This window comes from Capricornis sumatraensis, chromosome 12, assembly GCF_032405125.1.
Source record: "Capricornis sumatraensis isolate serow.1 chromosome 12, serow.2, whole genome shotgun sequence".
Taxonomy (NCBI): Eukaryota; Metazoa; Chordata; class Mammalia; order Artiodactyla; family Bovidae; genus Capricornis; species Capricornis sumatraensis.
This window is the reverse complement of record NC_091080.1, coordinates 43,564,780-43,708,958: the sequence shown is the minus strand read 5'-3', so window position 1 is coordinate 43,708,958 and position 144,179 is coordinate 43,564,780. Positions and strand designations below refer to the sequence as shown.

At 43.8% G+C, this 144,179-nt stretch overlaps 3 protein-coding genes across 14 annotated transcripts; 1 reads left to right on the top strand and 2 right to left on the bottom strand.

The window, feature by feature from the left end:
• Nucleotides 1–39,348: 39,348 nt before the first annotated feature.
• AMER2 (APC membrane recruitment protein 2) lies at nt 39,349–41,244 on the bottom strand. Of its 2 annotated transcripts, XM_068984783.1 has the most exons (2): nt 40,500–41,244; nt 39,349–40,211 (listed from the first exon to the last, which is right to left on the bottom strand). In XM_068984783.1, exons 1-2 carry the CDS (start codon nt 41,242–41,244, stop codon nt 39,349–39,351), a joined length of 1,608 nt encoding a protein of 535 aa, XP_068840884.1. The 2 variants fall into 2 exon arrangements, with proteins under 2 accessions (XP_068840884.1, XP_068840883.1); XM_068984782.1 differs by having other exon boundaries at nt 39,349–41,244.
• Nucleotides 41,245–77,427: 36,183 nt separating this feature from the next.
• On the bottom strand, nt 77,428–97,709 carry MTMR6 (myotubularin related protein 6). 9 transcript variants are annotated; one of them, XM_068984245.1, is made up of 15 exons: nt 97,686–97,709; nt 94,009–94,125; nt 92,437–92,599; nt 90,839–90,996; nt 90,543–90,671; nt 88,885–89,019; nt 88,111–88,224; nt 86,681–86,813; nt 85,815–85,924; nt 85,283–85,408; nt 82,747–82,796; nt 82,112–82,312; nt 81,611–81,742; nt 81,383–81,509; nt 77,428–79,531 (listed from the first exon to the last, which is right to left on the bottom strand). In XM_068984245.1, the coding sequence occupies exons 1-15, from the start codon at nt 97,707–97,709 to the stop codon at nt 79,271–79,273; spliced, it is 1,980 nt and encodes a 659-aa protein (XP_068840346.1). In that variant the 3' UTR covers nt 77,428–79,270. The 9 variants fall into 9 exon arrangements, with proteins under 9 accessions (XP_068840346.1, XP_068840347.1, XP_068840348.1 ...); XM_068984246.1 differs by lacking the exon at nt 88,111–88,224; XM_068984247.1 differs by lacking the exon at nt 88,111–88,224 and having other exon boundaries at nt 90,839–90,943; nt 92,438–92,599.
• Nucleotides 97,710–103,425: 5,716 nt separating this feature from the next.
• Nucleotides 103,426–136,426, top strand: NUP58 (nucleoporin 58). Of its 3 annotated transcripts, XM_068984404.1 has the most exons (16): nt 103,426–103,532; nt 108,233–108,372; nt 109,409–109,444; nt 111,480–111,629; nt 112,260–112,397; nt 113,888–113,998; nt 115,631–115,655; nt 116,634–116,699; nt 117,017–117,191; nt 117,860–117,939; nt 119,743–119,861; nt 120,218–120,300; nt 122,370–122,571; nt 127,943–128,041; nt 129,590–129,685; nt 136,344–136,426. In XM_068984404.1, the coding sequence occupies exons 1-16, from the start codon at nt 103,426–103,428 to the stop codon at nt 136,424–136,426; spliced, it is 1,710 nt and encodes a 569-aa protein (XP_068840505.1). The 3 variants fall into 3 exon arrangements, with proteins under 3 accessions (XP_068840505.1, XP_068840504.1, XP_068840506.1); XM_068984403.1 differs by lacking the exons at nt 109,409–109,444; nt 136,344–136,426 and adding an exon at nt 131,087–133,107; XM_068984405.1 differs by lacking the exons at nt 127,943–128,041; nt 136,344–136,426 and adding an exon at nt 131,087–133,107.
• Nucleotides 136,427–144,179: the final 7,753 nt, after the last annotated feature.

Here is a 144,179-nt window from a genome sequence, read left to right as displayed (position 1 = left end):
ATGAGAAGCCCGTGCACCGCAACAGAGAAGTAGCCTTTGCTCACCACAGCTAGAAAAAGCCTGCGTGCAGCAAGGGTGATCCAGCCCAGCCAGAAATAAAATTAATTAACTAATTTAAAAAATAAAGAGATTGATTAGTTTATACTTCCCCAGCGCTTCCATGATAGCTCAGTTGGTAAAGAATCTGCCTGCAATGCAGGAGACCCTGGTTTGATTCCTGGGTGGGAAGATCCACTGGAGACAGGAGAGGCTACCCCTCCAGTATTCTTGGGCTTCCCTGGTGGATCAGCTGGTAAAGAATCCGCCTGCAATGTGGGAGACATAGGTTTGATCCCTGGGTTGGGAAGATCCCCTGGAGAAGGGAAAGGCTACCTACTCCAGTATTCTGGCCTGGAGAATTCCCTGAACTATATAGTCCATGGGGTTGTAAAGAGTTGAACATGACTGAGAGACTTTCACTTTCATACTTCCCCTGGTTTGATCACTGGGTCAGGAAGATCTGCTGGAGAAGGGAATGGTTACCCACTCCAGTAGAATTTCCTGGAGAATTCCATGGACAGAAGAGCCTGGTGGGCTACAGTCCATGGAGTCACAAAGAACCAGACATGACTAAGCAACTAACACTTTCACTTTTCCACTTTTTTCAGAATATTACATTAACAAGAAGAGCATATGCAATCCCATCTAATGATGTCTTTCTGGGAATAAACTTAATTCATATGCTGGCAATAAAACAACCAAGGTCAGTCTTCCCTTATCTAAGAAAAAGAAAGGTGCCCTTTCTGAGGCCCCAAAATACAGAGAACCCCTCTTATCAAAAGTCTACATTTGATAGATTCCCAACATTCCAGTTTTCCAGCTCTTGTAGCAAAAGCACGTTTCTAAGCAATAGATCTTATGCCTTGTTGAAGCAATATATTTCAACAATACATGCAATATTTATTTTCTGGAAATTAGGATATAAACACATGACACTTGGATTAGAAATCGTAGGAAAGGTGTTTCCCCCTGTATCTCACATTTTATGATTCGAAACTATTGAGTGAAAGACTTACCTGTTACTATTTTTCTATGCAAAGTGATTGTTTTTTACTGGCAGTGTGTAATAATGGATTCTGGTAGGAATGTGTCCACTCAAATGTGAATGTCCTGGATAGTCTGAGATTATGGCGTAAGAGTGTCTCACTGCTGCCATCTTCTGGAGATTTCAGTCTCTGCAATATTGACCAGACCGTTTTAAAACTCAAATAGCCTCGGAATAATTAATCTCAAAAACGACATAATGATCTCTGTTCGTTTCCAAGGCAAACCATTCAATATCACAGTAATCCAAGTCTATGCCCCAACCAGTAATGCTGAAGAAGCTGAAGTTGAACGGTTCAATGAAGACCTACAAGACCTTTTAGAACTAACACCCCCAAAAGATGTCCTTTTCATTATAGGGGACTGGAATGCAAAAGTAGGAAGTCAAGAAAGACCTGGGGTAACAGGCAAATTTGGCCTTGGAATACGGAATGAAGCAGGGCAAAGGCTAATAGAGTTTTGCCAAGAGAACACACTGGTCATAGCAAACACTCTCTTCCAAAAACACAAGAGAAGACTCTACACATGGACATCACCAGATGGTCAACAGACTGATTTCATCAGACTGATTATATTCTTTGCAACCAAAGATGGAGAAGCTCTATACAGTCAGCAAAAACAAGACCGGGAGCTGACTGTGGCTCAGATCATGAACTCCTTATTGTCAAATTCAGACTTAAGTTGAAGAAAGTGGAGAAAACCACTAGACCATTCAGGTATAACCTAAATCAAATTCCTTATGATTATACAGTGGAAGTGAGATTTAAGGGACTAGATCTAATAGATAGAGTGCCTGATGAACTATGGAATGAGGTTCATGACATTGTACAGGAGACAGGGATCAAGACCATCCCCATGGAAAAGAAATGCAAAAAACCAAAATGGCTGTCTGGGGAGGCCTTACAAATAGCTATGAAAAGAAGAGAAGCAAAAAGCAAAGGAGAAAAGGAAAGATATAAGCATCTGAATGGAGAGTTCCAAAGAATAGCAAGGAGAGATAAGAAAGATTTCCTCAGCAATCAATGCAAAGAAATAGAGGAAAACAACAGAATGGGAAAGACTAGAGATCTCTTCAAGAAAATTAGAGACACCAAGGGAACATGTCATGCAAAGATGGGCTCGATAAAGAACAGAAATAGTATGGATCTAACAGAAGCAGAAGATATTAAGAAGAGGTGGCAAGAATACACAGAAGAACTGTACAAAAAAGATCTTCACGACCTGGATAATCACGATGGTGTGATCATTCACCTAGAGCCAGACATCCTGGAATGTGAAGTCAAGTGGGCCTTAGAATGCATCACTATGAACAAAGCTAGTGGAGGTGATGGAATTCCAGTTGAGCTTATTTCAAGTCCTAAAAGATGATGCTGTGAAAGTGCTGCACTCAATATGCCAGCAAATTTGGAAAAATCCAGCAGTGGCCACAGGACTGGAAAAGATCAGTTTTCATTCCAATCCCAGAAAGGCAATGCCAAAGAATACTCAAACTACCGCACAATTCCACTCATTTCACATGCTAGTAAAGTAATGCTCAAAATTCTCCAAGCCAGGCTTCAGCAATACGTGAAACATGAACTTCCAGATGTTCAAGCTGGTTTTAGAAAAGGCAGAGGAACCAGAGATCAAATTGCCAACATTCACTGGATCATCTAAAAAGCAAAAGAGTTCTAGAAAAACATCTATTTCTGCTTTATTGACTATGCCAAAGCCTTTGACTGTGTGGATCACAATAAACTGTGGAAAATTCTGAAAGAGATGGGAATACCAGACCACCTGACCTGCCTCTTGAGAAATCTGTATGCAAGTCAAGAAGCAACAGTTAGAACTGGACATGGGACATCAGACCGGTTCCAGATCGGGAAAGGAGTACGTCAAGGCTGTATATTGTCACCCTGCTTATTTAACTTCAATGCAGAGTACATCATGAGAAACGCTGGGCTGGATGAAGCACAAGCTGGAATCAAGACTGCCGGAAGAAATATCAATAACCTCAGATGTGCAGAAGACACCACCCTTATGGCAGAAAGTGAAGAGGAACTAAAAAGCCTCTTGAAAGTGAAAAAGGAAAGTGAAAATGTTGGCTTAAAAACTCAACATTCAAAAAACTAAGATCATGGCATCTGGTCCCATCACTTCATGGCAAATAGATGGGGAAACTGGAAACAGTGAGAGACTTTATTTTGGGGGGCTCCAAAATCACTGCAGATGGTGAGTGCAGTCATGAAATTAAAGGACGCTTGCTCCTTGGATGAAAAGCTGTGCCCAACCTAGACAGCATATTATACAGCAGAGACAGTACTTTGCCAACCACGGTCCATGGTCATCTGCATCACCATCTTTGTCTTCACCTTCATCAGCAGCAGTGCTTCCTCCTCCTCCTCCTGCTATGCAGGTTACAGCCCATTTCAGGAGAGCTCACTGGGGAAGTGGTCTGTGCCTGGGGTCAGGTTGGGGCGGCAGGCAGTGTCTGTTTCCATCAAGGGCCATCAGCGCTGGCTGAATGCTCTGCAGCATCACCGGGCGCTCTCTGCTAGGAAGAACCACCACCCCACGCCCCTGCTTGGCCTCCGGGCCCCACGCTGCCTGGAGCCCATTTTCTGGGGCTTTGGAGCCCGCCTGCCTGGTGGACCTGTGCAGCTCTCGCCTCTCCCTCATCTCTGAGGCCTGAACACTGGGACTTACTTTTCCAAGGACGCTGGGGGTTGTTTACTGCAATCCTGTGGCTTCTGTAACAGCAGGCCTTGTAGGAGAACAGCTTTTCCAGCTAAACAAACCCATGTTCCTCTCTCCATCAAAACACATACACGCAAGGTCTTTTCACATAAGTCAGGGTGGCAAGCTTCCATCTCACCTTAGCTCCAGAAAGAAACAGAAATTCAATCAAATACAGGCAATTCAGTTCAAATTCAATCCCAGGACACCAACATGTCACCTCTATCACAGGCAAGGCCATCACTGGCGGATGGGGCTTCTGGCCATGAAAGAGTAGGCATCCCTGTGCTAGACCTGGGATGAGGGGGCTGTGCCCATCCCATCCAGGCAGGGCTGCCCCAGGAAACCTGCAGCCCAAAGGGGCCCTGGAGCCAACCCTCAAAGAGGGGCGGGCAGGGCTGCCCTTCCCCATGTCACCATCAGGACCAGAGTGGATGCTGAGGCTTAAACTAAGGCACTTCCTCCACCAAGAATGAAACATCCCACACGAGAAGGACCCTCATCCCAGCACAAAATATGCAGCTTTCACAAGCAAAGCAAGAGTTTCACCTTGAAACACAGAGCTTAACTTCTGTGTCGAACCAGCCTCTTTCACTTGGTGGTAAAGGGCAGGCTCGAAGTTGTCAACTGACAAAGACAGCAGGGTTCATTCTGAACACATGGGGTTCTCTTTAGAGACACTTGTCTTTCAGTCATATGACCTCCCCCAAATCATCCTCCCTAAAGAAAAAGACTTGAGTTTTGATAAGCACCTTAGAAACACCAGTGTCAGCAGATGGTGCAGGGCACCTGGGTTTAGTGAGTGAGGGAGGGGTTTAGTGGGAAGGCTGCCAGGCCAGAAAGGCTGGTCCTGGTCTTGGCTGTGTATGTGTGTGTGTGTGTGTGTGTGTGTATAGTCGGCAAGTTCCTTCAGCACTGGAGCCAGGGGTTCTCAAACTTCAATTTGATGACAATCTCCTGGAGGGTTTATTAAGAATGCAAATTCCCAAGCCCCACCTCAGAGCTTCTGACCGAGCTCAGGAAACTGATTTTTAAATAAGTGCTCCCATGTGATTCTTAGGCAGATGGTCTCTAAGCCATCGTATATATGTGTGCTCTGTGGTATCTGACTCTTTGCTACCCCATGGACTGTAGCCCGCCAGGCTTCTCTGTCCATGGGATTTTCCAGTCAAGAATACTGGAGTGAGTTGCCTTTTCCTTCTCCAGGGAATTGTCCCAACCCAGGAATCAAACCTGAGTCTCACTGCAGGTGGATTCTTTACTGCTGAGCCACTTGGGATGCCCCCTCTGGGCCACAGTTTGAGGGAAACTGTGATTGTTCCTTGTGGGTGAATTTCAAACCAGACCTTCCCCATGTCCCTCCCCTACATCTCTGTAACATCACCTGGGAAATTGCAGTCCCTGCACCGGCAGGATGGTTCTGTGGGTTAAACTTCATTATCTCCAGGATGCCTCCAATACCCTCCAGCAGAATGGTCCAGATTCCTCCCTGGGTGTGTAGAGCACGTACGCACAGAGTCTTGTGGGCTTTTATGTCACACCCTGTGTTCCATTCTCACCATCCTCTTCATGTGTCTTTCTCCGTTTCCACCTAGAGCCAAGTGCTTCCCTGAATTGGGGGTTTTCTTGGTATCTGCCAGTCACATCTCCGCAGATTCTCCTCGAGCCCCTGCGGTGTCCATGTCACTGTGAAAACCACCAACCACAGACACAGACTGGGGGTGGCCAGCTTTGCCATGGGCTTGGGGTATCACAGCCCCTCAGAGTCCTCAGGGCGCAGCCCCAGCCCTCGGTCTCATCCCAGCTTTGCTCAGTGCTGCTTTCACTCCTGGTTGGCCGCCCCCGTGCTCACTGCCCTGTAACTGGCTCTGACCTGGCTGACACCATCCATCCCTGATCTCTGGATGGGGACCAGGGGCCACACCTGCATGCTGGTCTCCCCCAGACACTTTCCCAGGAGCTGGCTGGGAACACGACTGATAGCTGATCTCATTTCAATTCTTCCCAAACTTCCCAACACACTATACCCACACCATCTGTGTTTTACTGAATTCTCATCCTTTCCTCTTATTCCAAATCGAATCTACTCCCCTGCCTGCTCCCACACATCAGTAAGCCAACAGGATGAAATAAATGTCTGCAGAACCAACAGGTCCATGATTAAACAAGGTACTGATCAGGAGGGTCACCAATGTGGTAGCTAATCCCTGATGCTTGTGGTGATGAAGGCCCCCTTAAAACTCCCCTAAAAGTGCTCTTGACCTTGACCAAGTGTCATCAGCCCTGGGGCTACTCACACTGGGACTTTGGAAGACCAGGTCCATTACTGTGCTTTGAGTAACTGTCCTTTTCCCATTAAAATAAACATATTCACAGAGTCTTCTTTCTCTTAATAACACTCTTTTCTGTTACTTTGTGGCTGGGATACTTACAAGCTTGTTAGTTGGTACCAACACAGAGAGAGACCTGATGGTCCCATATTCCTGGATTTGGGGAGTTTTAACAAAGAGAACTGTAGGATAAATACTATTTATTTATTCTCATAAATCCATGGGATAGCTGTAGCTTGGGCCTCTTGGAGCAAGTGAGGTATGGCCTGTGTCCAAATGGCTCACTCAGAGTGGAGATGCTTTCATACCCTCCTCACACATTTGCTGCAGACAGACTGTAAGTGGAGGCATAACAGACCCAGGCTGGTGGGAGTCCCGGGGAAACAAGACTACAGCATAAGGCTCTCTTGTGCTGTATCTATTCCAGGGGAAAATGACTCTCCTCAGTGTGTTGAGATCTGAGGATGGCTCTGAAACGCTACTCACATGAGACACTCCCACAATAGGAGGTGTGGCCTGAGTCACGAGAGCCGGGGGGCAGATGGAGTGATGACTGGACAGGGATGCTCCATGCGTGCAGAGTACACCTCCCCGCTGCTGGGCAGGACAGCTGTGCGGATGGAGCGGAGGATGCTGCACACGGGCTGCGCGAGGCTTGGATCCTAAAGGCAAGACTTTTCTGGGAAAAGGGTATGGAGGCGGCACGTCCTTAGCTCCTAGCTTCTCAAAGTTGGCAAAATCTGAGCTCTTTTTACAAGTGTGGTCCTGCTCAGATCCATAAGATTAAAAGATGCATTTCATCAAGACCTCCAAGCAGCTCGCATGCACATAACAGCTCAGCAGCACTGGCCCAGGTCTGGGAAGAAGGCACAGAAGGATGGAGACGAGGACTGGAGGCGAGGGACCGCTCAGATGAGCTGAGAAGGTGCTGATGGAGAGGATGTCTGGAGCGTGGGGCACCTTGAGCTGAGTCACCTCTTCACACTTTCTCTGGGATCCTCACAGTCAGAAACCATCTGTCTCTGTAATTCCGACAACAGCTAACACTTACATGGTGCCAGACATGCTTCCAGGCCCTGCACGTGTATCAGCTCGTTTGATCCTCATGACAGCCATGAGGTGGTGACTACTATTACCCTGCAGATGAGAAAACTTAGGACTTCCCCGTGCCCACACAGCCCGAAGTTAGACCAGGATTCAAAGCTGGGTGCTGCCATCCTGATGCTATAGGTATCACCACTGTGTTCTGAGGCCAAGTAGGAGCTTAAGCTCTTTGCATTTGCTTTTTGTTCTCCTTGGAGTGTTTGTTTAACAGGCAAACAGAAAGTTTGTCTCCTCCTAAGTTTCAGAAAGAGGAAGGGACTGGAGTGTCCTGGACAATTTCCTCCTCCAGCCCTGCGTTGTGTGAGCTGGTGGGCCAGCGGCTGAGTTTGGCCTCCTTCACCAGAGGTGTTTTAAAAACCAGAAGTTTGCACACAAAATCCCCCTGCTCACATCTCTGCCTCCAGATCACCACAGTCCCCACCACTCCCTGACGTCCTACATGAGGCCACTTCGTGGGCTCATATTCGCTGCCTCCCCCTCAACACAGCATTTCCCCCACCCCATGCTCTCTGAACTACGAGCTCATGAGAACCGTGTCTCCCAGTCGTCCATGTTCCCCTGCAGTCCAGCACAGGGCCTGGAACAGCCAGATCAACGATCCCTGTTCTGAGCATCCACGAAGAGCAAAGTGGGCAGAATCAGGGCCCTGAGACGTGGAAGCAAGGGCAGAGGAATCAACGCGAGAATCCCTGACTCAGGGAGGAGGCTTTCGTAAGATGACTGTAAATGATGGTGATCCAAAGATAAATCCCGACTTCAGAGAGAGCAGCTGGGAAATCCCTCTTCCCTTTGAGTCAAGCCCCACGCCTGCTCCATGGAAACCTGCCGTGCTGTCTCAAGTAGCTGATTTCTTAATAAGCGAATGCATTTTCTGCTGTCGCAGTCTCTCTCCTTCGCACACCATCTGTCGCTTTGCGTCTCTACAAATGGATCCCTTCCAAGACATCACAGGTTTTGAAGTGGGATGAATATGCTCAAAGATGCTCCACTGCCAGGAGGACTGTTCTGTCCCCCACCCTCACCAGAGCCAGCAAAGACCTCCTTACCTTCTCCACTTTTCCGAAGTGTGAGCATTCATGACTCATGTGCGTGCATGCACGCTAAGTCACTTCAGTTGTGCCCAACTTGTTGCGACCCCATGGACTGTAGCCCACCAGGCTCCTCTGTCCATGGGATTCTCCAGGCAAGAATACTGGAGTGGGTTGCCATTTCCTTCTCCAGGAGATCGTTCCCACCCAGAAATCGAACCTGAGTCTATTATGTCTCCTGTATTGGCAGGCAGGTTCTTTACCACTAGCACCATCTGGAAAGCCCTCATGACTCATGTACTCAACACTAAAAGTGAATTTTTAAGGGAATATAGTCATGTTCTCTTAAAGGACAACACCAGTAAAGCTGGTCCCACTGTGATTCACTGTTGGAAAGACCAAAGTCTCCATATTTTCCACCTGTCAATTGGATTCTGGAATACAGCTCTGATAATAAAAGATTTAATACTATTTGCCACTAGTAGCTAAGTTCAAAAGGGGCTTCTCTGATGGCTCAGTTGGTAAAGAACCCATCCACCAATGTAGGAGACAGGAAATGGCAACCCATTCCAGTATTCTTGCCTGGGAAATACCATGGAGAGAGAGGAATGGTGGGCTACAGTCCATGGGGGTCACAAGAATCGGACACGACTTAGTGTCTAAACTATCACCACAGCTAAATTAAGAAAATAAGTCTCCTCTTAAAGCAAGTGATTATTAGAAAAGGACACCTTTGTACACTGTTGGTAGGAATGTAAACTGTGCAGCTGCTGTGGAAAACAGCATGGAGACCCCTCAAAAAATTAAAAACAGAATTACTGTATGATCCAGCAATCCCACTCCTGGGAAAAAATGAAAACACTACTTCAAAAAGATATACACACTCCCACTGTTCCTAGCAGCATTATTTACAATTCCCAAGAAACGGAAACAACTGAAATGCCTATAAATAACTGACTGGATAAAGAAGATGCCATATATACCATATATAATATATATTATTATACATACATATACACAATAGAATACTATCTCAGCCATAAAAAAAAGAATGAAATGTTGCCATTTGCAGCAAAATGGATGGACTTGGAGGGTGTCATGCTAAGTAAAATAAATCAAACAGAGAAAGACAGACACAATGATATCGTTTATATGTGGAATCTAAAAAATACAACAAAGTAATAAATATAACCAAACAGAAGCAGACTCATAGCTATAGAGAACAAACTAGTGGTTACCAGTGGGGTGAGGGAAGGACAGAGGGGAAAGACAGGGGTAGGGGATTAAGACGTACAAACTAGTTAGGTATAAAATAAATCATCTACAGGACTTATTGTCTAACACAGGGAGTCTTGCCAATATTTTATGACTATAAATGGACTATAACTTTAAAAAATTGTGAGTCACAATATTGTACCTATTTAACATATAATATTAGATATCTATAATACTGCAATAAAATAATAAAATAAAAATAAGAAAGCAAGTGATTTAGTTCACATAGAACTGTGCAAGGATATTAAATATTCTTGCAGCTCTCTCTTCTACGAGGAAAATATCCAAAGAGAAAATCAGAAGTCAGGTTATCATTTCTGGAAGGGAGAAAAATGAGCCTCCTGCTGTGGAACACAAGATGTTTATTAAAGCCTGAAACCCGAAATTCTCTCGCTTCTGCCTCTCTGTTCCATCCTCACCCCCTCCTCTCCCAAACATGTCCTGCCAGCTAAGCCTTAAGCCGTGTGTGTGGTCATGCTTACACCATTCTGTGCTGTCCTTCTCTGTGTCCCTGAGCTGCAGCCACCTAGGCACCAACCGCTGAGTCACACGGTCCCGGCACTACCAGCTACGGCCAAGGGCCTCACTCTGCCAGCCGGTTGTTTCTCAGTCTTACTCTCTGAGCTGTTGCCAAACATCTAGAAAGGGACCTATGACTTGTTTTCTTCAGTGACATATTAAGTTAGTCCCTTTGAAAAGGATGGAGATTTTCCAAAAATAATCTTGACAGGACAAGACCCTGTTTTTAATATGTCTGTCTCAGATGTGTCCTAGAACAATGCATTTTGAACTTACAAGTTCATTCACTAGAAATAATGTTTTGAAGTTAGTGAGTTCTTAACCTGCGTTCCTGCTGTCTCTCATCTGTAAAATGGAAAGTTACATCCTTCAAAGAGTGACTGGAAGGAGAAAACAAGTGGACACAAACAGCATGAAAAGCACCACACGTCAGCCTATGTGCATACATGCTGCCTCGCACACACAGTTCTGCTGGAAAGTGCTCAGCATGAAAACCAGGGTCCGCATCAGGAACATATGACCCGCTGTCTGCGTAAGTGACTGGGGGAAAAGATACTCAGCAGGTATTCCAGGTATCGGTTTTCCTTAGTTCTCTGCAGTCACCTGGCTGAAGCAGCCGAGGTTAGTGATTCAAGTGATGGAGAAGCTGACAAGGGTCTCCTGTCTGTTTGAGGAACCAGTGCGTGGAAGGAAAGGACATTGGTTCCCAGAGACTCTGATTTCTGCCAAGGTCAGTGAGCTCTCCTTACTCCTGGTCCCATCATTAGTGATGGCATCGAGGAAAACAATGGCTTACACTTCCACTTCAATCTTCCCACAAAAGAGAGCTCAATCTGTTAAGGCAAAATGCTACCACATTTCAAAGCTCTCATTACATAATTCAAAGAGAGTTTAGGAGCTTTTTAAAATTTCTCTTCAATTATTCATAACAGACATCTTTGAAATATTTACACTCCTTTCTCTGGTGGTCAGAGGAGAATGCTGATGGAAGGTGCGCTGCTGCCTGGAAGACACGCGATGTGATGCTGGGGGCTGGAGGCAGGCAGAGGGGTAGGGGAAGATGGCCTCCCCCTCCAACCTCCCCACCCAACCAATGCTCTTTGTTCTACAAAAGGCTCACTCTGCTTTCTGAAACTAAGATCCGAGTTTTAGCAAATGAGATTTATTTTATCTAACGTTATTTTTGAGGAAGAGACCTCAACCAAACCCAAGCAAACACGTGAAAAAGTGGGAAGGTCCTCCCCATAGCAAATGAGAAGTGGCTCGTTAGCAGATCATGGGGATGCTACTACCCAGACGCTAGTGCAGCTGGCACCCCTTCTGAGAGGGGATGATTCATTACCATGGTTACTGATGCCAGAAATATTACCTTCTGCAATCAGCACACACAAAGATCCTTTAAAGAGAGTGTAAAAATTAGAGCGCTGTCAACAATTAGTGAAAATTGCCAACGGGCACGGAGGCTGCACTCACACAATGCTGCTTTCAGGGAAGCAAAATGGGGTGGGGGTGGGGGTGGGGGCGAGGGGGGATGCACCACGGCTGCATCAGCCAATCTGGCTGAAAGCAGATGAGACTCTCATGTTCAGGGAGGGAGCAGAAGGCCCCACCCACAAGCATTTCTGTACAGATTTGCTACCAGTCACACGGACAAAGTGAGAAAAAGGCCTGATTGGTCATCTCTGAATGAGCAAGCTACTTAAACCCACAGTCAGTTTATGTTAAGTTGTAAAAATGGATTAAATTTCTTTTTTAGACCAGTTTTAAGGTTACAGAACACCCCCTGTCCCCACCCCCACAAACCCCCCCAGCATCAACAACCCCCACCAATGGTCCATCGGTAACTGAAGATCCATCATGGACACATCTTATCACCCAGAGTCCATAGTTTACCATGGGGCTCATTCTTGGTGCAGTACACTCGACATGTGCACAGTCGTGTCTGACTCTTTGTGACAAATTCTTCACCACTAGTGCCACCTGGGAAGCCCGTGCATTCTGCGGTTTGGGGCGAATGTATAATGATACGTATCTGCTATGAAAGTACCACGCAAAGTAATTTCAATGTCCTAAAGTCCTCCATTCTACTCCAGTTGATCCCTCCCTCCCCTCTAACTGCTGCCAGCCACTGGCCTTTGTACAGTCTCCATACCCTTTCCTAGAATGCCACAGAGTTGGAATAATGCTGTATGTAACATTTTCACACGGGCTTCTTCCACTTAGCACTATGCATTTAAGCTTTCTCTATGTCTTTTCATGGCTTGATAGCTCTTTTTTTTTTTTTTTAGCACTGAATTATATTCCACTGTCTGAATCGACCAGAGTTTATCCATTCACCGACTAAAGACATCTAAGTGGTTTCCAAGTTTTGGGAGCTATGAACAAAGCCGCTATAAACATCCACGTGGATCAACCTAGAGGTTATTGTTTTAAGTGAAGTAACTCAGACAGAGAAAGACAAATATCATATGCTATCACTTATTTGTAGAATCTTTAAAAAGATGTAAATGAACTTATTTACAAAGCAGAAATAGACTCTCAGACATAGAAAACAAACTTATGGTTACCCAAAGGGATGGGGGAAGGGAGGGAGAGATAAATTAGGAGTTTGGGATTAGCAGATACAAACGACTGTATATAAAATAGGTAAACAACAAGGACTGGCTGACTAGCACAGGAAACTATATTCAATATCTTGTAATAACCTATAATGGAAAAGAATCTGAAAAAAATCTATATAAGAATATATACAGAATATATAACTGAATACAAGAAGGTATAACTGAATCAGTAAAAGTATATAGTTTACTGTATACTTGAAAATAACAGCATTGTAAATTAACTATACTTCATTTTTTTTAATTTAAGAAAGAAATGAAAAAAAAATCTGCATGCAATTTTTTGTGCAGAAAGAAGTTTTCAACTCTTTCGGGTAAATACCAAGGAGCATGACTGCTGCATCAGAGGGCATGGGGATGCTTAGTTCTGTAAGAAACTGCCAACTCTCTTCCAAGTGATGGTACCATTGTGCCCTCCCACCAGCATAAATAAGAGTCTCCTACAGCTTTTGCAAAGTGCCTTGGAAGATGCAGTGCATTATAGTGATACATCATTACAGACCAGTGCTGTTACATCTTAGTAACAAAATTAGGATAAAGAAGTTCAGGGAAAGGAAGTGTGGCTGTTAAATGATGTCAGTTTCATTTTCAACTGCAATGGATTATTTCCCAAGTCTTGAAATGGGAAGACAGATGAACTCCCACAAGAAAGTTTTGAATGGATGAGTCATTTCTGTACTTATTTCATTCTATCTAAAGAACATCAACACCTTGAGGCAACCCAGGCTTTCATAAACTCTACTCCAAACCCAGTACATCCCAAAGTCCCACCCTGCTCTACTGAAATGCCTGTGGTAGAACCTGGATTGTATAAAACTCTCTAATTCCTATCACGATCGCTCACATGTTCAAAGGACAGAAGTTTACTTCCAGCAGCATCATTTCTTCATACACCAGTTGTTAAATCAATTTGTAGTATCAATAAGATAATCTAACTATAGGAAAAAAGTGACATCGCATTTTGTAATATAATCTTCAAAGTTAGTGAAACTGTTCTTTATTTCACATTTATTATCTATTCTTTAAAGAAAGAATAGCAGTTTATCAACACTTTATTAGCTGCTAGGATGTGATTTGATAAATACAGGCACAGATACATTTTGTACATGCATGTGTGTGTGTGCTCACTTACGTCTGACTCCTTGCAACCCCACAGACTATAGCCTTCCAGGATCCTCTGTCCATGGATGCTCCAGGCAAGAATACTGGAGTGGGTTTCCATGCCCTCCTCCAGGGGATCTTCCCGACCCAGGGATCGAACTCACATTTCCTACATTACAGGGAGAGTCTTTACCGTTGAGCCACCGGGAAAGTCCCATTCTGTACACACACACATACAAAAGTAGATAGATGTATGTATAATGTGATCTCCAACTGAGCAATGTTTTTTTTGTTTGTTTATATTATCCATTTATCCCAAGAACCTAGACAAGTGTCAGCACATCAAAGTTATAACCATATAGTTTTCTGATATCTACACACACACACACACACACACACACACACGTGAATGACTGTGAAGGCTCCCTCCCTCCACCCTTGAATTCAAAGCTCTTCCTGTTTTCTTTCTTTTCCTTCAGGGAGAACAGCAGCTCACCTTCCCTCAGGGCTGTAACTGTGCTTTGCAGGTCTGGCATCCCTGGCCCCTCAAGTGCCCACCTAGAATCACCTGATTCTTGCTCTTGGATCTCAGGTTTGATTCTGGTCCACTTGTCCCTACCTTGGCCTGGTGGGCTGCTTCTGCTTTGCCTCAGCTCTTGGGTCCCCAAAACCAGCTTGGAAAGGGCCCTTGCTTCTTCTCTGCTTCACTTTGACATACTTCTTCAAAGCTCCAAACAGTAGCTGAAAATGACATAACCGATCTGGTCTCGTCAAGCCTTACAGCATCCTTGTTAGCTGTTCCTTGGTGCTAATGGTTGGTATTCAAATCAATGCAACTCAGCGCTCTCAGGGAGCAAATGCCCTTGCACACCAGTGCACGGTCAGCCAGAGAAAGACTGGCCAAAGGCCGTAGACCAGCTAAACTGCTGGGCTTGCTAACACAGTAGCTCCCAAACAGAATCCAACTCAAAGGGGCTGATTTAGCAGTCACTAAACTCTGCTAAAAAGCAACTCTTTTAAGCAACTACATACATTCTGAGATTAACCAGGCTTGAGTACAATCATGTGCTTCCTGCTGTCTGGGGCAGAGGGCCTGGGGAGTGGTATAGGACAGGATGATGGGGGTGTTCATCTCTCTGGGGCCTGCTCTGTCCCCAACAAGGTCAGGCTGACAGGGCTTGGTTGGTGTGGACCCCCTGAAAGGACCCACATTTCTCTGCCTCAAAGGAATATCAGGCCACCTGAGAACAAACTCCCTGGTCAGGTCCTTCTCAGGAGACAGCTCCCGGAGCAGGCAGGGTCCTGGCTGGCAGCCTAGCACAGGGGGATTCCCGTCTCTGCTGTGTGCTACCTGCATCGTTTTAGGAAAGCTTCATAACTTCTCTGGGCTTCGGCTCCTGTCACTGTAAAATGGCAAAAGTCATTGCCAAGCACATTGGCTGTGACAAGGCGGGTACCAGTGAGCATAGAGTATAGGGTGCACAGAGACCCTGGGGTTCTGCCAGGACTGTTCACCTATGGTCATCATAATACCTGGATGGACCAGCCCCACCTGGCGACCTCTGTGCACACTCCGTGTCCCCCGAGCGCACTCAGACCAGCTGCAAGGTGGAATAATGTGAAACGTGGGCTTTATTTAAGATTTTATAAGGATTCAGTAGAGAGGCCTCAGCAGCCAGTGCCCAGTCAAAACAATACAATTTCCCTGGTTAACACCTTGGAAGTGACAGTCATCAGCATCACATCTCCTTCTCTCCCCACAACACAGATTTGAAAGACCTTGGTGATCCCCTGCTCCATCCAGCCCCAGGGTCAGCTCCACATCCCACACTGAAACATAGGGCTCAGGGGTCAGCAACTTCCTGTCTGCCTGGCAGCTGGTGTAGACTTGAATTCCCATAGCCTTGGCCCAAATTTTGCTCTGGGGCTCCTCAGCTCTCAGGGAAGGAAAACATAGGCAACTCTGGCGTGAGAAATGACCAGGTTCCCTCACAGCTTTTCAGTTCAGTTCAGCTCAGTTCAGTTGCTCAGTCATGTCTGACTCTTTGCAACCCCATGGACTGCAGCATGCCAGGCCTCCCTGTCCATCACCAACTCCCAGAGCTTACTCAAACTCATGTCCATTGAGTCAGTGATGCCATCCAACCATCTCATCCTCTGCCGTCCCCTTCTCCTCCAGCCATTAATCATTCCCAGCATCAAGGTCTTTTCAAATGAGTCAGTTCTTCGCATCAGGTGGCCAAAGTATTGGAGTTTCAGCTTCAGCATCAGTCAAGTCCTCACAGTAAGGTGGGCTGAGGGCTGCCCATGCAAGTCCCTACATGTCCAGCCCCCTTTGGGCTTTAGGAGCACAACTGCTTTTCTGTCCCGCATGCCCTGCACTGGGCAGGTACAGTTTAATGAGAATACTGGACGCGTCCAGATCCCTCCATCACCTATGACATAAAGTGAAGCGGAGTGTGAGACCTGGACTGTCTTTGAGTAATCCAGCTGCAGGCGTGGTTTCCTGGCAGAACGGAGCCCCTCGCCCTTTTCCCCACCCCCCTCAGCCTCCCCTCTTCCCTCAGGTGTGTGGGCAGCTTATCTCCCGTTGCACCTGCTTCTGCCTGCAGGTCCGGGTCTGTGCAGTAGTGGGAGGTGGAGTGTAAGCTTTGCATCTTCTTGCTCAGTGCTTGAATCTCAGGTCCCTTGCTTTCTAGTGGGCGGGATCCTTAACCTCTTGGAGCCTCAGTTTCCCCATCTGTGAAACACGATAGTATTACCTCTCAGAGGGCTGTGGTTCAGACCTAGTGTCTGCATAGCGCACTTCCCGATAGAATGAGGATCTGTCCTGATTCGGGCAGAGCTGGGTTCGGGGTTCCCTTACCACCTGATGGGCTTTATTTCGAGGATCAGCCACACAGGCCTGCACATCATCCTCAAGAGTCACCATCCCTGCCCAGACCACATCACTTCCTGCCCATCTGGACCTCAGGATTTCTCTCTCATCACCCTTTGTTTTCCTCAGTGACCCTCAACTAGGGCAATCATTTTACCAGGTCCCCCACCCCAGAGGACATTGGGCTCTGCCTGGAGAGTTTTGTGGCTGTCACAGCTTGAGGGGAGGCGGGGAGCAGGATTGGTGTGCTACCAGTATCTGGTGGGTGAGGGCATCAGACAGTGAACAGGACAGGCCCTGCCACTGAGAACTGTCCAGTCCCAAGTGCTGCTGAGGTGGGAGGTCCAAGACCTTGTATCCAGAGGTATATGCTCACAGATGAAATGGCATTTTTTATTAAGTGAGGAAAAAAATGTTGTTGGAGGCACCTATGCAAAAAGTGCACTTGTGGACAAATTCTCTGAAAAGAAAACCAAGACCTGTTATCGGAAGAGCAAGATCTCAGGTGACTTTTCTTGATTTTAAAATCTTCCTATAAGGTTGTTTGGGCAACAAATAAAAAAGAAAAAGAAATGAATTATTCTAGAGTGCAGCACAAGATTCAGCTGATATTTAAAGATACTCAGACTTGGAGACTGAATGACATTCAGACTCTCTTCTTTCAAACAGTGGGTCCATTTGTCCCCACCCCACACACACTAAGAGCCACCAACATTGGCAGGGGGTAAGGTGAGAAAGTCCATCCAGGTGAAAACATCTTAAGTAGAGCTTTTTAATTCATTTAATTTTTACATCACTGTTCATTAAACCAGAAAATGACAGTGATTGCCATGACCGGTTAGGTCCATTTGGACAAAAATTTTCTGGTTTGAGTGGTTTTTCCTTTAAAAAAATATTTTTTTTCCCCAGAAACTGTTTTGTCCTGTAAGTCATTAAAAACTGTCAAACCAATCTGTATAAAACAGAACCAAAGAAATTTAGTAGCTCAGAGTGGGAAAGTAAGCACTTAAAATCCCTTCCACATTACAGACAGACAGCATCCTAATCAGAAAAGGAAAAGTAACAGGACCTTGATAGTGAAGTGGCTGAACATGAGACGTTATTAAATTGAGGTGAAAAAAGATTCCTACATATAACACAAAATGTTAATCTGGGCAAGACATTGAAAAGACTCATTCATTTGAGGCCACAGAATGGCTTAGATCTCCAAATACTGTTAAAGAACCAGTTACACCCCATGTTTCTTGTTAGCCAAATACATAAGACTCGGTAACTGCTTTCAGCCTCTTGCCACGTGTTGTGTTAATTTGCATGTGATTTACATACACTCTTCTGCAGGCAGATTATGTTCTTCATAAGCCTGAACTTTTCATTATTTTTTTTCTCAAAGAAAAGAATCCATTGACTAATGGTGTGGGTGTCTTTTCAGCTGTTAGTTGTAGCAGCTTTTGTCATTCTGCCTCTAACTGCTGGATATCAGCAAGCTCCTGAATTGCCCTTTTGATTTATTTACTAACACTGATCAAGGCAAGGTAACATGACATTCCAATCTTTAATCTTTGAGATGGTTCTATAGGATAGGGCTGAGCTTAGTTCCCCAGCAGAAAACACCACAGTTATGAAATTATACAGTGTATTATTTATGAAAGAGGAATTTTGTCTTGACAAAAATTAGCTTTCAGGCAGTATTCTGTAATGGGCACAGTTAATTTGATCTGCTCATTCTACCCTGTCTAGTCTTGCAGTCTTGCAGAAATAATCTGTTTATTTATTCATTGATTCATTTTTGCTGCACTCCACAAATGCTTCTGGGAAGAACACACACATACAATACACACACACACACACACACACACACACACAGTACTTGATGTGATAAAATCAAGGGAAAAGACTTAGGCCAGGGAGAGATTAGAACACAGAATTCAAGCCATGCAATGCTATGGAGCCCCCAGTGTGGGCTAAAAATTTGGTGCCAAAATTCTCAGCAGCCAAAACAAAAATCATACTCCAATTATTACAAGATTCATAGAAAAAAAAAAAGCAGTTGTTCAGAAGTAGAGTGTGTCTTGACTGCGAAAACTGAAAGAACATTCTTGTTGTGCCTCATAGTGGCAATTTCTTGAGAGATTTGTCAAATAATAGTAACACTTGTGTCTTCTGTCTCATTACTGTCTGCACTTATCTGTACTGTTTCCAAAACAGGGTAATAGAACACAATTTTGAAAAAACACTGCCCTAGAGAAACCCACATATGTACCTAAGAGCATTGTTGCAAAGAAACAAATGTTCATCATTAAGAGAATGCATAAATAAACTTTTATAGCCATACATGGGAATATAATACATCAGTTGAAATAAATGTATTAGTTCTACATCATCAACATGAAGTCTCAAAAATATTGAATCTTAAAAAGCAAGTTGGAATATGATACATACACTTTGTCTCCTTGAGTAATACTAGGTAGTGACTATAGACACATATAATTAGCAAAAACATATAAACTTGGGTGGGAGGACACAGAATAATTTCAGGATAGTAATTTCCCTAAGGGCACAGAGAGAAGGATGAAACTGAATGCCATGTGGGGGGCAGGACAGCAGGCTGCTCCTCCTGCACCTCTAAGGCGCTCTTTAAACACATATATGACACAAACATGGCAAACTAAATAACAGTCTAAAATGGTTGTGGGCACTTCAATGTCTGTTACAGTTTTCTCTGAACTTTTCTATGTATTGAAATTTTTAATACATAAATTTTTAATTTATGTTTAAACATAAAAAATTAAAAGAGTAGAAGTGAAGTTTGAGGAAAGAATTTGAGGGGTGGGATCTACCATGAGATCTACCATGGGGTTTCTTCTCTGGGTATTAAAATTATTGGAGCAGAGGGCAGTCTTATCAGAGCTGTGCTCTAGGAAAGATTGTTCTACCCTTCACATGGGAGTGATATGAAGGAGGAGGGCTGGAGTCAAAGAGATTTGCTTGGGAGTTATTGAAAAATGCCCACTATAAGAGATAGTGTGCAACCTATCACATTAGTTAGGAAACATACACATTATTTGCTTAAAGTAGGTAAAGCATCATGCTCTCAACTCTCTCTATGATACATACCTAATTCCACTCTTATCTTTTGATGTCACAGTCTCAAAGTTATTCCACAGGGATTATGGAACACTCACTGTCCCATTTCACCACCAGGAACAATGCTTCTTGACTCAGCTGTAGATCTTTGAAAGAGAAGACTTCATTATTATAGGGAGTGAATGAGGAAAAATGAAACTAAGGGTAGAGAGGAGATCAAGAATCTAGAAACATATTTGCTGTGATTAAAAATACCCTAAGGGGAGCAACATAAAATTAAAACTGAAAGCAGAGTTTGTGGGAATTACATGCCAATTCACTGGTGGCCCAGCTATTTTAAGCACTAGTTTTGTTAGGTGTGATTAACATGAGCACATCAAATCTAAGAAGGATTCATCCCAACACCCCCTGTTCCCCCTTGTTTGGGGACCATTCCAAAGCGTGCTACTACACTTTCCCCAGGAGTAAATGTGCCTGCACAGAAAGCCTTGAGCCATGTCTGCTCCAGTCTGTGATCTGTGTGTGCCCAAAACAAGGCCTTCCATGAGCAGGTCGGGAATTTCCCATGAGTCACTGCACTGTTGCTGACACAGATCACTTTATTAATACATCCTGGCTAGTAGTGTCTGCAGTGGGTGTATTTCTACCAACATTTCTGCTTTCTCCCCTCAAACTCCAAGTGCTGCTAAAAAAAAAAAAAAGGTCTCATTATTGTGCCAATGGACTCAACTGTGTATTTGTGCTATCTAACCTCAGGGCCCTCGCACAATCCTTTAATTCATATTTCAGTCCTCTCATCTGGGTCCCCACTGGCTGTTTCAGACTGTAGGTCATCTGAAGTTCCTCCCACTCTCTGGTTCTGACAGCAGAAGGCTTCCCTTTCCCTTTACTAAGGACACAGGGGCCCTCTTTGTGCTAAAGCAGGCTCACCTGTACTTCACACTGATCACCTGCTTTCTCGGCATCAGCCTGCTGCTCTTCCTACCCCTCTGAGGATTTGGTTTGACTTGGCTCTTGCAGTCTTTAGGGCTGGAACACAGGAACCAGAACTGACTCTTTTTCATGCTGAAACCCCTCAGCCACATGACTGGACCAGAGGTGGACACATGTTCTGGGGGCTGGCCAATCAGAGCCATTCAAATCCCTAGGTACAGGGATGGGTTCAAGGATGAGCTTAAGATCTGAACTGGCCTAGTCCAGGCCAACGCAGGACTGAGGCTGGACTTCCAGGAGGAAACCTCTCCTCTTGCCCTATGCTTGATCCCAAGAGGAGGAGCAAGTTGCCAGGGACTGTCAACTGCCCTGAGAATTGGAGCCAACACAAAAGAGGGAGGGAAAGAAGCCAGCTCTGACGGCCTTGTCTGAAGTCCTGGATGCAGCCCTACCTGGGACTTTTTTTTTTTTTTTTTAAGTTTTTACTTTATATTGGAGTATAGATGATAATCAAAGTTGTGTTAGTTTCAGGTGTCTAGCAACGCGATTCAGTTTTACACATACACGGTGTGACCAGCAGCTTTCCTTTCCGCCTGAGCAGGGTTTCCTGTCCCTGCAGTTAGACAAGCCTGACTGGTCCCGCTGGTCCAGGGCTCCCCCCACTCCCCAGGGCGGCCCCTGCCCTTCCTCTCCAGGCTCCACAGCCCCTCCTATTCACCCTCAGCAGGCACCTGCCTCCTCCTCCCCGGAGAATAGAAAGCAGCAGGTACAAAGAAGGAAGAAAACGAAGAATAAAGGAAGGGAGAGGGAGAAATGAAGAGAGACAGACAGAGGGGGAGGGAGGGAGGGAGGGAGGGAAGATACAGGAAAGAAATGAAGATCACTCCCCTTTCTCCTGAAGATCGAGCTATCTTCTCTTTTCTTCACTTTACTTCACGTATTTGTTTCAAGAACATTCTGTACCCCTGCCCTTCTCATCCTCCATTCACTCTCAGCCTGCTGCAATTAGGATTCTGCTCCCACTTTCCTGACATGGCCAAGTTCAGTGACCTAATTCCAACATCTCTCTGCTCTGGAACAGTGATTCTGCTTATTTATCCTCCTCAGAATGGCCCCTCCAGCAGCGCCTCCCCGCCCCCCCACCTCCCGGGCCCTCCTGCGCCCCCCACTCCCGCAGCCTAGAGATCTCACTTTTTCTCTCTAGGGCTCCCTCCTCCTCTCTCCACCCCTAAAGCCAACAGGGCAAAGGCTTTTAGGGATGACAAACCTACTGTGGGCTTTGCACAGTATTGGTCAAGGTTGTTAGAAACAAAGGGGCTTCTCGGGCTACTTTAATCAGAAAAGGACTTTCCTAAGAGGTTGGAGTTCCCATAAGGGTTGGGAGGGTGAAACTTCAGGAACCAGAAGCCACACCCTGAACCCCTTTGCCTCTGCCAGGGAAGAAGGAAGGCTTACAGATGGAAAGCCAACACCAAGTTGCTGGCATGAAATTGCCACCGTCTCTGGCAGGAACTGTGCCAGCAAGGGGGTGCCTGCCCACCATTCTACGCTCATGTCACTCTGTCCCAGATCAATCACTTGTGAGGTTCACGGGACCCCAAAGGTGACCCAGTTTCTCATCAAGGTTGTTACAGCTCCTCTCACTGGCAGCACCTGAATCTCAACCAGAATCCAGGCTTCGACTGGGAGCAGGAAACGTTTCCATCATCCCAGCTCTGCACAGAAGGAAGGGCTGGTGGGGAAGTGTTGGCTTATCAAGCGCCTGGAGCCCATGTGCGTGTACATGCAACACCCGAAGACCAGTTTGAGAACCACGTTTTAACTGTTAATGCTTCCTAGTGCCTTAGTCAGGATCCTTTTTTTGGTTATAAGAGTCAGATCGTTATTGAAATCAACTTGAGTAGGAGAGGGAATTTATTGGCTCAGTCACAGAGTGAGCTTGGTCACACTGTGTCTGTGAACTTGAGCGCCAGAATTGCTCACTCACTCAGGTCTCTGTCACCTCTCCATTGTGCTTCCCCATGTATCTCTCAGGCAGGAGCTCCCTGCCACAAATAGGAGATCTCTTCCCATGTCCCCAGCACCAGAGCAACACTGGCATACAAGGAGCCCCTTTCCCCAGTAGTTTTAGCAGAAGACTTATGGTGATACCTCAAAGGACCAGGGAGCCAGGCACTCCTCCTGCACCCACCGTGCAACCAGGGACTGCTGAGCTCCTGAGGAGCGTGTCTGGGCAGTGTGTCCAGCCCTGGGTCCAGAATGTGGGGCTGTCTCTGTATGAACAAGTCAGACTGATGGGCAGGCGCGGAGGTGCTCCCCCAGTAAACAGTACGTTGTTACCAAAGTGGGGAGAGCAATGCTGGGAAGGCTAATTCAAGGGCTGTCCATCACACCAGAATTCTGTCTCCTGCCTCCTGCTCCCCAATCCTTCTGGATAACCTCAACTACTTCTGTGATTTCAAGTGCTGCGCTGATGGAGGACCTGCTACTCTGATCATTTTAATCCGAAATTCAAGTCACTGAAGGATACTGTCCAGTCTACAAGGGATTTTTGAGAAGGGGCGGGCACTGTGGTTTCCTTTTTGGTCTAAGACAACAGTAAACAACACCCAGAAATGACTCCCATCACTTCTGATCCTCGGCAGGAAATGGGATTACGTGTATCCACTAGTGGATAATCCAGTTCACCTTGTCGAAAGGGTAGACATGGGTGTTTTTGTCCATATTTTTAAAATATATGTATTACTGCTTCTGCAGGAACAGAACTCATTTTTAAAATGTATTTGTTTATTTTGGTCTCGCTGGGTCTTCACTGTTGTGCGCGGCTCTCTCTAATCACAGTGAACAGGGGCTACTCTCTAGCTGCAGTGTGCAGGCTTCTCATTGCGGGGGCTTCTCTTGCTGCAGTGCCCGGGCTCTAGGCAGGCAGGCTTCAGTAGCTGTGGCCTGCGGGCTCAGTGGTTGTGGTTCCCGGGCTCTAGAGCACAGGCTCAGTAGTTGTGGTGCACAGGGTTAGTTGCTCCATGGCACGGGGGATTTTCCCAGATCAGGGATTGGACCTGTGTCTCCTGTATTGGCAGGCAGACTCTTTACTGCTGAGCCACCAGGGAAGCCCCAGGAACAGAACTCTTAATCCTTGAGATCCATTGAGATATTTAGTCATTTCTCTCACTTAAAAACGTATTAAACTTGTGTGTTTATTTGTGTTCACTGTTACTCATCACACGAGAATCTGCTGAGATTTATGGTGTTGGGGATGTTTTAATCTAACAGTTCATGGGGGAGGGAACAATATAAATGGATTTTTCTGATCTGAAATAGAGTGGATAACTGAAATGATACACACTTTGAGTTTCCCTAAAATACGAGTGACTCTCACCTGAGTCTGGGTACCTCCTGACTGAAGAGAGCTGGACCCCATGCTTTTCTGTTCAAAGCCCCTATAGAAAATGACAACCTGTTCATGCTGCTGTTGGGGAGGAAGTAGGGAGAGCCTGTGGACAACCACAGGGGACTTGGTTAAAAAAAACATTACATTTTCATCGTATTATACAGTCATGCCAAAAAAATTAGATAGGAAGTATCAGGGAAAATATGTAACACTGATTTTCTATAAAACTTTTCAATAAAATTTCTTTAAGAACTTAGCTGAGAAAGTCCAGGTTACTCTCCTGTATGTGGTTTGTGTCTTTCAGGGTTTCAGCCTTACTTGGCTCCACATTTCTTTGGAAACCCATGACAGTCACCATCAGGGAGAAAATGTGTTCATGCAGATGGGTGATAAAAAATTGAAAACCATTTTGCAAAGCTTTCAAACATTTATAACGGTTGAGATTAGATTTTAAAAGTCAAGAGCTCAGCCTTTTCTTTCATGATGGAAGTTCTCAAAAGAAGAGCAAGTGGATTTTGAACCCAATTGGACTTTTTGACACTAACAACTTTGAAATGTAGAAGCTCTCCTTTGTTTGTCTCATGGGTGTGAAAGCAGTCATGCTGGGGGCAGTTACTCTGCGGAAAGTGTCCTCAGTCAGAAACAGACAGAAGCACTCTAAGTGGATGGACAGACAGCACTGGGCCCACCTGGTCTCCTCTACCCCAAATCTGACTGCACTCTGGGCTGTAGAGCCCAGCTCCCTGCCCTTTCCAGTCCAGAAATGCCACTTCATAGCTCCACCCTTTGTCCATCAAATGGGTAGCTGGTGACTGAGCCTGGGTCACCTTGCCTGCTCTTTCTGTCATGGCAGGGAGCCCAGGTTTTCTCATCCATCCTCAGACCTGTGGGTACCATATGATGATGTCATGACCCCCATCCTCTGCCCCAGCCACACTCTATAGACCTCCAAACCAGAGTCTGGTGAGTCATTCCAGACACTGCAAGGCTCCCCAAGGGCTGAGGGGATCTGGTCCTCCCAGTGGACCTCTGAGGACTATCCAGTTAAAGCCATAAGCAATAAATCTTTAAAGGCTCAGAGAAAGTCTCCTAAAATTAACTCAGAATCAAGCATAGCTGGTAGATCAACTAGGTATATAAGATATAAGAACATAGCATCAATTTTTATTTCTTCTATTATATTACATAATAAAAATAACTTTTGATAAGGTTTTATTTGGGGCTGATAGAATCAAGGCTTTCTTTTCATTGTGTCCTTGCAATGCTGCAATCTACTTCTGACACTAGACATGCCAACTGAGCAGTTTTGTGCTCTTTCTCTGCTCACCAACCAGGAGGCTATACCAAGAAGCCCCAGTGTCCAGGGATTTGATTGGGGCTCATCACATAGGTGATTCAGTCATTGGCCACGTGGTTGAACTCAGTCTCCAGCCCCTTCCCCTCCATGGAAGTCAGGAGGGCAGCTCATATCTCGGGGCTCAGAGCCCCAACCCTCCTAGCCAGTCTTTCAGAGTGATCAGTCCCCATGCTCAGTCAGCTCATTACATAAACTCAGGTGCAGCTGGAAGACCCACCATGAATAATAAAGACACTCTTTTTACTCAGGAAATTTCAAGGATTTCAAGGCCATCTCCCAGAAAGGAACAAAAACTAGGCATGTTTTTTATACAACAATCCCTGACTACACTAGTTTATCAGCACAACTCTCAGGACAAGCCTCCCAGATAAAGCAGATAGTACACTGATTTTTCCCTAAAGGAGAACAAATGAATTGTTGGGAAGGTGATTCTGGGTTAAAGATCAGTAGGCAAGAAGCTTATTAAGAGAACAAAGAGCAAAGAGGATAGTAAGAAAGAAGGAAAGATTTCAACCAAAAGCATAATCTGAAAAGAAGAGAGCCATTAGAAGATGCAAGTCCTTGGAATGGGAACACTCAGACCAAGAGGAAAGGTGAAGTCAAGTAGAGTTTCATCTGTTACTACTGTTTACAGACCTACAGGTGGAGGGGGATCACTGTTGGGAGGTCAGGACTCTCTGAAGCAAAATTCTGGGCTTGGACTCGCCAGTGGATGGGTCCCCCACTGAGAAGAAACTCTAGGACACACACCAACCAGACACAACTTGGTGAGTGTGGCATCAGGCCAAGAGTAAGACAAGATGTGACAGGAGGCTTGTGAAATGCAGTCCTGTGGGCAGAAGAAAGATTTAGACACTTGTTAAGAACCACACTGCCATCTGGAAATAAGTACGTGACATAGATCGATGAGGAACTGGTGTCTTCCAGGAAACGCTGAGGGGCTAGCTGCTAACAAAGAAAGATCTTTCTAGATTCTCACTCAGTTCTTGTGTGCCCAAGTGGAGGGTCTGGGAGATGAGCAAAGAAGCAAAGATGTCAAATGTATAGGTTCTCACTTTCTTCCAAAGTGAGAAGCTTGAGAAATAACCTTCAGTTCAGTTCAGTTCAGTCACTCAGTCGTGTCCGACTCTTTGCGACCCCATGAACTGAAGCACACCAGGCCCCCCTGTCCATCACCAACTCCCGGAGTTTACCCAAACTCATGTCCATTGAGTCGGTGATGCCATCCAACCATCTCACCTTCTGTCATTCCCTTCTCCTCCTGCCCCCAATCTTTCCCAGCATCAGGTTCTGTTCAAATGAGTCAGCTCTTTGCATCAGGTGGCCAAAGTATTAGAAGTTTCAGCTTCAACATCAGTCCTTCCAATGAACACCCAGGACTGATCTCCTTTAGGATGGACTGGTTGGATCTCCTTGCAGTTCAAGGGACTCTCAAGAGTCTTCTCCAACACCACAGTTCAAAAGCATCAATTCTTCGGCACTCAGCTTTCTTTATAGTTGAACTCTCACATCCATACATGACCACTGGAAAAACCATAGCCTTGACTAGATGGATCTTTGTTGACAAAGTAATGTCTCTGCTTTTTAATATGCTATCTAGGTTGTCATAACTTTCCTTCGAAGGAGTAAGCATCTTTTAATTTCATTGGTGCAATCGCCATCTGCAGTGATTTTGGAGCCCAAAAAAATAAAGTCAGCCACTGTTTTCACTGTTTCCCCATCTATTTGCCATGAGGTGACAGGACCAGATGCCATGACATTAGTTTTCTGAATGTTGAGTTTTAAGCCAACTTTTTCACTCTCCTCTTTCACTTTCATCAAGAGGCTCTTTAGTCCTTACATTTGTGTAATTCTGTACAGATCACTTCCCTGAAGTTGGAGACCTTAGTTGTGTCTATTTTGCATAATCTTCACTAAATAGTAATTGCTTCCCAATGTCTGGACATTTGGCAGTGTTACTCAAACACCAAAGGGCTTCCCTAGTGGCTTAGTGGCAAAGAACCCACCTGCCAATGCAGGTGACGTAAGAGACGCAGGTTCAATCCCTGGGTCAGGAAGATCCCCTGGAGCAGGCAAGGCAACCCACTTCAGTACCCTTGCCTGGAGAATCCCATGGACAGAGAAACCTGACTGGCTACAGTCCATAGGGTTGCAAAGAATCAGACACAACTGAGTGACTAACATACACACAACCCCGTTTTACCCAAACACCTGTCCATGTGCCCCATGCACAGTGAGGCCAGTTCAGTTCAGTTCAGTCGCTCAGTGGTGTCCAACTCTTTGCGACCCCATGAATCGAAGCACGCCAGGCCTCCCTGTCCATCACCATCTCCCGGAGTTCACTCAGACTCACGTCCATCGAGTCAGTGATGCCATCCAGCCATTTCATCTTCAGTCGTCCCCTTCTCCTCCTGCCCCCAATCCCTCCCAGCATCAGAGTCTTTTCCAATGAGTCAACTCTTCGCATGAGGTGGCCAAAGTACTGGAGCTTCAGCTTTAGCATCATTCCTTCCAAAGAAATTCCAGGGTTGATCTCCTTCAGAATGGACTGGTTGGATCTCCTTGCAGTCCAAGGAACTCTCAAGAGTCTTCTCCAACACCACAGTTCAAAAGCATCAATTCTTTGGCGCTCAGCCTTCTTCACAGTCCAACTCTCACATCCATACATGACTACTGGAAAAACCATAGCCTTGACTAGATGGACCTTAGTCGGCAAAGTAATGTCTCTGCTTTTGAATATGCCATCTAGGTTGGTCATAACTTTTCTTCCAAGGAGTAAGCATCTTTTAATTTCATGGCTGCAGTTACCATCTGCAATGATTTTGGAGCCCCAAAAAATAAAGTCTGACACTGTTTCCACTGTTTCCCCATCTATTTCCCATGAAGTGATGGGACCAGATGCCATGATCTTCATTTTCTGAATGTTGAGCTTTAAGCCAACTTTTTCACTCTCCTCTTTCACTTTCATCAAGAGGCTTTTTAGTTCCTCTTCACTTTCTGCCATAAGGGTGGCCAAACCATTCCAAAACATAAGGAGTTGGGTGCTTGTGCCTGAAAAAACCCAAACTCCCCAAAAGCTTTCATCAAAGCCCTTTTCTAGGAAAGGTGAGGGAGGGGCATGATTAATTATTATAAACCCCTTGCTATCGGATCCTTTATTCTTGAGGTCAGATCATGGTCAGGTAACCAAATGTTATTTCCTGTTTGGACAAGAAAGAGCCAGGTCCCAAGCACAGGTGTTGCCCTCGCAGGTCCCAGTCCTGACTGAGAGGAGGAAGAGCTCAGCTGGCAGCTCCCTCAGGGCCAGGTCCCCAGACCCTGCCAGCTGTCACCCCTAAGGGAGATAGGCTCCCAACCCAACAGGCCCTCGGACTCCTCAGGCAGCCATATAGTGGAGGCCAGGTCCAGAAAGCTGCATGCTATGCCTATGCTGTGAGGTGGCAGAGGCAGGGACAGGGAAAGAGTAAGCGCCTTAGGGTCTGAGCCCCGGTCAGAGGGCGGCCCTGGCGAGGGCTCCGGAGCCCTGCAGAACACAGCCCCCAACCTGTTTCCTGGGCTGCCCCAGCTCACCTGCTGGCCCTAGGCCAGGTGAACCAGAAGGACCCCAGGAAGAACGCTGGGGTCTGCCTATTACCTCACTCTCCTCTTGAAGACCACTGTTCCACTGACGGTTGACAGAATGGGCTGCTAACAGTCGCTCCTTGACAGGTGGTTGCCCGTGGGAGGGGCCACTGCAGCTCCAACCAATGACTGAGCAGGACCACTAAGAGTCCTTAGGTAACCATTGCCTGGTAGTGGGGAGGGGGTTTGTAAAGCCAAGCACCAAAGTCCACAGTGCTAAGGTCTGGGCACCACCACCCTCTATGCCGGCTGGAGACTCAACACTTGTATATGGGTACTCAGTCAGTCATGTCCGACTGTTTGTGACCCAACATTTAGATAACTGTCTTGACCACCATGGGTCTGGTCACGGCTCTTGAGGCTGTCAACTCAGCAACCATCCTTGACATCCTCCACAAAGACAAGGTGTCGTCCCTGAATCTCTCCTAAGCACACGTAGGCTTTTCATTTCAGAGCGATGTGTCTCAGAATAATACTCAGACGTCTCTCCTTCTCAGCAGGCTTCACTCTCTTCATCAATCAAAGCAAGTTCTCTGTTCAAGAAAAGTTCAACTCCAACCAATCAAGTTTTAATTTTTATAAATGTCCCTTTTAGAAAAACAGAAGGCGCTAAATTAACATATACAAAAATATGTATTATGTCTTTGACACGTGCCTTTCTGAAAGTTAATCACGGTACCGCTACAGTGTAGATTAAATCTCATTACCCTCCTTTTATAGAGCAGCAAACTGTGGTTCAGAGTTCAGGAAACTGCCTGAATTCACACAGCTGGTAATTGTCCAAAGTGAAAGTGAAAGTTTCTCAGTCCTGTCCGATTCTTTCCAACCCCATGGAGGTAGCCCACCGGGCTCCTCTGTCCATGGGGATGACTCTCCACACCAGAATACTGGAGCGGGTAGCTGGTCCCTTCTCCAGGGGATCTTTCCAACCCAGGGATCGAACCCAGGTTTCCAGCATTGCAGGCGGATTCTTTACTGTCTAAGTCACCAGGGAAGCCTGGAATTCAAATTGGACTCTGATTCCCAAACTCTGTCTCTTTTTACCAACCTCACCACCTCAGAGGCTTTAGGAAAGGCACGGCACCCCTGGGCTTTAGTTTACTTATTGCCTCATGAAAGAGGAATTTGGTTTGTTCTTGCTGAGGTGCCTTCTGCTGAATTCTAGGAAAAGCAGGAAGAGGAGGGTCGAGAAGAGCTGGGGGAAGGGGGAGAAGACAGGGCGGCGAGATTTTGTGAGTCTCGGGTCTCACTGTTTATAGCTTTGCGTCCACTTATGGTGACTCTTCTTTGTGATGAATCACAGCTCCCTTTGGAAGTGTGTGCTCATTGTGTTCTATAGATAAATTTGAGTTTTTCTTCTTATTTAAGAGAAACGTAAGCAACTGCAGTATGGACAAGCCCATTCTAAGAGAAGCAGACTTTCAAACAATCTAGGCAGACTTGAATTCTTATTTTTCAAACAAAGTGGTGCAACCTCATTATTCATCACATTGTTTCAGAAGTACTTGGATTTGAATTACTAGTCAGATTCGGTGAAAACATACCCCTCAAACAAAACTGAAAACAGCTCTTCAGAAAGATTTTAATTTGCTACTGCCTACAGTCACACGCAGCAGGTGAGTCCAGCTCACAGGGGATTATAAGGAACAGAGATTTTCCTAATAAAGGCTCAGAAATCAGATCAAAGTCGGAATAACAAACAAGCTTTCCAAAGGCATTTGCTCAAGCCAAACAGTAACTTTTCACCTGTTCACAAAGTGTGGAAAGAAATACGGGCCTCTTGTTGGTCAACCATACACACCACACATAGCACACATGCACCACACACTCCACACATATACACCACACACACACACTACACTCACACCACACACACACCACACACATACACTATATACACACATCACACACACCTCACACACTTCACTCATATCATACATACCACAAACACCACACACACACACCTCACACACTGCACACACAACACACACACACTACACACACTACATACACACCCACTGTACACATACCACACATACCATACACACTTCACACACACCACACACACAGACCACAGACACAACACCAAACATACTCCCATCACATGGTCATTATTGTCATCACTAGTATAAACTCTAAAAATTAAAAGAGAGTGAAAATAAAATTTATCCTGGAAAAATAACCACCAACAGAATTCATGTTTAATGTAAAGAAGCAACAAAATTTATTGACTGAATTAAACACAACATTTAAAATGGCAGTGTTGTACTTTCATTTTAAGATGTTTGAATGAAGAAAAGTGCTATTAGTCCAAGCTTCTTACATTCATTAAAAGAGTGACTATCAAAACCAGCAACATGCACAGTGATACATATGCACGAAATGGAATTATATCAACAAATATACAAAATACCCAAAATAAAATATTTACAGGTTTAAAAATATAAACATTGGTTCATCTATCCCATTAAATCATTGGAGAGGAGAAAAAGAAAAGACCCTATTGTTATTTAGAATCCTTTTTAAAAACAAGTCTTAAAAACATAGAGTAATTTTAGGAGACAATTTCTGATGCTGGGGGAGTTTAACATTCTATTATAAAAATAATATCTATAAACCTACTAACAACTTTCCTCCTGTGCACAAAAATAATACAGCCAAAAGCTTGTCCTCAGAGATACGTTTGACTTTCAGGAAAACTAATTTTAGAAATATGGAGTTTCTTATTTGGATTTTCTTTGTCTTTATTTTCAACAACCTGCAATTCCCTATATCACACCGAGATATTTTCTATAAATAACTTGGGCAAAACTGAAGTTAGCAATGAGAGTGGTATGTAGCTGGAGTCCATTAAAAGATGACAGGAATTTATTTTGTCTATAACATCTAAACCATTTCCCCTGATATTCTTGGAAAAAAAAATACCACCATCTGATCCTTCCTGTTCATCTAAATGTATACAATGTTGGACATTATTTTGTTAGAGGTTTTCTATTTAGAAATAACTCTGTAGTGGGGCATATCTGAGAAGGGTTACTAACTCCTCCAGGCACCCTGGGTCCATTTCATTTCATGACATGATAACCAGTCTTTCGTGTGTGTCCATGTAATGCCCCTGTGTCATTTGATCAGTTCTTTCTAGCATTTTCTTTTTTAGTGTATTAGGTGTGGATCTGAGAAAATGTATTATGTCTCTAACAACCAGTGACCTAGATTATGTTTTATTAGAAATGATCTCACATAGAGCAGAAAGTTACTCTACCTAATTATTGAGTAACTTCCAAAAATTACCCCAGTTTACTATTCAACACAATGATCACCTGTGATTAAATTCTTTCACTGCTTCTCATTAAAAAAGCATTTCACCAAGCGTGGGCAGCCCATATATGAATAAAATAACCTCTTTAATTGTAACAGTGATGCATTTCAAAATGATTTTCCCTAAACACTGACACTTGCAACTTCATAGAATCAGAGTGGAAGAAAACAGGTTGTAACCTGCCAAATTGAAATTGCTTGTCTTGGTTTTCATTATTGACAAAGCAGTCATCAGATTATAAAATCTGTATGCAGACCTGCTAGCATGCACTAATTGGTGGGTATGGCCTAAATTTTTGACTGGCCAAGTGAGGGGAAAAAAAAAAAAAAAAACAACCCTGCTAGCTCCAAGATCTTCCCTTCAGACATGCATGTACAAAGGCCATCAAATAATTTTTTTAAAAAAATCAAGTCCACTTTTAACTGAAACAGTCATCCTTTTAATGGTATCCACCATCATAAAAATCTGGTTTGACTCTTGCAGTTCAGAACTTTAATCAGTTTCTTAACTAAATCATACATAAATTTAATCAGATGTCTAAAAGAGACTTATAATTAAAGCACAAGCAATAGAGTTAGATTTCTGGTCCAGATTCTGTCAGTGGCTTGCTAAATTGCTGCCATTTTCCAAAAGGAAAAGGTATTTTACCTTTTCATCATTTTCCTCCTCCATAGAACAGAACCAAGCCCCACCTTGCCTGATTTTTGTGGACAGAATGTCAACAAAAACAGAGCACCATCTCAGCTCACAGTAAATGCACAGCATAGGTTTAGACTTAGAGGTGTGCATGAAATATTAGTTGAATGAATGAACAAATTAGAAAATCCAGGCCAGCATTCAATGACCAGAGATAGAACGTGGGATGTACTACTTTCGAAAGAGCCAGGAGTTTGTCTCTGCAGTTCAGAATCATGTTGAGGTGGGTGTCACTCCACCAGCTACTAGTTCAACAAACAACACAGGATACACAGAACCAGCCTAGACTGGGCTGAAGGTAGAAAAACAAGTGAAACGTGCTCAGCATGACTGAAATCCTATCAGAGCAGAAGTATCACCATGACAACAGAAGAGATGTCTGTCTACACTTTTGAAGTTAATCCCAAGAAGGTGCAGATCCCTCCCAAGCAAGGAGGATTGTCTGCCTCTAAATAGTACCCAGCAGCAGCCTTCCCCCGGAACGATGCTGAATACCACCATCTCAGACGCAAACCCAATTCTCAGCTGCATGACATGCGTGAGCACTTTCTCTATTGAAAGTGAGCTGTTGATGAGATTTAGCAGTTCATAGTGCTTGTATTACTGTAAATCATTAAAGAGTGTCTATCCTTGTCCTGGGTGAAGAGAGAAAAAGAAAGGGATGGATGGAATGAATGGGATAGAAGTAAACCAAAAGGATGAATTAGATATGCTCTGTGAGGGAGGTAACATCACTTAACCCACATGGCTGTGAGAGGACTGAGTAAATATTTGTCAAGCTCCTGGAAGGGGCTGGCATGAAGTAAGTACTCGACAAATGTTAATTGTCTGTATAATTACTATTCTTACTTTTAGAGGAATATGTGTGTGCGTGCTAAGTTGCTTCATTGTGTCTGACTCTTTAAGACCCTCTGGACTGTAGCCCGCCAGGCTCCTCTGTCCCTGGGATTCTCCAGGCAAGAACACTGGAGTGGGTTGCCAGGCCCTCTTCCAGGAAATCTTCCCAACCCAGGGATTAAACCTGCGTCTCTTACAGCTCTTGCATTGGCAGGTGGGTTCTTTACCACTAGCGCCACCTGGGAAGCCCTTTTAGAGGAATATGTTTGACTTAATCCATACCGCCCTTGTTTAGTCTCACTGCATTCTGCTCCAACCCACAGACTATCAGCAAAATAAATAAATAAAAGTATAAAATGAAATAAAGGTGTTTCTAATGAATATTAAGAATGTCTGATTCCAGTACAGCTATGTGTGAACTCCGAACTGAATGGGTTTTTATTAAGCATGAGATCCAGTATAAGCCCCTTGAATATGTGTTGCATTGAGTTAAAAGTAAATATCAAAATCAGATATGCCCACTTTCAGTTCTGGAGGCTTAGTGGCTATTTTAACCTTTTGTTTTTCAGTTTGAGAAGGAATTGCTTTCCATAATCATCAAATGATCATTCTGAATCAGTCCTTAGAAACATTGTCTGGGAAGATAACTTTCCTCAGAAGTGGCTAGTGTTGCAACAAATTGCCTCCTCTCCGTGGTCGTCACAGTGAAAAGGCTGTGACAGGCAATGCACGGTGGCCTTCAGACAACCTTCAGAGCAGGACAGGGTCTGCCCTGAGGAGGGACCACATGCCCAAATCACCTGTTATAACCCCCTCCCTTCAACAAGTATTAATAAATGTTGGCCTCTGGTTTTCCTACCTGAGAAACCAGGCTGCCCTGTTGGTCTTTGGCTCCTAAACTCCTTTTAAATATTTGTGCGTACAAAACTGAAGACTCCTAAATAAGAACTGTGCTGTTCATCCCTCAGTCTGCCTGGCTAGTGGAAGGGAAGTGGGAATTGGGCTGGAGTACTTCAGTTTCTCCTCTTATTTCACCCAGGTACTTCTAATGGGCCATCCTCAATCACATATGAATGTGAGAGCTGAACCATAAAGAAGGCTGAGCACCAAAGAATTGATGCTTTCCAACTGCAGTGATGGAGAAGACTCTTGAGAGTCCTTTGGACAGCAAGGAGATCAAACCAGTTAATTCTAAAGGAAATCAACCTTGAATATTCATTGGAAGGACTGATGCTGAAGCTGAAGCTCCAATACGTTGGCCACCTGATGTGAAGAGCTGACTCATTGGAAATGTGTCTGATGCTGGGAAAGACTGAGGGTGGGAGAAGGGGGTGACAGAGGATGAGGTGGTTGGAGGGCATCACTAACTCAGTCAGCATGAGTTTGAGCAAGCTTTGGGAGGTAACAAAGGATAAGGAAGCCTGGTGCGCTGCAGTCCATGGGGTCGCAAAGAGTCAGACATGGCTGAGCGAGTGAACAACAATAGCAATGGCAGGAAAAAATAGGTAACTGTGATGCTTTTTCCTTATGTTTAATGGTGTAAGAATCCTGCATTAATTTTTTATCAGTGATAAGGGGAGCTGAGTATACATGTGAACGTAGAAGCCAAGCACAGGGGGCCACATCCACATAGTCTATTAAGAGAGAAATCTAGAATGTGAGTGAGGACCAAGCTCCACTGTGCAAGTGTCAAAACAGGCGAACATGCTGAACAGCATCCCAGTACTGCTCCCTGAGGTCACCAAGGAAACAGGATGGAAACCAAAGGAGAGATCAGAAAGCTCGCAAACCAGTCTCTTCAGCCAAAGTTAACTGTAAAACGTCTCGGAAAATTAATCTGACAAAGAACGTAAATAACAGAAACTCAAAGTTCAGCCAAAGACACCGCCACCCCTAATACCATCTTTCTACTTTAACAACTGTGAAGGTAAAGGGCTATGTGAATATTCATGGAAGTGCCAATACCTGAAAACTATTTCTGAGATTAATGAATAAACCCTTAAACTCCTGAGTCATCACTTTCATAGAAATCACACAATTTGTATTTAAATAGGCAGATAATTTGTGGGAAATGGAGCTAAAGGAAGTCTTTAATGTTCCACATTCCATTGTTGTTATTAGGTGACATAATGCAAATCTATTTCCTCTAGCGATGACTCAAAATGCTCTGGGGCTAATGGAAGCAAGAAAATCTTAAAAGAAGCACAGGGGTTCGAGCCACACTGCCTAGGTAACATAGATGCTGAAGTCAGGCTGTTTTTGTGCCAGGTTGTTAAAATGACTGATAAAGGGAGGGCCAACAATTGATTTGGACCTAGAGGATGAGACGGTTGGATGACATCACCAACTCAGCGGACATGAGTTTGAGCAAACTCCAGGAGACAGTGAAGGACAGGGGAGCCTGGCACGATGCAATCCATGGGGTGGCAGAAAGTCAGACATGATTTAGTGAATGAACAACAAAACAATTGATTTGACTTTTTCCTACAGAATTTGGCCAACTCTTTGACTAAAGGGTCTCAACCCAGTATTTTAGCATCATAGATTCACAGGAAAGGTGTCAGCAGCCCATATCCAATCCTTTCCTTTAAAAAACAGCAACTATGGCCAAATTAGGTAATGGCGTTAATAATTACTGGAATGTAAATCTACTAAAATTCTAGAATACAATATCTATGAAAATGACTAAGAGAAAGTAGCCCTTGACACAAAAAGGCAATGACAATCCCTTGTCTGTGGTTGGAAAAGGTTAAGACACAGCTCCCTACACTGATCTTGATTTCCCATCAGTGACTGAGGCCATTTTATTCATTGCCTGAATCCTTCATCTGACTAGTGTGGACAGAATTCTTAAAGATAGAGAGTTTAAAAAAAAAAAGAAAAAGATATGGGAAAAAGAACAGAAAAAAATAGTTTAAATCCTATATAAATGGTTCACTGACAGGTAAGGAGAAATTAAGGTAAACTTTGCTGACATTTTTGTTTGCTAATAAAAAGACACAACACAGAGGTACAAATGTAGAAATAAGTCCCAAAACTGTGAAAGCAAAACTAGTTTGTTCCAGTGCTTACAAAATAGATAAATAGGTTGTCTTTCTATTACAATATTCTCATCAGTCCTTTAGGGCTTTCTACCTTCCCTGTGCTACTGAACAAACCGAACTCTGTCATGGACTCAGGCTGGGGAGACTATAACCCCTGCAAGAAGATGCACAGGAAGAAAATAAAGATCCTTTGTTTTACAGCTAGAAATAAAATTTATGTTCCCTCCCCTTCACTAGGGGAAAATGGACATATTTTGCGTCTAAGTAGTATGATTAGTGTTGAATCTAATTCATATCCCTTTCTCAAGACAAAACTAATCTCTAAGACACCTCCAAGTTCACGGTGAACGCCTTTGTCTGTTGGTTGTGCACAGCTGAGTGCGTGAGCACGTGTGAGCTGCTTTATGAATTCCTGGTGGTGTATTCAGAGTGCTTAAGGCTATGTCAGCCTACGAGATCTCATCGACAGACATAAGAAATTAAATATTAAAACACTACTTTGAAATAACATTAAGGATCTGACATGATGCAATAAAAGCCAGTAATCTGAATAATAAATAAATTCAGTCAATTTCTACCACCTCTTCTAATGGAGTCCTTGCAGGTTTAAAATGGGGAACAACCTGCTTTGTGCTATTGGCTAGGATTTATATTCCTTTGATGTCTGTTTAGTTTGTGACTTCTTTCATATTATTAAAATAGATCTTCATATACTTGCCTTATTCTTTCTTTTATAAAACAGAAAAAAACTTAACAAGCAGGTACCACCAGTTCATTACTTAGGGAATCTCCCTGGAAAATGAGAGTTGGAGAGAAGTGTGCATGTCTTTTATGTGTGTGTGGTTTCACTTGAATACGAATCTCCCCAATACCATGAACCATCTCCTAGTAGAAGCTCTGATCTTTTGATTAAATACACTGAAATGTTTCAAAGAAGATATTTTATAACCATTAGACCCTAATAGCATTCTAGGAAAGACTTCAGTTTATCATTCAAACTATCAAGGCATATGGTAACCCTTTCTGAAATAAATGCTTCATCTAAAATAACAGAAAACACACATATAAGTAAACCACTTTTCAAAAATAATCTTGGCACACAATGTTAACGATACATAAGTTTCCCAGTGTCATATTCTTAACATATGTGGCTCAGTCCTAAGACATAAAGAAGAAGTCAATGAAGAAACTACATTTTCTATTGTTTTTCTTTACGTGTTCCTTATTTTGGACTCCTCATACTGAGACACGGTTGAATCCGAAATTTTTATAACCAAGGTAAAAATCTCTGAAAACCAGGGTCCAGGGTGACAAACAGACTTTTACCCAAGACAAGGCAGAACCATTCCTTTGGGACATCAACACAATGGATTTTTTTTTCCCCCTGCACTGAAAGCCAGAGAACCCTTATAAAACAAAAAGAGAACTGCTTCTGTCTACAGTACATAAAAGAACATCAATGGTTTGGGAGCGGTTACGGTGTCTAGCTATAAAACCAGATTTTAAACTGGAGGTTACTGACAGATTATAAAAGGTTAACAGCTCGATAATCTGTAAAAGATGCGTTATCTACACATGAAAAGGTTATAGTTCATAAATGCTAAAACACTGCGTCTGTTGGCATTTAGTGAAATCTTGCCCTGGTCCTCATCTCTGCACTGGGTGGGGAAATAAAAAAAGAGAGAGAGAGGAAAAAAAAAAAAAAAAAACCTTCTCTGCTGAGGTTTTTATTTCTCCCCAAACAAATGATCTAAATAAACCCACCAAACCCAAACTCTGATCATCTTAGTGGTAGATATATGTCTATTTGCATACCTAGCAACTGAAAGTACAGCAGGTTTTCTGCCCATCAGTCCTGCCTCTGCTCATTGGGTAAGTACCTGGCTCTTTCAGCTTTGTAGGTGTTTCCCACACAGTGATACAGCAAAGGGTGTTTTGTTTTGTTTTTCTTTTTTCCCCTGGAAAGGAAAAGGAAAATAAGGAAGTAAAGTGTCAGGAAGAGAAGGGCTCCTCTCTGGTTCTTCAGATGGTTCCTGGAGGCCCGCTGGACGGTGACACGGCCAAATATCATGGCATGATGCCTCCTTAGGTTGGGTTGTCTTATTTTCTGCAAAGGCAAGTAAAGGTGACTTCTGAACGTTCGGTGCAATAAAGAAAAAAAGAAAGTGGCGCGGGGGGGGGGGGGGCGGTTTAAAAAGGGGAAAAAAGTGCTTGAAAAGAATCCTCAGGGAATTATCTGGAGGGGGAATCCCGTTGTGCAGCATTCCCCTGCCTGGGGGCAGAGCTCCTGGGTCCAGGCTCCGAGTGGGGACTGTTGGCAAGGCCTTTCTCTGGGGATGGAACATTTGTCCTAGCAGTTTCCAGACAAAGTTGTATTCCTCAACATGCGGCCCCTCCACCTCGGCCTCGGAGACCTCACAACTTTTTGGCACTATCGTGGCATGCCGCGGCCCGGAGGGTGGTCCCAGCCAAGCCCCGGCTGCTGACCCGGCGGACCAGCACCTTGGACACCGGGATTTTGGTTCTGGGCAGCTCGCTCCTGGCTGGTGGCTGGTGAACCACCGGGTGGCTGGATGGAAGGTTCGCCAGATGCTTGATGCTGACCGGGATCTTGGAGTCCTTCAGCAGGCTCCCCGGCGTTCGCAGGGGGCAGGTGATGGTGACCGGAGACACGGGCTTTAACCGGGACGAGCAGGATGTCTCCTCGCTGGCAGTGGGGGCCGCGGGCAGGGCCGCGGGGCTTCGATCCGGCTCGGCGGCGCAGAGCTCGTCGCCGCTGTCGCTGTCCCGGGGGAGGCCCGTCTTTCTCGCGCCGCCGTCCTCCTCCGGCCTGGGGGTGGGGGAGTCCCAGTAGCCCTCGTCGCTGTTGGGGACGCCTTCCTGCGGCTCCTTGTCCTGATGCTTGGGTTCCTCCTTCGCGGGGAGCTCCGTGGGGACCTGGTGAAGCCTCCGGCGCTTGACCGAGGATGCGTCCTTGGTCACCTCCGCACACCTGGCTTCTTTGGGGGTCTCGGGAGCCACCTGCGCGTCGGACGCCGGGGCCGCTCCTCCCTGGGGCCCCTCTCCCTGGTCCTCGGTCTGGGACAGCATGTCCCAGAACTCCTGCAGGTACGAGTCGTCCGCCTCGGCCGGGCTCGCCATCTCCTCCCCGCCTCCCTGGTAGGCCACCACGCCCGGCGGCTTTGTGGCGGGGCCCGGCTGGCCCGGCCCGGGGGCGTGCTTGGCACAGCCGGGCCCGGCCTCGTCCTCGGGGTCTGCGATAATATCTCCGCAGCCTGTAAGAGAGTCAAAGCTTTTCAGTGAAGTCACGTCAGAAAACATCAGACAAATACGATCGGCCGATGGGTCGGAGGGCGGATCGACCGAGGAAGGGTCGGGGGCGGCGGGCGCGCGGCCGCCTTTGGAATCTGCCCGGGGCGCCGTCTCTGCCGGCGCGGCCCCGGGCCCCGCGGCGTCCTCGGCCGGCCGGCCCTCCCCGGCGCGCGGCTCTGGCTCGGGGGGCGCGCGGGGCCGCTCGGCGCGCCGCCCGGGCCCCGAGGCGCCCTCTCCCGGGGCGCAGGCCGGCTCGGGCTCCCCCGCCGCGGGCTCACCTGCTGGCTCCGGCTGGCGCGCGGCCGCGGGCGCCTCCTCCTTGACGCACTCCAGGCTGGCGGTGAGCGAGCCCGGCCGCGCCAGGCCGCCCGGAGCCCCCGCGCGCCCCGCCGGCGCCGCGTCCTGGGGCCGCCGGTCCTTCCTGCGCCAGCGCACGCCGCCCAGGAGCCCCCGCAGCCCCCGCTTTTGTCTGCCACCGGCCTTGCCCGCGTCGGCCTGCTCCGCCCCGCCGCTCTCGGGCCGCCCGTTCTTCCGCAGGAGCGAGAAGAAGCTGTGCGACTTGGCCACCGAGCCGCCGGCCGCCGGGCCCGCGCCTCCCGGGGCCGCCCGGGGGGCTGCGGGGCCCGGCCGCGCCCCGTCCCCGCCGCCCGCGCGCGGCTCCTCGCGGCGGCCGCCCTCCAGCGCCAGAGCCTCGGCCAGCCCGTCGTGCGTCCGGCTGCGCACCAGCCCCGCCGGCCCCGCGCCCTTGCCGTCCCCTTTGTGTTTGACCCCGAAGATGCTGGGCATCGCGCCGCCCGGCTTCCTCTTCTTGAACAGTTTGAAGGCGGCCTTGTTGATCTTCCCCGACGGCGGCTCGGCGGCCGGCGGCTCGGCGGCGCGATCACAATGCAAGTCCATCTCTACCGCGAGGGTCCCGGCCGCGGCCCGCGCCTTCCTCCCGCAGCCCCCCGCGGCCGCGCGCCCGCCGCTGACAGCCGCGCCGCGCCCGCCCGTCTCCATGGCGACGCGAGCAGCCCGGCGTCAGCGCGGCCCGCGCCCGCCCGCGGTCACCCGCGCTCTGCATCCGCCTGCGGAGCGCGGAGAGGGCCGTCTCCCCTCCCGCCGGGGCTTATATAACGCCCTAACCCACTTCGCGGCCGGCTCGGCTTTGTGCTGCGGCTTTTTTGCTGCAGAGCCGCGAGCTGATTGCAGAAATTAAAGGCCCGTAATCTCGGAATGCAAATTCCATCCAGTCTCACCCACCTTCAGATTCCTCCTCCCGGCTGGCTCTTTCCAGAAGCCCAGTCCGAGGATCGAAAACTACCCCCCGCAGGGACAAAGAAAGCCATGCCAGCACAAAACGCGGATCTCTTCCATCAGCCATCCTGGACTTCATGACTCTTCATGCCTTTCCCGCAACCTTCATGTCCCTCTTTATCACTGGGGTACCAAGTCCAGCTGCCAAGGTGGCTCAGTGGTAAAATATCCGCCTGCCAATGCAGGGGATACAGGTTCGATCCCTGGGTAGGGAAGATCCTCTGGGGGAGGAAATGGCAACCCACTCCAGTATTCTTGCCTGGAGAATCCCATGGACAGAGGAGCCTGGTGGGCTGCAGTCCATGGTGTCACAAAGAGTCAGACATGACTGAGCAACTGAACAACAGCAACCACTACCAAGTCCTCCAGGCACAGAGGGTATCTGTTTACATCGGCCTTGTCCAGTGTGGAGCACAGTCTCCCAGGGGATATGGAGTCTGTGTTACTGCAGTTCTGGTTCTTGCCCCAAAGGCATGGGCCATCAGTCAGATACCAAAAAGCAACTCTCTGCCATGCAAGTGCAAATTCTGCGAGGTGTAAGTTGACTGGTCTGGTGGTACATCCTTGGCTTTTATCCCACACTCCAGCTACTGGGGCTGAAGTCACAGAAGCCATTAGCCAGTCTGACCAAGCTAAGGATAGAGCACCCAGTCTGAGACTCTCAGGCCCCTCCACAGTGGTCCATGGAGTCCAGGCTCTACCCTCTCCTTTTCCATCCAGCAGGGCCCAGGCATGACTCCTGCTGCTGCGGCCAGCCCCGTTCACCATCTCCCAGGGCTGGTCTGTAGCCACCTCCCCTATGGGGCAAGAAAAAGCCTTGGCAGGGTCCCTGAGTACCATTTGGTCTGGCTGCTTGATCTGGGAAAAGGGAAATCTTGTCCCACGTAACACCCAATCTGGAGATCTTTGCTATGTTCTGACTTTGAAAGTGGCTGCTGATATGGTAACCTTGACACCTGACTTGATGATCCTTGCTGAGGGATTATTAGCAAATAAAGAAGAAAACTGGAGAAATGCATGAGGAAGCATTTGGGAGCCCACCACTGTCATCGTCACCATCAACACCATCAATTCTTTTCTCAGGTGTCTTCCAACTCAGCTTTGCCCTAAGATTCTCTATCTTAGTGGAGCCACCAGAATGTAATGTGGAAAAGGCTGGGTGAGGCATGTGGCTTCAAGCCACAGTGGCTGCCAGAGGACCTGCCCCTGCCACAGCATCCCTATTAGGGAGACTGAAGGCTCTATCCTAAATTTGCTTCAGGTCTTTAAAGGGATAATGTTTAATCAGTGAAGTTTGACGTGATCCTTGACCTGGGACAAACACCTCCCATCCTCTGACCATTTAGTTGCTCTGGACCTCAGCCCCATCGGAAATGCCAGCTCCCCATTCTTGCCCCCCTACAATTCCACCCCACGATTATCCTGCGAGGTGAGCATCAGAAGCCCTGTGATGTGAGAGAAGACCCTCAACTGTGCTCCCACCCAAGGTCCTTGTTCTGAGGACTCTCAAGGAGAGCCCCAACTTTGCTCTGACCCTCACCCAGGGTCAATATCCCAGGCCTGGCCCTGTCCTCCAAGAGATGTCGAGGGCCTCTTATGAGCTGAGACCAACAAGGTGACATGCATGACAAGGGACAGGAGAGCACGAGTGGGTGCCCCTTGCAGGAATCCTGGCCAGGGGGGTCCCCTGCCCTCATTCCTGGGGGAGGAGGGGATGCTCTGGGTCAGGGCCGGCATGATGAGGGCTAGAGGGGTCTTGGCACAAAGAATCTCAAGCTAGATTGAAGTCCTTATGTTTTCTTTCTAATATTTTGATTCCTGATGGCTTCCCTGGTGGCTTAGACAGTAAAGAATCCGCCTGCAATGCAGGAGATGTGGGTTCAATCCCTGGGTTGGGAAGATTCCTGGAGAAGGGAATGGTAGCCCACTCCAGTATTCTTGCCTGGAGAATCCCATGGACAGAGGAACCTGGCGGGCTATAGTCCATGGGGATACAAAGAGTCGGACACAACTGAGTGACCAACACTTTCACTTCATTCTCATTTTGATTCCTGACTTCCTCGAATATCAGCTTTCACTGTGGGTTGATAGCTGTTCTGAGTATGTACGTATTCAGAGGAGAAACTCATTCCTAATAAGTAAACGCAGGTGTAAAAAGCCCAGCATGACCCGTGATTTTCCACATTTACTGGGTGCACAGCTGGGGCTGCTGAGCGGACAGAGGTTAGTCTTGAGGAGCAGGAAGCCATAGGGGTTCTGGAATGGTCGGGGAGCTCAGCACACGAGCTGGTTTGGGCGCAACAGGTCTTCGCTCAGATGACATCCCCTCAGCCTGGACCCCATGGGTTTGTACCAGGATCCTGGAGCAAGAGTGCCCAACAGGAGACCAAATGAAAGCAAAATGAGTGCTTCTCTGCAGTGCCCAGGGGCCCAGGCGCAGGAGCCAGGTGGCAAGGGGCAACACTGCATTTGGGCAGTGGCCGTGCCTCTCCAGTGGCTTCTGGTGATGGCTGCAATCATAGTGTCCCTTGGCTTCTAGACACTCTGCTAAACACTGCCCCCATCTCCACACAGTGTTGTCTGCATCTCTTCTTATAAGGACGTCAGGGGCCCACCTCACTCATTCCAGCAAGACCTGATCTTAATTTACATCTTAGTCACATCTACAAATACCCTGTTTCCAGTAAGGTCACATCCCCAGGTGCCAGGCGTTACGACTTTAGCATGTCTCTGGAGGGACATGGGGTTTCCCCCCGGGACAAGAGTTTTCAGCAGTGCTGACAGCATCCACCACACCTCTGTTCTTCAGCTCGGTCACCAGTACCCTGGACACAGATGTCCACGTTGGTGACTTCAAGTAGGGCCTGGGCTGCTCCCGCAGGTGGGGGCCCTTGAAAGATGTCAAGGTCATGGGTGGCACTTGTGGAATTGCCAGCAATGAGGGGACAGTACCCCTGCCAGTCAGTGTAAGCAAGAAAGTGGGACTGGCCTTGAAGAGTAGGTCTTGCCGTCCGTCTGTGATACCCTGGGAAGCCTCAGATTATCCAGGGGGAACTTAACCCAGTAATCCCCTTTTCCTCCTAGTGTGCTGTCTGGCTGGGGCTGCTCTTAGAGAACATTCAGTCCAAAACGAACACAACATTGTTAATCAACTATACTCTTATATAAAATAAAAAGCGTTTTTAAAAAGAAAAAATATTCCACCCCAGATTGCAGGGTGGGGCGGGGTCTCTCCAGACTCTTGGCACCAAGGTGGCCAAAGTGGAGGCCAAAAGCTAGCAGAATGAGGTCAGGTAGCAGAGGGCGTGTGGATAGACGCCAAGCTTCATGCTTGAACAAGCCCACATGGGGAAGGCCAGGCCTGGCCGCAGGAACCACCCAATCCTAGCGGGGATGCAAACTAGACCAGAGTTCAAGATATGGGCCCACAGGTGTGCATGTGGAGGTGAGACGCAGGAACTCATGAACGTGAGCCTGGAGGGGCTGCAAATGACCAGCCAAGCCCAAGCCCCTGGCCCCTCACTGAGCTTGTGTGCCTGGCAGAGCAACTCTGCTCCGAATCAGCTTCCCGTCAGGAAGCAGTGTCACACATGTGGTAGGTCCAGCCTTCTAAGCAGACACAGGTCACCTCCAAGCCCAGGTACACCCTCTGCTGTTCCTCACTGCCACCTCTGCTGGGGGAATCCCCTCATCACCACCACACGGAGGCCTTGGGTGGTCATTGACTTCCTTTCACATCTGTCTCAGAGATTCCAGAAAGCTCCCCTGCTTCCCCCACCCCTGCCCCACATGATACTACCTCATCCTCGCCTGCCAGGATGGCACGGGGACACACACAAGGACGCTCAGCCCATGGGGTGTCCTAGCCCTGCTCGTTTGGGGTTGACCTGGGTGCAGGGTTAGCCACACGCTTCAAAGTTTATTTCGCAATAAACTTAGCTTCTAAAGGTGAATCTTCTCTGTTCTCCCACATGTCTGCCTACCTATTCTAGTTTCCCGGCTCTGTCCCATCCGCTACGCACAACACATAAACAGTCACTCTCACATTGTGTTCCAGCGAGTCTGAGCACAGTCCCAGAATAGGTGCTGGCCGTCTGCATCTGAACCACTGCCGCTGTCACCTGGGGCAGAATTGCCCCACCCCCACCCCATACAGTTTAGGATCCAATGCACGCTCTCCACAATGGTGGGGACCCCAGGTCCTCTGGGTCTCTCTGAGCTGCTGCAGATTCCCACAACACCGTCAGGCCATTTTCTATCCAGCATCCATCATCTTGCCCAGGGCCCGCCCACCAGAAGTGGGCTTTGACTTTGGGGAAACGAAGGCTGTGATGACAGTGAAGGGTGTGGTCCTTCCCCAGCAGGTACACGACTTTGTCAACTCAATCGGTGGCCGATGAAGCTCTTTCTGGGGCCACCGTCTCTCTGTTTCGAGTCACGCAGGTGGATGGGTTACTTCCCTTGGTGTTCTAAGGTGTTACTTGGAATTGTGCTGGCTTCTTAAACAAATAGCTCCCCAAATATCATGAGTCAACCCTATAGAGGACTACTTCTTGCTCACCCCCCGAGTCCCGGGCGGATGTTCAGGTCACTGGGGGCGGTCTCCTCCACAGGATCTGCAGGGTCCCAGCTGTCTTGCCCCTCTGTCTTCTCTGGGGTCCGGTTGCCATCTGCATCCGGCTGATGGGAGGCGGGGAAAAAACCCTAGGAGAAGCTCTGACTGAGACGCAGTGCATTTCACTTCCTTTCAGGGTCTGCTGGTGACAACTAGGCATGTGGCTGCATCTAGTGACAGTGAGAGTGGGAGATCCCATCTCAGCCGTGCCTGGCTGCGTGCCCATGACTGTGGAAGGAGAGAAGAGATTCGAGCAGACAGCTGGCAGGATCTGCCACCCATCCACCCACCCCCAGCTACGCGAGGAAAGGAAGCCTCCCACCCCCAGGGGTTCACCTGCCTTCCTGCCTCCTCCTCCGTGAGCCGTGTGGGAGATCCCAGGACCTCCGGGCCCACACCCAGTTCTCATGTCCTGTAGCCTTCTCCTTCAAAGAGAATATTCTCTGTTAAAAAATAATTATATCTAGCAAATGTTCGAAATGGGCTTCGCAGGTGGCTGAGTGGTAAAGAAACTGCCTGCCAATGGAGGAGATGTGGGTTTGATCCCTGGGTCAGGAAGATTCCTTGGAAAGGGTTACAGCAACCCACTCCAGTATCCTACCTGGAGAATTCCATGGATAGAGGAGCCTGGCGGGCTGCAGTCCAAGGGTTGCAAAGAGTCGGACATGACATAGCAACTAAGCAGCAACAACAATGAAATGTTTAAAACAGACTAAATTAACCACCTGACCACGGGTATCTTCGGAAGGGTCCCCATGCCAACTTAGCTGTGTCCATTCGAGTTTATGGAACATCTACTGTGTGCCTGGAGGTTGGCAAAAATCAAGCGTGATGCCAGCCCTGGACACTGACCAGAAGACTCCTCACTCTCCACTTGGTCAGACTGACTAACCTGGTTCCATCTCAGTTGTGGACCAGTGTGATGGGGCCTTGTCAGTTTGCATGTTAGATTTCTCTCCTTTGGGAGGGTGGAAAAAAAAATCAAACCCTATGTTTACCTCCAGGATCGGTTAATCCCCAAACAGCCCAGCCCAATGCTTGTGCCCAGACGCTGGCCCCTCCTGGGCCCCCTCGCTTGGGGCTTAGCCCCTGATCCGGCTTCACGCGGTTCCCATTTGTGTTTTCTTTGCCATCCACCACCACAAGGGTACTTTTTTCAAAAGACAGACATCTCAGCGGATGAATTCATTCTGGGATGTTTCCCGGATACACACCAGTGAGCTCATTAGCCCATGCTAATACCAGGAGGCTTTTCCCCCTTTTTTCCTTTTTCTTTCTTTTTTCCTTTTAGTTTGCAGCAAAGAGCAGGACCACGTGATCTCCTCCTCTGGCTCTCACTAGTTCGGGCAGCCGGGACTAAAATCACCCGCGGGAAGGGAGGGCTGGGCTCTCTAAACACGCCGCTTCTTAGGAGTGTCTGCTTTTGTTTAGCTGACGACAGAAGCGCATACAGGAGATTTCTAGGTCAGCTACTCTCTGCTCTAATGAAAGAGAAATCGAGCCAAAGAGCACAGCAAAACCGTAGCCCGGCTTTCTAGAGTGCCTTGTCTGATTACCCAATGATTACGGCTCAGACAAGGCAGGGATTAACCCCCGAGGTGGGACAGATGGGGAGCACTCTTAAAGCACCCCACGGGGGGCTGCTGACTGAGTAGCAAAGTGACCACCTGTCCCCGTCTCTTGGGTCAGCCTGTCCTCATTCGGGGCCCCAGGATTGCTGTCCTTGAGGCCCATGTGTGAAGCCAGTGACTGCCCCTGGCTGGCTCAGGACCCCTGCCCTCCTGCGTCTCCGTCTCCATTTTCTGCTCTACCCTAGAATGACCTGGTAGAATTGTTCAGCTGAACAGCCAGTGACTTGGAGCTTGGGGCCTTAGGGACACTTTATCAGATCGTAGCGGATGGGACGTTTTCCATCCAGGCCTCCTTTGCTTTGTGAGCTTCTGAGTGGGCAGCTCCTTCCTTTCCTGCCCTCCAGGGGCCACCTGGGCTGCTTCTGTGTCTCAGAAGCTGGAGACAAGAGAACTGAGATCCGTTTCGTGTCTTGGGCCTTTTTGCTCCTGCATTTGGGAGGTCAGGGGAGTCTGTATAAGTCTGGGCAAGGAAGTCCAGGGTGACTGCACAGGCAGGAGGTTGCTGTTAGCAGCACATTCAATAATCAATAAAGTATCAGACTCCTTGATCCTATAGAAGTGATGTTGACCTCGTCAGGACGGGTCCAGGAACATTCATGCTTGATTATGACAAAGAAGACATTATGGCAAATTGAACATATTGGGTGATCTCAAATTCGTAACGATTTAACCAGATGAATATTTCTTTCTTATCTCTCTAGCTCATGTCCGCTCGGGAGCAGTGCATGGAGCAAAATGAGGGCCTTTTCCACTGGAGACATGGGACAGAGGACCTCAACCCTCTGACCAACAGCCCACAGACAACTGCAAGGCCCCCAGGAAAAGGGCCTCTCACTTCCCCAGGCAGCTCACTCCGCGTCTGGACGATTCCACTAGAGACATTTTTAATAGAGTTGAATTATTTTGTATCTTATTATTTTTATTTTGTATCTTCCATCCCTTCGTCCTCATTCTACCCCAGGTTTTATGGAACAGGGATTGTTCTAAGTGATTCTCATGTGTTAAATTAGTTAATCCTAACTGTCATCACATGTTTTACAGAAGAAACCGGGACAAAGAAGTTTCATGATTTGCTCCAGATCAAATAGCCAGAAGGTGGCCAAACAGCTGGCTCCAGAGCCTAGCTTCCCAATCACTGTCTGGTATAGTTATTGCTAAATAATGTTTCTCTCTAAAACTTTAGTTGTTTAAAATAAGGCTCATTGGATTGGCTCAGAATTCTGTGGTTCAGATATTTCAGGAGGGCTTCGCTGGGTGGATCTTCTGTCCCACTGGTACCAACCGAGGTCCCTCGAGGACTGCAGTGTGATGGCACTAGAACTGGCATGGGAGGGTGACTTCACACCTGGCATGTGGCAAGGACAAGCTGAAAGGGTCCACATGAATTTTGCCAAATGACCAGTGAGTGCTTCCTTTCATGACAACTGGAACCCCAAAGCAAGCATTTCAACCTGCAAAGGCAAAAGCTGTATGCAGGTTACCCGACCCCACATCCACCAAATTCTATTGATTTAACAAGTCTCAAGGCTGCCCAGCTTCAAGGGGAAGATAACCAAACTCCACCAGTTTATCAAAGAATGGCAAGGCCATAACACAAAAGAACAGGTGAGGTTAGAGAGGGTGTTGTGGCCATCTAGGGAAACACCGTCTACCAAAACCATGCCATCGCACTGCATCTCTAGAAGAGAAGTTCACGCAACTTTCAAGTGGTACCTCTCCAGGTATGCAAAACTCTCTCTCTCGAGTCTCTCTGAGTCTTCTGTTTGTCAGCTTAGCCTTCTTGTTCCATCAACTGTTCCTTACGAGGATGGGACGCACACTGTCCTTCTTCTCTGACACACCCAGAACATAGTTTCTGGTTCCAGGCTGTGTCGCAGCTGAAGGACCCTCACGCGTGTGTTAGAGCTGTGGATGCTGCACTGGGAATTGAACACTGTCTCACATGGCAGTTCTGTCACCTGAAATTCTCTGTCCCCCATGTGGTACTTGTGCAGTTGTTTCCAGGGACCCAAGTTAAATTCCAGCTTATGAAATCCAGCCTGGCCCTCTGATTCACTGAGCCTTTCTGGATCTCCATCTTGTCTGCCACTGTATTCACGGCCCTTCCCAGCTTTCAGTCAAATGTACATTTGACTCACAACTCACCTCCTTCCTCTACGTCTTCTGCCACATGACCGACAAACCTACTGGCCTATTCAGAGACAAGAACGAAGCTCTGGGAACCACCACTCGAGCCTGTCTCCATGTTACAGTCTAGCCATGAATCAGCAGCTTTGCAAATGGATGGGGCAGTTGCTCGGGGAGTTTGGGCTTCAACCTGCCCTTGCCTCCAAGCCACGTCTTTCTGTCCTGGCATAAGAACCACTGCTGGCAGTTTGTTCAGGTTCCACAAACTTCCTGCTCCATGACTTCCCCTGGTGTGTAGCACAAGGAGTTTAGTCGGTCGGCCTGGATGCTTTACGGAGCCCCTGTGGACTCCTGGCGATGGCAAATCCTCCCCTCCCCCAATCATCCCTTTAGCATCCCATGCTGGATCCCTGCCCCACCTTGTTCACCTGCTGCCTTGTCTGGACGTCACCACACTGTCCACCCATCTCCAGCCCTTCTCCTGGGCTCCAGAGCCCTTCAGAGAGAACCTCGGGGATGCACTCATGGAATTAATCACAGCGCCACTTCAAGTCTGATCCTCTTAAGAATCTGGGTCAGCAGACATAAAGTTAGAGTAGCAGGTGCTGCCAACTCTTTTCTAGAAATGTGAGTTTCTGCTCCCCTCAATGAAAAGGGCATAGGTTCTCCCTTCAAGCCGCTTACAGCCTAGTTCAAGGGCACATGCTAGTAACAATCATATATTTAAAAAAAGGATATAATTGCTACCTTTATGAGGGTGGAAGTGAGCCATGACAGGGTTTATAAGACAAATTGCTTCTACTTGGACAGAGAAAAAGCTTCTTGGAGGCAGTGGTATGTGGAGTAAATCCTAAATATATGCTGAGCGCTGGCAGAGATGCAGAGAGATGGCTTCTGCTCTGCTGCTTATAAGCCTCTCCGTTCACGGACATTCTCGAGAATGGCCAGGTGACAATGTAGTAGATTTCTTTAACATGCTGCGACGTGAGTTTGAGTGAACTCCAGGAGTTGGTGATGGACAGGGAGGCCTGGTGTGCTGCAATTCATGGGGTTGCAAAGAGTCGGACACGACTGAGCAACTGAGCAGAGCTGAACCATTTGATCTAGTGCTGGGCTCCTCTGGTGGCTCAAATGGTAAAAAATTTGCCTGCAATGCAGGAGACCCTGGTTCAATTCCTGGGTCTAGAAGATCCCCTGGAGGAGGGAATGGCTACCCACTCCAGCATTCTTGCCTGGAGAAGCCCATGGACAGAGGAGCCTGGCAGGCTATAGTTCATAGTGTTACAAAAGAGTCGGACACAACTGAGTGCAAAGTCCAAGGAACTCATCCACACACAAAGATGTTCAAAGTGTTATTAAAATGATATTGCTGTTGAATGGAAGGGCCTCCCTGGTGGCTCAGTGGTAAAGAATCCTCCTGCAATGTAGGAGACCAGGTTCGATCCCTTGGTCAGGAAGATACCTGGAGGAGGGCATGACAACCCGCTCCAGTATTCTTGCCTGGAAAAGCCCATGGATGGGGGAACCTGGAGGACTAGTCTAGAGGGTCACCAACAGTCGGATGTGACTTAGCGGCTGAGCACACATGCAGGCTGTTGAATGGAATGCTAGGCAACCAGCAAAAGACCATGGTGGATGTAGACCTGACCTCAGCTTAGGGACTTAAGCGGCCCTCACTTGCTGACCTAGGTATCCTATTAACATGTTCTGACTCTCCACAACTGTTGAAAATGCAATGATTTCCTGATAATCGTGTAAATGATCAAGTATTTCCTTCCTCTCAGTTGCTTTTTTCTGTCTATGTCCCCTGTCTGGGGCTGCCCAAACTCAGCTCCCCCAGTCCCCCAAGTACTTCATGCTTTGGGTGACCTTACTGTCATTGTGGGGATGTACAAAGGGGCTCAGATGAGGCCGCTGGGCGCCAGCCCACTCTCAATTCCCTGGTGCAACAGACAGGTCAGTCCCCATGCTTCTCCAGAGCTTTTTCCCCAAAAAGGAGGCAAATTTTTCCCTAGAAGGAATTCTTGTATCAGTTGCTAATAATATACATTTCCCTCCTTACATTAGTGTGTGAGGAATTTCTCGTGACATGGGAAAATGCTTATGATAACATGAACTGTGTGTGTTAGTCGCTCAGTCATGTCCCACTCTTTGTGACCCCTTGGACTTTAGCCCTCCAGGCTCCTCTGTCCACGGAATTCTCCAGGCAAGAATACTGGAGTGGGTAGACGTTCCCTTCTCCAGGGGATCTTCATTATTAGTGTGTATATATTAATCCCAACCTCCAACTTTATGCCTCCCTGGTACCTTGCTGTTTTTATGTACATCAAAGATATAGAAAAAGGTGCTTACCCAGTAAATAATCCAAGGATGCATGTGTTATGTGCAAAACATACTCACTAGAGACCTCAGCCTCTTTCCTTAGTAGAAGGGTGTGGTAGGACCTGGAAAGAGAGACAGAGAAGCAACCAGAGCTTAGATGGTAAGTTGTGTCTAGTTCATTCCACAGAGCAGCGCCAGCTTCATGGCATGGCCAGAATCACAGGGCCTTGCTGGCTAATGGCCCATCATTGCATCTTGAAATTGATAATACTTTTTGCACAGGGGAGCCCTGCATTTGCATTTTGCACTGAACCCCACAGACTCTGTAGCCAGCCCTGCTGCAGAGCTCAAGGTCCCAGGAGTAACAGAGAAGGTCAGTAGGGGGTCTCCTGGAAACATTGTTGGCGGCGGCACTATGGGTCCAAGCACCAGGATCACGGGGTGTGGCCCCCTGGGTGGCCTGCAGAAGGTCTGCGGAGATGAGCTTGGGGAGGACCAGGGGCTAGCCAGACGGCTGGGTGAGCTCTCCTTTTGAGGCCGGCGCCTGGGAACAGCTGCTTACTCTGCCCGGTTGAAGAATTTAGCTGCAAAAAATCTAATTTGGAACTCCCTAATTACGCTAATGAAGTCAAGTCATTTTAATCTGTTCTCGGTCCAGTCCTGTGTCTAATCCTGGAATAGATAATTGTGACTTTGTGGCATATGTGTCCCTTTTTTGTGATATGTGAGCCAAGCAACATCTTATTCGGTTTTTTTTTTTCAACATTTAGAAAAGGAACTGATTTTCCTTAGCCTTGAGTGTTTGAGATGAGGTGAAATTGCAGTACCTTTAAAATAAGTCAGTCATACACTCATTTTACATTTACTGATGACTACTAACCAGTTGTGCCCAAACAGTCCCTTAGTCCTGAGAGATCCTATGGGATCCGCAGGTTTTTCTTTTTAAAAGAAAACTTATGAATAATCAATGTTCATACATACAGATGTCTCCTGAAACAGGCTGAGGTTAGCAGAAGAGAGGCCAAGCCCTTTCTGTCCTTTGGCCTGGAGTTCTACAAACAAGGAAAATTCACTCATCTACCTGAAAACTATCAAATTATTTCCCTGAGACACACACATCTTCATAATGTCAGGAAAACCTATAAAATCCAGAGACAGAGGGACCCTTGGTTTCATCCATCCAGCTTCCTGCCAATCACGGTTCCTCCTTATGACAAATTCCTACCTTTCCTCAAATAACAGAGATGAAGTCATTCTCTCCCCTTTAGAGCTGATTGCTTCATTTTCTGAATTTTTAAATAGGAATCCAAACACTAGGCTAGTTACAGGCATTATCTATTTCTCTCCATGCTCAATTGCTCAGTCATGTCTGACTCTGCAATCCCATGGACTGTAGCCCGCCAGGCTCCTCTGTCCATGGGATTCTCCAGGCACAAACACTGGAGTGGGTTGTCATTCCTTTCTCCAGAGGATCTTCCTGACCCATGGATCGAACCCATGTCTCCTGTGTCTCCGGCATTGCAGGCAGATTCTTTACCTGCTGAGCCACTGGGGAAACCCAAGGATCCCACATGCCTCCCAGCATAAAATAAAACAAGGTAAAATATCTCTGCCGGACCAGGTTTCCATCACTCCACTGACAGAAAGCAAGTAGCATCACTGTGTATTTTGGAAGGAAGATGTCTCCTGTGTGTGGACGCTCTGAACAAACAATGGCTTGTGTCCAGCCTTCTGTGTGACCCCACGCAGGCCCACGGAGGGCAAGTGGTCCCCTGGATGAGCACTGTAATCGAGACTAACCTGTTAGCACCGAAACCCTAAAGGACCCCAAAGTGAGGAAGGGCCAATTCAAGGAAGACAAGCCCAGAGGGGGACCTTCCGAAGCCAGAGGATGGAGAGAGAAGATGGAGAGCAGAGCTGCCTGCAGGTGGGAGCACCCTATGGACTCCCCCATCATCCCATGACTCCCCCCAGCGACACTGGACTCTTTCAACCGTGGACAGCAAGGACCACTGCCCTGCTGGGCTGATCCAGGGCATTGCGTCTCCTACTGGTGACCCCAGAGTCCTGGGCTACCTCCACACTCTGCTGCCCCTCACCGGGGATTTGGACAAAGGTCTGAGGGCAGACAACTTGGCGGGGGCACACTGGCCCCCAGGACAGAGGCTCCCCGGCCGTCTATCTCTGGAGAAGCCTCTGAGCTTCCCTTTAGGTGGACAGAACCAGAGGGTTTTCATGAAGCTTTGAGAAGGAATCCTGGGGGACCAAAAATAACAGAGAAAGACAAATAGCTTTTCTTTTCTATTTTAATATTTGTTGCTGAAGAGCCCCCTTGTTTATAACCCTCAGGGCATGTGCTCAGCTCCCATGACAATGCCACCGCGGAGCCAAAATGTGAGCTCAGACACATTGTCAACCACAGCTGTGCAGCAGGGTCTGGGCGGGGTGGGGGGTGGCAAAAGGAGGGGCTGGTGCCAGCTGAGCCTGAAGCAGTGGCACGCTCTGTGCCGTGGACCCTGATCACTGCAACGGTCCAGCTGGGGGCTTTCCACATGCAGTTGGAGAGCCCGCAACAGAGAAGATTCTGTGAGCCAAGAGGAGAACACAACTGAATTTGGGTGATGAATTGACTCTGGTTTCATAGAGAGACAGGGAGCTTCTCTGCAGTCAAGGCATTTGCTGAACCAAGAATGCGTTCCTGCTGTTGGCCAGTGGACACGTCGCAGTGTCCTCTGGGAGATGACAGATGCCCAGATCATATTAATATGTAAGCTGATTAAAGATCTGTAGTAGCTCAGTTTAACCATGTCACTAGACTCACATCTTTTACTTCTACTTTAATTTTGAGGTTAAAATGAGAACCATTGTGAAAACAAGCATGGAATTAATTTCCTGTCATCTTTCAGGAGGAATGTGACATCAGTACCATCGCTTGCACGGCAGGGCTGTCTGACTCGGTGAAAGTCGAGAGTCAGGCACTACATTAAGGCTTTGGAAGGGTGACTCTTCTAGTGACAGAAGCTTCCCATTTAATTTTTATCCCGTTTTGTTGTCTGTATTCACAGCTGAGCTGCAGATTTCAGGAGAACAGGAATCAATTTGTCTGCATCTACGATGCCTTGCACAGTGCCCCAGAAGCACACAGTAGTCACTCAATAAATACTTGTTGAATGTACGAACGTGAATGAACATAGTTCCCATGAGGCAGGGAACTACGAGGCATATTTTTAGGGCAGAGTTCCCATCTCCTGCCCTTAAAGCGTGCAACCTCGTATTCCAGATGCTTCTGTCACTAGGAGAGGCACGCTTCTAAAGGCTTAACGTAGTGCCTGACACAAGACTTTCACTGAGTCAGACAGCCCTGCCGTGCAAGCGATGGTACTGATGTCACATTCCTCCTGAAAGACGACAGGAAATTAATTCCAAATGGACATGAGTTTGAGCAAACTCTGGGAGATAGGAACAGGGAAGCCTGGAGTGCTGCAGTCCACGGGGTCACCAAGAGTCAGACACAACTGAGCGATCAAACAACAAAGGAAAGAAAGATGATTTTTTAAAAGCTCATAGAAGGCTGACCGACTTAACTGACAAATAGAAGTGTCTCACATTTGCTTATGTATTCAGTTAAAGCACTTCCCAGGTGACGCTAGTGACAAAAAAACTGCCTGCCAATGCAGAAGAGATGTGGGTTCGATCCCTGAGTTGGGAAGAGCCTCTGGAGGAGGGCATGGCAACCCACTCCACTTCTTGCCTGGAGAATCCCATGGACAGAGGAGCCTAGAAGGCTACAGTCCACTGGGTTGTAAAAATTATGTATGGTAAGGAAAGAAAATGAATAAAATATTTGACTGTAAAATTATTAATTTCTGTTCAGTAAATATTACTATAAATAATGGGAAATGAAAATTATAACCTTACAAAATAACATGATAACATCCTAAAAGTTTAAAAATCAAATCACTTAAAAACATGCTAAAATAGTAACATTATAACATTTATTTTCGATGTTCCAAATGTAATCTCCTCAAACTGAAGTACTTCCATCCCCACAATATTCGCTGGAACACAAGCCACCTTTCCCCAAACCACCACCGTCAGCAGGTCCTCCCATCTCCATGGAGAGGGAAGCTCAGGGAACCAGCAGGATGCAGAGCCCAACTAGGCTGAGCTCTGCATCCTGAAGGAGTGCAGCCCTTACGCTCAGAGCCAGGCTGCTTGCTGGCTCCTCCACCCTCTCTGGACGGGCCTTTCACAAAGCTCTTCCCTCGGCCATGGTGCTAGGAAGCTTCTGTCCTGTGAGAAACAGTCCTGGAGACAGAGGCCAGAAAGGGACAGTATTCACTGGCTGAGATGCCAGCAGACCAGTGCCCCTCGCACTGAGAATTCTGCCCCTGTCTCTCACTCAGGAGTCTATTCAGAAGGGAAAATCATCTTTAAAATGGATTCTTTTAAAGGAGAGAAACCATCTGTGACATGAACATCAAAGGACAAAAATTATGTGAGTAGAGAAAGCAGAACTTCTTTGGCACCTGGGTTCTTTTTTCCCCCCCAAAAAATAATTCATTAGAGAAACATAACCGAGAGATCAATGATGTTGATACAGATATAGATAAGAGGAGATTTCTTACAGGAACTGGCTCCCATGGTTATGGGGTTGAAAAGGCTCAGGGTTTCCCAAACCTACTGGCTGTCTTTGGAGGCAGATAGGACATGTGCAGATTATTCTAAAGATGGAATGTAAGGGAGAGGATTTCTTTCCTGTATAGATCTTATTTCAGAGAAGCCCAGCAGCTAATGGGGAAAAACGCTTAACAGAAGAACACAGCTAATTAATATGCAAGCAATTATATTCCTGGAAAATCACAATTTTGGAAAGAAACAGTGGAGCTTGGGAACAATCATCAGTGGCCGTTAAAGTCCATCAGGAGTGACGTGAAGACCTGTGAGACCCATCCCACAAACGGAAGGCAAGGGGAGGTCCTGAGTGGGTTCTGATTTGAATAAATGAACCGAAACATTCATTTTTGAGTCAAGAGGAAAACTGAACATGAGTTGCCTCCTAAATATTAGATGTTGCGGGAATATTACTAAGTGTGGTTGGGCGTGATAACAGCATTGTGGTTATGCTTTTTTTTTTTTAAAAAATGTCCATATGTATTAAAGACACACACTTAAGTCCTATCAGTGTTGTGATGCCATGTCTTGGATTTGCTTTAAAATCCTCCAGGAGACATCGCACAGAGGAAGAAGAGGTAAAACACAAAAGGTAGAATAATGTTGATTTTTAAATTGGGGGGGGGGATTATGACTCTATTCTGTCTACCTTTGTGTACATGTGAAACCCATTTCCACAATAAATTAGAACAAATTTTTGTGAACAAGGTAAAGCTTCTCTCCAGCCGGTTCAATTCCAGCCTGAGGACAGGAGGGTCTTCTATCTCACCTGGGGATTGGGGACCCGGCCCCTCCTCTGGCCAACATGGCAGAGGCTTACTCTCCCTCCCCCACCACCCTACTTCCTCAGCCAGGGAGGGGGGCCACACTAAGGGCTGGTACAGCTGCCAAGTGTGGTCTGGGGTTTGTACAGGAGAGCGAGCGGGGTGGGAAGGGGGTAAGGTGAGGGATAGGAGGGCAGAGCAAGAAAGAGAAAGGACTTTCCCTTTGCATTTGCAGATAACGTTTACAGACATTATGATACTTCTGTTTTCTGCTGCTGAACACTTGAGCAGGTTAGACCGTGGCTTATTTTAATTAAGTCTGAATATCCCTGCACCAGGTGGGAGGTTAATTTAATTTTCACCACTGTAATAGACTAATCGGATTCTCCTCCCGGGGAGTTTGAATGTGAAATACAGAGAGTTAGCAGAAAAGACTGGAAGCAAAGTGAGGAGCCGACGGTACCAGGCTCTCCTGCCCTGAGAGCTGCCACACGTTTAGACTGAGAGAGTGAGGTCTTCTCTGTCCTCCTGAGACCAGGGACCCAGACCTCACATCTCCATCTCCTCCATTTCCGTTAACAAGCCCTCCTCATGCAAGGGAACCAGATGAGAACCTTTTCTAGCACTAGGAGAGCTCACTAAGATCACTGTTCATTACTTACTGTTTTTTAACCCTCTTGAGCTTCTCAGGTGGTGCAGTGGTAAAAGAACCCACCTGTCAATGCAGGAGAGAAGAGAAGGGGGTTCGAGCCCTGGGTTGGGAAGATCCCCTGGAGGAGGGCATAGAAACCCACTCCAGTATTCTTGCCTGGAGAATCCCATGGGCAGAGGAGCCTGGGGGGCTACAGTCCATGGGGTTGCAAAGAGTCAAACAAGACTGAGTGACTGAGTGAAGTGCAGTGTCTTACTCCTCAGTTTCTATCCTGAATGAATAAGTGAAATACGTCCCAGCTCTCTGCTCATGAACCACATTGTTGCCCAGGATTTGGTCTGGATGGTGTGGCCTGTGTGGCCAAAAGTGGAATTCACTCCTTCGTTCCATTAGGGAACCACTGACCAAAACTGCCCGCCTTGGCTACAGGATGACAATCATTTGCCTGAGTTGTCCCACAACAGAGGGCCTCAATACAGAGTGCAATGCTCCCCTGAAAACTAACCCAGAGAATTAACCTGGAGAATTCGGGGTGGGGGACAGTGGGCAAGGGAAGGAGGAGGGAGGAGATGATTTGTCTTGCCAATCTCCCAGAATCCTTTGTGCTGGAATCTGTCTTGGCTGAGAGATGCGTGAACCACCAGGAAGGACCCTGAGTCATCAGATACAGTCCAAACAACATGATTATTCAGAGACAACGGGGAAACCAAATTCATCACCTTAAAACCAAACTCATCACCACAAAACCAAACCTATCACCATAAACCAAGCCCATCACCATAAAACCAAACCCATTACTTAAAACCAAGCCCATCACCATAAACCAAACCCATCACCATAAAACCAAACCCATTACCTTAAAACCAAGCCCATCACCATAAAACCAAGCCCATCACCATAAAACCAAACCCATCACCATAAACCAAACCCATCACTACAAAACAAACTCATTACCTTAAAACCAGACCCATCACCATAAACCCAACCCATCACCATAAAACCAAACCCATCACCATAAAACCAAGCCCATCACCATAAAACCAAGCCCATCACCATAAAACCAAACCCATCACCATAAAACCAAGCCCATCACCATAAAACCAAACCCATTACTTAAAACCAAGCCCATCACCATAAAACCAAATCCATCACCATAAAACCAAACCCATCACCATAAAACCAAACCCATTACCATAAAATCAAACCCATCACCATAAAACCAAGCCCATCACCATAAAACCAAACACATTACCTTAAAACCAAACCCCATCACCATAAACAAAACCTATCACCATAAAACCAAGCCCATCACCATAAACCAAACCCATCACCATAAAACCAAACCCATTACCTTAAAACCAAGCCCATCACCATAAAACCAAGCCCATCACCATAAAACCAAACCCATCACCATAAACCAAACCCATCACTACAAAACAAACTCATTACCTTAAAACCAGACCCATCACCATAAACCCAACCCATCACCATAAAACCAAACCCATCACCATAAAACCAAACCCATTACCATAAAATCAAACCCATCACCATAAAACCAAACCCATCACCATAAAACCAAGCCCATCACCATAAAACCAAACACATTACCTTAAAACCAAACCCCATCACCATAAACAAAACCTATCACCATAAAACCAAGCCCATCACCATAAACCAAACCCATCACCATAAAACCAAACCCGTTACCTTAAAACCCAACCCAACACCATAAAACCAAACCCATCACCATAAAACCAAGCCCATCACCATAAACCAAACCCATCACCATAAAACCAAATCCATTACTTAAAACCAAGCCCATCACCATAAAACCAAACCCATCACCATAAAACCAAATCCATCACCATAAAAGCCAAGACTGCAAGCCACATGGCAGAGGAGTCCTCCTGGGTTCCCTCACCCCAGGGGTCCCCAGAGTCCAGGATATAATGCCTGGTGATCTGAGGTGGAGCTGATGTAATAATAATAGAAATAAAGTGCACAATACATGTAATGCTCTTGAATCATCCTGAAAACCATCAAACCATCCCCCAGACCCCAGTCCGTGGAAACACTGTCTTCTCCGAAATCGGTCCCTGATACCAAAAGGCTGGGGAATGCTGCTCACCCTACTGCTCTCTGTCTGGGCGTATCTTCCCAATCTGCCCTGGGTGTCAGGTTAGGGGGTGTCTCAGGTGAGCAGAGTGGCATCGAAGTGTTACCGGTCTATCTGGAATATCTGACTCTTTAGGAAAGAACATGAAAAGACTGAAACCAAAAACAAGTGAACTTATTATTGGGGAAGAAACATTCAAAAGATCCTCACTGGCTCCAGGGAAGAGGAAGAAAGGAGAAAAGGAGGCGAGACGTCTGTGTCCCAGTAGGGGTGGGCAAGGATGTGGGGGTTATCTGAGCATGCACCTCGGGCCCCAGACAGCCGGTCCTCTCCAGACAGGCAGCCGGTCCAGGGGACAGCCTGAACTTGTCCCCCCAGCACCCCCAGTGCAGAAATGCCCCTCAGCCCTTGAGGCTCCTAGGGTTGCTGCGGTGGGGGTGGGGGGGGAGCCTGCTCTGTGTGCCCTCGGATGGGGGTGGGGTGTCCAAGGCCCAGGCAGCTAGAATGAGGCTGCACTCTGGACAAGGGTGACCGTATGTTTGGCCGTTCAATCTGAAAGATCATGAAGGTATTTTATAAGAGCCAAGTGCTGGTCATGGAGTGTCCACAGAGCTACGTGGGGGAGTGAGGACACATGTGTGTGCCAGCTCCCGGATGTGCTCCAAGGGAAGGGTGAGTGGCTTCCTAGATCGAGGGCTTGGGCCATGGTTTCCTGGCTACATTCTGAATCATTAAGGAGAAGGATCTTCTGAGGATAGTTGGCTCTGACACTCAAGGCCAAAATGGAAGCCTGAGCACCAGGCTTGGTGGCTTCCCTGACGTGACTCCTCAGGATGTGGCATCACTCAGAGGCCCACTGGTTCTGGACCCGCTCACATCCTTCAAACCAGGCCCTGGGGCACGGGCTCTGAGCATGCATTTAGATTAAGAATCACCAGAACGATTTTTCTTACTTTTAGCAACTGTTGGCCCTCACACTCAAAGAGTCTCCTGGTTCCACATAGACAGGGCATTAGAGACAGTGGCTCCCACTATCCTTTGGGGGAAACTCTCATGTGCCGGGCACCCCAAGAACTGAAGGAGGGAAGCTCTGCTGACCCCGGACAGTGAACCTGGCCCCCAGGCCTAGCTTCCTCCTTCACAAACTGGGGACCAGGGCCCCTGAAAGGATGGGTAACTGAGGCTTGTCACATGTTCAGCCCAGGAAAAGCCTTGAAAGCTAACCGTCGTTATTGTTCACCAGCAAATAGGGCGGGGTGGGGGTGGCACGTGGGCCCTCGAGTGCATTTACTGATTTACATACATCCTCTTTACATGCATCCTTGGTGGACAAAGGAGGAAAGGGGATTGGCGGATGAGTGTCACACCAAGCAGGATGTCGGCCTGGTGGCGTCAGATTGTCCGAGTGTCGTCAGGGTGCTCTCAGCCTGACTGTCCATCTGGTCTGTCCCCCAACACTGCGGTGATCTGAAGGAGGAGAGAACAGCCGCTTTAGAGAGCAGCTGGGAAACACCAGAAGGAGCTGCCCTTGGCCAGCCTCACCCACTCTTGGAAAATAGGCACCACACAGTGGAGCCCAGCTCTAAGCTGGGAGCCTGGTCTGTCTGAGTGTCTGATCCTTACATCAGGTGACAGCAAGACTTCTTGCACACATCATCTACAGGTGATGATCCCAAGATTATGATGGTCCAAAGATGGAAGGAGATGCTGAGCAGTATGGTTCCTGGTGAAGTTACATGGATGAAGTCTTGGGGGTTTGTTCTGGTTTTGCCCAGAGATAACTCTAAGCCAGGTTCACACAGAGCAGGCCTTGGGGCCTCAGTCCAAATCCCCAGCATCTCCCCGACCCTGCTTCCTCATCTGTGAGGTGGGCAAGAGCCTGTGAGCCTAAGCAGGCTCTGCTATGAGTCCCAGCATTTACCCAAACACCATACGTATGCCATGATTCCCCCTTTTTCTCTCTTTTGAGGCCCTGAAAACTGTATCTCTGTGTGCCCCAGAGCAAGGGGAGGATTGTTGCTGTTGTTCAGTTGCTCAGTCATGTCCGACTCTTTGCAACCTCATGGACTACAACACACCAGGCTTCCCTGTTCTTCACCATCTCGTGGAGTTCACTCAAACCCATGTCCATTGAGTTGGTGAGGCCATCCAACCATCTCATCCTCTGTCATCCCCTTCTCCTCCCACCTTCAATCTTTCCTAGCATCTGGGTCTTTTCAAGTGAGTCAGCTCTTCATATCAGGTGGCCAAGGTACTGGAGTTTCAGCTTCAGCATCAGTCCTTCCAAACAATATTCAGGGTTGATTTCCTTTAGGATTGACTAGTTGGATCTCCTTGCAGTCCAAGGGACTCTCAAGAGTCTCCTCCAGCACCACAGTTCAAAAGCATCAGTTCTTCAGTGCTCAGCTTTCTTTATGGTCCAACTCTCACATCTGTACATCTCTGTGTGCCCCAGAGCACAGGGAGGACTGGATCTCTCCAAAGGTCTTGTGTCTGTTCAAATTCCATCGAGGGCCCTTTTACACACATCACTGGTGCTGATGAAACAGGGCAGGGTACAGGGTTTCCTTCCTCGGCCGTTCTCAGCAGAACAGCCCGGGCAGAGCATTGGCCTCCCCGCAGCACGTGCATGTCCTGTGTGGCTGCACACGTGCCTCTGATCTCCCAAGAGCTGCTCCAGAGAGGAAATATCTGACTGATCAAATGCTCCTGGGACAGTGATTCCACACGCTTTGATATAAAATAACATTTATGAAACACCCCAGGCTTTGGGTTGGAAGTGAAACATGAGGGTCATGAATGTTTCATCTCCTTCATTAGGCACAGCGTCCCCGTGTCCCAGGAAGCAGGTCTGCAGCTCCATCCATCACGTTATTCTGTGCTGATGTGGAGAGCAGCCGTGAGACTCTTCTGCAAGAGTGATGATTAAGGATGGAGTTTATAACCAGGAAATACAGAAGCCCGTCTATCCTCTGATACTTACAGAAGTGCTGGAGGCATGAAATAGGATGGTTTGGGGTTCTGCCCCCTGGAGCTGCAGTCTGGATGAAACCGTCTTGGGCACACAGGGCCTGGGCAGGGGACCCCAAATACCCCCCTTCCTCTGCAGGTCTCCATCCCTCAGCTGCTGCCCCCAGGAGCCCTGCTCTGCAGGATGGACTCTCCCTAAGCTCAGTAAATCCAGTCTGATGGGATCACTGAAGCATTACCCCCGGGTCTCTGTTCAGTCTCTTCGGTAGAAGGCTGAGTCCTCAGAGACTGTCCTTTCTTCCTGCCGTCCTTCCAGGTGGTGACTAATGACAGCACCGGTGCTGGGCAGTCTCCCCGGGGGTTCCAGAGACCCTCAGAGAGGCTGATGAGCCAACCCCAAAACAGCTGAGGACTTATAGGGGCTGTCCGGATGGATGGAGAGGCATTGTGCCCACACTTTCTAAGGGGTCCCCGCTCCAGCCCCTTGTTCCATGCAGGCTTCGACCTGCCTGTGGGCTGTCCCCAGGGTAGGAGGGCACAGCTAGGTCCTGACCTCATGCCATAGTGGAAGGGGTCACATGGGACACCAGCATCTGGGGATCAGCTTCACAGAAAAGGTGTCTGCCAGATGAAGCAGCAGACAAAGTTCTCAGCCACCACTGGCGACATCTCCTGGTTTATCATGGGAGGTGGTGCCGACCAGGGACAAGTCAAGGGTGCTGGGGTCCTTTTCACTCTCTGAGAGGTGAGTGATCTGCTTGCCATGAAAAGGATGCTGTAAAATGAAGATCCTGGATGGGACCTCTTCTGTGAAGCCCTCCTGGATTCCCATCAGCAGGCAGCATGAGGGGAAGGAAGCCTGAGAAACTGTTGACCAGAGGAGGTTACAGGGACACAACCTCTAAATGGAACCTAGGATAGGGTCCTGGAACAGAGAAGAACATTGAGGGAGAAAATTATGAAATCTGAAAACAGAATGCAGCTTAGTGATAACATGCCAATATTGGTTCCTGGGGTAAACCCCGCTGCAGTGAGATGCCAGCAATGGGGGAAATGGGGAAGTGTCTGGGATTCTCTCCGCATCTCTGCTGTTAAACTAAGGTTATCCTAAAGTCAGGCATTTCCTAAAAAATTAGATGAGACTCAACAAAAACCAGTATTAAGCCATCTGTATAAGTAAGACTGAGGAGGAAATTCTCCAACGGTCCAGTGGTTAGGACTCCCTGCTTCCACTGCAGGGGGCACAGGTTCAATCCCTGGTTGGTGAACTAAGATCCCACAAACCACGTGGCATGGTCAAAGACAAACAACAACAAAAATGCCAAAAGAAACAAACAACAAAAACTAAGGAATAGACAGATCCCCCCCGCCACCCCGGCCAAAAAAAAATCTAAGCTGAACAACACCTGGACCCTGTTATTTTCAAAAATAGTTAAGATAACACAGATGGAATCAAACGCAGATAACAACTTCACCAAATGCCAATTAGCTCAGATTTGGGACTCAGGACGCTCAAATGACTGGTGGCTGTACATGGAGTAATTAATTATGAAAGATTAACTAGACTATGATTCAATTTAAAGTTTGAGTTTCCAATCATGCTGCCTTTTGTCCCAGGGAATCCCAGCTGAATGTGTCTCTGAACTGCGAATTGCATTGGCAGTGACAGCCCAAGAGTCTGACTGCAATGTCCTCCTCCAGGAAGGGGTGACCAGTTGGCCCCACTCCTCTCTGCTACTTGACAGCAGCACCACCAGCAGCAGCTAATCCTCGGTTGCAGGAGCTGAACAGGGGCTTACATTTCAAAGGGCTTCCCTGGTGGCTTAGCTGGTAAAGAATCTGCCTGCAATGCAGGAGACCTGGGTTCGATCCCTAGGTCACAAAGATCCCCTGGAGGAGGAAATGGCACAACACTCCAGTATTCTTGCCTGGAGAATCCCATGGACAGAAAAGCCTGGCGGGCCACTGAGCGACTAACACTTTCACTGTTAAAAGAAACATTTTAGAGCCTTAACTCTAAAAGTGCTGGTGCAGATGATGTGGGTGATGCTGAGGGGGAGGGGCTGCACTTTCCCAGGGCCGTTTCTCCGCGGAGATGGTCCTTGCATGCTCTCTGGGCCTTGGCAACGGGGTTATGGACTTCCAGTCCTGCTGCGTCTGACTGGCAGCTCAGTGGGAAACCCAGCTTAGCACAATGAAAGCCCTGGTCCTCCAGGCCGAGGCAGGAACACCCGCAGCTCTGTTCCCAGGCCTCCCACAGAAGGGGGCGGGGGGGCAAGGCCAGGGGTGCTGTGAAATTGCCCTCCTTCCGGTGCCCCGCAATTCAATTTCCCATCAACCTCCCTTCTCCCCTCCTCACTTCAGCAAGCAAGCACTGGAACGCTAGAAGTGGTATCGCGATTTTGACAGTGGGTTTGATTTTGTCTTCCTAAGAAAAGGATTCGTAATGCAGACAAAGGCTCCTTTTATCCCATTCTGGCTCGTGGCACACAAGAGGACTGCTGGCAGGGAAGAGGTTACATCCCCAGTCCCCAGCGAGGGGCTGGGATTTTAGTCCCCATGAGGGGCTAAAATTTTATTCCCAGTGGGCCACAGGAGCCGTTGGAAGGTGTAGTCATTCAAGAACACTGTGTGCTCAGGAGCACAAGAGGCTTGCTTGGAATGAGGGGAAAGTTTGTGGGCTCTGTCTTCTCCCTCATGAATTTTCATGACATGGTAGGAAATTGGGGTCAAAAGAAAGTGACTCTTACCTTTAAGATCAGTTTCAAGCAGAGTGACTTCCTCAACCTGCCAACTGCCCTGTGGGCTGTAGTTGTGAGGTACACATCCCAGAATGAGGAAGAGAGAAAATCACATGGGTGGGAAAATTGTTGTTCAATTGCTAAGTTGTGTCCAACTCTTTGCCACCCCATGGACACAAAGCATACCAGGCTTCATTGTCCTTCACTACCTCCCAGAATTTGCTCAAACTCATGTCCATTGAGTCGGTGATGCTATCTAACCATCTTATCCTCTGCCATCCCTTTCTCCTTTTGCTTTCAATCTCTCCCAGGTTCAAGGTCTTTTTCAATGAGTCTGCTCTTTGCATCAGGTGGCCAAAGTATTGGAGCTTCAGCATCAGTCCTTCCAATGAATATTCAGGGTTGATTTCCTTTAGGATTGACTGGTTTGATCTCCTTGCTGTCCAAGGGACTCTCAAGAGTCTTCTTTAGCACAACCATTTGAAAGCATCAGCTCTTTAGCACTCAGCCTTCTTGATGGTGCAACTCTCACATCTGTACATGACTACTGGAAAAATCACAGCTTTGATCTGTAACATTTTCTTAATGAAGAAGGCTCTGGCCTCTGAATTATGACCAACAATTTGTTTCAGACAAGATAAAGAATGCAGCAGCTGGCTGGTGGAGAAGCAAGCTCTCAATCATTAGTAATCTTGCATCCAGACACTTTACTGATTCTTCATCAGGAAATGCTTCTTTAATTGATTATCTGGGGTTTTCACAGGTAGTCAACAATACTGTCTGTGACTTTCTGCTCCTTTTAAGTAATTATATATCTTATTTCCACTTGATCTAAGTGCCTTGCCCAGAGATTCCAGCAAATAGTGAGCAATGATAGCCATATCAGACATCCTTGGTTCAACCCCAGTATTGATGGAAATACTTCCAAGGTTTCACACTGAAGTCAGCTGCTGTTTAATGAAGCTACATATTCTGTACAAATGTTCACTTTCAAATCTCTAGTGTTTTAAGGCTTTTTCTTATCTCACTAAGCAAGAGCCTTGAACTTCACTCTCTTCAGCCTCTAATGAGATGAACTTTTCCTTTTTGAGTTATTCATTTGATTTATTAATATATTAATATTAGGGTAGTTGTTCTTGTATTCTTGTAGTCATTTTTACATGATCATAATAAATGATTCCTTACATGTGCTGTTCCATTTAATTTGCCAGTATTGTATGTAGGATTTTCACCTGTGTTTGAAGCTGAGGTTGGTCTACAGTTTGCTATTCTGGAATTTGGGGAAAATAAATCTTTAACAAACATTTTGATAATTTTTAATTATTGATCTATTCAAGTTTCCCATTTTATCCAGTTAAATTTTTTCCCATTTATTAGCATTTATTGTATTTTATAATCTTTTCAAACTCCTCTATACTTATTCATTCCTCCCTTCAACAACTATTGTGTTTTTAGAGTTTATAGATCCAATTCATAAGGAGTCTGGCAGGGAGATGTCACATTTTAGGTATAAAATCACTGTGCCTAGTGTTGGTTTAGGTGCTGGTGATTCAGCTGTGAAAATGCCAATAGAGCTTCCATCCCAGTGGGGAAACCATAAACAAAGTAAACAAATTGACTATAGACAGTGGCATGAAGATGACAAAGGGGGGACGTGTAATGGGGACCGAAGAGTGGCTGCCTGGTACACAGTGCTCAGAGGAGCTCGGGTTTCATGGGAGGCAGGCTTGAGCAGGCCTAGGGCCAGCACTGGCAAGCCTCCATAGCCAGAAAAAGCACGGCAAGTTTAAGAACAAAAAGAGGGCAGGAGGGAAAGTCAGGCAGGTGATGAGAAAGGAGGCCAGAGACAGGCACAGGTGAAGTCCCTCTTGGGCATCACTGGAAGACTGGGTGGCTGCTAAGGGCAATGGGAGGATGCCGGGGGAGTCTCTGCATGGCTGGACAGAATCTCGTGCACACCTTGAGAAGGGCAGTATGGCTGTTGTAGGGGTGTCGGGGCAGAGAACCAGAGTGGCCACGGGGAGACTCGCTTGGGATTGAGTGGGTGTCCAGGCAGGAGATAAGGGTGTGGCCACGTCCCTCCTCTCATTTTGTTTCAGTTCTTCTCCTACCAAGTAGTTATTCTGGAAGTTTGCCTGCTTGATCGCTTTCATCTAGGAAACAGCTCTTGGCTTTCCTGATGCACTCACTCTTCTGATGTTCTCTTGTCAATAATTCATCAGTGGTGTTCTGGGCTCTGTGATTGCTTTCTATTTATTTCTTCCGACATTCTGTTCCTTTTGCTCTTATCTGAGTCTTAGCTCATATGTGTGTTGCTTTCTTTAAAAACAAAAGCATTTAGAGACTTCAATGTATCCCATTAGCTGATAGGTAGCAAAACCTTAGTTCAGCAGACATGCCAGTTGGGATGTTAACATGGAGGGCCCAAATTTCACTATATCAAGCTCCAGTGTGGACAACTGTGGTTCTTTCTGAAAGCCCCCAGGCTTGGGAAATTTCCACCCTACTGAAACAGAGCAGGACCCTGTGGTCCTTGCCTGCACATCCTCTGCCTGCCTTTTGTTCGTGAAAAAAACTTCAGCCAAAGAATAAGTTTAATCAGAGAAGTGAGAAAATGCAGAAACAAGGGAAAACAGTCCAATAAGACTAAGTAATAATAGTTTAGTCAGTGGTGGTGGTCAGTTCAGTTCAGTCACTCAGTCATGTCGGACTCTCTACGACCCCATGGACTGCAGCACACCAGGCTTCCCTGTTCATCACCAACTCCCAGAGCTAGCTCAAACTCATGTCCATCGAGTTGGCTGGGGTGGTGGTGGTGGTTTATTTGCTAAGTCATGACCGATTCTTGTGACTCCATAGACTGTAGCCTGCCAGACTTCTCTGCTCAAGGATCTTTAGTTCCTCCTCAAGGGCTATAGATAATATTCTGAGCCATGTCCTGTGAGCTGATTTAAAGAGACTGAAATCCCCACCAGGTGGAAGAAGTTAGCTACATCATGACCACACCGTAGTCACAACATAAGCTGCTACAATTCTGAGAACTAGCTCCAAGGAAATGGGAAAAAACCAACCTGGAACTGAAGATTATATTTAAAACAATCAAGATGACACTGGTCAGACCACTCAAGATCAATTTCAAGATGACTGTCAGAAGTTGCCTGTGGAGTCTTCCCCACCCACTTCCTGGGTTGCCAGCATCCAGAATAAAGCAAACTTTCCTTTCCACCAAACTGGCCTCTCTCTTGGCTGTTGAACAGCGAGCAGTGGATCCCACTTTTGGTTACACTATGGAACACCGACGGTCTACCCCAAATTAAACGGAAATCCCAGATAGATGCCCACCTCTTTGGTGCCAGGAAATGCATGTTAGACTCTAAACCAGAAGCCAGGGACAGAAAAGTGAGGGCTGCACACACCTGCTGGGACAAGGCAGCAAGGCCACCCCTACACATGGGGCCACAGAGCCGAGGGGAGCCGATGGCAGGAAAAGTTCCGTGCAGGAAGGATGACCAATCACATCCAAGGTTCCAAGAAGACAGATGGGGGGCAAAGAGAACTGGCCATTGGAGGTGGCAATGGGGAGGCCAGGGGAGGGGAAGCCCTGTTGGATGGTGTGTGTTCTCACAGAACACACAGAAGCCAGGCCATCACCTGGAGGAAGGAGGCTCCAGGGAAGGTTGGAGATTTATAGGAAGGCTGCCCTAAAAGTTCTCAAATTTTTTTTAGCGATCAACATGGTGTGTGTGTGTGCTTGTTTCAGAGAATGCAGGAATACAAGTGAGATAAATTGCACCCTAGTCTAAAGCCACTACCAGGAGAGAAAATCCTGGGTTGCCAGCAAGGTCGCTGGGTCCCCAGGTCTATGGAGGCAAATTCAGTGCCCCCTCCAGTCCCGAGCAAAGCAGAACCACCCCCTCGCTATGGCCTCATCTCCCACCAGGAAAGCAGACTTCACATGCTTGGAAATTGAATTTCATTGATGTGAAATACCCAATATACCTTTCCCCTCCAATGTAACTGTAAAAACTAGTGGAGACTACTTCACAAACTTGCTTCTGCTTTTATTGAACATGACGCGACTCCTCCCTCCTGGTGAGCACACGTTTTTAGTGATCTCTATCCACAGCCCCTGCTTTCCTCTGTGGGTCAAGGCTCCTCTTTGAATGTACCCCCACCCTACAGGCGGGCTGGAGAGAAGTCAAGGACATAAATATTTGAGGTGGCTAAAAGCAGGTTTTCCCTGTCAAAATACTATACTCCACCACCCAGAGTGAATCCAGACGTTAAAAGCCTTCTCTTGGAACCTGCACGCCCCCAGACGACACTTGTAACCTTGTCACTGGCTTTCTGGGGACTGCTCTCTGGTGACCGATTCTCCATTATAGGAGTAAGCTTCTCCTCTCGCACACACAATGTCAAGTACCCACAGCAGGCTGATTTTAGACAGAATCTACAGAGTGAATTCCAGCTGCTAGAATATTATTCTCATCTACAAAATAATCAGGTATTTGACTACCTGACACTCACTGGTTTTCTTGACTATGTTAACCATGAGTTGTGAACCTGGGAGGTTGACCGTTGGAGATAATGTTTGGTGTGGGTCCTTCGTCATCACCACTGAGCTACTGCACAGGGTTCCTTGTTGGGACCTGCCATCCCAACCTGGGTCTCCCTTCCCCTCCCCCTGAGAGAGGCATGACGGGCAGCTGGGTGTAGAAAGTGGCTTTGGGAGGAGAAGGAAATGGCAACCCACTCCAGTATTCTTGCCTGGAGAATCCCATGGACAGAGGAGCCTGGTGGGCTACAGTCCACAGGGTCGCAAAGAGTCGGACACGACTGAGCAACTGCACTTCACTTCACAAGAGTGGAGGAAGGGATTTCCCTGGTGACTCAGCGGTAAGGAATCCGCCTGCTGAGGCAGGGGACACAAGAGACCTGGTTTCAGTCGCTGGGTCATGATGATACCCTGGAGGAGGGCACAGCAACCCACTCCAGTAGTCTTGCCAGCAGAATCCAACGGACAGAGGAATGTGGCAGGCTGCAGTCCACGGGGTCACAGAGTCGGACGCGACTGAAGCTACTTAGCACGCACACGTGCACTAGAGTGGGGGAGCCTGGAAGGAGGCAGGCGGAGCAAAACCAGCACAAGGGTGAGTTCCTGGGGCCCCCGGGCCTCCCCTACTCCTCAGGCCCGGGCAGGTCGCCTCTCTGGACCATCCACCCAGGAGGGGGCCAAGAGAGGCACTAACCCACTGGCTCCCATCCTTCACTGTGAGATGTGAAATCCTGTGCTTCCCAGGTGGGAGAGGGGTGTGTGCAGAGGCACCAAGGGTGTCTGACACCCACCCAACCACACCCTTCCTTCCTAACATCTTCATAAAATATAAGCTGATTACACACCTCCTCGTGTAAAATTTCCTGATCCACAGCACCCACCACCAGAGCAGAGGATAAGGCCTGTCTGCTCCAGCCTCCACTGCCCTCCCCACCGCCCCCTGGCTCCGTGTCAGAGCACCTGTGTTGCTTGCACTCATCACCCTTGTCCAGCCTTTGTGTTGGTTCATCCCCCCACCTCTTCTCCACCACCTGGTGGACTCCACTCCTCATCTGAAACTCAACTTCACCACCACTTCTGTAGAGCCACAGGCCCCCAGCTAGATCCACAAAGAACCAGCTACGGGTCCTGCCTCCTTTGTTCCTGTAACAAATAGGAGGAATAATGCACACAACTCTAATTCCACCTGCCGACTGTCTTGATCACATGCCCGTCTCTCCCCTACCACTTACCCTTGAGTGCACAAACCCCTATGTCTTATTTTTGTTTTTTTAGTGCCTTGAATAGTGTTAGACTTGTAGGTAATGCACAAAGTATTTCTTGAATGACAGCATGGATTTGTCATGTAAGGCATCAGCCACTTGGCTAAGTATCTGATGCAAATATCACTCAAGTGCAGGCAGGGAGGAATTAGAAACCTGCCCAAATAAAATATACCTGGGAGGCACACCAGCAGGAGGTGACCCGGCAGATATAAAGAGCTGAAAATTCATCTCTCTACTGTTTGTCTTCACTGAAGACTGCAGCTTTCTGCTTTTCCTATTCTACCCTTTAAAATATAGTCCTATGAGAACAACTGATATAAACTGTATTAGTTCAACATCCCCAAGAACTTGCAAATTCTTTGGAGGAGGCACTGGGGGGTAGGGTAAGTAGACATGATTACCATGCAGAATAGAAAATTGGATTAAAGCACTCCAGGTGACAACCAAGGAAAACAGCACCAAACACAGGGTCTTCATACAGAGGACAGTGCTTTGCAGCAGCTGTAAAGGAGGGGCATTAAATATTTATTAATGTTGCCCATTTTCAGAAGCCATTTGGCCAAGAGCCACCTGGCCTGCCTCCTGGAGCAGTGGCCCTGGCCCCAAGGCTGACAGGAGGCTGCCCTTGGAGCACATTTCCAAGGCCTTCCAAGTGGAAGCTGCCACACGGCATAAGGGTTGGAGCCGAGCTGAAACATCCCTGCTATGATCCTATATTCTCATTAGCTGGTATCAATATTCAAATTTTAAAATCCTAATTCACTGCCAAGCTCTGTAAGATACTAAAATATTTAGATTAAATACTCTGCTAGAATTATGAAGAAGGGAAGAGAAAGCATATTAAGAAATAGTCATCCTAGCAAATGGGGGAAATGACAGCCTAGTTGAAAATTAAAAAGTATCATTCTTGGTATGCATCAATATTTTAACATGATTCTGTTTAATTCCTTTTAATGCCATTTGAAACTAAAAAGAAATGACCCTAAAAAGGCTGGGGCTATATCTCTATCCACCCACGCAATCAATAAAGCTCTCCTGTCCAACTGCTGGGAGCCTGGCCATGTGCCCTGAGCTGCGGATAAAAAGAGGAAGATGCCCAGTCATTGAGAGGCTCACGGTCCAGGACCAAGGGCGCTAGGAGCTGCTCTTCCTGTTCTGTTCCGTCCCCACAGGCTCTGTGTGCTCGGGTTTTAAAAGCAATGGTCTTTAATATACATCCATCCTTCTAATGGGGAAGTTATACAGACAAGAATCTTGTTTCCTTCCTAGTCATAAGTGCAGTCTGCCTCCGCGGTCTCTACTTATGCATCTCCCTTCAATCGCAAAACCCCTGAAGTTTGATTTCTGCCTGTACTTAAAGGAGGCTTACATTAGTTACATTAAGTGGTTGTGTGTTTTTTTTTTTTTTCAGGGAAGGGGATACAAGGAGGATGGAAGGGCTGCACAGAACAAGACCGAGGTGTATGTGAACAGCTGGTGACGAGCAGTGTGCCTGACTCACCTCCCACAGACCTCACGCGAATAGAAGTGGAAAGAAGGCAGGCCAGCCTCCCTGCCCATCAACCCCTGTTCCCAGACTCCCTGAAGTTCTCTCTCCATCTACCCACTGCTCAGAAGCCCTCCCTCGCTCTGGCTCCCACGAGCCTAAGACCCTGCACGAACCCCCTGCCTCACCTGCTATGGCTCTGCCCTAGCCCTCCTTTCCCCTCAGATGCCAAGACTGCGTATCAGTTTCTGCCCAATGTCTGATAATTTCTAAAGATGGCATCATTGTACAAACTGAAGCCTCCAGGATTTACACCTATTTTCAGGAACTGTCTTGTGTACAAGCTTGCAGTTGGGTAATTATTTAACAGAGGGCAGGAAAATGATCAATTTAATCTGTGAACCTTTGGGAAAGTAAACAGAGGAACAGATTTTGGGCCGAGACCCCCCCAGACAGCAGGCACGTGTGACTATCAAGCATGTATGATGTGGCAAGTCCAATGCAATGATATCTTCCCCACACCTAAGATGTATATATATTTATACACAAATACACACATTTTAAACTATTTGGGTAAAAATAAAATAAAAAATTTGGGTAAAAATTAAATAATAAATCACTGTTTTGTGATCACACAATGAAATAACTGATTCAGGCAAACATCAACAGGTAGGTTGTTAGAGAAGAGGATATCCATACCCTGCAGAGCATCTACTAAATCCAGAGGGGGAAAATGTACCTTTATGTTGGAGAGATCAACCAAGTGACCAAATTCAGCATCAGCATGGCTGACAGTCTGATGCTATACCCTCCAGAGGGATTCAATATGCAGTGCACAGCATCCTTCCTAAATTGCTTAATCTGAATCTCATTATGTGCCTGCCTTACAGGAGGTACAGCCAACGGAGGAGCAAGCTGAACTACACCTGGGGGAATAGCTGGACAAATGCAGAGGGCAGAGTGGTACTTCACACCTGCTCTGGTTCAAAGCATCAATGCCAAGGGGCAAAGGTCAGGTAATGTCTGAGGTTGAGACAAAAGGGCTCCAGCCAAATGCACTACCACCTGAACCGTTACTGGACATGAGTACAAGCATCCTAAGTAAAAGGCAATCTAGGGATGATGAGGAAGTGGTCTTCAGATGGAATCAGAATTGCTCCCTTCTTCGGTATGTCAGTGGTTTCACCATTCCAGAAGGACCAGGTCATCTACAGTAACAAACAGCCCAAACTCTCAGTGGCTCAGAACAAACGCCTCTCACTCTCACCCATGCAGCCACAAACATGGAAGTTTCAGAAGATGCTCCTCAATCTACTGCTCTCTGTACAAGAGCAATTCAGTTTTTCTTTCAGTAATGACAGAGACAGCTTGAGGATGAGGGTAGGTGATTTAGGGCAGTGCTCCTCAGAGTGGGATTCTCCTACCATCTTGCATCGGAATCTCCAAAACATTTTAAAATACAAATGCTTTATTGCTATATAAATGTTTTTAACTCCACAGTCCCAACCCACACTTGCTGAATCAGGAGCTCAAAGCCAGGGCTTTCAACAAACTAGATTCTGAAAGTGGCTTTTAGTTACACATTCCACTATAAAATTCCCATTTTATAGAAGTTGCAGTGCAAAAGGATATTCTACTTGCTCAGTGATGAGTAGCATTAACATTATAAAAATGGCAGAAATTCATGGTTTTGTGTTTTTTTTTGTAAGATGTTCAGTGAAAAGTATATACTTTTTTGGAGATAATCAGTCATTCTAAATTACAGGCTTTTTTCTAGTATAGGTTCTTACAGCTTATAGTGACCTTTTGGTTTTGTTTTTAATTTTTATTGGAGTACAGTTGATTTACAATGTTGTGTTAGTTTCTGCTGTACAGCAAAGTGATTCAGTTACACATACACATATATCCACTCATTTTTAGATTCTGTTCCCATACATGCGCATGTGTGCTAAGTTGCTTCAGTCATGTCCAACTCTTTGTGGCCCTATGGACTCTAGTCCGCAAGACTCCTCTGTCCATGGATTCTCCAGACGAGAATACTGGAGTGGGTTACGTTGCTGTCCTCCAAGGGATCTTCCTGACCCAGGGATCAAACATCTCTCTCATGTCTCCTACCTTCGCAGGAGGGTTCTTTACCACTAGTGCCACCTGGGAAGCCCCTTCCATCTAGGTAAAGGGACATGTTTTTAAAAATAGGTTCTACATTTTACTTAGAATGTACATATTTAAGCAAGATATGCTAATGCCAACTGGATTACTACACAGAAGAGCCAACAATATAGCTCAAACCTGGGGAATGAAAACAGACCAGTGTCAGTAAGTCTGCAACTGCTCTGCAGAGCACTGCAGGTGACAGCAGGCATTTCGTCTGACTTGGGATGCCAGCTGGAAAACACCCAGTATTCCAAAGCTGACCTTCTGCACAAGGGGGAGAAGAGCAAACACCACTGGCTACACACCTACAGGAAGGCCAGTGTCCTGATCACTGACGCCACGTACTGGGCAGGGTGTGAAGCGGCAGGAAGCCTCAAGCGTTGCCGGTGGGAATGCAGATTCCCACATGCAGAATGCAGAAATCCTTGCCGGTGGGAATGCAGATGCAGTACAGCCTCTCTGGAAGACCGACCTGTAGGTTCTTACAACACTGGGCGTGCTCCTCCCTTATAAGCCAGCGGCCACGCTCCTCGGTTCTCACCCGCACAGAAACCTGAATACAGATGCAGATGTTCACAGCAGCTTTATTCCTAACTGCCGAAATTTGGAAAGCAACCCAAATGTTCTACAGTAGGTGAATGGATAAATAACCTGTGGCCCATCCAGACGATGGAACGTTACTCAGTGCTAAAAAGAAATGAGCTACCAAGCCATGGAAAAAAGAAAACACACAAAACCTTATATGCACGTGACTAAGTGAGCAACTCTGTAACCAACCTGGAAGATTATGCACTGTATGACTCCTGCTGTGTGACATTCTGAAAACGGTGACACTATGGAGACAGTAAAAAGATGGGTGGTCGCTGAGTGTTGGGGGAGGCAGGGATGAATGGGCGGAGCACAGAGGATTTTTAGGGCAGTGAGACTGCTCTGTGTGACACTATAAAGGTCAATACACACATCTGTCCAAATCCACAGGATATGACACCGAGATGAACCCTAAGGTAAACTGTGGACTTGGGGTCATTATGACGTGTGTCTCATCAGTCCTAACAAATGTGCCATCTGGCGAGGATGCTGACAATGTAGGAAGCTGTGCATGTGTGGGGCACAGGGAATATAGAAGATCTCTGGACTTCCCCTCCAGTTCTGCTGTGAACCTAAAACTGCCCGAAAAGTAATGGTCTTTAAAAAAAAAAAATTGAGGTTAACTACCCCCTGCCCTGTTACCCCGCCAAACAAACTGGAAAAATAAAAAAAAGGCCTTCCACCCATCTTTATTTAGTGAAGATTTCCCAAGCTACTTCTAGCCTAACCAACCTGCTGAAAACACCCTCATATAAAGTCACACTCTTCTCTGTCAGGCACCTTCTTCTTCCTGATTACATGCAGGTCGGCCTCTGGGGAAGACCCTGCCCCTCAAAGGGACACACCCACTGGACACCACCTTCCATCGACGTTGAGAAGGGCGCAGTAAAATACTGATGTGACATCAGGAAGTGACAGGATGCAGTGACATTGTCAACTGTATCTGCCGAACCCTTCAGCCCTCTATGCTTATTTTAAGTATTTTGGAAATGACTTCTATATATGTTATTACCTATCAACATTCACTTTTGAAAAGTGAAATGCTCAAACCTTGCACTATGATGAATATGTTATATGCAGGTCACTTTGCCTAAGTGAGGGAAAAAACCCACCACAACTCGATCCCATTTGTTTAAAAAAAAAATTCAATGTAAAACATGAGCATTTTAATTACCTTTAAATAATATATGTAATAATGTACATGCTATACACTCCCAAACACACTGAACACAAATCCAATCTTATAAGACATATCCACAATCTACTTTTCACCAACACACACCCTGTAGGTCACTTAGGATGTTAACAGATTTCTCAGTCCACACATGAGCACATGAACATACATATATATGCCTCAAGTTGAAGATGAAGACAATAAACCAAAGAGCTGAAGATAGGAAGGGTGCTGTGGAAGATCCTAAAACCACAGTCAGCAACTGGAACCAGGTAACAAGGCACAACAGCTTCCCTTCTGTGGTCACAGAGATTAAGTTTCTCATCCCAGGGCTCAAATATGGAAATAGACTTGGCTAAATCACAGACTATACGTTACAGTGTGTTTCTATTACTGTTTAAAAACAAGTATTTTTCTTATTACATAATGCATTACAGAAAAGCACTGAAAAAATAGGATTAGATAAGCTCATACAATAAAGCCTGTTTTACCATTTGAAAAAGATATTTATGTTTAAAACCAATATAGCAGATGTCGGTGTAATAAAAAGCAGCAGAAGGGATCCTATGCAGATTTCCCAGTACCCCTGAATCACAGCTTGTGTCACCCATGTCGAATTTTCCATTTTAAAGCCAGCTGGGTGATACTGTCAACTGAAAGTAATTTTCTTTTATTTTTTCTTTTTCTTGTACTTTAATGATATGTACTAGTACAGAGAATAAACAGTTACTGTAACATGGCAAAATGACACTCTTCCTAGCATTGAGATTTTTTGTTAAACATTACCTTTGTGTTAATTTCCCTTTTTTCTCTTCTGTGAAAACAGAGAAGTAAAAAATGTGTCACAGAGAAAAACTCATGCAATCAAGCAAAATCTGAACTATCTGTACTCCCTTTTTTAAACCCAAAGATTCTTGAGTAACTTGAAAACTTATTCTAGGAAGAGCAATTCGTTGAGAGATAAAACAGTTTGCAAATATACATATATGTACTATTCATTGTTTCTAATAACAATTTAGAGCTTCAGCTTTGTAAACTCACACAGTTATCCAAGGAATAAGGCCAACCACAAAATAGGAATCAATAGGGTGCAGTAATCTGTTCAGAAAAGACGGTCAAATGCGAGCACAAGAAACCAACAATCAAAGCTGTGAATAATAAGTCATGAAATGTATCACTAAACAAATAGTGACCAGAATTAAACTGCCAGTTTGGTTGTTTTGACTCTGGAAGTGGGACCAGTCACACCTGAGGTTGGCAGTGTCCCTCGACCCTGTTTCTGTAGGGCCTGCAGCTCTTGCGGGTATGAGAGCAACCCCTCACAAACACAACCAGGCTGATCAAGCAGAACAAAACAAACCACTGCTCTCTCGGCTATAAAACCTTAGAAAGATGTAATGATTAATGAGTAAACTGAGGTTTTAAGGCTTTCTTAGAAATATTTTTCAGGGCACTTCAACAATAAATACCACTAATAGGCAACATTTGCAAACATTCATAGTTACATAATTGAAAGTACATGCCATGTCAATTATTAAGTGAGTCTTCTGGCAATCAAATTATACTTATGGAAAGCTATTCATGTTTGGCTGCAATTAACATGTAAATCATATAGACAGGTCACTTTACTAGTATACAGTACAAACTGTGTCTGGAGTACATTGGCCAATATATCACCTGCTTCTTACAGAAATGAAAGTCATTCATTCCTTGCTAGAAATGCAATTAAACTGACTTCTCTCACAAGAGTAGCTGTCACTCTGACTTCAACGATTAACCTATTAAACTCTAAGATCATTATTAAGCAAATTCCTCGCGTCACGCACACAGACCACATTCACAATAATTGCACCGCAAGCAGCCAGAAAGCCCTCTCCAAAAAGCCCTCTTCGAGCCTAGCAGGTCATCCTGGCCACGCCATACTCCAGGCTGACCACCGCAGGCTCGGCTTTGGAAAACTCGTCTGCGTACTCGCTGTAGCGGTTATCTGCAGGGCTGCTGCCCTCTATAGTTCGAAGAACATCGTTCACAGGCAGCAGAGCCTGCTCCTTGAGACTCAGGGTGGCTTTGAGGGCGGGTGATTCAGGACGGACTGAATTTAACAATTCCTTGCTGAGAATTCCATCTGTTTGCTTATTTTTACGTTGCTTAATTTGCTAGAACAAAGTCAAATTTGAAAGAAATTATGAGCTGCACACTCCACATGTTCATATATACTAGATAAAAGCTAGAAAAAGATCCTGCTTTTGCAAATGCTGTTTATGTACAATGCAAAATTAAATCTCAAAAAACTAAAATCTAGTGTAGGTGAGACAGGAATGAGAATCCGAACTGTTCGGTTTTTGCAATGGAAAGTGTATAGTTGAGAGAAGAGGGTCACTAGACCTTCATATTTGAAAAGCACATACATTTCCTAGAAAGGATAAAAAGTAAGCATTTTATAATGTAAGAAACACGTATGAGACGGTCACCCTGAAATCCCAGCTGTACAATGTGACAAACACACTCGTTTAGCTGAAGATCTGCTGGCCTGATGAGCTTTGTTTGTGGCGAGCCTGCACTGGTCTGTTACGTGAGCACAACAGGCGCTAGAACATGACAGAGTTTTTTATTTTAACAGATTTTAAAAGAATGCGTTGGCAGAGTTCACACTCCTCAGATCCTCAGAATGATCTCCAGATAACCTTCCTGTGCCACCTAAAACTGTGGCCTCTCCGACAGGTCACTCACGTGGTCATGGGCTCCTTATCTGAGAGCCGACCAGCAACAGCCCTGCCTGAAAGGCAGACAGGACAGTCTCACTGAGATATAACAACTGGTTAGGCTTTTTTAAAACATGTACTTACTGATCCTTTTTGGCTACATATAATGGTAAAGAAATGTTTTAGGGTGGGGAAGGATTTCTTAAAAAAGATATTAAAAAAGGCGTAAGACAAAGACTGATGAATTTGACTATATTAAAATTCACAGTATCTGTATAAAAAACACCATCAAAAAAATGGAAAAAACAAACACTGGACAAAGCCATTAGCAATATATTTAACTACATAAGAATTAGTGTCTAATACATAAAGAATTCTTAGAAACTGGTAAGAAAAAGGCAAATACGCCAACAGAACAATGAGTACAGGTTTGAACGGGCCATTCGCATGCAGAAAGGGAAAAACCAAATGGCCAACAAAAACATGAAAAGTCATCCGACTTCACCTGTTGTGATAGAAATCCAAAACTGCAAACGACCGAAATGTCTAGCAGCTGAACTGACAGACGGTGCCACGTCATACCAGAGAGTATCAGGCAGTAGCTACTGAGAAAACAGATGAACTAAAGCTACATGGACCAACATGGACAAATTTCAGAGCGATGCAGAGCGAGGAGAAGCATGCGAGTGTGACAGCCTCTGTACAGTTTTAAAATATGTGGCTCCTGATGTGGAGTGAAGGGATTGGGCATTTGTGTAGTTTGCTGCCCTTTATAGGAAACTGTTTTCTTCTGTGTTTTTTCAATACATAATAAAAACAATATATTAAGCCAAACAAAAGCTTGTGATAAATTGTTTGTGGATACAAGCATATATAGAGAAAGTAAAAAGACATGGGCAGGAGGGACCAACACCAGGCTCAGTGCAGTGAGGGCGGGTGGGAGGATGCAGCACGGGCTCGCAGGCTCTGCAAACAGATCAGTAATGCTCCTTTTCTTCAGAGAGAAACAGGAAAGATCTGTATCAAATACGACAAATGCTAAAATCTCACAAAGCTAGGTGGTGAATACCCTAATATTCATTATATCCCTTTTTTTATATATACTTCAAATATTTCAATATATTTTAAAATTCAGAAAATGCGATTTGAACTAACCTTCTTTTCAAGACAGAGAAGATATGATTTTGAAGTAACCATAGGTACTGGCAAGGTTTCTATATATATTGATTTACACTGAGCACAAATAAGGAAATAAACTAACTTAATATTCTAAATATATCACACAAGATGCTTCAGAATACTTACAGATTCTAAGTCCTTGATATCTTTCTCTAACTGCTTATTCTGCTCATTCATGTTCATAATTATATTAAATACAGACTGCCTAGGATGCAATGTTCGATCAAACTGGTGGTACATGTTTCTCCAAAACCTTTATGACAAAAACAGATAAAAAAATAGAAAATTTTTTTTCAACAAATTGTGTCTGAGAAAAATTGAGTATAATTAAGTATTTCAATAATGCCACCTTACTTAAAGTTGAAAGACACTGTATTTGGCTCCAGAACTGCCGATTTCTGAGACTGGGAACCGTAGAGAGGATTGAGGTACTTCTTCTGGTCGTCCAGAAGAAACGGCCACAGGGAGTACGTCTTCTCCTTCAACCTGATGTGATGAGAAAAACATGAAGACCTTTCCCAGAGACGCTGATACTCTCCTGTAAAGCAGGTAATCATTTCCCACATAGTTTCCCCTTTTTCTTTTAGTAACAGTTTAACCTCACCACTGAATTTTTCACACTTAGGTTATACATACTTGTCTGCACACACACCACACTTCAAAACAAATTTTTAACTATTAGCCGAGAGCATGAGCAGTGCTCAGCGCTTACTCAGCTGCAGAAATACAGACAGCAAAATATTCATGTTAAGACCCAGTTCTATATCACATCGTCAAGACAGTTTAAGTTCAACTATAAGTTAGACCTCAGCTAAATAGGAAAAAAAAAAAGCTCATTTCAATCAACTGTCTTACTTGAGTTCTTCTCTTTCCTTCTGACAATTCCCAATAAAGTTTCCAAACTGGCATGAATGGATATGTTCATGGATCTGAAGAAGAAACGCTTCATTGAACTCGAAGGCTTGTGGAAACTGCTCAGTCAAATGCCACACACACTCCAAGAACTGAGTAAACACCGGCGAGACTTCCTTTGGGTCACCATCCAAATGGCCACACCTAACCCCCCAGAAAGTACAAGCTTTTGAAAATGCCACTGGAAGAGGTCAATTGTTTGGGTACTGTTAAATTTAAATACATATCCCCCCATCCAGAAAAAAAAAGTGCTAAAACATTGTTATATCGTCATCAAAAAAACCCCCCAAACCTGTCATGTTTCTATTGAAACAATTTATGAGTTTTTCAACCAGTTTTAAAGGATCTATTACATTCTAACCACTACAATCCAGACAAAAAGGAAGGTAATTAAACTGCCATGAGAATTAATAAAAGTATGAGACTTGAAAAAAAAAATGACAGAAAAAAAATTACATCAGTTTTCATACAAAAACCTACACCACTCTCATTTCCCATCATGAAGAACCAGAACATTCTGGTCATCTAAACTAGTTCTATTAATTTTACAAAACACCTGAACGTACATTGTGACTCACCTCTCTGAAAACTTATGTCCAAAGGAGATCCAATCTTTTTCTATTAAAACCTTAATGAGAAAAAGTAAAATCCATTTTACAACTCCCTTCAATTCCTTTTTTGTTTAGAATGGATTCAATCCTGTTATCTTAAAAATGCATTATTTTTTAAACATATGGTGGCAAATAAAACTGTTTAAATTATAGGCAAAAACCAGCAAGAACCTGAGTTACGCCTAACAGAAAATGAAAATCATTTATAAAAAGAAGTATAGTGGTCTTGTGACTTATTTTTTTTCAGTTGCATTTAAATACTATATTTTAAGTGGAAAGCATATTATAAAACACTACTGCATTTTGTATGAGTGATGATGATATACGTACAGAGAAAGGTTAGGAAAATGCAAACCAGGAGGTTACCAGTGGTTACTGGGTGGTAGACAGGGGTGGATGGTTTAAATCTTTTGGCTTACTGTACATCATTTCCATAATATTGATACTTTTAAAAAAAGAAAAAATAATGGTAAAGAAACCAATGAAAAGTTTATATTCAAATTCAAATGTTGATATCTAACCTCTTGAATGAACTCTGTATGTTTTCTCTATTACAACTCTACTAAAATAATAGGCTTCTAATTATTTTCAGTCTAATCTCAACAATATTATCTTTTTAGTATTTAACATACTTTCTAACTTCATTATATAATCACTAAGTACATCCTTTTCGATGTCGAAGTTGTCACTTTCAGCTCCTCTAACTTTGTCCTGAATCTCTCCAAGAGGCTACAGCACTTGAGGATAAGGTGCAGACCCTGACGTCACAGTGCCCAGGCTCAGATCCTAGCTTCCCTACATTCACAGCCCGCAACTCCTGGCACCTGTTCTTCCGCCTGCAGCCCCGGATTTTACCATGGGCTCATTGCCGCCCTTTGACACACCCACCTCTGAAACTTAACTCAGTACCCTTCTCACTAAACTCACTTCTCTGCTGTCCAAATGAAGAGCAGAATGGCACAATCCATCCTGCAACTGAGCCCTAAGCCTGCACACCATCTTAGAGGAGGACTCTTCTCTGGCACCACCTCCAGTCCCAGAACAGCTCTTATTCTGCTGTCTTGACCTCCCTGGAGGTGAACCTGGCACCCACCCCCCTCCATCCATCTGCGTGGCACTGCCTTAGCTCTGCCCTCTTTTCTCCCTAAGCCATCCTAACAGGTTTCAGCAAGTCTCCTAGCCTCCATCCCCACCCCTCTGCATTCAAGACATCAAACCATTTTTTAAAAAACAGTTCTGAGCATGTTACTATTCCTGCATTTAACGGCTCTCACCACCCAGGGAGGGTGAGGTCCAGATGCCACACTTTTCTTCCTCAGGCCTGCAACCCACTCTGCTCTCCTGCACTCGGCCCACCCCTCACACAGCCTGCAGGCCCCTGCAGGAGCCACGCTTTAGTTCTCACTGGTCCTTGGTCTGGGAGGTTCTCACATAGGCGCTGGTCACTGCTTGAGTTCATCTGGACATCAAGACAATGAAAGCGAAACACGGCCAAGGAAACATCTTGTCTCACATGCTGGAAGCAAGTGGAACTGCACTTTATCAGCGGTACTTCAACTTGGCTTGTCCCCAATTCAATATGTTGGTGCCACAAACACAACAGTTCTGAAAGGGGTCTGGGAGTGTCCAGACTTCCCCTGCTAAGCTGGCACTGTGTGGAGTAATTCTAAACCAAGGAAAACTGTCCACCAGCTCTTCATTTATATACCTGCCCTGAGTTAAGATGCAAAGTTTGAAAACACGAATTAATTTGATCCTACGTTAAAAAGGCAAACAAAACTCAGGAGCCAGGGCTTTAGGGCCACAAAACAAAATCTGTCCAACTAGAAACTGTCTTTTCAGATTTAAAACAAGCTTCCTAATGTGTACTTAGGCTTCCCTAGTGGCTTAGAAGGTAAAGAATCTGCCTGCAATGCAGGAGACATGAGTTCAATCCCTAGGTCGGGAAGATCCCCTGGAGAAGGGAATGGGAACCCACTCCAGTGTTCTTGCCTGAAGAATCCCATAGACAGAGAAGCCTTGTGGGCTACAGTTCATGAGGTTGCAAAGAGTCAGACAAGACTGAGCAACTAACACTTAACACTTAACTTGTACCTAAGACTGAGAAATGAAGGTGTGTTAAATACAAAGTTTCCCCTGGAATATAGTTTATAAGTACTCTTATCTATGTCTTGTCTTACTACATTATTTACATTTGTTAGATTAAAAATGAGGGAGAAATGCTGAATACTTCTATTGCAATACTTTGGCCGGGAAAAAAAAAGTTTAAAACTTTTTGTCAAAGAGATGGCACAAGTGGAAATTCTTCTAACCCAGGGTTTCTCAGCCTTAGCACTGTGGACATTGGGCCAGGTACCCCTCTGTTGAAGGGCTGTCCTGTGCATTACAGGACATTACCAGCTGGCTCCCCACCAGCTGGAGCCCAGGTGTACCCTGCGCTTTAGACGTAAACATCAAGATGACTCCTGCTTGTCTCCACTGGCCTGGCCAAGCAAGCCCTTACCATGAACCCTCTGATCGTCCTGTAGTAGGGATCCAGCAGGACAGAGCCCAGGGAGCAGACCTGTGAGGTCCTGTCCCAGCCGTCAGAGCAGTGCACCAGCACACTCGCGCTCTCAGCCTCGATTGCCTGAAAAGACAGACCACACACTTCGATTCTACCAGGACTCATTTCAGGTAAGTCAGTAAGTTCTACTTACTCAAAAACCAGATTAGCAGATATGCATTATGAAGAAGAGTTAGGGTTGCAGTGATAATGCTGTCAGAGCATATTCTCCAAAAAATAAGACAAAACACAAAACAAACAAAAAACACAGACAAGAATGCCATTTCACAGCGCTGGGGAATTTCTTTTGAAGCTCCTACATTAACTGCTATATGATATTTTCAAAGCTCCAATTAAAGTAAATCTCACTACAGAGATAGAATGTAGTAACAGCGATCTGACTGTGAAGGATATGAGCACCCCAAAGAATGAACCTGTTTCTTCCCAACCACGGAAAGACCACGATCAAATGTGAGTGATGAAATGTTACTTTGGCTAAGAAGATCGCAGCGTCCATCACAGCTTTGATGTGGCGAAGCCATCCTGAGCTCTCCAGACCAGAGTAGAAATCATTGACAGAAAGCCCTTTGGTACCGTTGACTGCAAGGGGAGAGACAGTCCAGTTAGGAAGGAGCCTGAGTCCCCACTTCTATTCAACAGCCCCCACAGGGAGCCAGCCAGAGAAGACAAAAAAACAGGCTAGACTCTTCATACGTGGAGACATGCTATTAAAAGCTCATTAATGGATTTGGGGGTACATTTTTCTGTCATTCCTGGTATTTTGAAAAGAAAAAGTTCCAAAGTCCCTTTAAAAAAAATCTGCAACACAAGTGTTTAATTAAAAATAGTCTGATATTTTAATTTTTAAAATTCCATATCAGGACTGGAAAGATAGCTTAATATTTAAATAAAACATTGTTATATATTAAATCTTCATGGTACTGACTGATGAAAATATCTAAACAATAGCAATTTTTTATAAAACCATTAGAATTATACTGCCCAATAAATATAGTAGCCACTACTGAAATATCACTATTAAACACCTGAAATGTGAGTATTCCAAACTAAGATGTGTTGCAAGTGTAAAAAACACCCTAGCCAATTTCTAGGACTTAAAGATTCTGAAAAAACCAAAACATATTATTACTAATCTTTTTTACCGATTACATATTAGCATAATGTTTTTAATATATTAGCTTAATTATATTATTAAAATTTATTTCAGTTGTTCTTTTTACATGTCTGAAAGTAACTACTAGAAAATTTTTAAGCATGTAACTTTAAATTTTATACTGTGACAAGCATTATGTTTCTGTTGGACAAAGCTGCCTAGAAGGCATGCAATAATCGTACCTTCCAATAATTTCTGAAGGCTGGATCGCATGACATGGATATTTTCAATTCCAACAAACTGAAATCTAATATTAGAATAGTTGTCTTCATTTTCATAACCTTTTCCAGCTGCTCTGTTGGCCATTGCATTCAGCTAAAATTTTAAATTTTAGAAATTCAGAGACAAATTGCCTTTCTCTTTTAACTTAATTTACCAAATATCATGAAAACACTAAATAAACCACCTTATAGCCACCAGAGTTTAAAGGAAGTCATCAAGACTGAATGTGCTACCATTTTTTAATAATCGAAAAGTATCATCTATATTATTCAAAGTACACACTTGCTATATAAGGATCAGATAAGAAATTCCCTACGCATAATTCATGAAACTGAATCACGTGTATTTAGTTAGTGTTCCATATGTTTGTAATATTTCAAAATTTATAAAAGAATTATCTCCCATCTAAACACTACATGATTCAGTGTTAAGCAGAGCTGTTACAGAATGAACTTTCAGACTCACTTCAGAACAAGCTTGGAATACCTGATCACTCAGAAAGGCACAGGGACCCTGAAGCACAGCTGAAACATAGGTCAGGTCACTTGGGATCAGACTACACAGTACACCCCACAGTATGCAATGAGATAGCCTGATACAGCTCCAAGAACTGGGCCCAAAACAACCTGATTTCTAAGGAGAAAAGACCGCCTATGGGCCCATGGTCTTAGGTTATTAGATCAAATGCTCTCAGAAGTTAATATCTGGCATGTTTAATTCTTTCAGACTATGTTATGACATTTGTCAATAGTCTTAAGGAGCTGGATGAAACAGAACCTAAACTGGAAGAAAAAACTGCTTTTCTTGCAGTGGACTGGGGCTCAAGTTGGTAAGAAGTACAGTTACATTGTCTACTGATTCACTGGTCATTTGGGATCTATGATAACTAAGGCAAGACTTAAGATATTTAAAAAATGCTTCCACATTATTACTACTCAGGTTTAACTAGTAAAACACAACAATCAAATAAAGATATACATTTTTTTGGCGTGTAGACATCAATTATATAAGAGATATTAGGGCCTGAGAAACAAATCACCCTCAGACCTCATGTTCAGAAAGTCTTAAATTACAGTCATCCTTTATATCTAATATTACCTAAAAATAGTGCTATGCAATTAACCCACTCAAATTATACTAGGAAGTAAACCAAAATTTTTCTTACCAGAGATAACACCAACACTCTTGACTTCTAAGAAAGTCTCTTTTTGTTAAACAAAGATTATCGAACTGTCAATCTCTAACTTTTAATACTTAATTTACACAAATTACTCTTATCTTCTTTTTCTCCATTATCTTTTGTAAAATTGCATAATGATGAGAATTACTTCTAAAACAGCTACGATTCCTTTCAACAAAGCTGCCTAAAATTGTGTTTTGAATCGCTCACTCGCTTTTTCTCATCGCTTTCTCTTATTTCCTCATCATTCCAGATTTTTGAAGAAATCCTCACTATAATTCTGCCAATGTCCTTTTGTGTAGCCCACCAGCTCTGCACACGATGCTACAATAAAAATTAAAAGTAATGTTAGCTATTACTTTTGAGGATTTTAATTATTTTAGTTTCAGGATCCTACATGAACTGGTTGTTTTACTGCACTGACAAAAGGAAAAAGGGATTCGGACATTTGTCCCAAAGACAAAAATTTATCCTGACATGATAGATACCTAACAGAACAATTGTTTATTGTTCACTAGTTCAATGTTCAACGTTCAACTAGTTCACTAGTTCAATTCTCTAGTTCAGTGTTTCTTAAGTTAGCTCACTATCTATTTTCCTTATTTTCTTGAATATTCCATATTAAGGAACATCATTTTAACACAAAGTGTTTTGCCAATTAAAAATTTGATGAAAAAAAAATCAGTGACAATTTCTAATTTTCACAACATACTTCACAATAACATAATGCTGATATACCATCTAGAGCTCCCAATATAAAATTCAGCTTTCCTAAACTTGTACATCTATCAGAAGACATAAAAAATCACAACCTGGGTTACTGGGAACTGGGTCTCCTAAGCTGGTGTCCTGTAAAAGATTGATTTCCTTAGCCTCAGTTCATTTAAAACTAGGATTCAGCATGTTCAACATGGACACAGCGCCCGGCTCCCACTAACTGAATCAGCAGAGACAGTGAACTGGCAGGCTGTACTGGACACATACTCTGGGTCTGGTGTCCATGACGTACATGTAGCGGTTGGCTGGGTTGGCCTTACTGATGGCCTGAAGTAAGTGTTCATCTTCGAGGCACCGGGCACTGAACCCTGACAGTGGCTGACTACAGCGACAAATGGCAGCCTAGTCATAGAAAGAGAGAAAGCAGGTTATCCAGAGAAGTTGAAAACATGCTTAAAAGAAAAAACCCACGGTTAAAATCAAATGTGCAATCTGTTTAAAAGCTGACAAAACGATTAGATTTCCTGGTGGCTCAGATGGTAAAGAATCTGCCTGCAATGCAGGGACCTAGGTTCGATATGTGTGTTGGGGAGATCCCCTTGAGACAGAAGTGGCAACCCACTTCAGTGTTCTTGCCTGGAGAAGTCCACAGACAGAGGAGCCTGGGTTGCAAAGAGTCCAAAATGACTGAGCGATTATTACTTTCACTTTCAACTTGGAAATCCTATTTGTATTAAATACCTTCTAATATTTTGATGTTTACCTAAGTTTTCTCAATATTCTCTCCTATTAAGAAATCTGAATACCTCCTTACTCAAGAGTTTGATGGAAAAAAAAAACCAAACTCTTTGGTCCTAAGAAGTAACAAACTGTTTGATTCCCTATCAGGTAACCTAACCAGATATTTGCATTCTGTGCTCTGGGTTACAAGATTCTTTCAAGTTCAAGTAACTGATATAGTCAATAAATGTAGAACAGAATTTTTAAAAATGGCAACACTTGAACGTTTACTTTCCAAAGTCATTCCGATATCTAATTAGAAATCACTGATGTTTATATATAATGAGACTTATGAGAAAAATAAGTTTCAATTCAAATTTGGTTAAAATACAGTCAATCTAAGAGGGCAAAAATATTTATAATAAGCCATGTGTGTATGGCAACCCACTCCAGTACTCTTGCCTGGAAAATCCCATGGATGGAGGAGCCTGGTAGGCTACAGTCCATGGAGTCACAAAGAGTCGGACACGACTGAGTGACTTCACTTCACTTCAAAGTCTTAAAAAAGATTTCTAAGATTTATACCCATATACTTTTCCTCCAACCTCATTCTTATTAACTCCAACTTGACCCTACCCAAACATTACAATTATAGTATCATGAAGGAAAAAAGTACACATAAATTCACATTCACACAGTTTAAACTCACACACAAAATAAAATCATGGAAATGTAAGAAAATATTAGAAGAAAATAAGGACTGCCTAAAGATACAGACCTATTTTCTGTATTTGTTAACCTGGGCACTGAATATATATTTTCAGCCCAGTTTTCCCATTTAAAAAATGTGTAAACATGGGTGTGTCAAACAAAGGCTATAATGAGAGTGATAAAACCCCTATGACTTTTCTGTGAAAAGTTGAGGAGGAACTTCTGTTTGAAGCTTTACTTTTTACCTCTTGCTCCCATCTAAAACCCGACTAAACTTCTAATAAAGGTGAGGCGAGGAAGACGACGAGTATGAAAGTTTCCATATTTCAGGATAATTTTGTTTCAAAACTTCAGACATGTAATCAAGGAAAGGTCAGCACTTCTCTATCAGCAACACTGATGGTGACCTCTAAGTGGAGAGATGGGTATTCTTTTGGACACCTAGACCTGTAGAGGACTCGTACCCCACTAATAAGGTCAGAGCAGCTCCTTACCTCCTTACTCTGGTGGTAGTAGGAGAGAACGGGAAACCTCCCCTTGCTCCGGAACTTGGAACTACCAACAATTATTGGTTTGCTTGCTATTCGCGGCACATACAGTTCTCTGGGGTAAGTTTCACAAATCTGTAAAAATCAAACAAAACACAACGATTCTACTCACTGTTCTAGGACCAGGTTAAAAATCACCTTTAAACACCTCTAAAACTCACTAAACGCAAGAACAATAAAAGTTACTGCTGTGACAGTCTCCAATTCGTACTCTGAGTACCTCCGGAGAGGGAGATGGGTACCTTGTAGTCTCGATTGGCGTCAGACAGCTGCCAGTTGGAATTGGGCACTCCCATTCTCTTATACTCCTCGGCGAGGTCAATGAGCTCCCATCCCCGCAGTCTTTCAGCATCGTTTTGTTTGGGATTATAAGAGAACGCATAAAGATCTTCGTATTTTGCTAAGGATACAAAACACATGAATGTTAAGAGGCAACTTCTAGGACTTAGGACACTACAAGTGAGAGTAATTTTTCAGTTTTATCTATTTAAAAAATCTTCAACGAGACGGCTAACATCTGAACATACTACAACTTAACACCTCAGTTCTTTGAAGTGGATGATTATATCTAAAGGCACACATATTGATCTGAGATCCAGTTTATAAAATCAGCAAGAGCTAGTAAACACTACACACTCAGTCGCTCATTCGGGCCTGACTTTGTGACTTCATGGACTGTAGTTCGCATTAAATACTACACTACAATACTTCCTTTTTCTAAAAGTAAAATTTTAAAGATACAAGGAGACATTCCCCACATGAGATGTGAACTGGAAGCTCAGTGCGCACTTAGTGGAAAGCTAGAGGTGGCATACAGAACCAGAGGCTGTACACACCCCACCACGGGACAGTGTGGACCAAAACTGGCAAAGGCTGTGTAGGGCCCTTGAGACCACCTACTCCTGAACACGGCCAAGCCCCAAAGTCACAGGGCCATCCCTGCTGCAAGACATGGCTGCCCTGGGGACACTGGGATCAATGGCATAGGCTTCCAGGGCTGGGAGAGGGGAGTGAGCATGGACCTGCTCCCAGACCGCGGCCACCCAGGTGTTCCACACAAAGGAACATTCAGGAATTGGTGTGCTTCACCTCTAGGAGAGCATGATTCCAGCATGTCCTGGAAGGAAGCCTGCAGACCCCAGGGGCGTACTCAGTGATGTGTGTCGCACCCTCACTGCCACCTCTGCTAAGAGGTCATGCCCTCAGGCTCCACTCCCATGGATTAAATGTACTAACCCCACTGCTATCAGAGGAGGCTGACTGCCCTTAACTTAACTGGGAATCAATTTCCAAGTCATTTCTCTCAGTTGTGAGATACCCACTTTAAAAAAAAAAAAATCTGTGCTTCAGGTGATCAACAGACTTTAAAAACATCCACATAAATCTACCGTTTTTCAGTGGTTTTAAATGTTTCACTCTTTCCTTATTATCATCCCTTCTTTCAGCTTCCCTGGTGGCCCAGTGGTAAAGAATCTGCCTGCCAAAGTTGGAGACCCAGGTGCGATCCCTAGGTTGGGAATATCCCCTGGATGAGGGCATGGTGACTTGCTCCGTTATTCTTGCCTGGAGAATCCCGTGGACAGAGGAACCTGGCGAACTACAGTCCATGAAGTCACAAAGACTCAGGCCCGAATAAGTGACTGAACAACAATACGTTCTTTGGAAACCAGTCTTATAATTCAGAAGTTTCTAACTATCTATAGCCCAAATTTTTTGGAATAGAGTGCACATGACCTTAAGAGTAACTTAAAGTGCAAAATAACAATAATGAGATACTTAAAAAGCAGCTTAGAGAATCCATGTCAATTGAGAAGTAAGCTTTGGTCCTGAAGAACAGCACCTTGCTTTGACAGCTGCAGCAGAGAGTTGTAAATATCGTGGCAGTCTCTCTCTCTGGGAACAATGAAGTGCACGGTCCGGAAGTTCTTGCACTGGATCACCAGGGGGCACCCAGAGGTCGTCAGAGCGAGCTTCTCCACCGAGGCAATATGGTGGTGCAGTATCTACAGCGGAAGAAAACATTCGCTCATCATCAAACTAAAGCTCTTAAACGACCAAATGCACCTGCCAGAAACATGCCGAATACCTCCCCACCACTGCACCTGTTCCACACACAATCATAGCTTGAGAGCAGGACCTCAGAAGCATCTTTGCACCCTGCCCCCTTCTCTCCATCTCCACGGTCATGGCCCTAGGTGCAATGTCCCCACTGTTCCCACCTGAGCTACTGTAAAGAGCCTCCGCAGGCTCTCTCCACAGCCACTTTTGACCTTCTCTAAGCCATCTTCTACAAGGCAGAGGAGTGACCGCTGAAAAGCAATTAAACAGTTGACATATGACACAGCAGTGCCACTCCTGGGCACATACCCAGACAAAACTACAATTCAAAAAGATACATGCACTTTATGTTCACAGCAGCACTGTTCACCATAGCCACGACATGGAAACCGCCTAAATGTCCACTGACAGATGAGCGGATAAAGATATGCATATATGCAATGCAATATTCCTCAGCCATAAAAAAGAACAAAATAATGCCATTTGCAGCAACACAGATAGACCTAAAGACTATCATACTAAGTAAGCCAAAACCAGAAAGGCAAATACCATATGCTGTTTACATGTGGAATCTAAAATACGATAAAAATCAACATATCTACAAAACAAAAAAAGGCTCACAGACATAGAAAACAAACTTGTGTTTGCCAAGGGGGCAGAGAGGTGGGGGTGGAAAGGAGTGGGAGTTTGGAATTAGCAGATGCAAACTATTACATATAGGATGGATAAACAAGGTCCCACTGTACAGCACGGGGAACTATATTCGATATCCTGTAACAAATCATAATGGAAAAGAATATATGTATGTATGTAAACATAAAGCTGAGTCACTGTGGATGACAGAAAAAAACAAAACCTTGTAAATCAACAATACTTCAAAATAATTTTTAAAGATAAAATAAATTAAAAAATAAAAGGCAATTACAAAAAAACTAGACTTGCTGCTGTCTAGTCATGCTATTCCCCATTCCCCGAGCCCCGCTTCAAGTCCAGGTCCCCCCGCATCCCTAAGTTCTGGTGACAACAGCCGTCTTTCGGCTCCTCCGGACGCATCAAGCTCCTTCACACAACGCTGCGCTGCCCCAACCTGCTGGGATGAGGCAGCCCTAGGAACTTCGAGTGCGGGAACTTTCTGGCCTTCGCTTGCAATTCACCACTGAGAAAGAATGCCACTCACTCCAGTGACACCACTGTTTTATTTAAAGAGGAGGGCAGATGTAGTCACGTGACTATGAAATTTCCTCAGTTAAGACAGCCAGCCAACAGGAGCATTTCTTTGCACATGTTCAGAGAAAACATGGTGTGAGCCCACGACTATCATTACAGTGACGAGCACAGCACAGGCCCTTCTCACCCAGGTTTCTTTCTGATGAGCATCTATGAATAGCAGATGCGTGGCTGTGAGATACAGCGTTCCGGTTAACGACTTGTTGCTGGTACTGAACCGGTCAAGTAACTTCACTTGCTCAACCTGAAAAAGAGAAAGTGTTATTTCTCATTACAAAGTCATATAAATTCTTTTTCTTTTTATCTCAGTACTTAAATGTACAGTTTCAAACTGTTTCCTCCTTCTGTTCAAAAAGATGAGATTACTGAAGGTTGAAAATTAAATTTTACCTATCTTGGATAATATATAAGCCACCAACAACATTGGTATTACTTACAGCAACAAATACAGCCTGTAGAGAAGAACTCTGTAAGAATTTTAACATAAATATGAAACGGAATCAGGAAGGAGGGGTGTGGTATCAATATGCATAAACATTTTTCGTATCCAAGAGTCAATGTATTTTGTATGTTGGCGAGTCAAGAAATAAGTAAGGTTATTATCCAGGGTTAGGAAAGTAAACTACCACTGCTCAGGACCATTTCTTCCTTAAATAAAAATCTAACTTTATTATGCCACACACTTCTCATCAAAACATAAACATGTTTAAAACAATGGGATCAACTACTGCTGACTCCTCCTTAACTGTGTGAGGCTCGGCTGAAAAAAGACACTCTGGTCAGCCAACAGTGATACCTGGATATAAAGCTCATCTGTCTTATTTCCTGCAGCAATTAAAGCAAAGTGCTCTAACGAAAAGAGAACTAACGCATATACATGGAAACAAAGGTTATTATAAAGTATCAACGCTACTCAAGCAAATGATCTGTATCTTCAGTAATACCCTTTGCACATGCATTTACAAAAAAATGGGGACATGTAGCAAGCTAAGAAGAAAGCATCACCTTTGAAATAACTCAATTTGAGCCTCAATGGGATCAGATTTTCAAGGGCTAGTCCATTCTTTAAACAGCTCTAGGAAGTGGTCTTTCATACACAGAGCACCAAGGAAAATCCTCTCATTTCATTCTGTAACGTTCCATTCACAACAAGCAGCACAACACCATTTGGCATCAACAAATGATGTCAGCCAAAGCACTGGGGCCTGGCGGGGGAGAAAAGGATGCATAAAAAAGGACTGTCTCCACACAGCTCCCTCTGTTTCAGGCAAGACTCCCATTAGGGCAAAGTTAGAGCTCAAAGTAAGAGACAGCTGCTAAGCTGCTCACAAATACAGCACTTGCAGAAATGCAAATTCAGACTTGACGTCTTTATTGACACTATACAGTTAGTAAGCCAAATGTGACCGAAACAGGATAACATACCTGATCCTAAATTTTAGAACTATAAAGCCATCTAATTAGTAGTCAGGTAAAATACTTTATCTGATACATCTCTGGTTAGTAAGCAATAATTTTTAAAATGACTAAAACAGTACAAAAGACAATACTATTCATTTACTTATGTCAAGAAGAAGTTTGGGGAAGAAAAAGCTCTTAGAATTATTAAGATTTCTGAATTAATACTAATACATTTGAACAAACAGACTGAAAGCAGAGAGGCAATGGAAAAGCCACTGTGTAGTTTGTGGGTGAGACAGCTTTGAGGTAAATCCTGGCTCTACCTCTCACAGGCTAACTGGGAAGGTCGCTTAAACTCTTGAAGCTGATTTCCTCCTCATCCGTAAATGGAGATAATGTCCCCAAGAGCAGCAGTAAAAGATCAATGATGATTTTGTATAAATTAACATATTTGGGAATTGTAAATATTGTGAAATCACATTGTAGAGTTGGCTATTCTGACATACCCTTGCTCAATAACAGGTAATTATCACTTCTCAAATACAGTCAGTCTGAACAACACAGAACAAATCACTAGTTACAGTTACTACTGACAGTCAACTCTTGATCGTGACTAAACTACACAGGTCAAAACAGCTAAATAAACTGAAAGCAATTCATTTTTAGTTTTCAAATACTTACAGTTACTTTTGCAGCAAATTAACTGTCCAGGTGAAGGCTATGTGTAATAGAAACAAAAAGTTGGAAACAAAAAATAGAAACAAAAATTTTTTAGGAATAAACTATAATTTAGGAGGATATCCAGTCCACCAAGCAACTCTCAGAATGTCTGCCCAGCTCACTGCTGTGGGCCCGACACGTAACAGTACCTAGGAAATAACTGTTTAACTGCAGTTCACTCGCAGGCACTTGAGAGAGCAGGAGTGGTCTAAAGCTATAAAAACAACCCAAAGAAATAAAGGAGCACACTTGAAAAGTAATGTCAATAAGAAATTAGTCAGAAATCTTTTAGGTTTTAAAAAATTCATAAAAAGACCTTACTAAACCACCAGTATGGGTCCACTGTGAAAACATAAGACAAAATTAAAAAATTAAAGTCCATCAACTGGTAGTTATGAAAGTCATGGGCAAGAAGCTTAAGAGCATGAGGGCTGCTACAACCACAGAAATAGAAACAAAGATATATAGTCATCATAAATTTCAGGTGAAAAGATTTAAAATAAGCCGAGGGATCCTAAACATTTTCTAACATTCTGTCCCCTCTAACCAATCCTGAGGAGTAGGGTTTGCTCTGATTGCTTCAATTCAGTTCACTCTTTACTATTTTTTCATTGTGTGCTCCACAATGTGGCCAGAGGGATGAAAGATGCAATGAAGAGGTGCAACTGGGCACAGAAGGAAGTCATGGTGCACACAGCTACTAACTCACACACACCTGGAACCTGGAAACCAGGACAAGACCCTGGTCTGAGTGTACGCTAGTCCTCTTCTCCACCTCTGCACCTTCTGCTACTTTGCCTCTTTATTTAGGCACCCTTCTGTCTTCAAACTTTAAGTGGCAGTAACTTGAATTCCAGAGTTACTTTATCTTTCCTCTCTTAAACATACAAAGAGAAATTTTTTTCCAATGGGATTACTTTTTAGCATCTTTAATTGTATTAGATACAGCATGTGCCATGTTTTTTTTTTTTTTTTTAAAGCTTTAATATAAATCCGCCTTAGGAAGGTTTGTGAAACATTTTAATGATATCCATCTCACATTCTCCCTGGGATAGATGAAGAAGACGGATGTGTGCTCTTTTCCCTACAGGAGCTGTAACTTGAGGATGAGCCACACGACTGACGGCTTCGGCAAAACCCGGAGGGAGAGTCAAGGCTCACAGGAGGTCCTTGTCCCGATTTTGTTAAAGGCTCCGTGTGGGCCATTCAATGCTTCTGATCGCGATTTGTTTTCCCCTCCCCCGCCCTAAGTTGAAGATGAACTTCACTGCCGACGGTCAAGCAAGTCGCCGATATTCTGATGTCACTCCCTTCCGTTTTCACAGCTGTCCCAGGATCACAACCCTAGTGAGTGCCCTTCACACACAACACTGAAGCGAGGGGTTTCTTGAGTTCAGCTGCAGAGCGTTTCCCTCAGACACGTCAAGACGTGGGGTCACACTCCCCTTCTCCGGACCTCGTCTGTGCAGCTGACTGGATCCTAAAGACCCTGGAGCGTGAAGAGGAGCCGGAAACCGCCACCCTCGGGAAAGTGAGGTGGAGCAGGTGATCGAGAGGAGGCCGCTGGCCCCTCGGGACTGACTGCAGGCCCCCGGCGCCCAACGCCTGACGGAAAACCCGCCCAGGCGGCCCGGCCCGCTGGGCCCTCCGCCGCTCAGCCGCGCCCAGCCGCTGTGCACCCACCTTGGTCGTACGGATGTGTTCCATCCCGACGAGGCGCCCACCTGCCGCCGCCGCAGCACGGTGAAGAGGAGGACCCCCGAGCCGACGCGCACCACCGCCAGCCCGCCGCTCCCGCCGCGCATGCGCTGCCCTCCCGCCGTCTCCTGGAAACACTTCCGCAAACCCCCGAGCGCCGAAAGGGCGCGGCGCGGCGCGCAGAGCGGCAGCAGACTCTCCCCCGGCCCTCGGCGGGACGCACGGCGCCCCCTGCCGGTGCAGGCTCTCCGATCCCCGGGAGAGCGTGGTCCTCTCCATGGCAACTGGCCCGCGCTTCTACCCCGTGGACTAGGTAGTGGGGACCCACCGTGCAGAGCATTCGGTGGGTGAGGGAGAGACGGGGAGTCCTTGGAGCCCCTTTACCATATCAGGGGACGGCACCAAATCTCCATACTTCCGCTTTTGTCTGAGCTGCAGCTCTTTCACGAGAATCGCAGTTCAGTTCAGTCGATCAGTCGTGTCCGACTCTTTGCGATCCCATGGACTGCAGCACGCCAGCCCTCCCTGTCCATCACCAACTCCTGGAGTTTACTCAAACTCGTGTCCATTGAGTTGGTGATGCCATCCGACCATCTCATCTCATCTTGTCCCCTTCTCCCGCCTTCAATCTTTCCCAGCATCAGGGTCTTTGCAAATAAGTCAGCTCTTCGCATCAGGTGGCCGAAGTATTGGAGTTTCAGCTGCAGCATCAGTCCTTCCAATGAATATTCAGGACTGATCTCCTTTAGGATGGACTTGTTGGATCTCCTTGAACTCCAAGGGACTCTCAAGAGTCTTCTCCAACACCACAGTTCAAAAGCATCAATTCTTTGGTGCTCAGCTTTCTCTGTAGCCCAACTCTCATATCCATACATGAATACTGGAAAAACCATAGCTTTGACTAGACGGGCCTTTGCTGGCAAAGTAATGTCTCTGTTTTTCAATATACTGCCTAGGTTTGTCATAGCTTTTCTTCCAAGGAGCAAGCATCTTTTAATTTCATGGCTGCAGTCACCATCTTCAGTGATTTTGGAGCCCCCCAAAATAAAATCTCTCACTGTTTCCATTATTTCCCCATCTATTTGCTGTGAAGTGATGGGACCAGATGCCATGATCTTCGTTTTCTGAATGTTGAGCTTTAAGCCAACATTTTCACTCTTCTCTTTCACTTTCATCAGGAGGCTCTTTAGTTCCTCTTCACTTTCTGCCATAAGGGTGGTGTCACCTGCATATCTGAGGTTATTGATATTTCTCCTGGCAATCTTGGTCCCAGCTTGTGCTTCACCCAGCCTGGCATTTTGCATGTTGTACTCTGCATATAAGTTAAATAAGCAGGGTGACAATATACAGCCTTGATGTACTCCTTTCCCAATTTGGAAGCAGTGTGTTGTTCCATGTTCAGTTCTAACTGTTGCTTCTTGACCTGCATATAGGTTTCTCAGGAGGCAGGTAAGGTGGTCTGGTATTCCCACCTCTTTAAGAATTTTCCAGTTTGTTGTGACCCACACAGTCAAAGGCTTTGGTGTAGCCAATAAAACGGAAGTAGATGAGTCTAGGTTAAGGAAATAATCAGATGTATTTTATGTAGTCTTATCTGAATCCAGCACAATCTCCAGTATTATGGGATTGCGATGTAAAGCGTGGTATCTCCACAGTTTAATATCATCATCTCTTAAAAATTATGTGATGAGTCCAAGCAAGTAAAAACCTTTCTCTGTATTATTTTTCCCCAAGGTTTTGTCATTTTCTCCATTTCACATCCTCATACACATACCATCAAAACTCTATCTCCCCCTTCTCTTCTCTTATCATTTCTCATCTTCTCTTTTTTCAGTTCTCAGAGAAGTAACAATACTAACACTTTAATTACCAGGTGGCAGGAAGAGTACTAAGTGCTTTATCTGTATTATGGGGAAAATACTATTATCCTTCTCATTTTAAAGATGAAACTGAAATACAATAAAGTAACTTGCCCAACATAACGCAGCAGATAAAGCCTAGATTCCAGAGGTAAAGCCAGTCTGACTCTAGAGTCTGTATTCTTAACACTGTTCTGTATTGATTTGTTTTTCAAAATCCATTAAAAGTTTCATTTGTGGTAATTTGATAGGCTAGGAAATGAGTCTGTGCTTTTTTTTTTAAAAAAAAAAAAGTAAAATCATATCTAAAATAGAAAATCAAGGGACTTCCTTGGCAACCCAGCAGTTAAGATTTTGCCCTTCCAATGCAGGTGGTGCAGATTTGATCCCTGGTAGGGGAGCTAAGATCCCATATACCTCCCAACATGGCCAAAATAAATGTATGAATGAATAAATAAAATAGAAAATCAAATTCCATAAAGTACCAAATAACTAAGAAGAGAGTGAGGACTTACAAGTGCAAAATAGAAGGGAAAGTGTGTATGCAGAAAGGTAAGCAGGAGGCAGAAATTCCTGCCAAAGGGCCATTTCCAAACCGGGTGAATTTAGTACCTCTTTTGACACTCTCGAATCACCCAAAGTCCAGGAGTCAAAGTATAGGGCCCACCTCAGGAAGGGAGCACAATGGGAGATTCTACCTACGTGAAGCCAGGACCAGAAGGAGTCTCAACCAATCCAGTGCCCAGAATACTGCAGGAAATTTACCTTAACATTTTACCTTTACCTAAAAAGGTCATTGAATAAATTTATATAACCTAGATTCATCCCATTGCAGCCATGAAATTAAAAGACGCTTACTCCTTGGAAGAAAAGTTATGACCAACCTAGATAGCATATTCAAAAGCAGAGACATTACTTTGCCGGCTAAGGTCCGTCTAGTCAAGGCTATGGTTTTTCCAGTAGTCATGTATGGATGTGAGAGTTGGACTGTGAAGAAAGCTGAGTGCCGAAGAATTGATGCTTTTGAACTGTGGTGTTGGAGAAGACTCTTGAGAGTCCCTTGGACTGCAAGGAGATCTAACCAATCCATTCTGAAGGAGATCAGCCCTGGGATTTCTTTGGAAAGAATGATGCTAAAGCTGAAACTCCAGTACTTTGGCCACCTCATGTGAAGAGTTAACTCACTGGAAAAGACTTTGATGCTGGGAGGGATTGGGGGCAGGAGAAGGGGACGACAGAGGATGAGATGGCTGGATGGCATCACTGACTCGATGGACGTGAATCTGAGTGAACTCCGGGAGCTGGTGATGGACAGGGAGGGCTGGCGTGCTGCGATTCATGGGGTCGCAAAGAGTCGGACACGAATGAGCGACTGAACTAACTGAACTAAAAAGATCACTGAATAAATTTTTATAACCTAGATTCATCCCACCTAAAAGACTTTCAAAAAAACTTTCAGGTTGTGAATGTATTTTTAAACATTTGGGATTAGTGCCTAGGAATGTGAGGGCAACAGAGGATGAGATCGTTGGATGGCATCACCGACTCAATAGACATGAGTTTGAGCAAACTCTGGGAGATGATGGAGGACAAGGAAGCTTGACGTGTTGCAGTCCATGGGGTAGCAAAGGGTTGGACTTAGCAACTGAAGGACAGCAAGGAATGTTAGCATAGCAAACACAAATCCTGTGTGTGTGTGTGTGTGTGTGTGTGTGTGCGCTCGAAATGCCACTCTATAATAAATTTTAAATAACCCTCACAATTAATTTTCCAGGGAAAATCATTAGCCACCATAAAAACTAGCACAAGAGGAAACAATTCTTAAAGAGATAATTTGCCAGAACAGCATAAGCAGCAATAAGTGTTTATAATTACCAGGCTTAGCTTATAAAAAAAAAATGCTCATTATGTTTAAAGAGATCAGACATGATGAAAATATCTGCAGTGTATGGGGAAAAAAATAGTTTCTTAATGATCTAGCAGACATGAAGAAGAACCAAATAGAACTTTTATAAATTAAAAACAAATTTTTTTCCTTTAAAATAAGTTTTCCTCATTTTTAAAATTAATTTTTATTGAAGTATAGTTGCTTTGACTTCCCAAGTGGCTCTGTGGTAAAGAATCCACCTGCCAATGCAGGAGAGGCGGGTTCCATCCCTGGGTTGGGAAGATCCCTTGGAGAAGGGAATCAGAACCCACTCCAGTATTCTTGCCTGGAAAATCCTATGGAGAGGAGCCTGGCGGGCTACAGTCCATGGGGTCGCAGAGCCCAACAGGACCGATCCACTAAATATTTCGAATGCACACGCACAGACACATATTTGCTTTACAGTGTTGTATCTGGTGTCTCATTATCAGGGAACCAGTCCTGTCATGGGGTCCCACTCTCACAACCTCATCTAAGCCTTCAGTTCAGTTCAGTCAGTCGCTCAGTCGTGTCTGACTCTTTGCGACCGCATGAACTGCAGCACGCCAGGCCTCCCTCTCCATCACCAACTCCCAGAGTTCACCCAAACTCATGTCCACCGAGTCGGTGATGCCATCCAGCCATTGCCTCCCAAAGGCTCCATCTCAAATAACTACCAGGACATTGGGGATTACGTTTTCAACATGTGAGTTGCGGAGGGACACAGTTCAGAGCGTGTCAGGTTGCTCAAGCTCAAGGCAGGAGAAAATGCTGCATTAAGGGGAGCTGTGGGATTTCAGGTTATAAAGAGACATCACTTATAAGCCACTGAGTACCACAAGGAAGGAGTCATTGGGTTTCTGATCAAGGCAGTGTCCTGGTGGGAATTGTTTTGGAAAGCAAATACAGCGGTTGCTTATAAACTGTATTTTACTGGAAAAAACAACAGGTAGGAAAATCCTTTGCAAGAGTAACGTGACAACCTCTGGTGGAAAAACAAGGTGCACCTGGATTTGGTGGACCTCAAATGCACCACAGCCCGCAAGCCTTTCCTCATCCTCCTGCCGGAGGGAATCTCCTCTTTAAAACCCCGTTTTTCTTATGTGTAAGGTTTGCTTACGGAACCCTTATATCGTTCTCGCTTCGGAACTTTTTTGTCCGGTCCACTGCGCATCTTCCCTGGCAGGCAGCAAAGATATAAGCAATAACTGAGATTCAAGAAAGCTGAGCGCCGAAGTATCGATGCTTTTGAACTGTGATGTTGGCGAAGACTCTTGGTGATCCCTTTGGCTGCAAGGAGATCCAACCAATCCATCCCAAAATAAATCAGTTCTGAATAGTCACTGGAAGGACTGATGCGAAAGCTGAAGCTCCAATACTTTGGCCACCTGATGCGGAGAGCTTATTCGTTTGAAAAGACCCTGGTGCTGGGAAAGATTGAGGGCGGGAGAAGGGGAGGACAAAGGATGAGATGGTTGAATGGCATCACCGACTTAAACTCCGGGAGTCGGTGATGGACAGGGAGGCCTGGCGTGCTGCAGTCCATGGGGTCGCAAAGAGTCAGACACTACTGAGCGACTGAACTGAACTGACTGAGATTCAACAGCCATACACCAAAGAAACAAACGCAAAACTGAACTGAAACCAAAGCACTATCCCAGCGGGACCTCCGGGCACCGCCCCCGTCCGTCCCAGGGCGCCTTGCGCGGCGCGCTGGTCCCGCCCCTCCCCAGCAGCCCCTGCGCGGCGGGCGCGCTTCCGGAGGTCCGTGCGCGCGACCAGCTCAGACGTGCGCGGCGCGGCCTCCACCCACCTCAAGCCTGTCTTCGCGGCTGCGGGGCTCGGCGTTCGCGCCAGGTCGCGGCTCGGCGGGAGCGATGCTGCCGGGCCCACTTGGGCCTTGAGGCGGGAACGGCGTGCCGACCCTTTAGCTTGCCGACGGCGCGCGGAGCCCGTAGCCATGTCCACAGGGTTCTCCTTCGGGAGCAGCACGCTGGGTTCCTCCACCGTGGCCGCTGGCGGGAGCGGCACGGGCGGAGGTTTCTCCTTCGGGACCGGGACATCCAGGTAACCGCGAGCGGCCTCTTTCCCGGCTGGGCTGGGGGCAGGCGGCCTCGGGGGCTGGGGTCTGAAGTGGGGGTGGGGGCCTGCGGGAGGCAGCCTGAGGGCCGAGGGGCCTGGGGGACGAGGGGCCTGTGAGGGGCGACCTAGAGGACAAGTGGTCTCTGGGGGGCGAGGGGTCTGTGGGGGGCGACCTGGGGGACGAGGGGCCTGTGGGGGCGGCCTGGGGGGAGAGGGGTCTATGGGGGGCAACCTTGGGGGCGAGGGGCCTGTAGGGGGCGGCCTGGGGGACAAAGGGCCTGTGGGAGCGCCCTAAGAGGCTGGGGACGGCCTGGGGTTCGCGGGCGGCCTGGGTGGGGAGGCTCGGCGGCGGCATCGCGGCTTCTCTGGGCCCATCCCGGCGCTCTACTGCGGCGCCCGTTGAATGTCGAGCGGCTGAGTGGATCTCAGCTTGTTGGGGTTAGAAAAAGACAATAGGAAATATTAAGGGGGGACAATGTCAAGTTTGTCCCCGGTAATTGAGACGCCGTTGCAGGATGTGTGGTTTGGGTCGTTAATGATTTCCAGGTTATTTTAAACACTGTTTCAAACCTTTTGTGCTTCATGGAACCCTATCCGAGCTTTTGTGGGGTTTTTTGTTTGTTTCAAATACTTGTTACAGCACTTATTGGTGGTAATTTCGAACAGTCTCTGCAAAGGTGAGGGCGTTGTGTCGATTCGCATTGTTTTTTACTTGGCTTGTAAAATGTAGGCACCATCGTCTTCGTTTTTCTGGAGCCTGCTGCTCACTACCGCTCCCCGCCCCCAACCCGCCCCAAAGTGTGACAACCATTTGGCTTTGATCTCCTGAAAGAGGCAATTAAGATAAAGATCTTTTAATGATATGAGATTTAATCTTAAACTCAGTTTTCTGAACACAAAAATGGAAGAGATCATTAAATCAAGAGGCGTGTGCAGAATGAATTACAAGATAGCTCCTGAAACTTGAAGAATGTGGTTGTAGATTATCAAGGCCAAAAAAACACACCAAAACAAAACCTATAGCTTTGTCTGTACCAAAAGGGAGGGGGGCACAGACTATGCAGTGAGGTCAGGAATCTGGAGTTTTCCTTAATAGCTCCTTCCCTCATAATCAGTAAGGCCTGATCTTTTTAATGCTTCACTTTCCATTTGCTTTACTTCTAGAGACACCACCCTGTTGTAGGCTCTTGTCATTTGTAGAACAGGCTCGTATGTAATAGGCTCTCTTTTAGGTGGTAAAATAAGTCCTGTTTTCCTGAAGCTATTTTCTTATGAAAATACTTAAGATTCCTGTCAATATCTCAACCAGTGACCTTTCTCATGTTAGATGAAAACTGCTTCCATCGTCTACTTTGATTAGTTCCCTGGGATCCCAATTGTCTCAGCTGCATTCACGTCAGCTTTTTTTTTTTTTTTTCCCCTAACAACATTATCGCCAGGGTGATTAAACATTTTTGTTTCCATTGACTTTCATCAATGATTTTCTGCTCTTCTCCAAATGAAATAAAAATGAATATTACCATGGTCCACCAGACCTGGTCTGGAACCTCTTCAGATATCCTGAGCCCACCTCATTTGTTTGCTCCAATTCAGTAATATAGGTACACTGTAACAAAAAACAAAATAAAAAAAGCCTGCAGGCACACCAAGAAGTAACTGAAACAAAGTTTCAACAAAAGATACTACCCTTACACTTTGATATTTTCTATGCACTTTGATCTTTGGATCTTTTTCTTTTTTGACCTGATACTTTTGTTTCTTTTTTTTTTTTTTTCCTTTCTTTCTTTTTTAAAATGCTGGTTATTCTCCTGTGGTGGATCCTGATCTTAGTTTGAAAAACACAGCTTGGGTGTTTTCTCAGTTCCTCAGGTGAAGGCCAAACCCCTTCCAACTTGAGGGCAGTTCCCTCTGCTTGGAATTGCCCTGCCACCTGCTGATGGCAGGTGAGCTGATGCCTGCATGTGGGCCTCAGGTGGTTACAGCCCAGGGAGGCTTTGCAAGACCTGTCAGCCGAGAGGGGTCTCCATCCTTTACCTGATGTCAAAGCACTTAAACAGTTATGGTCATTTCATTTCATTTTTTGTTGACTTGTTTATTGTCTGATCTCAGCAGTACAGTGTAAGCTCCATGATGGTGGAGATCTTTTCATGCTGGTTTTCCAAGAGACAGTGGAGCTCAATACATACTTGTTCAATGTGTGCGCCGAGTTGTTTTGGTGTGTTTGTCGTTTGTCGCAACCCTATGGACTATATAGCCTAGCAGGCTTCTCTGTCTGTGAGATTCTCCAGACAAGAATACCGGAGTGGGTTGCCATGGACTCCTCCAGGGGATCTTCCTGACCCAGGAATTGAACCTGCATCTCTTACATCTCCTGCATTGGCAGGTGTGTTCTTTACCACTAGCACCACCTGCATGAATGATAAATATTTCTCTGTTTGGAAACTTCCTGAGGGCAAGGTCTTAAGCTCATTTATCACTCCAAGACCCTGTGATAGTGCCTGGCCATATAAAAGGGCTTTTATAAATACTTGTTGAATGCTTGAGTAATAATCTTGAAAATTTTATATACGCTTTAGAAAGTCTTGGGAAATGAATAAAAGAAGAGATGGTCTAACACCTGACTATTGAAATACTGGTTTGGAGACCTAACATTCTTTTGGGAAATCAATTTGGGGAAGTTACTCTCCAAGCTTCAGTTCCCACATCTGGGAAGGGGGTATGATAACATACTGTTATCTCAAAGCGTTGCTGGGTGGAATGAGCTGGTTTACTCTGTAAATGTCACCTGTTAGTTTGGCTCTGAAGTCCACAGTAAGGCCGGCAGGGAAGGTAAGATTCCATTCCAGATCTGCCTCGTCTTCTGACTTTTCTACAACACATTCTGTTGAGGAGTTGGCAGATAATTATATTGTTTAAGACAGTAATTGGTTAGGTCTGGGGTAGCTTTCTGTTTTTCTTTCAGTGAACTTCTCTGCCACAGAGAAATTTCTCCTTTGCTTCTCTGGTGAAGTAAGATTTCACTTGGCTGTATTTTCTTTGGTAATGTTTTCAACTTTGTGAAGTTGTGAAACACTTCATTGTGTCTCCACTTGTCTTGAATTGTCAAGAAATTTTAAATACTTGTCTTAAATGCGCATACTTTCACTACATAGCTGTTGTATGTTCATGGAAAAGCAGCAAAAACATGGAGTTGCTGATTTGTTTCAGAGCAAAGGGAGCATAATAAACATTTTCTTAATTTGATTCTCTTTTGTAAAATTCGATTTGATTCAGTTGACTGTGATTGTGGGTGAGGCCTTGCAGCCCTGCTCTGCAAGTCCCCTGTGCTTGTACACCAGGGGCATGCACGCATCGCTGATGAGGACAGACACAGGGTGCACCTTCTCCTTTTTCCTGCTCAGTGCTGACGATTGATCCCAAGTTCTCCTTCCTTAAGAAGCTCTTCCCTCTCTCTTCCTCTCACAGTGATTTCCTGGCATAATATCTTGTACATAGTGTGTTTAGTTGAATTTATAAGTGCTCCTTATGATAACAGTAGCAACAACATTTATTGAATGAAGTTAATGTGCTCCTCATAATCTCTAAATCTTTATAGAAAATCCTTGTTATTCCCATTTTGCTAATGAGAAGATAGAGGCTCAGAAAGGATATGTCACACAAGTGCCAGGAGGTTGGAGAGCTGGTACTGGAGCCTGGCCCAGTCACTGCTGCCTGCCCCTTTAGTTGAAATGCTGCAGGCTTTGAAGATTCTTTTTAAACTGACCTTGGGTTGTGTTGTGGCATTTATGTCGATGTGGAAGGACAGAGAGAGAAGAAATAAAGATTTGGGCATAGGATGAACGGGATTTCCCTTTATGTTATACAGGTTATAATCACTCTCAACTCTACTGCATAATTTTTGAAGCCTCAGATTGTCAAGATATTTTGGCTTGTTTTCATAATTTGTTCTCCCATTTATAGAGAGAAAATTTGAGTCTTTGCAGCTTGCTAAGAACAGTTGAAAAGCTGTGAACTTTGTTCACATTTCTTGTCATTGTCAGCTGCTCTTTTTTAAGCTTTCAGAGGCTCTGAAGAGTGCTGACTTCTGCCAGTTTCACACTGTCGTGGTAGAGGGTAGTTCTGCTTTGCAGGTTCCTCGTGCCAGGACACATCTGTTTGTGTCCCTCACCCCCAGTCGCAGTGGTGGTAATACCGTGATAGAGACGTGGTGGAGATAACTCAGACTCACTTTTCTGTTTCTGTCATGTGTTTTCTGTAGCAGTTGGGGAAGGACAAATGAGCTTAGCAGTGTGAATTGTACATACTTAGTTCAAAAGGAGAATGATCCACATTTATAGGACTTGCTATGGTGGTTTTAAAATACGTCAGCTTTCAAACAAAAACTGGTGAGAGCAGAATATATGTGATCCTGTTTATAACTCCTTGGGATCTGAAATCCTAGCTGCTCTAGATCCTACTTTTCTTGAAGAATGATGTTGCCTTTTTTTAGGGATAATTTTATATGTGGGCTTATTATTAAAGAGAACAGAAAAATATTTGAGCTTGGTTGGTTAAAGGTAAATTGTTAGTTATTTTTGTACCCTGTGGAGATGTGTGAGATACTAACTTCGAAGAGCTAGCTTGCATTTGTCTTAAACAAGTACTGGCTCTAGTAGACTTTACTTTGTGTTTTTTTTATAAACAAGCAACCCTACTGTGGGGCTCAATTTTGGGACCCTTGGGAGCACCGCCACTCCAGCTACAACATCTGCTTCTGGTGGATTTGGAACCAGCCTCTTCGGATCTAAACCTGCCACGGGGTTCACTCTAGGAGGAACGAGCACAGGTAAGGGGGATCATCACATTCTCAGGGAGTGGGTTTGGGATATTCATTCTTTGCAGGTTCTGTCCTCTGTCTTCCCCCTTTACAAGAATCATCATTGGTGGTAGACTTAAAAAAATAGCAAATACTGATAGGAAAAGCCATACAGGGATGTGGGGTTAAGGGCCAGAAATAGGGCCAGCCATTAACTGTGATTTACTTCCGTGAAGGAGGGACAACACACGTACATCTAAGGATGAAAGAAAATAAATCTTTTTAAATATAATGAATTAAAGTAATTCAAAAGTTTGTTAGATTAAGTTTGTGTTTTACGTTAGTGAAGATTAAGTCAGGTTTAGAGTTTGGACATTAATTTAGGATATGTGGGACAGTCAGCTTCCTATTTTGCTGTAACATTATAATTTACATCCCTAAGAGATGTCTTAGATTTTTTTTTTTTTTACTGTTACAAACAATAGTTTCAGTGGGAAAGGGCAGGAGGTAAAGCTTTCTGGTAGACATTTTAATAATAATAAAAAAATATATTTTGTTATAAGCCAAAAATATGTTTCACTGGTGCCACCATTTAAAAGTTTACTTCCTTGCTTGCCTTTGTCCTCTGCTCTCAGAGCCTCTTGGTCTCTGTTGCCGCCTTTGGTGTTGAGCTGCCAGCCTCACTGTGGCACTTCCACAGCCACACAGAGGCTGTGGAAGGACCGTGGGAGTACCAGGAGCGTGCCTCTTGAGGCAGTGCTGGTGTTTTGTTGGGAGTAGCTTTTTTTTTATTCTCCTTGCCTGATTTTCTTATAGGCAGTAGTCCTTGCATTTTACAACTCAGTCCCTAATTAACCAAACTATATACAGCTTGTAATAAGGGAACCAGTGCTGTAGGAAGAACGCTAGTGTTAGGTCGTGATTGTGGTGGAAGACACTGTTGCCCTTCAGCCTCACCAGCAATGTTACAGCTCCCTCAGGGTGATTTCAAATCCTCCCCTATGAGAGGGCAAAGGAGTACAGTCTTCCACTTATGATTCAAGCTTATTTCTCTTTTTGTCCCCAGCAATAACAACAACTATAACTACAGGATTAACTCTGGGTAAGGGTTTCTGAGGGGAGGTCCTAGATCTGTGGTTTCCTGCTCTTTCCTGATCTCTCTCAGAGTTGGGCTGTAGAAGACAGCGTGTGAAGACCTGATACAGATAACAGATGCTGATTTCTCAAAGAACCTTTCAGTACTTGAGTGTTTAAAAAATTAAAAAATTCATGACTGTGTAATCCTTTTCTAATTCAGAAAAAATTTTAAATACAGATTTTTTGTCAAACTTTATTTCACAGTTATATTTTTCAGTCATTTAAGCCCTTTTAATGGAAAAAAGGTACCAAATTTTAGGCCAAAAGTCTTGGAATTAAACGCTGGTTGTACCTCTAAATAGTTGTGAGGCCTTAGACAGTCATGCTGCAGCTAAGTCACGTTAGTCGTGTCCGACTCTGCGACCCCATAGACGGCAGCCCACCAGACTCCGCCATCCCTGGAATTCTCCAGGCAAGAACACTGGAGTGGGTTGCCATTGCCTTCTCCAATGCATGAAAGTGAAAAGTGAGAGTGAAGTCGCTCAGTCGTGTCCGACTCCTCAAGACCCCATGGACTGCAGCCCACCAGGCTCCTCCGTCCATGGGATTTTCCAGGCAAGAGTACTGGAGTGGGGTGCCATTGCCTATCTGGCAGCTTTTAGTTATCTATCAAAGGAGGGATGAAAGGTTTTAGATTCCCTTCCAGCTCTATACTATGGAATGAGGGTAGCAGGGTTGACCTTGATGCCAGGGAATAATGCAAAAAGATGAGAGGACAGGAACCATAAAAGTTAGTTCATTTAGTTAAATGCATGTTTAAAATTGAAATAAATTTAAGATTTGTGGACTTTCTTTTCTTGGATGCTGCTTGCCTGCTATCCACAGAAAGCATGTCTGTTTACCACTGAAGTTTTAGACAGGATTGGTTACACGATCAAGCAGTTGGCTCCTTTTGTGAGATTTTAGAACCTATGTGGGTCTGAAGCACATTACCCTGGCAGGGACTCCAGTTGTGGCAGGGGCAAGCCAGGAGCATGGTTTCTGGCTTCTTTTCTCTCAGTTTTCAGGAGAAGCCAAAACGCAGGTCATTCATAATTACTTTGTGTAATAATTTTGAGCTACTGCTTCTGGCTGTGGCCTTGAGTCTGCATGATGCTTTGAATATTGAGTTTTAGCGGAATGTGCTGGAGGTGGTGGTATCTCTAAAGTAGAATTGACAGAATGCAGGGGAGAGAAAGTATATCATGGATGTTCATGGTCTCCAGCTTTAGCAACCCAGTTGACTGTGGGGAATTTAGGGAAGTTTTTATAGGGAGACATGTAGAGTCCAGAGGGACATAAGGCAGAGATAGCTTTGGAGACTCAGATAGATATCGACTTGGACCCATGAACCTACAGTTGAGATTCTGAATGTGGGCAAGATGTTTTAGAAAGTAAGAGCAAAAATGGAGCCAGATAAGAGTATGATTTAGTAAGTGAACAGAGATCCACAACTAGTATATGTGAAGTATCAATAGACAGAACGGGGAACTAAATTCAGTGTCTCGTCATAACCTGTAATGGAAAAGAACCTGAAGAAAAAAAGTATGTATTTATAAAACTGAATCACTTTGCTGTACACTTGAATCATTGTTAAATCAGCTGTACTTTAAGAGAAGTGAACTGAGGAAGGAGACAGACAGGAGGGACTGGAGGAGCGGAATGGGGAGAAGAGCGGCAGCTGGGCACTGACAGAGGAGCAGAGGAGGAGCGTTGCCAGCAGCAGAGGAGGTGTTTGAATTTAGTCTTGGAGAAGGAAGACTTTTTCTGTTGAGTATAAAAAAGAGGGGAAGCGCTGTTCTAGGTAAATCTGGAGGTGGGGCAGAAGGTGAATTCCAGTATCACCACCTCAGTTGGATTTTCCTCTTCGGTGTTCACTGTGACTTGGTGAATGATTTCTCTCTTGTTTATAAGTGCATATATCTGTTCTATCTACAAAAAGTAGGATCTTAGACTTTTAGGGTCCTGATTGATACCGATATACGTATGATTACGGTAAGACGGGATTCTTTTTAAAACAGGAACGGCAGCCACGACATCTGCGTCTACGATAGGCTTCAGTTTAGGCTTCAGTAAACCCGCAGCGTCCGCCACGCCCTTTGCGCTGCCCATCGCCTCTACCTCGGCCAGCGGTCTCACGCTCTCGTCTGCACTGACATCCACTCCTGCAGGTGAGGCTGATGGAGAATAGTGGCATTTTCTAGTTTTATTCTCATTTCATTCAGTTAGTGAACACAGGTGTCCACCGTTAGAAAAGGTAACTTCAGTTGGGGAAAATTTTTATTTCAGTCATTCAGCAGTGTTGACGCACTGAATTACTGGTTTGTGAAGATCTGCCTTGAGCATTAAAGAAGCAGAGGCCCTCTTGGAAGTTGGTCTCTTTACAGAGCAAAGCGGGGTACTGGATGAGAGGTCATGCATGAATCTGTTCCTGTCTGCTTTGTTCTCAAGGAACATTCTGGTGACAGGGAAGGATAAAGACTGCATAAACCTTGCCTGGTTAGGAGTCATCTGGTTTTGAGTGTGGAGCTGGTAGTCTGGGTTGAAAACTACTACTGTCTGCACTCTCTCACCTGATACCATGCTGGTATTAACCAAAGCTTATGCTTGTCACTGGTTTTTGTTTTAAAGGTAATATTTCTCTCTATTATTAAGTATTATTTAATGTTATCTTTAGTGAATAGTTTTCCCCAAGAGCCAGTTTTATCTTGACATCGGTTTAAGAAAATGCTTTGTATTTTCTATGATGTTCTTAGAAATGATGTTTCTTTTTGAAGTCTTACAGTTTTCACTTTTTATAGCATCCACAGGATTTACCCTGAATAACTTGAGTGGAACAGCAGCCACAACTACCACTGCCTCAACAGGCCTCTCTTTAGGGGGGGCCTTGACTGGTTTGGGAGGCTCACTTTTCCAAGGTACAAGCACAGCAACATCAGGTAAGTGGTGATACCTACTCTCCAGAAGAGTGAATGATAAAATTTTTCATACATAGTTGGATATCTTTGCCATATTTTAGAAATACATTTTCTCAACATGACTAGATAAGGAGACAAAGAAGGACCTGTTTCAAGAGTCAGTAAACTGTTCCAGAGAAACTTATCTTTTGAATAAATGGCACTTGGATAGTACTGAATTGTTTTAGCTTCTAAATTCACTATGAGAGAACTTGATCTCCTGACCCTGACCGGGTTCTGGGAACGGCTTTTTGTTACAGATGTTAGGAAAGGGTATTAGAGTGCTTTGAAGGCAAGGCATTAAAAGCAAGTATTAAATGATTTTATTAGTTTTGTAAATGTCTCTTTTTTTTTTGGTATCTTCTCTTAACTAAATCACTGGCTTACTGTAGCATACATTTCTTTGCAGGATAAATATTTAAACATCTTTCCCAAAGATTCCAGTGAGATCAAAACACAAAAACAATAGAAGAGTCAGGGTTGCTTTTGTATCTCGATGTTGACTTTTGGTTGACACAGTATTCAGTGTTTACTCTATGTTAATGTTAACCTAAAAGTGCTATTGATTTTTTAAAAAATTCATAACATTTATCCAGCTGTGTGTTTCCCATACATTGTCAGGATTTAAATCCAGTTTTCATTTATCCCATGCTCTTATCCAGTACATCCTGCTGTTTTCTGTTTTTAAAGTAAATAGAGTCTTGTCTAAAAAGAACACACTTATGTCAGCTTGAGAATGCATGGACTTAAATGATTTACCAGGGCAGGGTCTTTGAAGTTTTGACTTGATTCACAGATATACGTTGATGACTTAAGATTAACTGTAGTCTAGCTCTTCCACGACCTTTTGTCTGTGAAGTAGAATTTAAATAGGTGAAGTCTTTTTTTATGTTTGTGTGTTTAATCAAAAGAACTTGAGAATGTGAAATTTTGATTTTTCGACTGCAAGTTTCTATCAGTTCTTTAAATTTCATTAATAGTAAAACTCTGCTTTGTATTATACTAAAAACCTTATAAATTCATGCTAGATTATTTCTTTTTCACCAGCTTTGTTGAAATATAATTGACAGGTAAAACTGTAAGATATTTAAAATGTACAGTTTGAAGATTTGACTGTATACCTTATTTCCCCCATCGGGTTAATTTATACATCCAATACTGGATGATTTTGAAGTATAGAATTCCAAAGCGTGATTGGAAGACAAGTAATTACCTGAAAAACGTGCACACTAAAACTACTTTGCCCTCTTGATAAAAATCACATCATCCAAACTACATACAGCACTGAATACAAGTGAGATTATCAGTCTTTGTCCAAAGCATGCTCTGGACTTGTTTCTTTTTATTTGTCTAAGTCAAGCGTGATGATAAGCTGGGATCCAACTTAAAGGTGTTGAGTGTGTTGGTCATTCGGGGAAGTCATTATATATTAGGATGAGGAACTTTATCAGTGATGTTTGGCTTGTTTGTAGGACTTGGACAAAGTGCTTTAGGCCTGACTCTGGGAACTACAGCAGCTACTTCAGCTGCTGGTAATGAAGGCCTCGGAGGTATAGATTTTAGTAGCTCATCGGATAAGAAGAGTAAGTAATGTTACTGTAATTTTACATTCTAACAGTCCTATTGAGGGAATTAAATTCCTGTGTCTGAAAAATTAGTAGGGAAATTTTTAAGTTTGCATTGTATTTTGCAAATTTTGTGTGTTATGCATTTAAGATTTTATTTTTGTAAAGGACTCAGATTTGTATGTGCCTTTGTCTTATGTAACTATCTGAATGCATATATTATACACATTTTAAAAATTGGGACCATGATCCATGTGTTGTTTTGTAACCTGTTCTTTCTTGTGTAATATATCACAAGTTTTAATCAGTCAGTAATTCTTTACAAATATTTTAATGTGCTTATCGTCAGTTTTATGAATGGATGTGTCATCATCCAGTCAGCCACCATCCTCCAGTCAGTGTTTGTCTCCAGACCTTTGCTTTGGGAAGTGTCACTGTACTGGGCACCCTTGCAGAGAGAGGCAGTGTGGTGTGGTGGCCAGCCTGTTTGCTGGCCATAGATCCTGGCTCAGCTGTTCACAAGCTCTGTGACCGTATTCAAGCTCTTTTATCCTCTTGGTGCTTTATGAAGTAGGGGACATAACAGTCCCTGCTTCATGGGGTAGGTTTGAGCATTGTAAAACCTTAGCAGAGCCAAGCACACAGAAAATGCTCTTTGATTTTATTATGAGTTTTTGTTCATATTTTGGTCATTTCCTTAAGGCAAATACCTAGAAATTGAATCATGGGCTTAAAGGGAGGGACATTTTGGAGTCCCATTGTATATATTGTGAAAGTGCTTTCCAAAAAGATTTACTCACCAACCAGTATGAAAATGCCCTTCTTGCTGTGCTCTTGGCGTGGCTAATATTCTTTAAAAAAATTTTTCCAATCCAAATGCATTGTGAAGTTTTCTTTCTTTTTTTTTTTTTTTTGTGGTGTTGGCTCTGTGTGTGATTTGTTCTGATGAAAGCATGTTCCTCTGGAGTGCATACATACATACTGCAGTGAACCTTTTTGAAGAGCTTAGAATGACATAATGCATGAAGTTGTAGCATATTCAGTGTCCTATGTCTGTATGGAGTTTTTTAATTGGACATGGATTTTATTATTAGAAGATACTATGACAGGGTGAATTACTATCTTAAAAGTTGATAAAATCCTTTTAACATTAGAAGATTTGGATTTATTTTTCTTTGAATGAAAAATTATAAACACAAGGTCCTTTCTTGTTTTTATTTAATTTTCTTTATAGTAATTCCATAATTCAAAAATAGCCTTAGATGTTTTAGCAGCTTATTTTTTTACTCAGATAGAGCAGCCTGATAATAGGGCCTTAAAAAAGTGTCAGATAAAACTCTTAGGAGTTAAACTCCTCAGCAAGGAGATTCTTCAGGGAAGATAGTTGAAAAAGGAAGGTTCTTTCCCTTGAAAGAAACACTTGCAAATCAGCTGCATAACTGTTTATATGTACATAAAAACAGTTATATGTATGTCTGTAACGCTGTGATTAGAGTGTGACAAGTCATGACATCACATACTGTTTAAGAGGCAGTCTAAGAAATCCTTAACCATTTCAACTTTTACCTTCGTTTGTGTTAGCTTAAAACTTGTATTTGGAATACACTGATAAATAGCATATTTTTAAACGAAGCTTTTTCAATTTTCTAGGTGATAAAACAGGAACAAGACCAGAGTAAGTTTATAATTTGACTTCTAAAATATTTTAATTAAAGAGTTTTGCTTATGAAACTGTAAGTAAATGGTATGGTTGGAAGTAAATGGAACCATACACACGTTTAGAAGAAAAATTATTTTGAAGTTTTTGTGACAAAATAATAAACAGGCTGTGGAGAGATTGTGAAAGGTAAGATAATTTGAGAAAATTATAACTCTTTCTACGAAGTAGTTGGCATTTCCTCAAATAATAAAAACAAACACAAATATATGTAAATTGTCTCTTTTCCTTCTTATAAATATTGAACAACTCATGGACTTTACTCTTGGACCACTTTTTATTTATATATACAAATTGAACATGTATATGTACCTTTTCTTTTATATGTAAATTGCTCTGCCAGTACCATTCACTTCCTGATGCTGAAGAAGGAGAAGGCCTCCATGTACTTAGTGTGTTTGAAGAGGTTCATTTATTCCTGTCTTTGTTAAGTAGTCATGATTCCTTTCAGCTACCCCCAGGTCTTATTTTGTTGAAGAACAAATTGAAGTTATAAAATATAAAGTAAAAATATTGTGAGCATCTCACTGTGAGAAGTTTGGCAGGTTTTCTTTCTTTAATGAATGCTGTAATATTTTTGAACTTAATGAAATTCAGTCCTGGGATTTTTGAGCTGGAGAAACTTAGTTTAATATCTCATCCCACCTGCAGTATTCTCTGATTTTGTTCTGAAACATTTAGTCAAATGCATCTATGTGTACTTGTAACAAATGCCAGTCTTCTTAGAACAGAAATCTCCATGTCAAGTGAATTGTTAGTTATTGTGTAGGTCAGAAAGTTTATTACTCTTTATAAGGAACTTTAAAATCATCCAGGAAAGCTATAAATAAGGAATATTTGCTCTGTTTTCACATGCTTTAACACACACTGTAGTAGAATTCAGCTGCCAGCTTCTTATGATCTCGGATGTTAATGTGCCTGTGGCATCTTTCTCAGGGACAGTAAAGCACTGAAGGATGAGACTCTGCCTGCTGTCATCTGCCAGGACGTCGACAACCTCCAGTAAGTGCATCAGGAGCTAAGTCAGACTCCAACGCGGGCGGGTGGGTGTGGATTTCAAGGGGGCCATCTCCTCCTCCTCCTGAGCATTTAAACTTGGGGAACATTGGAATGCCTGTAAAAGGTAAAGAAGCAGAGCAATTGAATGAAGGAATTAAAATTCTGTAACTGCCATTCTGTGAACTGTAGATGAATGTTTTAATAGTTGCTTCTCAAAACACTTGGACTTAAAACTCTGACCTACATGTGGTAAATGTACTTTTTTTCTGTAGAAAACCAAAGGTGTATTATTTTAAAAAAACTCAGTTTTCTTTTTTTAGGAAATTTGTGAAGGAACAAAAACAGGTTCAAGAAGAAATTAGTAGAATGTCTTCAAAAGCAATGCTTAAAGTCCAGGAAGATATTAAAGCTCTGAAGCAGCTTTTGTCACTGGCCGCCAGTGGATTGCAGAGGAACACTCTCAATATTGACAAACTGAAAATAGAAACCGCTCAGGTAAACTTGAGTGTCATTTTGTTGTAGGGTTTTTCATTTGTTTGTTTGTTTGTTTGTTTGTTAAATAGAAATAGGTCTTTTTAAAATTATGAAGTTTTGTGCATAAGAAAACCACATAGCACATGTACTTCTAAGTTACTGTAATAGTTACTGTTTTTATTGAGTGCTTACTTTGTATGGGGCAGTATTCTAAGCAATCTAGATATATTAATCCAATGATTTTCCACAGTAGCCCCCTGAGGTGACGTTGGTTAGAGAAGTAGAACCTGTAGCAAAGGGCTTGGTGCACAGGAAGTGCTGCTGCTGTTATCATCCTCAGGGTTATTTATCTTGTTTTTTTACGTCAGTGTTTTCTATGGTTATATAGTACAGGTTTTAAATAGTAATGTCTGTATCTGTGGATGAATAAACTTCATGAATCCTACATAAATGCATAGTTTAAGATAGAACAGCAGCTGTTTTTACATTTATTATGAAATTTGTTCATGAAACTATAGTTTGTCCTGCCTGAAAGGAAGTTTCAGCGCCTTGTGAAGGAGCTTCAGTCATAATATGTTCTCACAGCATATGAAGCTCTGAGAGTGGCTTTGTTGAAATCCTGAGATGGTTGGTATTTTTAGCTTGATTTTTAACTGGCTTTTTCTTTTTTAAAACCTCTGTTATATTAGGAGTTAAAAAATGCTGAAATAGCGTTAAGAACCCAGAAAACACCACCTGGACTGCAACATGAAAATACAGCTCCTGCTGAGTAAGTTAAATAAATGTTTGTCTTTAAAATAGCAGAACAATAAAAACCGTATACAGGCCATGGATTTCTTAGTTCACTTTTTAGCAAGTCTAGGTACTTTGTGTGAATTTTTAAAATTTAATTCTCATAATAATTCTGAGAAAGTATATCACTCCCATTTTACTGAAGGGTAAGTGAAAGCTAAGGTCGAGCTTTTAAGCACTCTTCTGCAGTTGCATTTCATATTGCTTACAAGGTCTGTTCCACTTGATTACGTTGTGCAGGTGTTAGAAACTTATGATTATACCATAAGTACTTTCAGTTTAAAAATATTATGATAGTCTCTTCCTTAAACAGGGCATACTAAGTGTAGTTCAACCCTTTTATTTATTTCCATAAATTTATTTGCATCCATAGCTTTTATTTGCATACATAATAATCTACAGGAAGAAAAATTGTGTAGATAAGCAGCTTGAAAAATCCCCATGTACCAGCTTGTATACTCATCTAGTTTCCACACATGTGATATATATCTTATCATCTGTTTCCATATCCTTTTGTGTTATGCAAGATGATAATAGTGAACATTGTCAGATGCTTGCCATACACCACCTGGGTGGCTTGGCTCTTTACTGCCGGATCTGACTGCGCAAATCCTCTTCAGCTGTCAGAGTCCTGTCTAAGAGATGGGGAGCCTGAGGCACGGAGATGGGAGTCCTGAGCTTCTGGGTGGGTGGGGTTCGTTGGACTCCTGGTCCCTTATTCTTTTTTTAAGTTTTGTTTTGATTTCAGATTTGCAAAAATGTTTCAAGAATAAAACCAAGAATTCTCACCTATCTTTCACCCAGATTCCCCGCATGTTAGCGTTTTTAATTTGCAGTTGTTTTGTTCCTTGCTGTCCATGTTTATAAACACATTTCCCCTGTGTAGAATTGTTTGTCAGAATGATGCCCTTGAATGCTTGAGTGCTTCAGAGTCTATTTCTTCAACATAAGGATATTCTCTTTCATAACCACAGTGTAGTGGTCAGACTCAGGCAGTGACAATGATGGTGATACTCCTATTGCCTTACTCAGATGAGCATGGAGTGAGCTGCTTTGCTGGACCTTCTCAATATCTTATCCTGCTGTCTTGTTCTTCATACTGCCATCAGAGCTAATTCTGAAATGGACTGAATCATGATTTTCCACTGTAAAAACTTTTTCAGTTCCCCATTTTTTATAGAATCAGTTCCAACTGTGTTTCATGCTATTCAAGGTCTCTTTTTCTAGCATTCTCTGGTTATGTTTATCAGAACAGTAATAGTAATTATATACTTCTGTAGTACCCTGTAGTGTTTTCGGCTTATAAGTAATTTTTATATATAAAAAATTATCAAGAAGAGGAAATTCACATTGCTACTGCATTAACCAAAATATAGAATTTACTTGAATTTTACTGTCTTTTCCACTAGTGTACTTTTTCTGTTCTAGGATTCTTTTCACACTGCATTTAGTTGTTATTTCACTTCCAGTCTACAACATTTATTCAGTCTTTTCTTTGATGACCTTGACATTTTAAAAAAAATATTGTTATTTTGTAGATTATCCCTTAATTGAGATTTTTCATGATTGGAGTAAGGATATGCATCTGTTTTTGATACCTTGATAACTTATATATTTGAGATTTTGTTTCGGTAATACTTGTGTCACTTAAAGGTATATTGTGTCATCAGACTAATTCAAAGGCCATACTTAAACAGAGGCCTGTTTTTGTTGGAGTTTTGAATATGAAGGAAGCAGTGTTTTCACACTGTGGTCTGACTTGGTGAATGTTCTCGTGTAGCTACTTCAGGATCCTGGTTCAGCAGTTTGAGGTGCAGCTCCAGCAGTACCGACAGCAGATTGAGGAGCTGGAGAATCATCTTGCCACCCAAGCGAACAATTCACATATCACCCCACAAGGTAACATGCTTTCTGTGGTCATTTTTTAAAGTGCTTTTAGTAGTTGTTGTCTTAAGCTGCCATAAGACAGTTTCCTTTAGTCATTGATTAGATCTTTATTTCTTACAAATATAAAATGCTGTTATGAACGATTATGATATAATAGGCACATGTCCTAGGGCCCACCTCCCCCAGATTACTGATAGAGAGAAGTCCTTCTCTCAGTCTGCTCTGCTGTCTTCTCTCTTCCTTAGCAGTATTGGTGTAATTTTTTTCATCCTACACGTTAACCGTACTAAGAAATGGACTCAAGTAAAAAGAATAATATTGATTGTGTTATATATGTATTTGTGTGATAATATGATTTTCTTTTATAGATTTGTCAATGGCTATGCAGAAAATTTATCAAACATTTGTAGCTTTAGCTGCACAGCTTCAGTCTATTCATGAAAATGTGAAGGTGAGTTCTCATTCCTTATTCATTTATCTGGACATCTGCAACAAGTGAAGTATTTGTTCATTTGCAGGACAAAAGTGTCCATGCTCATCACAGAAATAGCTCAAATTACTTGTAAGTGAAAAAGACCAACTCTGAAATAATCTATAATATGCCCAGACGCAACTGGTCAAGTGTTGTGTGAAGTGTGTTAACTTTTTTCATCAGCATATTGTAAATGACTTTCCACATTCATACATGTACTTGTTTGCCATCGTTTTAGTAGTTAAGCAGGATTTTGTTGCAGGTATGTGTAGTTTGTTTAACCCATTGTCTTTTGTTGGACATTTTGGTTATTTCCGTCTCTTATAGCACTATAGAAGGTAAATATTCTTAGTAGCAGAATCATTTCCCATTGCTTGAATTTTATGTGTGTTTTAAGTGTTTATTGGACCCTTCATTAAAAAACTTGCTAACATTTGTCCCTTCTAAACACAGGAAAGTGTATTTATCAAATAATAAAAATAAAAAATTTGCCACTGAATATTTTGAGTATTGTGTAAGACATTCATTTTTAAAAATTACTTGGGCTAAATATAGGTATACTTTACCAATCAAGCAAATATAATTGGTCTTTCTTGGATTTATATATGGTCAGAGAAAATCTTTAAAATTCAAAGCGTCCAAACTTGAATCTAGATAAATTCTTAACTGTATAGATTAGAGTTTCATGGAGATTACCAGTGTTTTCATTTTTATTCTGATGCATGGTGATAGGATTTTTAAAAATTAACCACTTAAATCATACTATTTTTGAAGTGATAGCATAGTTCAGACCTTTTGCTTTGATTGATTAAAAATTTTTAAACAAATTTTAAAATAACTTAATTTTTAAAAAATAATTTTAAAGGAGGGATTTTTATTAAATTCTCTTGAAACTTTGTAATCAGTGTTTAGTTGTTTAAAGTGCTGAAGGTGGTTCTCTCTTGGCACTTTGAAGTCGATGTTGTGCAGATGTTTTTCTTCCTTGTCTTATTATGAAAGTTTTCAAATATATAAAAAGTAGTATAAAGCTGATTTATTTAAGCTAAACTCTTAAGGAAAGTATTTAATAATTCCAGGGTGAAACAGAACCATTCCTATTCATAGCCTTAATTAAGGAAGATGTTGTGTTGGGTAATCCTACCCATCTTATGAACTTGGTAATTTTTTCTTGGGCATCCCTGATAGCTGAGTTTGTAAAGAATTCGCCTGCGATGATGGAGACCCTGGTTCGATACCTGGGTCAGGAAGATCTGCTGGAGAAGTGATAGGCTTTACTCACTCCAGTATTCTTGGGCTTCCCTTGTGGCTCAGCTGATAAAGAATCTGCTTGCAGTGTGAGAGACCTGGGAAGATCCCCTGAAAAAGGGAAAGGCTACCCACTCCAGTATTCTGGCCTGGAGAATTGCATGGACTGTATAGTCCATGGGGTTACAAAGAGTCAGACACAACTGAGCGACTTTCACTTTCACCGTGTTATTCTCTTTGTAAAATAATCAAACAGTATTGATAAAGTATACCCTCCAAGCTCTCTTTGCTTTGGTGACATTTTAATATGTGTCACCTGCACCTTTTAAAAGGTATTTAACATATATTTCATATACATATATGTATGTATTTAGTAAGCTTTTTATTTTTTAAAGCTGTTTACATCTAGGTTATCCAAAGGTTGGCCATTAAAGGGGAAGTTGTCATGAAAAATTAGTATATTTAAAATGGAATTTTAGATACTACTCTGCTTGTCTGCAAGCTCTCTAACTTATTTTGAAGAGGGCCTCAGGAAGCCAGAATATGCAGGCAGTTGATTGTAAAGACATATGGCTAAAAGCAGGAAGACACTATACAAAGGTGTGGTAGAACTCTCAAATTCACCACTTCCCACACCATGCATGTGCAGCGCCAGCACTGTGATTGGCAAGTTAGGTGAAGTATATGATGCTGGCAGTGTTTTTGATCTGTCTTTGCTAACTTATTGCATGGTTATATTCACGTTCATATTGTCAAAGTCAGCACAAGACGTGATTAACATGTTCTGTTTTTCATTTCTGTAGGTGCTCAAAGAACAGTACCTTGGCTACAGGAAAATGTTCTTGGGAGATGCTGTGGATGTGTTTGAAGCCAGGCGAGCAGAAGCCAAGAAGTGGCAGAACGCACCCCGAGTCACTACTGGACCCACCCCCTTCAGCAACATGCCAAACGCAGCAGCTGTTGCCATGGCTGCAACTCTTACACAGCAGCAGCAGCCTGCTACAGGTCTGAATGCATTCAAGTTATAGCTTCTTACTGTTAAAGTGCAGAACACTGATGTGCATTTTTATGAGTCTTCCTTTTGTGTTAGCACTGAAGAAATTTCTGAGTAACTGTTCCAGTACAGTCTAAAAATTGTGATGGACACAATTATAAACATATACCTGATAAAAACACAGGGTAGTCTTAGCAATAATTAATTATACATCAATTAGATACTGAATATTGTGAATTTACTTAATGTTATTTGCTGTGTTGCTATAAATGCCCTTTAGAACATGGTGTTTCACTACTGAATTACATTTAAGAACAGATTCTAAATTTGTGACTGTATCGTATATTGTTTTAAAGTCAGAGGTAAAGTAGCCAGAGGTTGCATTCTTCTCTCTGTGATGCTGACAGGCAGTGTGTTCTCGCATGCAGTGGTTACAGAATGCGCATACTCAGGATGAAGTATGTCTTTTTTGACTGAAATTGTGTTGAGAGCGGTAGGTTTGTATAATGACTGAAAACAGAACAGGCCTTCTTAACCAAATTTAGAAGGTACATGCTGGATACCTTTCAAAATGAACAGAACAGTGGCAAGAGCAGGAAAAAGATGTTTTGAATTGCTCTGGATTGTGCATGAGGTATGTGCTGGGAGGAGCAGATGAAATAACTGGGGAGATACTGGAAAGCAGATAATTGTAGTCCTTGGTTTAATTTCACTTCCTATGAGAGAGACATTTCTGTGGTCCAGTTCTGCGTGTTTAGTTTGGTCCTGGGTCTTTCAGAGATTATTGTCTTTTTATTTCTGCAGTCCTTTTTTGTCAGGCTTAAAGTGTGACATAGAGAAATACAGTTTTAATGGAAACTGTTTTTTTTTTTACTCATTCATACATTTTTGAATAGTGCTTATGAGTTACTCTGTAGCGTGTGTCTTTCTGAGAGTTCCATAGAGTCTGGTAGTAAGTTATAGTGTGCAAAAGCAAAAACTGTGCACGTCTAGATTGCATTCAGGCTGCCTCTACAGGAGAACCATTCTTGCTGGCAATTTAAAAAACTGTTCTTCACACTTAAGAGATGACAGAGTTGACTTAACCATCAGTGAATGGCTGATAATGGCTTTATGTCAAATCCCCCATGTTCCATGGCTGGACCCATGTGGACAGTGGTCCACACCGGCACTGTGTAGTAGTTCTCTAGCTGGCTAGGGTGTAGGACTGCATTGTTATATTACAGAGGGAAAAAGTCATTGTGGCGTTGGTTCCTAGCAGGTCATTGTGGGGTGGCTAGAAATCGAATCAGCCCTGTACTGGTGCCTTCGTTTCTCCTGATGATTTATTTTACCAGCTCATCAAACTAACTGTAGTACCAGTTTACTTTTCAGAGCAAATATTGATTCTAAAATAGACCAGAGATAGCAGAACTTGGTTAGGTATTCTTTAAATGTAAGAGATTTATATTCTAATCAGTAAAACTGGAGAAAAGTCAGTTATCTAAGCTGTTAATAAGGGAATTATGTTCTGTGGTGTATGCTAAAATTGAGGTAAAGTCACCTGTTGGATTTTTATTTTATATATTTTCTTATGTAGGCAGTCTTGAGAAGTTTGTAGGTTTCCCTGCATACATTTTGGGCTTAGAAAGATACTTGTCCCTAGGAAGATAACTTGTTCATTCTTCGAGTGCCGCCTCTGTGCCAGACTCCAGGGTTAGCAAGGTAAACAGTAGAGATGCGGTCTGTGCTCTCTGTAGTGGTGGAAAATATTAGCTTAATTTAGAGGAATCATCCTGAAGCACCCTTTGCTCATGTGCTTTGGTTCTTTCGGACCGTCGCCAGGCTTTGGGGACACTGACTGCCTTGTACCTTCCCTGTTTTTGTGAAGCCCATCTAGAGCTTTCTGATCAGGTAGCAGGAATTGTAGTTTATTAACCTAAATAGTATTACAGTGTTTTCATTTTGCATTGTATGGACTTTTGGAATGAGGAGCTGAACAATAGTGATCATTTTGTGCTGTCTTCTTGGTTCCCTTTTGTTTCTCCGAGGGTTTCCATGCCCCTTGGCCCATCCTTTTATGCCTGTCTGGGTCAGTCAGGATCCGCTGCTTTAGTCGCGTCACCCACCACTGGAGTGAGACTGAGCAGCTATTAGATGCATGCAACCCATTAGAAATGCCCTCTTTATTGCATTGCACTTTGTACCCGCATCTTGTCGCTTATGTCCTATGACTGGTGAAATCTTTTAAGTGCCAGTAACAGCATTTAAAGACCATCTAGATGAAGCTGGGTGAGGCTTGTATGCTGTTTTTAGTCAACCCTGTTGGTCTGTGCAAGGTTTGAGTCGTCAGGGGGCTTTGCTTCTGTTTGCATATAGGTTCTTGACTTTATTAATGTAAAAAAAGCAGACTGCTTCTTAAGCTGCTACCTTCTAAAGGTGCATTCTGTGTAGTCTTTCTTGGAGGTGGAAATATGGATGTAAGTGACTTCATGATCCTCCTTCAATGTCTTTTAATGAAAAAATATATGTAATAGACCTAAGGCCTGTGTGATTTATGGTTATTTCTTCTGAAAGCTGAAGAGAATTGATGACAAACTCCACAGGCTATTTATGTATGAAATTAACTTCATATGTGGATAGATTACGTGCTGGCAGATCTGGAGCACACTGTCCACCATGCTTCTGAAGCCTCTTAAAAAGCTTAAGACATTGACATTAGGCTTTTCAGTGTAATTTTTACTTAGGATAGATTGTTTTAAGCTAATGAACTGGGATTAAGTTTTGCTGTTGTGTTTTGACGCTTTTAAAAGTTCTTGGTGTTTACATAAAAAGACTTTTTCTCATGTGACTTGACTGCTGTTTTTAAGGAGAGCTGAGACATTTTGTTAGGAATTCCTACTTTCTAGCTTTTAGTCTAGGTTTGGACATTTAAGGTGTATTGCTAAATAGGAAACTTCTTCCTTTGAGTTTCTTGTGGTTTTACAATTTTGTTGTATGTAATAACCAAAGGAGCATTCCCCACTAAGTCAATGAGTAAAATTTTTCAAATTGGGGGAAAATAGTTTTTGTTTTTTTAAGAAAAATTATTACTTAAAAAAAATATGATTTAGGAATAACCATCCTAATTACATTAGGTATTTTGAATGATCATTGAAAATTATAATAAAAGAAAAATTTAGCACTTTAGTCGTTTTCCTGTGAATTCAGTTTTACTTTTAAGAAAGTAGAATTTATCCTGAAAAATATGAATTAAAGTGCTAACTTGATTTTGTTATGTGTGAATATATTATACAGTAACTTTTGTAAAATGTTACTCTACATGAAGGTTTCACTTTGGGCAATCACTGGGATATGTTACTACTAACTGGGTATTATTTATGGAACTAAGAGCCTCTCATTGAATGACTAATGACTATTCAGATTTTGAGACAGATTTCTTGACTTGTTTACGTAATCTTTGCCTGAAGGATGTAGATTCTGCTTCTAATAGTGAAACTAATTTATATGGTGGCCAGAGTGTAATATATGCTAATACTTTGGCATGGGAGATATTTATCATGAGTTTTTACTATTAAAAAATGTTATACATTTGCCTACTAGTTTTATAAATGATGTTGCCTTCAGAATTTGTGTGAAGGTACAAAACTCAAAATATCATGTACCTGTTGTGCAATGGAAAGTCTTGTCATTCTTAGAGTTCTTGATTACCTATATCCTGAATATTAATGATTAGAGTTGCTCTTAAAAGCAGACCCGCACACAATGAAAAGCATGTTATGTGAGTAACTCTTGGGACTTGTAGGGCTGAGGGCTGTGGTGTACATTATGCTCTAGGGTCTTCCACCAGCAGTGCCTCCTATGAACACGTGACACTTAAGTCTCTCAATGTTAAAGAAACTGGATGTGTGTTTTCTACATAATACTTCTGTTAGAAATAAGAAGGTAAAATGCTTAGTTTCTTTTTCATATAGTAACATTTTACAAAAGAGCTGCTAGCCAGGTATTTTATTCTCAAGTTGATCTCAAACTGGATGTAAAAATTTAAATCTTTTCTAATTTATTTTTTAATAGTAGTGTAAGAACTCTGGCTACTGTTGGTGTTTCTTTATTTTCTGGGTAGAAGCTATTTGGAAAGTCCAGTTTCTGTCCCAGTGTAGCAAAATGTAGTTTCTTAGTTTCTTTTTTTCTTCTTTCTTTAATGTTTTATAATTTTACACTACCTTTTTGAATAAAGAAACCTCATTCTTCATTGAACAACTTGAAGGCTTTGATTTCTTTAAGAAGTCTAAATATCAGTCTGTATGTTACTTTGGCAGTTCCCTCAACTTTGAGATGCACTGATCACTGTGCTTGAAAAAGACAAGACTGAAGATTGTACTATGAAATTTATCAAATAATTTTCATAAATTATCAAATGAGAGATTTTTAGATTTTTGTATTCTGCTTAGTTTAAAAAAAAAAGTAGTTAAAAAAGAGAGGCTAGTAAGTTTGATGCTATTCTTGCCAAACAAACTCAGCCAAAATCTTTAACAAATGGGAAAAGGATGATTTAATCGTTTTGCATCTGAGTACATTTTCCAAAATGTTGAGAAGAAACTTCTGAATTGAAATCTTGAATGTATTGAATCTGTCAAGGTACACAGCAGTGCCTTTGTAAATGTTCATTCTCTATCTTATTTAATCAGGTGATAAGTGGTGTGATGTAGCAGAGCCTAACAGTAGAACTCAATTATCACTTTTTGTGAACAAGTTGGAATTGTCATGTTACTGTGTAATTGATTTGCTTTAAAATGAACAATAAATTTAATAAAATAAAACATTGTCTTGTTTTTTATCTATTTATTTATATCATTTATATTTTCTGTAAGAAGTCATGCCCAGTTTTTGGTTCTTACACTTATGAAGTAACATGATGGTTTTGCATGTTAGTGTCAGTCTCTTTTGATCAATTGGGACTTGACTCTAACAGTAAGGAACTTATTTTAAAAAGAAAAAAAGTAAAAACCTTTACTGATTACAGCAACTAATTTTAACAGAAAACAACTGGGGAGATCTAAAATCATTCTAGAAGTGAAACTAAAAGAACTATTATTTACAATACATTAAAGATTTCAAATTATTTAGTAGGTTAAACTAACACTTTTCGTATGGTAAGCCTCTTTTGTCTTAAGTGTGAACAAGTTAATTTTTTTTTAATTTATTTTTGAATAGGTAAATCTGCTGGGACAGATAAATTAGGCTGGGGAGACATCCTGAAAACTAAGTTTTAGCAAATAGGATTTGTTAAAAATAATGACTGTTCATTTTAAAATTAATTTCATAAAGAAATTTAATCTTGAAAGAGTAAGGCAAATTTGTTTTTTTTTTCCCCCCCATTTTTTTTTTTTTTTTTTATACCAGGGCCACAGCCATCTCTGGGAGTTAGTTTTGGAGCGCCATTCGGCTCAGGTATTGGCACTGGCTTGCAGTCAAGTGGCCTAGGTTCTTCAAACCTTGGAGGTACACTTTAACTTTTCTCGTATTGCATTGCACTATGATACATTCGAATTGCTACTAGCCTGTAAAAACCTCTAAGAGGATCTGCTCTTTGGGAAGTGAAGGTTCTATCTGGCCAAAAAAAAAAAAAAAAAGATTCTCTAAACATATCAGTGCTTTCTAAAATTATTAGAGCTAGAATTTTAAAAATCATTTCATCTCTATGAATAGTAAATATAAAAATGTATTAAAATCAAATGGTAAGGGTATTTATATTTTCAAAGCAATATGCTAAAATGTGAACTTGAAAATTGCTTATTTTTATTAAATTAACTTTAAAAAGTTCGTTGGAGTTCAAACTACTTCTGGACAGACATTCTCCTAATCATCTTTCTTTTCTGAAAATGCAGCTCTTTAAATGGGGAAATAATTTTATCATAAATTGAACAGCCCGACTTCTGTCCATTTCTAAGCACTTTTGGCCTATTTGCCTTTATGTATACTTCTATACATAAGCAACTGTTTATTTCAATAGTTTTTATAATGTAACTAGTAAGGTAAGTCTTCTGCAAAATATACTGAAGTACAAATGCATTCCCAATTCTCTGGTGTGGTTAATTGTAGGTTGATTGTATTTTGACGGGTGCATTGTCATGTAATGAGTATTGCCGTTAGAATATATCATCATAAGAGGTAAAGCCTATTAGCTATATGGTTATGTAATATATTAGACTGTGTTAGGAATTATTAGAATTAATGGCAGACAGCATAATTCCTGTGGTTTATGTTCGTTTGTCACCATATTTCATACAGTTACAGGCAATACTATCAAACTCAATAATTTAGGTAAACTATTACAAAGTAGCCAAAGATGATTTTGAATTTCATTTTCTGAGCACTTGAAACAAGTCTTCAAGTACTTAGCAGACTCTGCTCTAGAACTCTGTATGATGAACACATGTTCTTTATTTAAATTGTGACTAGTATTGTTACCAGAGAAACCACGCTGCCCCCTACTCCCAGTTTCTCAGTGTTGCATTGCTGGTAATGTTGCAAGAGCCTGCTCTTCCTGTGTAGAATTAGTGACTGACTCTCATGTGGTCATGCACTTTCCCAGTGGTGAACTTAAGTGAAAGTGTTTTTGTAAAAAGAGTAAAATTACTATGTGGTACATTGGGTTTAAATTGTTGTGCATGTGCTTATTTATGAATTTAGTCTTTTTTCTTTCCAAAATGAAATAACCTCTATAGATATATGTATATGTGTTTGAGGAAAGTCATACTTGAATGGTCACTGAAATTTCTAGTCTGTTTGGGAGAGAAAGTACTATTCTTTTTTTTTTTATGGCTTTGTTCTTTAAAAACTACTGAGGGGTTGTAAGCTTAGTCTGAACAGATCTAAATGTTTTATTTGAGAATTGATCTAGTTCTTCCAGAAGTCTTAGACAAAATGGTAAATAGCAGATCTCCTCAATAGGGCCATGGTTTCAACACTGTTTGTTACTGGGTGTGGCTTGTCAGTATCCTTTCACCTGTGTTTTACCTCCATGTGTCTCTCTATCACCCCCACTAGGCTTTGGAGCTAGCTCTGGTTTTGGATGCAGCACCACAGGGGCCTCCACATTTGGATTTGGAACAACAAATAAACCCTCAGGAAGTCTTAGTGCAGGTTTGTGTGTTTTAGCCTGAATTTCAGGCCATTAGGTGCATTATTTTAAAAGTATAAGTGTTGTTACTTCCAATATCAAGAAAGATCCTCGATTTAGTTTCTACCCCCTGGATGAAGCCTACAAACCTAATATTCGTATAGCTTTCTTTCTCATATGCTGAAGGTCAGGTTAGTAGAACCTTTCTAACAACTTAAGTTTGATACAGTAAATAATTACATATGCTGTTAACTATGTAGACATTATTTTGAACCCTATGACTAGCTTTATGCTTAAATAGTTTTTCTTCATTATTACAAAAATAAACCCACTGAGTTTTAACCCAGTTTTTATCGTTATTCATTCAGGAGAATAATTGTTCTCCTGAAGAGATACCATTATATAAATTACAAGTCCCTCTGATTTTAAGAATACCAATCCTACAAATGATTATTAATTGGATGCTTTGCTTTTGAAATAGGTATAATCTTTTGACACTTCTAATAGAGAATTCCAAATTCCGTCTGCTTTTGCATTTTTTCTATATTTATAAATAATGACTTGTTATATTTTATTTCCTTTTTTTATTTATTTACTTTTTGTGGTCTCGCAGCATAGCTTGTGGGATCTTAGTTCCCCAACCAGGGCTGAGCCCAGGCCCTTGGTAGTGAAAGTGTGGTGGATTCCCAAGCACTGGACCACCAGGGAATTCCCAATAATGACATATTTTATTGTACAATGCTTAGGGATTAATAGCATGCCTAAAATAACAGCAATTTAATGTGGATTAACTTGTTAATTGAGGAAATTTTGAGGAAATTCCATTTAAATTAAGTAGTGTTTAAAATCAGTAGTTCCTAGGAAGTAATAGAATTCAGTGGTATCAGGATTATAATTTAAATATTAGATGCTAACATTAATTAGCTAGGCAGTATTTGATCTTAACTATGTGAAGGCTCTTATAAAATAGTAACAATTGGTACTGCTCTTCCATGTGTTCTTTGTCCTGAAAATTGTGGTTTGAGGCTTTCTTAGAGGACTTAGAATTGCGAGGGTGGGTCCAAAGGCCGGAAAAGTCTCTCCTCTACATTTTGATAAAGTGTATATGGATGGCTGAGGAGGAAGGCATCTTGCCATATTTAGCTAACAGAAAAGTGACTGCCAACTTGAAGTTTTCCGTTGATTTCAGTTACTTGTGTAAGGTTTCTCTCTTGCCCTGGATCATTCAACTTGTGTCTATAATAGGGCCACTTAGTTGTCAGCTAAATTATTTTCCTGTAAAATTCCATGTTAGAAATTTAGGGCTAAGACATTTGCTGTTTTCATGGGTTATATATTCTTTCAGCTAGAGAATTATCCCCATTTTTTACATTTGTTTTTGTGACTTAACTTCTGATATGAATATTTTCTTCCCTAAACATAAGGCTTTGGCAGCTCAAGTACATCTGGGTTTAACTTCAGCAATCCTGGCATCACGGCATCAGCGGGTTTGACATTTGGGGTGTCCAATCCTGCCTCTGCAGGCTTTGGGACAGGAGGACAACTCCTTCAGTTGAAGAAACCTCCAGCTGGAAACAAAAGAGGAAAAAGATAAACCTATGGGTTGATGTGCTGAGAGAACCCATAGCAGCATCATTCATTCTCTGAGTCTATTTTTCTAAAGTTGATGCAGTAAATAAATTGCATCCCAGGAGATTTATAAAGTTTTGATATTTTTCCTTACTTCTGGAATTTTGAACTCTGTTCTTGTTTGCCATGCTAAACAACTTTTCTCTTGTGAATTTGAAACCTAGTTGTATATCTTTCATTATTTTGATTCTCAGTGTAAGAAATACTCTTATTACATCACTGATTGATAAAACCTACTACTATTTAACCTAGTGTTTTAGCAATGTTTTTGTTGATAAGGTTTACATTATGTGAATATATGCACAGTTGTTTCTTATATGGATGTTATGAACTCTAGGGCCTATATTAGAATCTGTGTGTTCCTTGACAAAAGGCCTTTTGAACTACACTGCAGGGCATCTTGTGAATATGTATGTAAAATATATACAGGATAATACACACAGCCGTGTGTGCATATGAATTATATATTTACAGACCTACAACTTTTGCCTCAGACTGTTCCCCTTTTCTAAGGGTATTCCATTTTTCACCTTTTATGCTTCAAATCCTCAGTGCTTGTAGAATGAGGAGCTAGAGGTACCAGGTCTTATAGTTGCTTAAAGACTTAGTGAAATGGTTACTGGTGTAAATATTGGCCAACTCAACAACATTGCCCCCAGTCTTCCCCATTTTTGTTTCCACCTTAATCTCAGCAGCTCCTCCTGTTGAAGGCTGCTGTGAGACTGAGCAGACATATCTCTCAACAACTTCACTCCCCTATGTATTCTCATATCCAAGATGAACCTTCAGGAGCACCTTTGAATTCCAGACTGGTGTCTGGGGGCAAAGAGCTTTGGAGCCAAATTGATTCTATGCAGGTGTAGGATGCACTATTATTTTAGTGGAAACTTTTCTAGCTGTTCCAATACAGAGTTCTTTCTTACAGGGCTATTGATATTGACACCAAATGGAGTGGCTTATCAGCCTCTTTTATGTCTTAAGTAAGTACATAATTTGAAATAGAGAAATGGTATATTTTAAGAAAAAAGTATTCTCTGTAGCAACAGTAAACTATCCCCTCTTTTAACAGTGAACAGAAAGCTCCAGATAATAACACAGAGATATGTCAGGTTGCATCTGTGTATTATTAGTATTAGTGATAGAGAGTGGGTGAAAAAGAGAGCCCTTGGAAAGAGAACTGCCTTAGCCATGATTTCAGACAGAAACTGTTATGTAGACCTATTTATCTTTCAAGTACAGTTTTCAGGTGAGATGCTGAACATGGAATTTCATTGAAAATAGTTTAATTTTTTATATAGAAGGTTTTGTACATAATGTGCATCAAGTGAATATTTTCAGAATCATTTTCACCAAGGCACCTTTTTTTCTAAAATAGGTATTACATACAATATATATACATATATATATATTTTAGTATAATGTTAGTTGGGTTTGACAAAAGTGTTGTCAAGTCTGTTTTATTTATCTGCATATATCGATGATTGGCTTTTGGAGTTGAAGTTTTTGCACCTTGATGCATTAAAATAAGGAAAATGCTTTGTTTCTGAGCACTGAAGTTGTTTTTATTTTTTGCATACTTCTCTAATACTGCAGTCCCCAGATCCAAGTTTTGGGGAAGCGTAGGAAAACGTGTTTAATTAAATATACAATTACAGCAAACTTTTTTTTTTAAAAGGACATTGCATTGTGCTGCAAAAAAATCTGGATATTTATATTTCTTGGGTTTTTTTCTTTGTATTTTACATTTTAATATGTTGACCATTGGGACTTTGTAATGAATCTGTTTGTGACAGGAGTTTAAATGTGTTGTCCCCGTGTTCACTGTGTCCCTACTCTGTCCAGAGCCTGTCATGATGTAAACAATAAAATTTACTGTGTCAGCTGCTTTGAATCTTTATAGGCGTCAGTAGTCGTTCTTAACACATAATTTCCTTATTATTCCTTATTATTTCCTCTTTCATTCTCTGGTTGGTTTTTAGTGTTTTGTTTTCACTGGTTTATACATCTTGCTTTTTTAAAAAACAAAAAAGGCTGAGCACAAGATAGCAAGTACTTCATCACTCGCTTTTGTCTTTGCAAAATTATAACATTTAAAATTATAAACAAAAATACTGAGTGAAAAGTGAAAGTTGCCTTCAACTCCTGGGCCCCAATCTGACTCTCTTCCGCACAGTGTCCACTCTTCGTAGTTTGGTGTGTATCCTTTCAGACCTTTTAAAGAATGCCTTTCAACTTGTGTACAGATGTTCGTTCTTTTCCTCTCATTTTCTTACATTTTATTCTCTTAGATCCTTTTCCTTTCTTTTAACAAGTGGCTTAAAAGTCTTTGTACTCCGTGACTTGCCTGTCTCTCCTTGAATGGCGAATCAGGGACATCTCTGCACATCAGGCCATGGAAACTGACTTTGCTGACTGACCATGGGACGGACACCAGGTCATCCACTCTAGCTGCTCCCTGTTCTTCCCAGTATTTCACTTTTACAGAAGGAGCTGCAGTGAATATCCTTAAACGTTGACAGTTGGTGCTCATGTTTAATGCTTCTTTGGGATCGATTCTAGAAGAGGAATTGCTGAAAGAAGCATACAGAATGTATGTTTTAATGTGAGACTGCCTTCCATAAATGCTGTTTAAACAGATGCTCCTGCTCTGTGAGTACCCACTTCCTGTCTGCAGCCCTAGATAACCATCAGTCTTTAAGTCCATGTGAGCTGGAGCTTTTTAGCATAAATGTTAGTCGTTTGCATATTAATATAATTGCATATTAATATCCTGTGTCCATTTTATACCAGATGACTTGGGAGTTTTTTTCTTAATGATGTCTGTAGGTAACATAATCTAACATTTTTCTTAGGAGACGAACGACTCCTAGCTGACTTTCTGGGAGTCAGCTCGGCTTCAGATTCCTGTCTGGAACCTGTGTGGTCTCTGGCAAGTTTCTATTTTAGACTCAGCTTCAGCACCTGCAAAATGAGGACAGTAAAGACGTGTGGTCGTATGAGGGTTGTGTCTACGTGAGGCACTTGGGTGTGGTCCCTGACCCTGTAGAGCCTTGTGTTGGGTGACTGCTCTAGGACCTTTAGGACGTATCTATTTCGTCAAGTTCAATTTCTTCATAGGAAAAATACTTTGGGGATTTTTTTTATTAGGTTTATACAAATAAAATCTGTACCTGGGGAGAATCAATGTCTTTCTATGTACAACCTGGTATGTGCATTTGTTAGGTCTTTTCTTTCAGCAAGGTTTTACAGTGTGTGTGAGCTCCCTGATGGTTTCCCCTAACAGCTTCTTAATTCTGTTTCTCATTGAGGGTCTTCATCCTACAGTCAGTACAAGGTCATTCACATTATTACAGATGTAGATTAACTGTTCTTTTGTGATAATATAGTATGCCCAAGTTAATGTACTACTGATCTCAAATAGGGGCTTCCCAGGTGGCTCAGTGGTAGAGAATCTGCCTGCCAGTGCAGGGACATGGGTCTGATCTCTGGGTCGAGAAGATCCGCCGGAGAAGAAAATGGCTATCCACTCCAGTATTCTTGCCTGGGAATCCCCATAGACAGAGGAGCCTGGTGAGCTACAGTCCGGGGGGTCGCAAGAGTCAGACACAACTTAGCAACTAAACAACAATCTCAAATAGTATCTTTGCAGCAAGAGAACCTGAATGGTGCCTCCAGAAATTTTGCAGTAGGGATATTTCTGTGTGGGACATATTTGAGTTGGAACAGTTTATCAGAAAATAGGCAGCATCACCTTCTATGAGCTTTGCTGCAGCCTCTCACTGTGGATGAGCCTGGCTGCAGTGTGCCTACTGGAGCACACACCACAGGGTGTTACTCGGGTAACATTACTGCATAATGTGGGCCTGTGTCCTGGAAGCACCAGGGAGTGCAAATCTGAATCTCACTCACAGTCGTGTCTTAACTTGTGTGTAGTCTCTATGAGCAGCACACTCAGAACTTTATATACTTGACTTTGTATGGCCTCATTATTTCTCTCAAAAGCAGAAATCTTCTGTGTCTAGATGAAGGAACAGGGTTAGATTAAGCAGCTTCCATGAGGTCACATGGCTGTTTAAGTCCTGGAGCTGGGGGTTTTCTGTGATACAGGATTTTCATGTCCATCCTTTCCAGAGCACTAAAGGTCTTTTACAGTGGGGTTACACACCTGCAATAGACTAGATCTCGGCAGGTGAGGTGAGAACAAAGGTCTCTGGGCTCGAGGGAGTGTAATCATGTGTGGGGTCTAAGGAACGTTCTGAAGACATGGGAGTGCTTCACAGCCTGACCTGTACTCCCACCCACCCCTTTGAAAACCCTTGCACACCATGGCCCTTCTAGGACACCATGTCCTTTCCACCACTCCGCTTATGCACCAGCCATTTCTGTGAAAGTCACATTACTCTTTGCGACCCCATGGACTATATAGTCCATGGAATTCTTCAGGCCAGAATACTGGAGTGGGTAGACTTTCCCTTCTCCAGAGGATCTTCCCAACCCAAGGATCGAACCCAGGTCTCCTACATGGTCTGGAGTAAATGTTGGCCTTTCAGTGCCATCTTTTCTCACCCTGAAAACACACCTCCAGTCCACGTAGACTTTGGGTCTCAGGGGCAGGCTTCCTTACATGGTTTCCTTGATGGGTCTGCCTCCCACTTTAGATTGAGTAGTCCCAGAACAGGAACCCTGTCTTCTGTTGTTTCGGTTTGGTGTTGTATCATCAATACTAACCATCTAATTGAATTTCATAAATAACCTCTGAGTTAAGTAAGTAGTGCAGTGGGAAAAGGTTAGTTAATTTGGTGACCCACTGCCAGCCTTTCTCTGGACGTTGGAACCATGTTGCTGGTGTAGAATTTTGCACCACCACTTAGTAGGTGAGTGACCTTGGTGAGGTTTAACATCTTTGTGTCTCTTTAGTAAAACAGCACTACTACCAGGTTGACTGTGCAGACTAAAATGAGTTAACTTAGGGAAGATGAAAACTAAGTATGTAATAAGTAGTATCTACATATGTCCTAGTACAGTCTAAACTATTTTTTCTTTTTCTCTCAGGCAACAAATCACAGGTTTTAACTGGATTTCGAAAACCCAGTATAACAGAAGTCAATGAGCTAGGAAGAAAAATCCAGTTCTGAGCAGGCACTGAGTCAGCAAATGTCTACTTTGCAAGAAACTTCCGATTGTCATCTTGGGAATCTCATTTGTTGTGGAGTGAGTTTGGTCAAGATTTTTAGAATTTAGGAAAGAAAGCTCGCCCCTGTTGTTTAAAGACAACCTAATGGATTATATACCAGATCCTAGGAGTGTTTAAAGCAATTGCAAGCAGCCTGCTAATCCAGTGTATGCAAGAAGTAGAGGAAAATTCACAGATGGAACAGGGAAAGCTGATCCAAAAGGCAACTGGCCAAGTAGAGTGAATTAAATGTTTGTAACTTTAATTATGCAACTCATACTATTTTTTAAAAAGAGCTTCATTGAGGTATGATTTACACACCATAAAGTGAATGAAGGGTGCGTCTCAGTGGTTTTTAGTGTATGGACAAAGTTGGGCAATATCACAGTCTAATGTCAGAGCACATGGGTGTGTGCTCGGTCATGTCAGACTCTCAGCAACCCCGTGGACTATAGCCTGCCAGGCTCCTCTGTCCATGGGATTTCCCACACAAGAATCCTGGAGTGGATTGTTGCCATTTCCTACTCCAGGGTGTCTTTCCTATGCAGGGAAGTCCTGGAGTCTCTACTGTACCTCAACATTTTTGCCACCCCAAAGAGAATCCCCATATACATTAGCAGTCACTTACCGTCACCACCACCCCAAGTACTTGGGACTGTTCATCTACTCTCTGTTTCTACATAATGTGCCCATTCTGGCCATTTCGTATAAACATGACTAGCTTCTTTCACTTAGCACAATGTTCCCTAGGGCCATCCATGTTGTAGTAGAAACCACTACTTTATTCCTGTTTGTTGCTGAATAATATTCCATTGTGTGGATATAATATATAATCAAATGTATAATTTTTTAAATCAAACGTGATTAAATCTGAAGGACAGAAAAAAACAAAAAATATGAATAGAGTTTTAGGAACCTGTGGTATAATGTTTAAAAATCCAACCTCCGTGTGAAAAGACTCCCAGAAGGTGAGGAGATAAATGATGGAGCAGAGACTACACTGAAATAAATAACAGCCAGACACCTTCTAAACTGGATGAAACACATGCCTTTACAGACTCAAAAGGCTCACCGAACTCTGAGCAAAACAAATTCAAAGACACTCTGCCAGATATAGTCAAACTCCAGGAGACCCAAAATAGAGAAAAAAGGGGACTTTGCTGGTGGTCCAGTGGTTAGGACTCTAAGCTTCCACTGCAGGATTCAATCCCTGGTCGGGGGACTAAGATACCACATCATGCATGGCAAAAAAAGAAAAAGTTAGTATGGGAAAATAATAATTAGAATAATGATGAATTTCTCCTGAGAAACCATGGAAATGTCTGTAGAGCACTGAAGGAAATGGATGCAGATGTATGCTTACGATGACTCAGAGGCCAAGGGTGTTGGGGGAGACTAGGGAAGGTTTCCAGTTACTTGACCATGGCCAAGTTTATAGCTGTGCTTTCCAACACACTAGCCTTTTGCCTTAGGTGTCTACTTAAATGTAAATTAACGGAAAGTAAAAGTGAAGATGTGGTTCTTGAGTAAGGCTAGCCACATGTGAAAGCTGCATGTGACTAATGACCACCATACTGCACTGCATAGATCCAGGATGTTTCCATCATCACAGTCCTACTGGACAGTGCTGAGCACGTGCCCACGGGAGTGGGTGCTGACAGAGACTGTGGAGGAGGGGAAGTTAAGGAACCCTGAGGCCAGGGTGCTGTGAGGACTATGTACACAGATACTGGAGTCACCCAGAATTTCCCAGGAGTAGTATTGGAAAGAGTGGGAGTCAGGAGCTAAAGAGTCAGGAGCTACAGAGAGGAGGAATGACCCAGGGTAGCCAGTGGTGCAGCTTGATGGCCTGAACTTTGGAACACAGGGATTTTTTTGAAAGCACGAGGGAGGTTGGCCCAGAAGCAGCCTCCAGCAGATTCCTGTTTCCCAGCCAGGTGTAGGGAATATGAGAGCAGGCTGCCAGAAGCAGCGCCCTGGGAGAGAGGTGGGTTTCCGTCAAAGCGAGAAGACGAGAGAGTCCAGTTCTGGGGCTGTAAGGGACTTTGCTGAGAACTGACCTCCCCTGCAGACACAGAATTCAAGAACTGGGGAAGGGCAGGTGATGAGATTAGGGGTCAATGTGCAAGGGTGTAACATGTTTAAGTGTGAGGGTTGAGGGGTGGATGGGAGTGCTGGGGTAGCATGTTGTTCAGTCACTCAGTCGTGTCCCTCTTTGTGACCCTACGGACTGTAGCATGGACTCTGCAGTTCTATGGACTGCATGCACACCAGGCTTCCCTGTCCTTCACTATCTCCCAGAGCTTGCTCAAACTCATGTCTATTGTGATACCATCCAACCATCTCATCCTCTGTCATCCCCATTTTTGTCAGTCTTTCCCAGCATCAGGGTCTTTTCTAGTGAGTCGGCTCTTCACTTCAGGTAGCCAAAGTATTGGAGCTTCAGCTTCAGCATCAGTCCTTTCAATGTATATTCAGGATTGATTTCCTTTAGCATTGACTGGCTTGATCTCCTTGCTGTCCAAAGGACTGTCAAGAGTCTTCTCCAGCACCACAACTTGAAGGTATCAGTTCTTCAGTTCTCAGCCTTCTTTATGGTCCAGCTCGCTCATCCATACGTGATTACTGGAAAAACCACAGTTTTGACTATATGGATCTTTGTCAGCCAAGTGATGTCTCTGATTTTAATATACTATCTAGGTTTGTCGTAGCTTTTCTGAATCAAGCATCTTTTAATTTCATGGCTGCAGTCACCATCTGCAGTGATTTTAAAGCCCAAGAAAATAAAGAGTTTCACTGTTTCCAATTTTTCCCTATCTATTGGCCATGAAGTGATGGGACTGGACGCCATGCTCTTAGTTTTTGAATGTTGAGTTGTAAGCCAGCTTTTTCACTCTCTTTCACTGTCATCAAGAGTCTCTAGTTTCTCTTCCCTTTTTGCCATTAAGGTGGTATCATCTGCATATCTTAAGGTTTATTAATATTTCTTCCGGCAATCTTTTGATTCCAGCTTGTGATTCATCCAGCCTGGCGTTTCGCATGATGTATTCTGCTTATTTTCAAACACATATGCATGCTTCCCAAGTGGCACTAGTGGTAAAGAATCTGCCCGCCAGTTCAAGAGATGCAAGAGACATGGGTTTGATCCCTGGCTCGGGAAGATCCCCTGGAGGAGGTCACGGCAACCCACTCCAGTATTCTTGGTGGAGAATCCCATGGACAGAGAAGCCTGGTGGGCTACAGGCCATGGGGTCACACAGAGTTGGACGTGACTGAGCATATACTTCCCTAAACGTTTCATTTAGCTTGTTTTTGAGTGTTATAAAAATGCTACCTTGTGTGTAGTCTGTAAATTGCTTATTTTGAGGTTTACCCATATCATATCTAGGTATATCTAGGTGCGTGAATTTTCACAGTGGTGTAACATACATTGTGTAAAGCTCACTGTTTCTGTCTCCTGAGGGGGAGCTTTGTTGTTCCTACACTGTTCTCTATGATGAACCCATGAACATTACCGAGTGAGTTCCCTGATACACTGTGTAAGAGGGTCTCCAAGGCAGTGACCTACTAACTGATTGTGACTGTGGCTCACAATTAGTAAGCCGTGAAAACAAATTAACAGAATGCAACCAGCATCTGTAGATTTCAACCTGACCTGGCATGTTTCAGTAAGCCCCAGAATGGAGAACAGACAGTGTACAGAGGAGGGGCCTGGTTGAACATAGGGGGATCCTCAAAAAAGCCATACTGTGGACCAGGGAACATAGCCTCACAAACGTTATCACAGCAAAGCTGAGAAGACTCTAGGACGTCAAACACCAGGCTTCTGAAACTGTTGGATCAAAGATAATATTTACCAAGAGGATGAATGTGTGCTTTGAACACAATTATTTAAGTGTTCTAGCAGAGAAGGTGCTTCCAGAAATGTGAAGGAAAAATGATCAACCTCAAATGGAAGTGGAGAGAGAGGGGCATGTGGATTCAGCTGGAGCATCTGTCTGCTCTGCCCAAAAGTTATTCGGAAAAAAGTATAAACTTGAGACAAAAAGATGAGCGCACATCCTTCTACTCCACCATTCATCTTGTCTCAAAGCTATGGTTTTTCCAGTGGTCATGTATGGATGTGAGAGTTGGGCTGTGAAGAAAGCTGAGCGCCGAAGAATTGATGCTTTTAAACTGGTGTTGAAGACTCTTGAGAGTCCCTTGGACTGTGAGGAGAGCCAACCAGTCCATTCTAAAGGAGATCAGTCCTGAATATTCATTGGAAGGACTGGTGCTGAAGCTGAAGCTCCAATACTTTGGCCACCTGATGCGAAGAACTGACTCATTGGAAAAGACCCTGTTGCTGGGAAAGATTGAAGGTGGGAGAAGGGGATGACAGAGGATGAAATGGTTGGATGGCATCACCAACTCAATGGACATGAGTTTGAGTAAACTCCAGGAGTTTGTGATGGACAGTAAGGCCTGGAGTGCTGCAGTCCGTGGGGTCTCAAAGAGTTGGACACGACTGAGGGACTGAACTGAACTGAATGGAAACATTTGTGGACAGGTGTTTGTGTGATTGGAGGTTTTCATTTTTCTTGGTAGATTCCTAGGAGTAAAATTCCTGGGTCATACGGTAAGTTTATGTTTAACTTTTAAAGAAACTGCTAAAATGTTTTCCAAAATTACTGTACTGTTTTACATTCTCACCAGCAACATATGAGGATTTTAATTTCTATCCACATCCTCAACACTTGTTATTGTCTGTCTTTTTTAATTATAGCCATTGGGGTTTTAATTTGCATTTCTCTAATGACTAACAATGTGTAGAATTTTAAAATGTGATTCTGAGCTTTTGTATATCTTCTATTCAAACCTGTTTCATATTTTTAACTTGGGTCATTTGTCTTATTGAACTGTTTTGTGTAAGTCCTTTGCTAGATATATGATTTGCAAATCCTTTATAATGGTGTTTTTTGCAGTGCAAACATTTTTTTATCTCAAGGAAGTCAAACTCTTTCCTCTTTATGGACTGTGTTTTTGGTATCCTGTCTAAGAATGCTTTACTTAATCCAAAGTCACAAAGACTTTGTTTTCTTGTAGAAGTTTAATGGTTTTAGTTTTTATATTCAGCTCTATGATCTATTATGAGTTAATTTTTTTATGTGGTGAGATGTAAGGGTTTAAATTCACCTTTTTATATGTGGATATCCAATTGTTCCAGCATCCTTTGTGGAAAAATGTTCTTTTGAGATGTGTGGAGTGAAAAGACATTTACCTTCTTTCTAGGTGCTATATAGATTTGTTACAGTGTCCCTGAAGAGTTTGTACATCAGCTGGCATATCTGTAGTCGTGTTCATACCTGGTTGTGTGTCTCTACTGATTGTCTCTAGTTAAAATAACCCTCACAAAGTTAATACGTCACTTTAAAAACTGGATGAACATTGAGAATCGTAACAGTCGCCTGTAATTACAAACTGGAAGCAAATCGGCAGTGCTTCTACAAGCTCTGCATTCATGGCCGGTTCACACCATGTCCACCCGCGTGCTTGCTTTTTCACTGGATGCTCCTGCTTTCTTTTGCATCTGCTCTTTCTTCAAGGTGGAGGGGAGAGGAAACTCTAAGTTTTCCTGAGAGACACCTAGGGAGGATGTAGTGCGTCAGGACTGCCTTTCTGGATGTGATGGCTGGTCGGGCAGGCAGGGGAAGGCAGCTTCCTTTCCCAACCTGTTTTCCAGATAATTCTGCCTCCAAGTATGGCTGACAGAGGGGTCCAGGTCCACTCTGCCCAGCTGTTCCTGGATGAGAGGTTGCCCTCTGGAGCACAGGCATCAGGCTGTACTCTAGACCCCCCATCACTCGGGGAACAAACAGCACACCTGGAGCAGACCCAGCTCCAAGACGCCTCCCATCCCCATGAGCACGTGTGTATGCAGGTTACACCACACATGCCTGTGTCCCCCGCTGAGTGCCTGCCTTTCTCAGGGCCCTCCCTCACCCGCTCTGGTCACCCTCTGGGGTTCTTTCTGTCTGAGCTCAAATGGAGCAGTTCTGACTCTCAGGTCACTAGGGACAGGGCTGTGACCACAGTCAGCAACCCGGGAACTCAGAGCCCATCCTGATGGACCATCCAGATGAAGGGCTGCTCTGTTCTCTGTTTAAGCAAAACACAGATGGTCAGATTGAATCTAAGGCAGTTTTCTCAGAATGGGGCAGAGGCTATGCATATCAGAGCCACCCAGAATGCTTGTAAAAAGGTAGATACCCTTAGGACTACTAGCCACGACTTACTGAATCCGGTTGGGGGAGGGGGATGTGTAGGTCCTCAGCTCCTGGGTTTAGTAAGAGGTGCTTTTCTTTGCAGAAGCTTAACACCTACTGGTCCAGGGGATGTCACAGAAGGACATGTAGAACTGACCATAGTCGACTGCTGTTGAATACAAGTGTGGCTCTTGATCCTTTGTACAAAATGGACTTTATTATGTTTGTAGTCATTGCATTTCAGAGTTTAAAGAGACTTACTGCTCATCTTAATAAGGCCAATGGATACGCAGTGGCTTGCCTGAAAAACCCATTTTTCTTTATTCCACTGTCTCCTTAGTGGCATGTCTATAAAAGTGCTCAAATGGGATGACAGACCTTTCACCCAAAGGTAGAATGCAACTCACAGAAAGAATTGTGAAAGGGAAATGGGGAAAAAGAATTATGTATTAGTTGTCTTTCAAATTCATCTAAGCATAAAAGGTTAACTTCCTCTGGTGATGGAGCATATTCTGAGATAAGCAGAAAATGCTGACATAAATTATCGTGAGTCTGTGAAACTTGTTTTACTCGACCTTGTAACTGAGTTTAAATTGTGAAATCAGATCTTAGTAGAAATCACATATTTAAAAGCCTTTATAAGTCTCTGAAATTTCCTGTTGATGTTTGAAATTTACCTTAGGTAGAAGGCTACTGCTCGGCTACTGAGACACTGAGTCCTAAACTTCCTCTAAGAAAAGGAAATAATCGAGAAAGTGTTTGAGGAACTGTGTCATCCTTAAAGTTAGGAAGAAGTTACCTTATTTATGGAGAATTATATAAATGACAATAAGATACTGGTGGGGAATTTGTAGTGGATGGGCATTCTTTATGTCCAAGGTCTTAATTACTTCCCAGGGAGCATCACACAATGGACATAAAAAGGTCCAAACACACATAGGATACAGGTTTAGGGATTTGCGGTTTTTGTGATGGGAACACCATGGTCAATATACCAGCTGATGCTCATAAACACATTTCATTTTTGAAATAAAAAACTATTGAGGCACTTTGAGAAGCTTGGCTGTTGCTTTGTTTTATGTTGACAAAAACAATCTATACATGGGCTTCCCTGGAGGCTCAACTGGTAAAGAATCTGGCTGCAATGTGGGAGATCTGGGTTTGATCCCTGGGTTGGAAAAATCCCCTGGAGGAGGGCATGGCAACCTACTCTAATATTCTTGCCTGGAGAACTCCATGGACAGAGGAGCCTGGTGGGCTATAGTGCATGGAGTTGCAAAGAGTCGGAACGACTGAGCAACTTTCACACATCTGTATACAGCATTCTTTATAATAGCAGGTTCCAGGCAAATCTGATGACAAAGAACTGAAAGATTCAGAAATGGTGCAGGGATGTGCATTAATCAGTAATACTTTGGTTGCCAACAATACAAACCTTTCTGGTTTCAGGAGTGTTTGCCACACTTCAAG

What these genes read in the sequence shown, in the direction of transcription:
- MTMR6 (XM_068984245.1), bottom strand. Translation starts at nt 97,709, where the DNA reads ATGGAACACATCCGTACGACCAAG. An exon ending in CTCATCAGAAAGAAACCTGG is followed by an intron (nt 92,600 to 94,008) that starts GTGAGAAGGGCC and finishes CTTCCGCTGTAG; the next exon opens with ATACTGCACCACCATATTGC. An exon ending in ATATCAAGGACTTAGAATCT is followed by an intron (nt 79,532 to 81,382) that starts GTAAGTATTCTG and finishes ACTTTGTTCTAG; the next exon opens with CAAATTAAGCAACGTAAAAA.
- AMER2 (XM_068984782.1), bottom strand. Translation starts at nt 41,244, where the DNA reads ATGGAGACGGGCGGGCGCGGCGCGGCTGTCAGCGGCGGGCGCGCGGCC.
- NUP58 (XM_068984403.1), top strand. Translation starts at nt 103,426, where the DNA reads ATGTCCACAGGGTTCTCCTTCGGGAGCAGCACGCTGGGTTCCTCCACC. An exon ending in TACAAGCACAGCAACATCAG is followed by an intron (nt 112,398 to 113,887) that starts GTAAGTGGTGAT and finishes GCTTGTTTGTAG; the next exon opens with GACTTGGACAAAGTGCTTTA. An exon ending in GCAGCAGCAGCCTGCTACAG is followed by an intron (nt 122,572 to 127,942) that starts GTCTGAATGCAT and finishes TTTTTATACCAG; the next exon opens with GGCCACAGCCATCTCTGGGA.